The 144,179-nt window shown below is 35.6% G+C and overlaps 3 protein-coding genes and 1 long non-coding RNA gene across 10 annotated transcripts in view; 3 read left to right on the top strand and 1 right to left on the bottom strand.

Moving 5' to 3' along the window:
- LOC131164661 (uncharacterized) overlaps positions 1–4,612 on the top strand; it is a 14,871-nt gene extending 10,259 nt beyond the window's left edge. For 2 of the 5 annotated variants that reach the window (XM_058122015.1, XM_058122018.1), the window contains 4 exons: positions 282–440; positions 2,627–2,754; positions 2,855–3,001; positions 3,374–4,612. In XM_058122015.1, coding sequence (XP_057977998.1) covers positions 2,985–3,001; positions 3,374–4,517 — 1,161 coding nt within the window. In that variant the 5' untranslated portion in view covers positions 282–440; positions 2,627–2,754; positions 2,855–2,984 and the 3' untranslated portion in view covers positions 4,518–4,612. Of the gene's footprint in view, positions 441–2,626; positions 2,755–2,854; positions 3,002–3,373 lie in introns of all 5 variants that reach the window. The other 3 variants (XM_058122017.1, XM_058122016.1, XM_058122014.1) reach the window with 2 other exon arrangements.
- An 18,948-nt stretch (positions 4,613–23,560) lies between these two features.
- On the top strand, positions 23,561–24,055 carry LOC131163432 (uncharacterized). Its single transcript, XM_058120019.1, has one exon. The coding sequence runs from the start codon at positions 23,561–23,563 to the stop codon at positions 24,053–24,055; it is 495 nt and encodes a 164-aa protein (XP_057976002.1).
- Positions 24,056–80,995: 56,940 nt separating this feature from the next.
- Positions 80,996–133,225, top strand: LOC131164198 (magnesium transporter MRS2-4). Of its 3 annotated transcripts, none has more exons than XM_058121210.1 (4): positions 80,996–81,561; positions 86,176–86,624; positions 106,221–106,498; positions 132,335–133,225. In XM_058121210.1, the coding sequence occupies exons 1-4, from the start codon at positions 81,222–81,224 to the stop codon at positions 132,417–132,419; spliced, it is 1,152 nt and encodes a 383-aa protein (XP_057977193.1). In that variant the 5' UTR covers positions 80,996–81,221; the 3' UTR covers positions 132,420–133,225. The 3 variants fall into 3 exon arrangements, with proteins under 3 accessions (XP_057977193.1, XP_057977192.1, XP_057977194.1); XM_058121209.1 differs by having other exon boundaries at positions 81,002–81,561; positions 106,221–106,502; XM_058121211.1 differs by having other exon boundaries at positions 81,002–81,561; positions 106,221–106,506.
- Positions 104,409–134,439, bottom strand: LOC131164199 (uncharacterized). Its single transcript, XR_009139227.1, has 2 exons — positions 134,130–134,439; positions 104,409–104,844 (listed from the first exon to the last, which is right to left on the bottom strand). It is a non-coding gene; the product is annotated as an uncharacterized LOC131164199 (long non-coding RNA).
- Between the last annotated feature and the right edge of the window lie 9,740 nt (positions 134,440–144,179).

Raw genomic sequence — 144,179 nt, 5'->3', positions numbered from 1 at the left:
GATTGCTAGGAAGGTTCTGAAAACAAAAAAATGAACTAATGAATTGAAAATCTTCTCTATATTTTTCACATTATTTTGGTTTAAAAAAAAAAAAAAAACTATGAAATGAGGAATCAAGACATGCTAGTTACTATAGGATGCTAAATAATGGGTATATGAATTGACAGAATCTCCTTGCGGCTGTTTTTGATTGCATGGGATTGGGTCTGCTTTGCATTGCAATTTTGCTTTGCTTTGTTGAATTTCAAAATCTGGATTTTTGTTAGATCGGAGATTTGCAGGTAGATGAAATTACACAGATGCACGCGCAAGAAAAGATAAGGAGGCGAGGGGGGATTGAATTATCATTTGTAAGAAACTGTGGGTTCAATGTGCCTTTGAAGGGATTGGAGTAGAAGCAGTTATTGTGAAATTACTGAAATCTAAGGTGGAAGATTCAGGTGAGTTCTTTGTTTTACTGCAGATTAGTTGTGCAATTAGCTGCATTAGTTCTTGGGCGATAGTAGTTGCAGAAATTGAAGTACTTTATACTTTTTGGTTCTAAGTGAAACCAACTATTTAAACTCATTGTGACCATGACAATGCACAACTTAATTCAACTAATGTCTTGCTTTTTATGCATTTTTTTTTTCTTGTTTTCGGACAACCGCATTGTAGAATGAAATTTTCCTTTATTACCTATCAACTTTGAATGTAAATGAAATTTCTTTCAGCTCTGACTGGTTTGATGGACACTAGTTGATCATAAAATTTCCATTCGTCTCAGCATAAATTTTTTGTTATATAAACTGGGAAATTTTATTATGTATTTCATGCAAATATTTCTTTTGATGGCAAAATTTTTTTCTCTGGAAATATTTTATATAGTAATGAAGGGATACATACTGAATGTGATCGACTTTGTGGAAAATGGATATTGATTATAATAAAATGGCATCAAATCAGTAAAAATACTTAACAATGTTATCTAGTTCTGTTACAGGCATACAATCATGCATAGTTACCAGAAAATGCTAACACTCGAGCATTCCACTATTGGTAGGAATGTTTCAAATGTTGTACATTTTTGTTCTGGATTGCGATCTAATGATCCAATGTTTTTCTCAAACATGAACATATTTTCTATTTGTTAAAATGGAGGAGAACTATTACACTATTCTATTTCTACTCATTGTTAATCTATTTCACTAAGAAAATCTCTTCTAGTTCTAGAAATGCCTCAACTTCCTCTCCAGAATATGCAAGTGTCAACTTCTTGCATATTTTTCATCAATATATCGACGTAGTATGCCCCTAGCATTCCACATTTTAGAGAATGTGTCATACCATGATCTCATCCTGTTCCATGACTTAGAATGCTCGGCATTCTAGGTAACATTGCAATCATGTATCTTCTTTCTCTCTCTCTCTCTCTTCTCCCCGTTTCTCTCAGTTATTGGTCTATGGCTTGTAAAATTTCATTGTATTTACTAGTTCATTGATTGTGGTAACTGTAGACAAAAATTTCTCGGTAATACTTCTAATTGTGCTTGCCATCAGCTGTATTTTGATTCTTATATTTTTTTTGAGATTAAGTTTTGTCAACGGAATATTCTTGGAGGAAAATATTTGTTGAAAAAGAAAAATATCAGTTGCAAATTCATACTCTTTTCTCAAAGCTAATTGGAACTTTGGAAAATATATGATAAATTTCCTACAAGCATCATTGAAAAATATTTACCTAGATATGGAGCATTGAAGAAAATAAATATGTCTAAGAAATATAGTTCATTGTGGAGAGGGGGCTGACTCAGGAAGTCCTATGCATCATTTTGAAAATTTAAGAAATTTAATTTTAATTATTTAAGTTGGACATACTTTACATTATTAATTTTCAAACTTCTCTTTGGGTTAGATATGCTTTACCCACATGTCGTTTGGGTCATTTTTATATTGCCTTACTCTGGTTCAAAACGTTACACTTAATCCACCTGAGGTTAGGTCCATTAAATCTGTTATCAACTTGTAATTTCATGTCGCCCAGCTTTGGTATAAAAATTTGCATTTAACCCACTTGAGGTTTATTAAATACATCATCAATCCATGGTTTTGGAAATTTGCATGTAACCCAACAAATTATTTTTGTGCACTTCAAAAGTATTCGTTTGCTAAATCCGCTCATCTTGGAATGAATTATGTGTCATAGCACTGAATTCATTCTATATTATGTTTATCTTTTGTCCTATTGATGGCCGTGCAACTTTTGAAAATCACTGGTGGATGACGTGTTTAGTGGACCTAATCTCAGAAGGGTCATGTGCAAATTTATAAAATTATATTTTAGTCACATGTTTAACAAACCTTCAGGCAAGTTACGCACAAATTTTTTAATCACAGGTGTGCAATATGAAATCAAGTGGTTAACAGATCTAATATACCTAGTCTCAGGCTGGCTAAGTGCAAATTATTGAATCATCAGTGGGCAATATAAAACTTTCCAAACCACATGTGGATAAAGTGTATTTAACCCTAATTATTTTTATTTTCAGTAAAATTTAGTTTTATCAAGTATGATTGGTTAAATTTTTTAGAGTAGATTTGAGGGCTTTATTATTTATATTGGATTGTAACTGATTTTGGAATGCAGCTTTTGGAATTGGCATTGCAAATTGAGGATTTGACAGTCTCAAACAACTTTGTGTATCTGACCTGTGTCAACTGTCAACTTGGTATCAGAGCAGGATCGCTGTCAGTGCTACTGCAGAGCTGCTATAAGTTAGTGAATACACAACTTAGCAATCTTAATTTTGTTTCATTTTAGAATTTACTGAACAGATCTTGAATGTTTCTGTCATATTTTCTTCTGTGCCTACAGAGGTGTGTCATGGAAGATGAGGACCTTTAAAAAAAAGGCATGCTTTGGTATGGAGCTGTTGATTTTCAAGTGAAGCAGGCTTGGCAAGTATTTTCCAATCTTGAGGAAGCATATGCTGATAACATAAACGATGACGGCATACTCCAGGTTCATTTATATTATTGCCTTAGAAACTTCCATTCAGGTCATAAATTGCTAATCTTTGTACTTGAGTTGGTGAAATTGTCATAAACTTGGTAAGTACTTTGAGCTGGATTTCTATTAAGTGGCCAATCGGGTAGAATGAAATACTCCAAAGCTTCTTTTAGACTGATCAAGTCTTTAGTGTCTTCAACAAATATCTGCATACAATAGTATACTGTTGAATCTGTTTTTTATTCATGAAGTAATTCTATTCAGGCTGAATGGCTAACAAATTGTTAAACCAATTCATACCAAGTTGATTTTGTAAAATGTATAAAATAGTCAAAAGACCTATCATTGTCTGCTTCGTTACTCTATTTGCCTTTTAATAAGCAGGATAACGTATCATAGTGTTGCACCACAAGAGCAGGACCTATGGCCTATCAGGAAGGCCCTCACAGTGTCTGATGTAGATGTCGATCATCCATGCCTTACTTTGCCTCGTCAACCAGTGGAAGATCACATCCTCATGCATCAAATGCACCAAGCACATGATCATTTGAGAAATGCTGATTTAATCAATGTTAATGCACAAGATGATGATACTGGTGAGTTTTATGATATGAAGTTGAGGAGGTGTGGAACATACTATAAACTCAGTGGCAAATGGGGCAAAATCATTCGAAAAAAGGGGTTAGATGTTGGAACAGAAATTAGAATGCGCTGGGATAATGGATGGTTGCACTTCTCAGTTCCTAATGTGCGGATTGTGGTACCACAAGAGCAAAATATTGCACCACTCGACCAGGACCTATGGCCAATAAAGAAGGCTCTCACATTGTCTGATGTCGATGTTAATCATCCTTTTCTCACCCTGTCTGGACAGCTAGTTGAAGAACACATCCTTGTGCATTGGACAATTGAAGCACGGGGGCGTTTGAGACATGAACAGTGCATAAATCTTAATGTTCAAGATGATGATACTGGTGAATTTTATGATATGAAGCTAAAAAGGTGTGGGACCTATTATAGGCTCATTGGAAAATGGGGCCAAGTCATTCGAAAAAAGGGATTGGATGTAGGAACAGAGATTAGAGTTCGCTGGGATAGTGGATGGTTGCACTTCTCAGTTCCTGATGAGCCCAGCATGGCACCCCAAGAGCCAAGTTTTGCTCCACGAGAGCAGCGTGTTGCACCACAAGAGTGGGACCAGTGGCCTATTAAGAAGGCCCTCACATTATCTGATGTGGATGTCAATCATCCATTTCTCACTTTGTCTGGTCAGCTAGTTCGGGAACACATCCTTGTTCACTGGACATCAGAAGCACGAGAGCATTTGAGGCATCAACAACAAGCAAATTTTAACGCCTACGATGATGATACTGATGATGCTTATGTTATGAAGTTGAGGTGGTGCGGGACTTACTTCAAGCTGATAGGAAAATGGGGCAAAATCATTCGTGGGAAGAGGCTTGTTGTCGGAAGAGAGATTAAATTGCGCTGGCATAATGAATGCTTGCACTTCTCAGTTCCTCAATGATAGGGGTATTAATAATGCAAAAATTGATGGTTCTGTTATCTGTACATGATTTACTTTGTTCTTTAATTTATATACTATATTAGTGTTTACCATTATATTCATTTCCTTTTAGTTGCGATTCCAAGGTTCTATTTGTATGCATATCGATAGATGATTAAAAAGGTAGATTGGGATGGCTTGGCAGATCTCAACATCTTTCCCGTCTACAAACTGCTAGAAAATGAAGAAATATGACAAGGGGAGGCAACACAGTAGCTTTTCCACCCACCCAAACATCCCTCCTCCCCCTATTTCTTCTTTGCAATTAGTGGGTTTATTTTAATTTAAATTGGTTAAGGTTGATCGATCAATGGCCAGAGAATTAGAAACGATCTGAACCACAAATTTGGCAATGTTATTTTTCTAGTCCTAATTTATATATGCTGACACCTTTGAATTGCTTTCTCAATTTACAAATTTGACACTGAAGAATGCTAATGAAGTAGAGGGAGCATTATATTAATATTCTGTGCAATGCTAATTCCTATTGCAATTGGTGCTCTCTCTCTCTCTTTCTCTCTTCATGGTAGTAGACAGTGTAGACAATAGTTTTGTGAGACCATTAGACCAAGGCTTACAAAAACTATTATCCTCGTGTTTGAAGAGACCTTAAATTTGGAATCGTATTGAATTTGGATAAGATGTAATATGAAATTGTATTAAAATTTGTTCAAACTCATTCAAATTTAAATCTAAGATTCGAAATCCATCCTTCCAAACACAGTATATATATATATATATACTGTCTTTCTCTCTACGCACGCATCAAGTATTAAGATATGCTGTCCATTGGGAAAGGGTCATGGGACAATGTAGAATCTCTTCATTTTTTCAGTTGATTACATTGAAAGTAGGAATCATTATCACTCCATATGTTTCACCTCATTGTAAGTCTTCTCTGTCATGTGAAAATTATCTTTAGAAGTTACATTTTGTTTTTGGGTGAAGTTTTCCATTTACAAATATTTGATTTCCATATATGGCTCGCAAAATGCACTCTATTCATCTGTTCTGAAAAAAACAATCTTAAATTTTAAGTAGTCAACATATCAAGCCCCATTCATTTTACACTATGATCAATGTTTGCACGGGTGTGGGAATGTGGGAAAAGTGGGGAGGTCTGGAAGAGAAAATGTTTGAAGAGTTTTAGGATGTGTGTATGTAAATTAGATAGAATGCTGACAGAAATATGTATAAAACTATATTTTCAGAGTTCAAACAAATATTCTTACCACATATGGGTTTGTTTGATGAAAATTAAAAATGAAAAAGAAAAACCAGATCAAATTTAAATTTAACTCGACTAATATTTTCAAGACTAAAATAAATATAAACCTAATTGAATAAATAAATATTCATCCTTGTTCTTGAATCAAATAATAATTAACTTTTTGGCTGAAATAATAAGAATACAAAATATTACTAATTTATGATATAGTTAAAAATAAATTTTATTTGATTATTTTAATTAATTTTTATAATTTAAAACTCACCTTCAGTGCACGGTGCTGCAAGAACAGTTCATTTTCATGAAAATTGAAAAACAGTAAAAATATTATTTGAATGACTTTTTCCTAGATTTTAAAAATTTTATGGATATTTTTATTTTAAATATATTTTAAATTAACATGATCAATTAGTTTAATTTTAATTAAAAATTAATGCATAAATTAATTTTAGATATTAAAGTACTAGAACACCACCTCATTTACTGTAAATCTTGGTGGTCAGTGAAGCATTGAGAAGCATAAGAGTGCTGGAAAGGTGATAAGAGTGTAGCTAAAAAGAAACTTTAAAAAATTTGGCCCTTGAAATTTAATTTTAGAATTGAATTTTTGTGAATTTGAATAAAATATGATATAAAATTATATTGATTTTTCTTCAAATTGACATAAATACGAACTCAAATCTTAAAGTTACTTCAAATTCAATATAATTTTCTTTATCCATTTATTTTTGCTTAGTTTGGTTTGGAATTTTTATTTTAATTAGCATTGTAGTTTGGGATCCCACTTTAGCACCACATTTTCTCCGGCATTCTATGCAGTAAAATTGAGCCTCTTTCATTCCCTTTTCCTCTTAAATCATCATAATCACATTTTGCCTTAAAAATTGGATCCCTAACCAAGTTTCTGAAAATTTTCAATTTGGGTGGTACCCCCCCCCCCTCCCCTCTCTTTCCTAAGTTGAGTGAAAATAAATTCTCCTTTTAATTAATAATTAAGGTGCCCTTTAAGGTCTTTCTTATGTCGTAATCTCTTAAACTATGTGCATCTTAATTCACTTATTCTCCCGCTTCATTGAGCAAAATTAAAATATTCACTAACTTGTTTTTTTTTTTTTGCATTGTTTATACATCATGCATTTGCATTACTAGAAAAAAATAAACAAAAAATTGAAAAAAATGAATCAAATTCAAAAAATAGGAAGCCTTGTTGGCTATCATCTTCAAGTCAACCAAGTTGAGCCACTATCAACTGCTTTCACTTGCACGCATAAACACACATTAGTTTAAGGTTAGAAGTGATCATATGTAGCTCAAATTGGGCTTGTTTTATAATTTTTGGCCCACTATGGGCTTACTCTTTAATTAGAAGCCCAAATTGGGCTAAGCTTTTTATTTGATGCCATTATGGGCCTTTGCTCTAAATTGAAGTTCATGTGGGCTACTTTTTTCCCCCCCTAATAAACCAAGTCCTTAGCCACATAATTACAACAGCACCATCCCATACACTTCACATGTACAACACCCATCCATAACATTCTTACCCTCAATTCCCCATTTTCTCCAAATGGACATCTTATTCCCCACCTCCACAACATTATATTGCGACAAGTCGGTCACTTTACTGGGGACATTCAAAAGTCGATCTAGTAATTAACCTCAGATTGTTTCTAATTGAGCCATTTGACATAAGATTACTCTCTTACATTGATCACATGGCGTGCTCATAGATTGTGCATACTATGGTAGCATATTATGTTGCATGTCTTGTATATGATGGATTACCTCAGCTTGTGCATATGATTGGTAGATAAAGTTAGAATGTATATGTTTTTTTCATTGCTTTTTTTAGCATATACTTGCACATGCCTTACATGTGCTATACCTTTTAGGATTTGATAGAGAATGTAGTAGTATCATATCTTGTGAGGCATACGCCTTCATGTGGACCCGTGAAATATTGTGCTTAATACATACCCTGTTCACTTATAACGAATAAGGATCAGAGATCTGCTAGGTCTTATGGCTCTATAGAAGCATATTGGGAGCCTTTATCAATTAAGGATTAGACCTGACACCTTTGATGTAGTTTTTCATAAATTTCTATCCTCGGGGTAGAATCTTTGCAAATTTATCCATGGTTAGATTAGCTTGGGTATGCTTCAATGGTTTTTCATTGTTCTCTGCGTCATCTCCCTTGTACAACTCATCTCATCATCACTTCATCACCATCACCATCCCTTCGTAGTATCATAGTGTGTGTCATCACTTGTGTCTAGATTCTCATAGTAGTTAATGTCATGCAACCTTGTGTCCCTCTTAGAGTATGTATTGCATTTACATGAATATTTCCATGAGTTGGTTCAACACTTTGCATTCCCTCATTCATTTGCATCATAATAAGTGTAGATTTAGGTTGATATCTCTCTCAAGTTAGCATTCATTCCATTGAGTTAGGGTCATGTCATTTATTTCATAGTTAGAGTTTTGTATTGCATGTAGTTCATCTCATATAATTAGGGTTAAATTTTGCCTATGTAGGTAGGAAAAAGTACTAAGGTTTATCCTTTTTTAGGTGTGCTGTAGATGTAGATTGTTCACCTTAATATAGTTAAATCGGAGGCTTTTTGAGTTTTTTGAGGTCTCTCCACAGTTTTTCCCTTCTTCTTCTTCTTCTTCTTCTTCTTCTTCTTTTTTTTTTAAGGTTGGGAAGCTCACAATATGCCGATTCTTTCTTCCCTTTCTATAGGGTACACCCTCACCCACTTTAGGATGGAGGCTTTCCTTTAAATCATTTTAATGCATATATGTAGTGTAACTGTATACATTAGTTTTTAGGGCACTAGGTCCATCATATCATTAGATTTAGGGCTTTATTTGCATAACCTATGTCATTTCATTTGCATAATTTCTTGAATAAAGATATTAGGCATTTGTCACATTCATTCACATTTTCTTAAAATCAACAATGTTAAGAAAAAAGTGTTATCTAGGAGATTGCATTGTGATTAATCACCATCTAGTGCTTTCCTTTGATAATAAACATTTCTAATTCTATTTTCTTCAAATAAAATCCGTTGTTTCAAAATCTCTCCTACAAAAAGCCTTCTCACCAATATTAGGCTTGGGTAAAAGAATACTACAAAGGTCTTCAATTGTAGTCCAATCCAAATTACACAGAAGCCATTTTGACAACACCAATTTTTTGGAGAAGAGGGTCGATGTCATGGAGGGAAACATTAATCTGATCTTAGAAATTCTTAAAAACATCAATATAGCAAAAGCCCCAAAAGTAGTGGAGCTAGTTACCATCCCTATCCTAGATCATAAGCCAAACTTTGCTTTATCTTCCAAAACATACCAACTAGATGAGTGTCAACGTCTCCATAAAACTTTTGTTATCCTGCCACCTATAATTGTGCCTCAGTTAGAGTTCTTGTGGATCACCTGGTCTTAATGAAGGAATCCTTTAAGCAAAAGGTGAAGCCAGCTCCTACGATTGAAAAGTTAAATATGGTAGTAAACAAAGTTAAATTTTGGAGGGGAAGCTCAAGAATGCGTGGGGGAGGACTAGCTTTACTAATCTAGATATAGAGACCCATGCCAAACTCTAGATTTTTTTCATTCCACCAAAGTTCAAAATCCCATACTTTGAAAAATATTATAGGTGCAAGTGCACTAGGGTGCATCTCATTACGTATAATTAGGTCATGGCACCTTTTAAGTCTCATGATTCACTATTTTCGTAGCAATTTGGTTTGTTAGCTCTCTAATGGAACGGTCAGGTGGATAAGAATCAAGTTTGAAACTGGCATGAGATAATGGAAGTGTTCCTCTAACATTACAGGTTTTATAAGGATGTTGCCCTTGAAAGAAATGAACTTCGTTTGATGCAAAAATAAAAAAAGAAAAGAAAAAAAATGATAAGAAAGACTTTTAAGAACTACACGAAACAATGGCATGAGGTGGCATCTCAAGTGCAACCCAAATGACCAAAAAATGGTCTAGACATTTGTATATACTCTAAAAGGAACATGTTGATCAAACAATCAAAACTTAACTACATAACACTACACCAAGAACCAAAGCAATTGAAACCCAAGTTCTTGTTCTCTCCTTGTCAATTCAATTAATTTGGGATGTGGCTAATCTTTTTTCTTTTTAGCCAATTTTACCATTTAGTGTGATTGAAAATGGTCCAAAATAGTTAGGAGTAATTCAAGAAAGTTTTGAACTTTTGCACAAAAATTAAGAGAAAAAAAAAAATCTATCTTATAAATTTTCTCCTTCTTCTACATTATTCTACCCTTTCTATATTTTTATAAAAGTTTTGGGTATTTTTATCAAACCCTATTTTTATAAAATATTAAAATTATACATGCACACACACACACACATTTAATGATGGACTCCAAGGGCGATCAACTAGTCCATGTCCACACGTGTGCAATCGCGCCAACATGTTTATGAGCAGTTAGTTGTCTTCAATCGCTGGCCTGGTCAATTGTCCACCTGAGCTTGGTTAACTGGATAATGGAGAACCACAAAAAACACATGTTTTTGTGATTTTTCTTATTCTTCCATGTGTCCTAACTTCTTTTGATCACTATCTACCCAACACCCAAAACTACTTTAACTCTCTCTAGTTGCGCATTTTTATTAATTTTTTAAAAAAATTCAAACTTTCCCCCATTCTTTTGTCTATAAATAGACATAGAAGGGACTATAAAGGAGGCATGTATAGTGGAAAAGATAAATTGGGGACATGCATATTTGCCTCACATTCATGTTTTAAAGTCCATATTCATTTCTCTCACCATTACTCTCTCCCTCCATTACACGCCCTCATTTCATTCTCTCCCTTTTTACCACTAATCTACAGTGAAACTATCATTTTCAAGTCAATCTCTATCACTTTCATATTTTATGCATGAAATTTGATGGGAACGTGGATTTTTATTGTAGATTTGCATGTGTTTGTGCATTTGTATATAGATAATTATATGCATATATATGAATTTTTATGCACGAAAATACATGTAGGTAATAAACATGCATGCATGCATGGTAGCGTAGGATGTGTTTTTGCATGTTTATGGATACATGTAATATAGGATATGTATATTTTCATGTATGGTAGTGTAGGATGTTGTTATATGTTCATGCATGCATGGGATATTATTTTCATACATGGCAATGTAGGATGTGTTTTTATATGCATGCTTAGATTTGTATATGTGTATGAATATGATAAATGAATAAATGTGAGTGTATGCATGTGCCTGTATATGTGACATTATGTGAATATACATATATGTGTGTGTGTGTATTCTAGGAAAATTGCATGTTTTGATGTGTTGGTGTCTAAATCCATGCATGTTTAGATATAAGCTTAGTTGGAACATGTGTTGGAAAATACTGAAAAATGCGCAGGTGGTCGACCAGCTAAGTTAAAAAGGTTTATCGGTCTACTACCCTTAGATAGCCAATTGATCAGCCTTGGCAAAGAGGTGGTTAGGTCATCCGGACCCTAGAAAGTAGTCGACTATCCCCCTTTCCTTCCCTTTCTAGAATTTTAAAATGAATTGTGTATAATTATTTCATAGGTTGAATTCATATCTATTTTGTGTATGTAGATGAAAATGAGTGTGAATCTATGTATGTTTTAATTTGTACAAAAATTTAGAAAAAATAAATTGTTTTATTTTCTTTAACTTTTTTTATGTTAAAAAAATCCTTTGTTTCTCAAATTTTTACTGCCACAATGTTTATTTTTTAAATGTATTTTTTTCTAAAAAAATAAAAAAAAATTCCTTTTTTTTCCAACCTTTGAGATTTATTTTTCTAAAACTAAAAAAAAATAGGTTTAAAAAAAGGCAAAAATGTTTTTGAACTACATAGACTTGGTCCTGATTATCAGGTACGTAGGCAACTTACTCCAAAGGAGTAAGTCCATTCTAAACAACAACAACAATAATAATAATTATAATTATAATTTTCTTTATGTATAAAAAATTATCATCTTTCTCTAAAAAAAGATTTTTTAAATAAAAAGTATTTTCCATAGGGCTTGGTACTCATAAAGGTTTTATGAAAAAATTTCTTTATAAAAATAAAATGAGAAATACACACACGTACACATAGATGCGCTAACAATTTTTTGAATTGGTGTCATTAGAGTGCTAGTTGGTTAACCATCAAAAAGATGGTTAACTAATTAACTTCCCCACACAACGCACTCTTAAATCCAAAATTCTAATCTTTATTCTATTAGGATTATATATTTATTTATTTATTTATCTTTTTAAAATTAATTAAAGTGACAACTTCATTTTCTTAAATTAGAAAATTTTAAGTAGAATGTTCAAGCAATCGACCACCCCTAGGGGGTCAATTGACTAGCCTAGGCAAAAGGTCGGTCTAGTTGACTAGACCTCGCATGCCCCCATCCTCATTTATTTCTTTTTGGAATTGCCACCTCTCATTAGCACCCGAACCCAAAATCTGAAGTTGATATAACACTTCTTAACAAGTTGATTTGTGTGACAACTAAAAGCTTTGCAAAGTCGGTGCTATTGGGTAATTAGGTAGAGGATGTTATTAGAAGTGAGATCGCCAAAGGTTTAGATAAGTACATTGATGCTAACAAAAAATTTTTTCTAAAAGAAAGACAAGAAGGTTGAAGAGGTCCAAGTAGTGACCAGGAGTTCCTCTTGCTTTTAACAGTAGCCTTAGTATTGTTTCATTATAGCTCAAAATCCTATGGCAATCCCTGCTGAAACCCCAATAAACAAGCCTCCCATAGTGAATGCAATCCCAACAGTGACTGCCCAAGTGCAAGTGACTAATCAGCATGCCCAAAGAGAGGTAAAATGGTAATTAAGCTTATCCGAATGACTTGTCCTAACATTTATCACAACTCCTAGGGCAAAAGCTCATTGGACTTAGAAAGGCCACCCCAGTCAACAGGCCCTTGCCTAAATTGTCTAACCCAAATGCAAAATGCTCATTTTACATTGGGGTTGTTACATATTCTTTGGATGGTTACTGGTAGCTAAACAATCGTGTCCAAGACCTTAAGAATGTAGGGTTACTTGACTTTGAGAAACCTACATTGAAGGGGCAGCCCAATGTGGTGGAGAACCCATTTCCTAAGCGCCTAACCAAAGAAGAATTTCTTAAAAATTTAAGTCTCTATATTTGCATTTCTTTTGTTTGTTTTCAATTAAATCATCATATGGTTAGATATGTTATTTGTTTATATTTCTTTTTGTTTCATTACTAAAAGTCTCCTTTCAAATAAATGTGGTTGTTGTATACCAATTTCAGGTTTCAAAAACAATAAAAACATGCAAGGTCACATTTTAATAACCATTATAGTCATTTTCTTATCATTCAAAAATCATGTCCATCTATCTTGATGCGATCATAGTACAGAAAAGGCAGAAACCTGCACAATAATAAGCAGTTGAACATTATGCTGAATAAAAACCTTCGTTCTGCTACCCACATACAACTGAAAGAAAATTCCTTTGTGATCCCAATTTCGAGCTTAAATGTATTTATGAACCTAGGACAACGATCACCCCCACATTGCGAGCATTGGTTAAAAGGATTCACTATAAAAGCGACATCAGAAAATTAATCAAGTGATTGATTGTTTTCGATGCCAAATTCGAGGTGTCGATGAAGAAGGAATGACGTTCCCCAAACGAGTAAGAAAGGGTTTTGATTAAAAGGGGTAAAACAATTAAAAATGGATTCCCCAAATTTTTATTTTCTTTAAACACAAGTAAAATAAAGAAAAACTCTAAAAAAAGGTTTGTGAAAACCAGATTTTAGAGTTTGGCAATATATTTGTGCATAGGTAAGGTGATTGGCCAATCATCTAAGTGATGATACTCTCAGCACCCCTAATGGCAACCGTTCGCAAAACGGTTACTGTAATTACGTAGGTGTTGCCTTCAAAAAGAAAAGAAATAGAAAATGAAAAATTAAATACCCTTTATGGTCCTTAAGTGATTGAACCACTATCTAAGCACTCCAACATGACTTCGAGGAGCCCAGAGTATTGCTCTAAAAAGTGTTGGCCACAAAACCCTAAGTTTTGATAAAAGCATGATGATGATGATGATGATGATGATGGTGATCATAGGATGAAAAACTATTGATTGGAAAATGTCGGCCTTGTATTACCAATTTGGAAAACCAAAGTTTTAGCAAAGGGGATCGAGCTTGTATTACCAATATTTGAAAAAAGGTGAATGAAAAGAGTAAGTTTGAAAAGTGAAGTTTTAAGTTGAAAAATGTGTTAAAATGCATGAGTTTTGGAAAAAGCTAGAGCTTCATCATCGGCCTTTAAAAATCGAGAAAAACACTACAAAAAGCACGTATTTTTGGAAAAAAAAAAAAAAAAAGGAAAACTCTAATGAACGAACGACACACGGTTCGTTTGGTCTAATTTGGTTGATTGAACCCCTAATCCTTCTCAAATCATACAATTCTCGAAGGTTAAAACTCCAATCATGTTTAGGGATAAGGGAAAGAAAGCACTATATAGTAGAATTCTCGCCTTTATCCTAACATTAGCCAAAAGTAGATCATGGGAACCACTGGACTAAACTCTTTTTTTTTTTTTTTTTTGGATTTTCCAAATTTTTCTAATTATTTTGTGTGTGTGTGTGTGTATGTGTGTGTGTGTGTGTTTTTTTTTTATTTAAAAAAATACAAGAAACACACACTAACACACGCATAAACACATATATGAACATACACAGACACATACACACACATACATGCATGCACTTACCTACATCTGTACATACAAAGATACTAATATATACAAGCAAATATATATACAAAATATATATTCACACATATCCATACACACACACATATATTATATACCTATACACATATATGTGTTGGAATTTCTGTGATCCCAAGAGGGGGGGGTGAATTGGGTTTTAAAAATATTTTTCGCTAATTTAAACAATTATGGCAATTCACCACAGTTCATATCCCATTCAATATTGAAAATGTGTACGTAAAACGATTAAGTTATCAGTGTGTGCATACATACACGTGTGCTGCATATCTCATTTAAATTAGTTCTGTGTGCATGCAAGATGGTTATAACAAAACATGAATAAGCATACACATGCTGAAATTTAAGTGCAGAAATTTAAATAAGATAGAGAGAGAATGATACACAGATTTGTTAATGAGGTTCGGTCAATACTGCCTACGTCCCTACCTTAGGCATACCCCCAAGGATTCCATTATACCTGCTCACTTAACTAGGCGGAGTAGAAGTCTTTTACTTCTTCTCCTTATGGGGCGAGGAAAACCCTAGCTCAATTACTAGGCTGAGCCAAACTTGTCTCACTTACGGAGCTGAGACTCCCTAGATCAATTTCGGGTTGAACCGAACTGTCTCATTTACGGGGCTGAGACTCCCCGATTCAATTAATGAGCTGAACCCAACTAGTACAAAAAGAAACATTTTTGTACATATGAAAAAGCTTCTAAATACAAGCATGGATGTACACATTAAGCTCATAAAAATGTATGCACTCTCTTATGATATGATTTAAGCTCAATAGAGTAAAGGGTGCTTATCTAAAAAATCAATGCACAAATAAAATATGTATGAAAAATGAGTATTATGTTTTCCTATAAATATTTTTGCAAATAAAGAACATTTGGAGAATCTAGGAATTTAAACTCAATAAAATATTTGTGCAATAAATAAATTCTCCCAAGAATATTTATCATGAAAATAATAAGGAGAAACCAAAGCTATATGCTCAAAAAGATTTTCAAAAATAAAGTATAAGTGAGAGTAAGCATGTAAAAATAAATGCCCAAAAGTAAATATACTCTCTCCAAGAGTAATTTTGAAATGAAAGAGTGGAAGAGAGTTGGAGAGTTTTTTGTAAAAATTTGACTCCAAAAGAATGATTTAAACAATAAAAGACATTTTGGGGGAACTTTGATTAACAATGGATTAGAGAAAAATTTGGGTTAATCAAAGTTACTAATATGGAGTTATGAGGGGGTATTTATAGAATTTTTGGAAAATTTGACCGTTGGGGACACGCTCGATATTTTGGAAAAGATTAATTAAATTTTAATGACGTTTTAATGCAGTTAAAAAATTCCAACTCGAGAGCACCGATCAACCAAAGGAAGTTTGGTTAACCGAGTTGCGCTGAGTTCGGTCGACTAGGAATAAATTGAACTACAAGTTCGGTCGACTAGACATGGAGGTCCAAGGGCGATTTTCTCATTTAGAGCGATTCGGTCTATCAGAAACCTTTTGAACTAACAAGTTCGGTCGACCAGACCGTTGAGTTCTCACACATGGGAACTCGGTCGACTAGGGCGTTGTTATGCATTTTGGGCACAGTCAACCAAATGGTCAATATGTTGACTCCTAGGGAGTTCGGTCGACCGGGAGATAATGAACTGGGTAAGTTTGGTCGACCCAGCTATGATCAAATTGTTAACCTGGCACCGGTTCGGTCGACCGGGAGGAATTGTACTAGAGAGTACAGTCGACCGAACATGCAGCTTAAATGCATTTCAATTTTATTTGATCATGCAATCACCCAATTCATTTAGTCATACATATATGTGCATGTGTGAGTGTCCTAGGGTCATTCTAAACCTTTTTCATTTAGAGAAATAACCCTAAAAATCTGGCATTGATCGACCTTCGGTTGACCGAAGAGTGCCCTAAGGTCATTCAGTCCCTATGGCCATTCTATGGTCATTTGAGCATTTAAAAAATATCATGCAGGTACATGCACTATTACAGACCAAAGATACAAATTAAAAACAAATTTCTTCTTTATCTTCTTTATTCTTAAATCTTTATGGAAAACGCCGAGAGAGTGTGAGCTTTATGTTCTTGCTGGCATTCATTTTTCGGTATCTTATGTTCGTGCTGAAATGAAAACCTGTTCACACACCAAAAGCACACATAAGATACTGGTAGTTTGTCAGCATCAAAATAGGGATCAGACTCAAAAAGTCAACAATATGCATACTTTTACACACACACACACATATATATATATACACACATATACATATACTTTATACCTATATATTAAATACCAATTAGATACAAATATATAATTATAAATACATGTATATTATATACCCATATATAAACCTAGACATAGCCATATGAATAGGTACATACATACACACACATATGCACACACACACAAATACAACTATACATATTCATATACATATGTATATATTAAAATAAATACATATATGTTACATACTAATATACATATATAAATATACAAATACTATATAAACACAATAAATATCACACATATATACATACATACATGCATACACACACACACACACACACACACACACACACACACTGTAGCGACCCGAAAAATAACGATATTTAAATATGAAAGAGATAGGGAAATAGAAACAAAAACAGAAGGAGGCAATAGGCCTCGTCGAAGAATGCTCCGCGTTCGACGACGATATCGCATTTTGGAGATAATAATAATAATAATAATAATTTTAAGGAATTGCCAGGATTCGTTGACAAATACAGGGTTTCGTCAACGAGAAAATACCGAGCGAAGGTTTAGGCTGCTCTGAATTTCATCGACGAATACAGGGGTTTGTTGACGAATTTACTGAAGGACTCGTCGATGAGGTGACGTGTCTCGTCGATGAATATGACCCTATAAGTAGGAAAAAATCATATTTTTATCACATTTCAGCGCCCCTCTCTCTCTCCTCTCTCTCTCTCTCTACGTCCCTCTCTCACTTCTCTCTTCGTTTTCGGGCCTGTTTCTTGCCGGATCAAAGATCTGAGGCTACCATGACGTTCCTGGCAAGATTCTCTGCAAGTCTACCGGAGCTGATCATTGGAAAAGTTGGGTTGGATTTCGTCCCAATCTCAAGGTAAGGCATTTTATTCAGTATTTGTCTTTCCCTCAGTTATAAGAAATGTTGTATGTAAGAAAATACAGATATTTTGTTTTGGGGAATTGTGTTTTCAGGATGTTGAGTTAAGAGCCCTGCGGGTATAGAGCCAGAATTTTATAGGGACTTTTCAAAGTTAAGGTAAGGGAAATATGCTATGCTAGAAGTTTTCATAATGCTATCAGAAATTTCATAGACACATATTTATACTAGTTTATTATACAGTATTTACAGAATATGAGTTTAAATGCTTGTGTGGCCTGTTTAGATTTATTATATAGTATTTATAGTATTTACTGAATACATCGATACAAAACAGTATATACAGTTTATATATTTTTCCCAGTATATGGAGTTATACAGAATACACAGATATAGTTATATATTCACAAAGATTATACAGAGAAATATACATGTATATATAGCTTTTATACGAATAGTTTCATGAAACAGATATATATATACACATATACATGTATACAATTTTATTCAGATCAGGATATATATCACAGCTTTATACAGAACAGTATATACAGAGTTATAGCATGTCATGTTTCCTATTACCATAACATACAGAGTATACAGACAGAGTATATAGACAGAGATATAAACAGATATACAGAGGTAGCATCAAGATGCTACAGATATAGTATACAGAGATTATAGTATTTACAGTACAGAAAGATAGTGTTATGGTAATTTTGGAAACATGGTAAAAATAGTAAAAGAGTATATATGTATATATGTATATAGTATCAGATCCCTGTGGAAAGATTACAGACAGATACAGTACAGATATAGATTATAGAGCACCGTACCGTTGCTATATACAGATAGAGTGCAACCACATATCTTAGATAGTGTGTGGGTATCGTCAGCCATGCTCGGAGAGGATGCAGCTCCCCAGTTCACTAGGTGGAGGGGGCCGGTTTGACGAGGTAGCAGCCAGTCCCGAGCCTAGGAGTGGATGCAGTTTGGTTGGGTTGAGGTAGAGTAGAGTATATTGACTTATCTGGAGGGCCGACCAGATGAAGTCCTGCCTACGGGCCGCACAACCCTATTATAAGAGGTCAAATCATGACGTACAGAGTCCTAGGGATAAAGTACAGTTATGTATATGTATACAGTTTTACAGTATATGATGAGTATGGTATGATATTATCAGTATGAAAAGTAGAAAATACAGACGATATAGTATATTTTAAATTGAGAAAGAAAGATATGCTTTACAGATTATTTGTTGTATTACAGTTCAGTTATTGTTTTAAAAGTATCTTTAACTTAGTTGCCACACACTAGTAATAGCATATTTCCACTTACTAAGCGTCGTCTCACCCTATTATTTTAACATTTTTCAGGTGAGCCAATTAGGCGAGCAGATCAGGCTCGCGGATAGAGAGTAATTTGATTACCCTAGTTATAGGGTAAGTTTTGTCAGAGTTGTGTATATTTTTGAGTAAATGTTGCTGGAGGGGTATTTTTGTATGACTATAATCTGTATATACTGGATTCTGGTATTGTATAGTATATATGTGAATGGTTGTATGATATGTGTTCCCGCTGCTTAGGTATGGATATGGATATATAATAAAAAATAACAAAAAATGGTAAGAATTTTGAGGACATTACACACACACACACACACACACACACACAACCAAAAATACACACCTATATATACATACATTCATGCATGTTAACATGCATACAAACACAAGCACATGTTCTCTCACATGCATCTACATGCATACATACATACATTTCCACATGCATACTTACATGCATCATTCACCATGCAAATTCATCATCATGCATACGTGCATATTCATACATCCACACACATGCACATGCTTTCATGCATACATCATCCATGTTTCATTCATCATTCATCATGTACATGCATCATCATGCATACATGCATATTCATACATCAACATGCATCCATGCATATGTATATGCTTGCATGCATTCATGCCATCATTCTTAATCATGCATGCATCCATCCATGCACATGCATATGCATCCATCCATTCATGTATGCATTATCATGCATCATGCATATGCACATCCATGCATGCATCCACACACACACACACACCCATATGGACACACACATATATACGTGTTGGCCTTACAAGGTTTAAAATCTTGTTATCTTGTTTTGATACTAACAAACAAGTGGAATTTAACATATTTGTGTGAGTAATGTTGCCTCAGGGCTCATATATGAGAAAGCAAGGTCAAAGTGCTCACAAGGATCAAATGAAGCTTAAAAGAGTCAAAGCATGAATTTAAAGATCAAAGCATGGATTTAAAGATGATATATTAAAACTTGAAGAATATGAGAACATGAATGATTTGTTGAAAGCCAAGGAATGTTAAAGTCAAAAGAGCCAAAGAAAAGCAAAGTGAAAAAGCCTAAAGAATATTAAAACTTAAAGACCAAGAAAGAGTCAAAGCAAGCATGAAGACTTGAGTGTTTAGAATGTCAAGTCTTAGAAGTCTTTATGTAAGTACTTTAATGTTTAAATATCGTTTGAAATATTATGAAACTCTTAAGTTAACTTCTTAGACCTAGATACCTTTTAAAATACCTGGAAAATATTTTCATAAGGTCAAAATATATTTCAAAAAGGTTAAAATTATTTTTGGAATAAAAAGCACCAAAAGGAGGTTTTTCCAAATGTTCTTAGTTTTTATACATCCACATTGAGGTGCATTTTTTTATATCTAAAACTTCTTATTTTAAAAAGTGTTCAACATGAAAGTTGTAGGATTTTCTCTTAGATTTCTTTTGAAAATAACAAAACCTAATTTGGAGTTATATAGAAAAAGTTATGAGTAAAATACTGAAGCGGGGTCACAGCTATCAGCCAACTGAATACTGTTCACGGGAGGAACTTCAACTGACTGAATAGAAGACAGAGCCACTTCAGACGATTGAAGTGTAACTTCAGATGTTTGAAGAATAACTTCAGACAACTGAAGATTAAGTTCAGTCATCTGAAGATTTTTTGCTGAATTTTTTTTAGAGGCAGAACCACCTTAGATGACTGAACCCGAGACTTCAGTCATCTGAACACTATTAACGGGCATAAATTTCAAAAATTTTATTTTTTAAATATTATTTGCTTGGGCGGCAAACTTTCTAAAAGCTTGAGAAACACTCGAAGGAAACTTTAGCAACATGGAAACAAGTCTAATTGCCTATAAATACATGGTTTTCCAAATCAAAACTCAACAATGAATTGAAAAATCTATTTTAGAAGCTGAAAGCACTCTTGTTCTTCCAAAGCTCTCTTGTTCACTCATTGCAAATCTCTTTTCCTAAGATATTCTGAAGTGCTAATCCTTCCTTCTCTAAATTCCTACTGCTAATCCTCTTCTAAGAAGGATATTGGTGAATTCTACACTTAAGCTTCATTGTATTTCATATTGATATTTTACATTGAAGTATATAGTGTTGAACTTGTACTAACTTGCTATTGTGAGAGTATATTTGAACGCATATTATATCTTGTTTCTTGTAGTTCTTTGATGTTCCAAAGATTGTTTGGATCGTTGGCTAAGCAAGGGGATATTGCTTAGAGAGGCAGGCTCTAGCCTAAAGGAGTGACCGAACGAGGGGACATCGTTTGTAGATGCAGGCTCTAGCCTAGTGAAAGAGTGTTTGAGCGTGGGGTATCACTTGTAAAGATTTTGTTCCACCCGTCAACGGAACAAGTTTAGTGAATCCTTTGGTGGTTTGCCAAAGGCGAGGACGTAGGCTGGGTATAAGCCAAACCTCGTAAAAATCTCCGTCTTACTCTCTCTTTCCCTATTCTTTATTTTCATTACATATTTAAATTGCGTGGATGGTTTAAATTTGAAAATTATATAAACTACGTATATTTGGAAATCAAGTAAACCTTAAAGTTTGATTTTGATTTGGGTTGCGGAAACCAAAAGGGAGTACGTTGGTTGAATCATTCTTTGCGGAAACCATACGGGAGTACGTTACTTGGCTAAACATCCCAAAGATAAATTAACTTAAGAGTTTATTTGAATTCTGAAGTTTGGAAAGAGTAATTGGATTTTATATTGAACATCATATTGAAGAAGAAATTTCAAATATACAGGGCTTTGTTCAAACTCATATTTACCACAAGGCTGAACATAACATAAAAGCTAAAAGTTAGATATACTAATCTTGAATGCTTCCATCAATCTAATAATGCTGAAGTGAATTTATATTTGCCAATCAAATTTGTTGTTAGTTTGAGCATTGTGGTTGATTGGCTTGATTAGTTTAATTATTTGTGTGGTTGAAGATTGAATGTTTTATTAGTTGTCTTGTTGATTGTTTAAAAGAAACCGAGTTCTTGTTTGATTGCAAAATAGATAAACAAGTTAAAGAATTGGTTAAATATTAAAAGAAATTAAGGACTTTAAAAAGAAATTTTTAAAAGCCAATTCACCCCCCCTCTTGGGAAGCTATTCCTAATTTCAATATGCACACCCGAGCACACACCACTAACACACACACTATCATGTGGTAGAGAAAAAAAGAAAATAGAGAGAGAGAGAGAGAGAGAGAGAGAGAGAGAGAGAGAGAGAGAGAGAGAGGAGATATAAGAGAAGTATAAATATGGGAGAGAGAGGTAGCCCAATAAACCCTTAAGACCCCTTGAGCCATGCCCATTGGGCGATTTAAATAGAGAGGGAAAAAAAGAGAAGAAAGGAGTAAAAAAAAATTAATAAAAAGGGGATAGTGCAGCTTCGACAGCTCATAGAGAAGTGGGAGGGCGGAGGTGATAGAAATGGGACAAGAGTGGCATAGGATATAGGAAAGGGATAGGGAGAGAGAGAAAGAGAAAGAGGAAAAATAGAGAAAATATTGGGGGGGGGGGGCTCGTTGCCAAAAATGGCGGCTTCTGTAAAGGGGGTCCGTCAGAGCAAGGAAGAAGAAGAAAGAGAATATCCCCTAGATGTTTGTTGAAAATTGATCTCAAAAAGGCTTATGATTCAGTTGCTTGACTTTTCCTCAAGAAGATGCTTATTCACTTAAGATTCCCAGCTGAGATGATTTCATGGATTATGGAATGTGTCACTACTACCTCCTATTCCATTTCCCTTAATGGTAGATTTTTTGGCTTCTTTAAAGGCAGTAAAGGTCTGAGACAGGGTGACCCCCTCTCCCCCTTGCTCTTTGTGATATGTGTTGAATATCTTTCAAGCCTGCTGAAATCTGTGGAGAGTAAGTCTGATTTTAAATTCCATCCCAAGTGTGAAGGTCTTAGGCTTTCTCATTTGGTGTTTGCAGATGACTTAAATGATGTTCTCAAGGGGTGACTTACCTTTTGTGAGGTACCTAATGAACTGCTTAAACTAATTTTTGAACTGCTCTGGCCTAGCAGTAAATCTGCTGAAATCAGAGTTGTATCATGCTGGTATTAGGCAAGAAGAGCTGGGAAATATATCTAATTTATCTGGTATGAAGCTGGGTGCCTTTCCCTTCAGGTATTTGGGTATCCCCCTTCTTTCTTCTAGACTGAATGCTGCTCATTACTCTCCACTTATTAACAGAATTTCTGGAATGTTCAAGGGGTGGTCGTCCCATACCCTCTCCTATGCTGGGAAGTCGGAAATCATTAACTCCATAATCCAAGGGGTGGAATGCTTCTGGCTGGCCATCTTCCCCTTTCCCCTTAATGTTTTGAACTAGATTGTTAAATTGTGCAAAGTCTTTTTGTGGGGAGGCAGGAGGAAACCTTTGGTGGCTTGGAGAGAGATATGTCTCCCTAAAACTGAGGGGGGCCTGGGTATGTTTGATCTCAATATATGGAATATTGCTTTGCTGTCTAAAACACTTTGGAATATCCACTCCAAGAAGGACTCAATCTGGACAAAGTGGATCCATCATATGTATTTAACTGATTCAAGCATCTGGAGCATCTCTGCAACGAAGAATGACTTCCCTTTATTCAAGAAACTGTTAACTATTAGAGATCAGCTGGTGGTGAACTGTGGTGGTATTGATGCTGCTATTGATATGTTGAGTAAGTGGGAGAACAGAGGCAAACTTAGCTATGAATTCTGGAGAGCTAAAGGGCATAAAGTGCCCTGGACTAGGGAGGTTTGGTATGAGGGCATTCTCCCTAAACACTCAATCTGCCTTTGGCTAGGTTTGAAAGCAAAGCTCCTTGCCTGTGACAAGCTGACAAATGAAGGAATTGATCGGTTATGCACCTTCTGCAACACTGATCCTGAATCCTTGGATCACTTATTTTTCAAATGCAAATTCACTGCTGAAGTCTAGAATGGTATTAGAAGCTAGCTGGGTATTACTAGAGCCATGACAAGCATTAGAGCTGCTGCAAAATGGCTTCATAAGGAGGCCAAAGGGAATGGTCTTATTGTTGCAGGGCAGAAGATTGGATTTGCTGCATGTGTGTATTTTATTTGGCATTTCCGCAATAGAGGCAAGTTTGAGAACCACTCCATTTCCACTATGGAGCTGATCCATGTGATACAAAGACATGTATATAGTGCTACGTATGAAAATTTTTATCTATATACTGTCAAGATGTAATATTTTGCTTGTCCCTTTTGGAAGATTGGAATTTATGAATTTTTGTTGATTTGGCCATAATGGCCCCTGGGTATGCCCAGGTTCGATGTAATTTGCGATTTGATCCCCCGTCTGTGTTTGGTTGGATCTCTACGGCCTAGGGATGCCCAATGTACGTGTAAATACTTACTTTGATCAATATACTTTTACCCTTTGATCAAAAAAAAAGAAGAAGAAAGGGTGACGATGTCAAAACGACATTGTTTTGGGTCTCCTTGTTATTTTTTTTTTTTTTGTGAATTTAAAATAAAATGAAATGACATCATTTTGTAAAGTAAGCAGGTGCATGTGTGCAAGTGCCCACCTTTTTTTTTTTGTGAAACATCATTTTAAATTTTAGTTTCCTATATTTTAACATTAAAATATTATTATATTTAATTTCAATTTTTAATAAAAATATTAAATTAAATAAAAATGTGCATGGGATCCACAAGAAATGGCCAAAAATTTCATGAGCACCCAAAAATGTCAGAAAATTATTGAAAAGGCAGAATTTTGCCTCAAATTTTGTACTGAGGCCAAAATTACATTTGATCCCTCCATATCATTTTAGACCATTCTAGATCAACCAATGCAGTTAGATTTTGCAAAAAGAGAGTCGAAAAGTGAAAAATGTTGAGGCTTCTACCTTAATTTTTATGCTAGAGAGAAAAATTATGGGGGACAATGCCTTACCATTTTGGACTACTTTCATATCACTCAGTGTAGTGAAAATTAGTGAAAAAATATTAGAAAAGCTAGAAATGACATGGGTTTTGACTTGATTTGTAGCACAAAATCAAAATCATAGTCATACCTCTTCTTACCATTTCAAATTATTTTGAATCACTAACATAGTCAAATCTAGTAGAAAGAGTGCAGAAAAGTCTGGAACTATAAGTATTTTGCCTTGATTTGCATGTTTAAAGTCAAAATCATTGTCAAACCTTTTCTTACTATTTAAAATTGCTTTGAATCAACCAATGCAGTAAAATTTGGAAACGAGAGTGTAGAAAAGCCTAGAATAATAGGGATTTTCCTTAATTTGTGTGTCCAAGGAGACTTGCCAACCTCCGTTTTGGGCATTTGGTCAAAATGGCCATCAACAGCTGCCCCTCTTTGGTTGATAAATTTGAAAATGGGTCAGATAAATATGGAGATATCCATTTTAACTAAATGTTACATGGAGGTTAGGCTAAGAAGACAAAACAAGAAGGATGAGTGATGTTATTGACCTCAAGAGTTGGTGATCCCGAACTATTAAGTCAATAAAACCCATTTAGAAAGACTGAGTGAAGTGATTGACCTCAAGATTTGTTCATCTTGAACTGTCAAAAAATCACTACAACCCACATAAAGGGGAAGAGAACTGTCCATAGGGACACTACCCAGCTTGAACTAGTTAAAGTAAAAAGCACTTGACAAAAGGGATTGTGTAGCGCCCTGAACCCGGTAGGGCCCGGAGTGCTATTCTCCATACATATATCTTTGATACCATAATTATAGTGACCCAAACCCAAAAGGGGATCCTAGGTACGCCATTCCACAATACATTTAAAAACATGTAGCGAAAATACTTCAAACCTTAAAAGAACTTTACCAGAGTTTTAATACCACCATAATTACACATGTAGTCCAACTACTCATATTACATCCCAAAATAAACAAAAACATAATAACCCAGTGTCTCGCAAACACTTACAATGAACTATAAAATCTAATCCCAGCCCCGTAGCTTTCTAGACTCGGCTTCCTATAGGTCCTAAAAAATGAAGATATTTATTAGGGTGAGACACCTCTTAGTAAGACAGATTAGATTATCATCAGTGTGTGGCCAACATGAGTTTTAATGTGAGCATAAGACATTTATTAATTCAACTTTAAGTGAAAAGGCATTTGAAAACTGTACTCGCACCTATATCATTGAAAATACATACATTTTCCTTGATAACATACTTTCGGCTCAATATAGCCCAATTTTCATAAATTACGTATATGAATAGAGAACCTTCCTTATTGGGCCATCATATAACATCATGAATAACCCCTATGATCGGATTATGCGATCTGAAGACTAGACCTAGCAATCTGGCTGGCCAACCACTACTAGGTCAACATAACATGCTCTAAAGTACGATTTGACCAATTCTACCTAGTCTGAACTCTAGAAGGGTACGAACCTACTCAAGCCAAATCGATTGTCTATGGCATACACTTCCACTACAGTGTGGCTGCACTAATACTTTCACTAACTATCGTACTGAGCTTCCACAAGATCTAGTCCCTCAAGGTTCATAAACCATATATATAATTTACATAGCAAAAATAGTAACATGATCTCATTTTCACAATTTGGTATAAACTGTCACATTCATAAATCTGTATAAAACCTGTCATATCATGACTCGATATAAAATCTTCATATCATATCTTGGTATAAAATTGTCATTTCATAACTCGGTATAAAAACCGTCATATCTTAAATCCACATTATTCTTAACAATTTCTGAGATCAATATAAAATCATATCTTTCACCGTATAATACCACAAAAACCATCAGGTTTAATTATACAAAAAATAAAAAACATTCTCATACCACACAATATAAGTGATATATCATAATATAACAAACTACCCTGAGAAAATATACCTTACTAAAAATAAAGGTATGATCATCTCTAGAGCTTAGTTTAACTTAGTACATATGTTTTTCAGGAAAAGGAGATGATCACCCCACTCACTTTAGTTTTCCCCAGATACGTATAATAACTAGAACCCTTATTTCTTATGCCTGATTCATTCATAAAATCATATATAATATTTCTATATCCATATACTTTGGTTCAATTGATTCACATTTCAAAAATAACTGACATAATCTAATCCCCTTACCTGTTCTTGAAAATCTGCCTATAATTTTTGGAGGAAACCCTAACTTCCTAAACATGGCCGAGAAATGAGGTCTGACAAGCCGGGAGGAGAGAGAGGACTAGAAAGCACGTGTGGAGTGCCTTTGGGCTAGAAAGAGAGTGAGAGACTTGGTTTAGGGAAGGGTGAAAGAGAGAGAGTTAAAGCCCCGAGAGAGAGAGAGAGAGAGAGAGAGAATTAAAATGAAAAGAAATAATAGGTTTCCTTTATAGGCCCCCGGCCTGTAGGAAACCGTCGACAGTTTGATGAAATCGTCGATGGTTTGGTCTCTTACCAAACCATTTTTCCTATGTTCTTATATAAAAACTCTCATTTGTTTGAAACCGTCAATGATTTCCATGAGATTTCTAAAATTGTCGAAGGTTTGGTCTTATACCAAACTAGGTCCTTACATCCTCCCCTCCTTATAAAAATTTCTTCCTTGAAATTTGCTAATCAACATTTATCACAACCTATTCTAAACCATTTGTATTCACAAACCCAACACTTACCTGAATAGTCACACTTACCTGACTAGCGTTGGGCCTCTTTGAATAAATGTGGGTACCTCTGACATTTTTCCTCTTTCAATTCCCATGAACCTTCCTCAATTGTGTGATTACGCCAGAGTACTTTTTTCTAACGGAATCTTCTTGGTCTATGGTTCCTGTTCCTTCTTGTCTAGAATCTAAACTGACACTTCCTCATATGATAAGGTATCTCTAACTTCCAATGCCTCATAGCTTATCACATTCGAAGGATTTGAAATGTACTTTTTCAATATAGACACATGAAACACGTCATGGATCCTAGACTGTCGGGTGTAATGCTATCCTGTAAGCAACCAGACCAACCCTCTCCAGTATCTTGAATGGCCCAATATACCTAGGGCTTAGCTTATCCTTATTTCCAAATCTCATAAATCCCTTAATCGGAGCAATCCTCAAAAATATCTTATCTCCTACCTCAAACTCTAACTCTCGTCGACGAATATCAGCATAACTCTTCTGTCAACTTTGAGCTATTTTAATTCTTTCCCGAATGAGTTTGATTTTCTCAAAAGTCTGTTGTATAATTTTTGGTCCCAAAATTTGTCGTTCGCCAACCTCATCCCAATACAATGGAGATCAGCACCTCTGACCATATATTGTTTCATATGGTGCCATCTCAATATTGACCTGATAGCTATTGTTGTAAGCGAACTCAACTAGTGGCAGATACTAAATCCAACTGCCTCTGAAGTCTTGCACACATGTTTCATGCACATACAATTCTGCTAGTCTATTCATGGATTAACTAATCTTTAATCGAAACAAAATGGGTAGTTTTTGTTAGACGATCGACAAATACCTAAATGGCGTTTTGCCCATGAAGTGCTAGTGGCAACCCTATGACGAAATCCATGGAAATGTGCTCCCACTTCCACTTGAGCATGTGAAGTGGTTGCAATGGCCTTGCTGGTCTCTAATGTTCATCCTGCACTTGCTAACATGTAAGACACTACTCCACAAATCGGGCAATTTCTCTCTTCATATTATTTGAAAGATTCTTGTAGATCCCTATACATCTTAGTGCTTCTTGGATGCACTGTATAAAGAGAGCGATGTGTCTATTCATAATTGTCCTTTTTAATCTCAACATCATCGAGTACACATAGTCTGGTGTGAAACCTAAAAATCCCATCATTTGAGATGTTAAAGTCCGCCCTCAGTACACTCTGTACTTTACCCATAATTTTCGCCAACTCTGTATCTTTCATCTGTACGACTCTAATCTTTTCCAATAAGGTCGGTTGGATTACCATATTGGCAATGAAATCCTGATGGTTCTCTTATACTATTTCCACACCAAATCCTTCTAGATCCATCTTGATTTGATGTTGAGTTACCACTATTGAGACCGATGCATTCTCTGACTTCTAACTTAACGCATCAACTACTACTTTGGCTTTCCCTGGGTGGTAGTTGATAGTACAATCATAGTCCTTTATTAGTTCTAGCTATCTCTTTTGTTTCATATTTAGTTCCTTTTGCGTGAAGAAGTACTTAAGGCTTTTGTAATCTGTAAAATTCTCGCACCCAAGCCCTTTCTGGGATGCATCACTATAAATCACAAAACCACCTACTCCTAAAGGGATCGTCAATACCGAAGTAGTGACGAGTCATTGTTTCAATTCTTGGAAGCTCTACTCACAATCATCAGTCCACTCATACTTCACATTCTTTCTCATCAACTATGTCATAGGACCTGATAATTTAGAAAACCCTTCGACGAATAGGCGATAATACCCTGCCAAACCTAAGAAACTCCTGACCTCTTGAACATTCTTTGATCTCACCCAATCCACTACTGTCTCAATCTTACTTGGGTCTATTGAATATCCTCTGACTTGACTTTCACTTAATGGTACCCTGATCGGGGATCGATCTTAGAGAAGACTTGTGTTCCCTTAAGTTGGTCTAACAAGTTATCTATACGGGGTAGTGGGTACTTGTTCTTAACTATCATATTATTTATTTCCTAATAATCAATACACATCCTCATCGACCCGTCTTTCTTTTTAACAAATAACATTGGTGCTCTCCATGGTGACACACTAGGTCTAATGAATCCCTTGTCCAGTAATTCCTATAATTGCTCCTTCAATTCCTTCAACTCCGTAGGAGCCATTCTATATAGAGCCTTAGAGATTGATGCCTCTCCTGGAAGTAGATCAATAGAAAACTCGATCTCATGATTGGGTGGCAACCCAAGTAAGTCCTCCAAAAATACATTTGAGAATTCCTTCACTACTGGGATAACCTCCAGCTTTGGTTCTTCCTTTGGTGCTTCCTTCACACATTCCAGGTACCCTTGGCATCCATCCAAGAGTAACCTTTCTGCTTGAATAGCCGATAATATTTTTGGTAAGGAACACACACACGACCCAACAAATTTGCACTCCTACTCTCTAGGAGGTTTGAATACTACCTCTTTCTTGTAATAGTCTATACTAGCATAGTCGGAGGCTAGCCAGTCCATTCCTAGAATTACATCAAATCCATGCCTATCAAATACAACTAAATTCACAGGTAGCATCCTACCCTGAATACTAACTGAATAATTTTTGAGTACCTTTCTATATACCACTAAGGTTCCCGTTGGTGTGACCACAAATAAGTCATCATCTAATGGTTAAGTTCCTACCCCACACATTTTAATATACTCCAGAGATATAAAAGAATGAGTTGTTCTAGAATTAAATAAGACTATTGCTTTCTTCAAAAATATAAAAATGTTACATGTCACCATGTCACCAGCACTTTTTGCCTCTCCTGGGGTAAGAGAATAAACACGTGTCTGGGCGGTGTTCCTTTGATAGCCATCTCGAGGTGCCTGATTGTTTCCCTGGTATCGATTAAGAGTGGATACATTAATTGGTGGCCCACGACATTCTCGTGTAATATGGTCGGGTCTACCACACCGATAACAGATCACTGCTCTAACCCGACATTCCCCCGAATGCCTCTTATAACATCTAGAACAAGGAGGGCATGATGACTCACCCTGATAGGATTGATTCCCCACAACTCACCTCTGGCCCACGTTATCTCTATTTCCCTTCCATGAACCCTGACTTGTACCAGCCTGAAAACCTAGAGGCATGGGCCTCTTCCTCTAGTTTAGTACCTCTGTACTTTTCTGTAGGCCTTTCTCCAATACTGTTGCTCTATCCACCAACTCCGAGAAGTTCTGGACTTGAAATGCCACCACCTGCTCGTAGATCCTCAGACTCAAACCTTTCTTAAATCTCCGAGCCTTCTTAGATTCATATAGAACCATATTTAGGGCAAAACAAGACAACTCCATAAACTTGGCCGCATATTGTCAAACGGTCAAGTTCCCCTAGGTTAAATTGATAAACTCCTCTGCCTTGGCATCTCTGGTAGAAGAGGGAAAGTATCGGTCATAGAAGATTTCCTTAAAACGGTTCCATGTCAGGGTTTCTAGTTCTGGCCTTTGTTCTTCAAGTAAAATCCACCAATGTTTGGCTTCCCTAGTCATTTTAAAAACAACATACAAAACCTTCTGCTCGTCTGCGCAGCGAAAACTTGCCAATAACTCCTCCATCTCCTAGATCCAGTCCTCCACAATGATGGGATCAACTCTTCCTATAAAAATTGGGGGGTTTAGGCAGGTGAATTGCTCAACAGTGCAACCCTTGTCAAGGGGTGGGCAGTTCTGTCCCCTAGAATTCCACATAATTTCTATCATAGCCCGTTGATTTAGCCTACGTAGTAATGAAGTAGAACCACTGCCTTCTTCATTGAAAGCCCCCAAGTTAATACTTCCTCTAGCATCCACGTTCTTATCTCTAGGATCCATTCTGAAGATATGACAACAACAAATTTAAAATCCTAATGCTGCGATCGGCACAAATATCTATCTAGGAATTTACAAAGTACTCAACACACCATACAAGATTACATAGACTTTCCTTTAGGGACTTCTTCCCACAAAACAATCAACTTAATGTCCAAGTTCAAACTATACATTTTAGTCTCGCTACCCCAAAAAAAAATCGTCGGTGGTTTTCCATGGCTTTTTTGAAACCGTCGACTGTTTCAGAAAAATCACAGAAAGTCGTCGATGGATTTCTTCTTCCATACTGGGCGACAAAAGTCCAAAATTCAAATTTTCTTGTTGTATTTGCTATGCATCCTATACCCGATCAACCTTACAATACCTAGTCTACCCATTCCTACCCTCATCAAAATTCATACCTATACTCTGTTAATAATCATCCCTAAAGTCTATAGGACCTATTAACGTAGGCTCTGAAATAACAAATGTAGCGCCCCGAACCCGGTGGGGGCCCGGAGTACTATTATTCATACATATATCTCTAATACCATAATTATAGCGACCTAAACCCAACAGGGGATCCTGAGTATGGCATTCGACAAGACATTTAAAAACATGCAACGGAAATACATCAAACCTTAAAACAACTTTACCAGAGTTATAATACCACCATAATTACACATGTACCTCCAAGTATTCATATTACATCCCAAAATAAACAAAAACATAATAACCCAGTATCTCACAAACATTACAATGAACTATAAAATCTAATCTCAGCCCCATAGCTCGCTAGACTCGGTTTCATGTAGGTCCTGAAAAATGAAGATATTTATTAGGGTGAGACACCTCTTAGTAAGACGGATTAGATTATCATCAGTGTGTGGCCAACATGAGTTTTAATGTGAGCATAAGACATTCATTAATTTAACTTTAAGTGAAAAGGCATTTGAAAACTGTACTTACACCTACATCATTGAAAATACATACATTTTCCTTTATAACATACTTTCGGCTCAATATAGCCCATTTTTCATAAATTACATATATGAATAGAGAATATTCCTTATTGGGCCATCATATAACATTATAAATAACCCCCATGATTGGATTGTGTGGTCTGAAGACTGGACCTAGCAATCTGGCCGATCGACCACTGCCAAGTCAACATAACATGCTCTGAAGTATGATTTGCCCACCTTTACCTGGTCCAGACTCTAGGAGGGTACGATCCTACTCAGGCCAAATCGACTGTCTATGGCCTACACTTCCACTACAGTGTAGCTACACTAATACTTTCACTAACTATAGTACCGAGCTTCCATAATATCTAGTCCCTCAGGATTCATAAACCATATATATAATTTACATAGTAAAAACAGTAACATAATCTCATTTTCTCAATTCGGTATAAACTGTCATATTCATAAATTTATATAAAACCGTCATATCATATCTCGGTATAAAACCATCATATCATAATTCGGTATAAAACCGTTATATTCATAATTTTGTATAGAACCTATCATATCATAACTCGGTATAAAAATTGTCATATCTTAAATCCAAATTATTCTTAACAATTTCTGAGATCAATATAAAACCAAATCTTTCACTGTATAATACCATAAAAACCATCAAGTTTAATTACACAAAAATAATAAACATTCTCATGCCACACGATTTGAGTGATATATCATAATATAACAAACTTCCCTAAGAAAATATACCTTGTTGAAAATAAAAGTATGATCATCTCTAGGGTTTAGTTTAACTCAATGCATATGTTTTTCAGGAAAAGAAGATGACCACCCCACTCACTTTAGTTTTCCCCAAATATGTATAATAACCAGAACCCTCATTTCATATGCCTGATTCATTTAGAAAATCATATATAATATTCTAGTATCTATATACTTTTGTTTAATAGGTTTATATTTCAAAAATAATTAGCATAATCTAATCCCCTTACTTGTTCTTAAAAATCTACCTACAACCTTTGGAGGAAACCCTAGCTTCTTAAACCTGGCCGAGAAACGAGGGCCAACAAGCCGGGAGGAGAGAGAGATGATTGAAGAGCATGTGTGGAGTGCCTTTGGGCTAGACAGAGAGTGAGAGACTCAATTTAGGGAAAGGGTGAGTGAGAGAGTGAAAGCCCAGAGAGAGAGAGAGAGAGAGAGAGAGTTAAAATGAAAAGAAATAATAGATTTCCTTTTATAGACTTAAAATGAAAAGAAATAATAGATTTCCTTTTATAGACCCCCAGCTCGCAAGAAACCTTTGACGGTTTTGATGAAACCGTTGACGGTTTGGTCTCTTACCAAACTAGTTTTATCGTGTTCTTATATAAAAAACTCTCGGTTGTTTGAAACCATCGACAGTTTTCGTGAGATTTATGAAACCGTTGGTGGTTTGGTCTTATATCAAACCGTTGCTCCACTAAACCGTCGATGGTTTTTTTGAGATTCCTTAAACTGTTGACAATTTGGTCTTATACCAAACTTGGTCCTTACATCCTCCCCTCATAAAAATTTAATCCTCGAAATTTGCTAATCGAAATTTATCACAACGTATTCTAAACCATTTATATTCACAAACCAAGTACTTACCTAAACAATCACACTTACCTGACTAGCGTTGGACCTCTTTGAATAAATGTGGGTATCTCTAATGTATTTCCTCTTCCAATTCCCATAAACTTCCTCAATTGCGTGATTCAACTATAGCGCCCCAAACCCAATGAGGCCCGAAGTGCTATTCTTCATACATGTATCACTGATACCATAATTATAGCGACCCAAACCCAACAGGGGATCTTGGGTACGCCATTCCACAAGACATTTAAAAACATGCAGTGGAAATACATCAAACCTTAAAACAACTTTACCAGAGTTCTAATACCACCATAATTAAACATGTACCTCCAAGTATTCATATTACATCCCAAAATAAACAAAAACATAATAACCCAGTGTCTCACAGACATTATAACGAACTATAAAATCTAATCCTAGCCCCGTAGCTTGCTAGACTCGATTTCCTATAGGTCTTGAAAAATGAAGATATTTATTGGGGTGAGACACCTCTCAGTAAGACAGATTAGATTATCATCACTATGTGGCCAACATGAGTTTTAATGTGAGTATAATATATTCATTAATATAACTTTAAGTGAAAAGGCATTTGAAAACTATACTCACACCTATATCATTGAAAATACATACATTTTCCTTGATAACATACTTTCGGCTCATTATAGCTCATTTTTCATAAATTATGTATATGAATAGAGAACCTTCCTTATTGGGCCATCATATAACATCATGAATAATCCCCATGATCGAGTTGTGCGGTCCGAAGACTTGACCTAGCAATTTGGCCAGCCGACCACTGCTAAGTCAACATAACATGCTCTGAAGTACGATTTGCGCTACTTGGTCCGAACTCTAGGCGGTACGACCCTGCCTACTCAGGCCAAATCGATTGTCTATGGCCTACACTTCCACTACAGTGTGGCTGCACTAATACTTTCACTAGCTATGGTACCGAACTTCCATTAGATCTATTCCCTTAGGTATTATAAACCATATATATAATTTACTTAGCAAAAATAGTAACATGATCTCATTTTCAAAATTTGGTATAAATCATCATATTCATAAATCTGTATAAAACCCGTCATATCATAACTCGGTATAAAACCATCATATTATATCTCGGTATAAAATCATCATATCATAACTCGGTATAAAACCGTCATATTCATAATTCTGTAGAGAACCTGTCATATCATAACTCCATATAAAAACCGTCATATCTTAAATTCACATTATTCTTAACGATTTCGGAGATCAGTATAAAACCATATATTTCACTGTATAATACCATAAAAACCATCAGGTTTAATTATGCAAAAATAACAAACATGTTCGTGCCATACGATTTGAGAGATATATCATAATGTTGGCCTAACAAGGCTTACGACTTTTATTTTGATGATAACAAATCAGGAGAATTTAAGATGTTTTTAAAGTTGTGATGTTTTAGGAATCAAGTATTAGAAAGTTCAAGATCAAGTAATCACAAGAGTACATTGTACACCTACAAACAAATTATTCAAAGAAAGCTCATATCAAAGTTTGACAAATATTATGAAAGCTTAAAGAATATTGAAGCTCAAGACAAGATGAACTCAAAGTAAGAACATACATGAAAACTTCAAGAATTGAACATTTTAGAGTCTTATGGAAGTCTATAATGTAAGTACTTCAATTTAAAGTTCAATATGAATGCATTGAAACTCTTTAAGAATAATAAAGACCTAGAGACCTATTTTTAAAACCTTGAAAAATGTTTTTCAAAGTTATAAATTAAAAGGCCCAAAGAGCAAAAAGAGTTTTTGAAATAAAAGTCTTAAAAAACAAGTTTTTTAAATGCTCAGGCGCCTGACCTAAAACAGATAGACAATTGACATTTTTGCTTTTTTTTTTTAAAAAAAAAGATTAGCAAATAGAGGGGTGTCCGGCACCTCAACTTAACCTAGCAGACGCCTTGTAATGACTTGCTTATTTTACCATAAATTTTTTTTCCATAATAATGTCCAATATAATAATCCCGACAAATCATAATCATCCTGATAAATCATAACCCACCTGGACCAATGGATACCAGGGGTGTAGGCACCTTATTTTTGCCCAGGGTCAAATACAATTTATTTATTTATTATTATTATTATTATTATTATTATTATTATTTACTATTATTATTGTTAATATTATTATTATTATTGTTATTATTATTATTACTCTTATTACAAAAAAGAAAAAGAATAAAAATTAAAAAAGAAAGAAAGAAAAAAGAAAAGCAGGGGTAGGGTTTTTTTAAAAAAATTCTTTATAAATAGGCCCTATTCTCGCATACTACAGGGGGTAGGAGAAAAAAAAGAAAAAAAAAATAAGAAATCAAGAAAGCTCATGCCCGCATCATCCCTACCAGCCTTACGCCTTGCCCTGCAACTCTGCCAGCCACAGTTCTCTAGCGGCTTCTCTAGACCAGCCCCGGCAGCTCCAGCCCACCGAGCAAGTTCCCACACCACCAGCCTCATTCCGAGGCACAGCCCAGGCACCCTGCAGCAGAGCACATCCCCGGCAGCTCCTCTGCTCCACTCCAGCTCCTCTGCTCCACTCCATCTCCTCTCCTCTGCGAACCACCACCACCATCAACAACCAGATACAGCTCCTTGTTCCTCTCGGCCATCACCAGCATTCACGGCCCATCTTGTTGCAACCTTAGCCCGTTCGCCGTCGCCCCCGCTAGTCCACAGAACCAGCCGCCACCGAGACCCCCTGCGTCTGAAGTCACCTTCGTCTCCGGCAACCCCCGCAGGCTCACGGCGCACCATCTCCCTTCCGGCAGCCCAGGCAGTCTCCCATGCTTCCGGCCACATCTGCACAGCCTCCTCCACTGCAGCAGTACCAACCCGAGCCAACTTCCAGCCGCACACAACACCACCTCCGGCAGCACCCCACGGTAGCCACCTGCACACACGCACAAACTGTACACAGACAGAGCACACACGCACTCACACTGTCAAACACGTGCCTGTATATATATACATATATTTTTTTGGATTTGTTTGGGGTTTTGACATATAAAGGTTTTTTTTTTTTTTGTACATTTAATTGGTGTTTTATATATGTGTATATCTTAACATTAATCTATTTTTCACAGGATTTTTCCACCTTTTGCAATAATATTAATTCAGGTTGCATGTATATATTTGACGTTTTTGTCATAGTATTCATTTAGGTTTAAATTTTTATTGTTTATTTTAATGCATGTTAAATAATGAATATTGTTGTCTTTTAATGTGATAATATGATATTCGTGTTTTTTTTTTTTTTTTTTGCAGGACTTAAGTTCATTCTTCTTAGGGTTGTATACTAATTTTGGTGATTATGCACATTTTAGAATGTAATATATTCATTATTTCCTTACCCTTTCATTAGTTTTCATGTTTTAATTCTAAGCTCGGTTTATTTCCTTCTTTAATTATTTCCCTATTGGTGTAGTGGTATTTATAGGATATTAGAGTTGTGTATCATTTGGAGAATTGTTATCATTACTTTTTTTTACTTATTGTGGTATTTTCATTATTGTGTGATGTTTTGGTATTTTGTTTCATAATGTCTGTTATCATGTTTATATCGTTCTTATGTTCATCTTATATATATTGTGGTATTTATAGGTATTAGTATGTTCATATATTATTATGTTTATCTTTAGGTGTAGTTTATTAGTTTTATCTTTATCATTATGTTTACATTACTCTTACAGTGGTATTTATATTTTAGTTTATAATTATTAGCTTATTATTATGGCATTTTAGTATTATTTTTAGTTCATATGGTATTTTTAGTATTTAAGTTCATATTATATGTTTATTGTCAGTAGTATGAATTATATGGTATTATCACTATGTTTATATTTAGTATCACCTATTAGGGTATTTTTAGTATTTTAACATATGAGGTACTACTTAATACGATATCTTTAGGATATTTAGTATTACCTATTAGGGTGTTTTTAGTATTTTCAATATATAAGGTATTACTTTTTTATATTATCTTTAGTATTGTAATATATATGGTATTTTATTGCCTATTTTGACATTTGTAATATTTTAGTAGATATGTATTATTATAATATTATATTCATTGTGATATTTTAATATCTTAACTTATTATCCCATTAATATATGTTAAAACCTCCCATACTGGTATTTTCCTATAAAAAATTTTTTCTATACAATTTCAAAATTTGGGAGTGTATTTTCTTAAACATTTTCTTACTTTTCAATCCCTATGAAGGTTCAAGCTTTTTAAAACTTCATGTACCTCAGTTCTGAGGGAGTGTATATATATAGTACATATATTTTTGTATTATTTATTTATTTATTTATTTATTTTGCATGTGTATTTGTAAATTCACTAAAGGAGTAATTTTAAAGACTTTTTAAATTAACTTAGGGATAATTCTAAATTAATTAGATACCATTCGTCAGAACGGGCGCGTAGGGGGGGCTCGTACCTTCCCCTCGTGTAACCGAACTCTCGACCCCAGTTTTGGTAACGTAAACCAATTCTACCCTTAACGGGGTAGTAATTAAGTGTTATAACCACACTAAAAGGTTAGTGGCAACTTCATCCCAATTTTTCTCTGAAAATTAAACCACATATTTTTATTTCGCCACCCTAGGGCACACGTGCTCCGGGATGTTGCGACAAGGGGTATATCTAAAATACAATACTGATACCTAAGTAGCAGGAAACGTGAAATCATATACATATCAAATTACCAAACAACACAATACCGGAGTTTACAACAACCGTCATATGAATACACACAACCCAAAATATCCAAAAAGTGTCCTAGGGTCACACCCAAAAATTCTGTCAGACCCTAGCAAAATGACTTATCCTTCAAACAGGGTAGAACAATCGAACTCTAGCACTGCGGAGCTGTATCCGCTCTCCTATCTGGGGCTCTTGAAATGTTTATATAATGGGGTGAGACACCTCTTAGTAAGGGAAATAAACTAATATCAGTGTGTGGCAACATGAGTATTTTTGCGTTATACATATAGCAGTACATAAACATACTTGATAAAATTGTTTGTATCATATCTAAGAGAAACATGTGTTATCATATCATGGTATAACATACTGAATTTCTATATACATAAATCATCTTATATAACTGTACATAAAAAAAACATCTTGGATGGTTAGCTGGCTAGTGTCATGTCTTACCCCCACATGAATGGGTTGTGCGGCCCGAAGGTGGGACCTTGCAATGGCTGGTTGACTACGTTAGATCAAACAAAATTCTATAAATACGACGGGTCTGCCCCTCCTAGTCCGGACACCAGAGGGACGTCTGCACTACAATAAACCACATCGACTGCCGATCTCCCACTGCCCTGTACGGCAAGCGGTAGCACTAACATAAACATGATCGTGATCATATAGCTGTGGTACCGTTCTTCGTGAAAGCCTAAACCAAGCCAACCAGGTTCTGATAATATATAACATATTTTCAAATAATGATACATGACTATTACATAATCATATCTGTCATGTTAATATTTTCATACATCTTTGCATAACATATCATATAAAATTTATGGTCTTTATGCCGGTATTTTGTATTTTATAAATCACGGCACGTACGCTTGTATTGCATATCATAAAACCTTCAGCCTGTACGCCGATATTTCATGTAAAACCCTCGGCCCGTATGCCGACATATCATATAAAAATGTTAGCCCATACATCGATATATCATATAAAATCCTCGGCTTATACACCGATATATCATATAAAATCCTCAGTTTGAAAAATCCATGTATCATTTTAACACTTTCCTGGAAGCAGTAAAAACATACTTATTTGTAAACATAATATTTCATCATCATAATTTCCATGGTAAAAATTACTCATGCCACACAGAAGAGGTATTAAACATATTTCTGATCAACAACATTATTTCCAACATAATTCTACAATTTACATATTTATCTGAAACTAAATGATGTAAAATAGTAAATACATTTCCATAAAATCCTGACTTAATTTATCCCCTTACCTGATTTCTGAAAAGCCTCTATAAAGTCTAGTCTTACACCTGCAAGGTTCCCTGTTCAACACCTTGAAAACAACATCTCCCTAAACAAAACTTCAGTATTTCTTCAACTACTACATTTTCTACAACTGGAGGAAAGCCAAATACTAAATAAAAAAACTTACACTGAACTTGGGATGGAGTGCAAGTTAGCCCCACCAATGATCCACTCCAGCAGACTTGAAGAGATCTTACCTAAGAATGTTGTGGTGGCTTCGGATCGTCAATCCAGCGAAGAATGGACCCATAATCTTAAAGAGAAGGGAGAGGGGACGAACAGGAGAGAGAGAGAGAGAGAGAGAGAGAGGAAATTTCATGTGAAAATTCTGCACTGAAAATCGAGTTTGAGCTATTTATACACCTACACTCATCGACGAGCCACATCACTTTATCAATGAGGCCACGAAGGAAGTTCATCAACGAATGCTTATTCCTCATCGATGAAATTCAGAGCTGAAAATAGTCTCTTGTTAACTTCTCATCGACGAGACATGTGTCCCCATCGATGATCCCAATAAGCCACTTTGTGGACAAACGCGACGAGGGCATGTTGTGACCCCCTTTACAATTTCCCTTTTTTCCCTTTTTTATTATTTAAATACCATAATTCTTCGAGTCTCTACATGCCTAACCTTGACAAGTAAGGCAACTGACCTTGTTTTTCCAGGCGATTGACTGTACACTGACTTTTAAATAAAACTATATTTGAACAAGACAAGCGCCTGGCCCTTTTAAGACAGGCGACTGCCATTTGAAACTTTTTAAAAGTTCAGTGCGGGAAAGTTTCTAAATTTGGTTTCTTGGGCTCCAAACTTCATGCAGACTTAGGAAACACTCCAAGTAAACTTAGGGAATAAGGAATAAACTTTTTTAAACTCTATATATAGCCCTAAAGGCAAAGATTTTAAATCACCAAGAAATTATTCAACAAAAATACTCTCATGTGCTCTCAATTCTCAAAGGCTATCTTGCTCGCATCTTGCTGATATTCTCTACTGAGTTTTTTTCTGAAATTATCACACCGAAATCGAGCATAAATTCTGAATATTTCAATCATAGAAAGATCATTAAAGTGATAAGTTTACTTTGAGCTTCAATTTCATTGCATATTGATATTTACTTTGAAGTATACTCTGTGCTTAAAATTGTACTAACTTTCTCTTTCTAAGAGTGCTTCTTGTACACAAGAATTCTTTCTTGTCTTTTGTTTCTTTGACGGTTCAGGTATTTGGATCATTGTAGCCAAGCGTGGGGTATCGCTTGGAGAGGGTGCTCTATCCTAAAGGAGGATTGTAATCAGTTTGTTTTGCCCAAAAAGGAATAAGTTAGTGGAATCCTTAGGTGGTCTTGCCTAAGGCGAGGACTTGGGCTAGGGATAAGCCGAACCGCATAAAAAATCTCGGTCTCACTCTCTCTACCCTTTTCTATTTAAATTTCACCATATATACAAATTGTGTTTCAAATTGCAGGGTTGCTGAAAATTGAGATTAAGAAGACCTTTTAATCTAAGAATTACATTGATTAATATTTTGCGGAAATCTTTAAGGGAGTACGTTGATTAACCGCTTGTGGAAATATTGATTAAAAGAAGTGCTTAAAAATCATACATACAGGGCTATAAGCTAAACACTGAGAATAAAGAAAGTGTTGTAAGCTTTCTCAAATTTTTATTAAGTATTGTGGTTGATTGATTGGTTACTATTTGTGGTTGCTATTGGTATTTGGTTTATGTTTGGATTGTGGTTGATTTAAAAATAAGTAATTCTTGTGTGTTTGCTTAAATATACAAAAAGATGAAAATTTGTAATAACACTTAAAAGAATTTTTATAAACCTAATTCACCCCCCTCTTGGGATAACACCTTGACTTTCAATTGGTATCAGAGCCAGGTTATAGCGAATCCTAAATAGAAGCTATATAAAGGTCTAAATGGCACACTTAGGTGTTTCCCCTTTTGCTGAAGGCCAATCATCTATGAGACCGCCTATCTTTTGTGGTTTAAATTATACATTTTGGAAACAAAGAATGAGGATATGTACTGTGAATTGGAAAGCATGGAAGGTTGTCACACATGGTGACCACATTCCTGCTAAACTCGTTAATGGCAAAGAAGTCCCTAAAGAAGAAAGAGACTTGACTGACAATGATTATAAAATGTTACAAGTAAACTCTAGTGTCATGAATGCTTTATATTGTGCTTTAGACGTTAATAAATTTAATAGGATCATGACATGTAAGTCTATCAAAGAAATTTGGAACAAGCTAGAAGTAACCTATGAAGGAACTATAGATGTTAGAGATAGTAGAATCAACATGCTCACAAGCGAGTATGAGGCTTTCAAGATGAACCCGGATGAAACCATCACTAGTATGTACACTAGGTTCACTCACATAATAAACTCTCTCAATGCCTTAGGGAAAAATTATACAACATATGAAATGATTAGAAAAATTCTTAAAGGACTACCACCAATTTGGGAACCTAAGACCACTACTATTACAGAAGGGAGAAATCTGAAAAGCACCTTCTTAGATGAATTAATAAGATCTCTACTCACATATGAGATGACAATGAATGAAAGAAATTCAGAAAACAATAATAAAAACAAGAAATCAATAGCCTTTAAGGCTAGTAAAGAAAGTTCTAGTGATAAGGATGAAGACAATGAATTGTGTTGACTCTATGAGTCCAATCTCTGTTTTGATGCTGACGAAACACCAGGAGCTTATGTGTATATTTAGCATGTGCACAAGTCTATGATTAAGATCACACATAAGGGTCAATGAGCACAGAGGCCAAGATGGATTATATACATTCACTTGGCATATCTCGTTCAGTGAAGAGCATGAAGACCGAAGACTTTTCTATTTTTCATTGTAATTGCATTTTAGATTTCGGGTCTGTAATAATGGATTGTGTCATTTACATAATATGCATGATAGGGTTTAAGCTCAAAGGACTTAGACTGACCTTAGGACCCTTTTGTTTGCATAAAAATGTGTCATATTACCTTAAAATTAATCATCATATGTATAGGGACAACATTATAAGTGGAATAGAACCGAAATGCTCTAAAAGAGCATGCTCGGTCGACCGAACTATAATGAATAGGGACCTTTGGTTGACCAAACCTCTATCGGGTCAACATTTTGATCCTTTAGTCGACCGACCAGAAATGAGCTGCAATGCTCTAGTCGACCAAACCACCTCAGGGGATGTCCCAACGTTCTGGTCAACCAAACCCTCAAGTTCAAAAGACCTTGGTTGACCAAACCTTGGGGATCGGAAATCACCTCAAGTCTAGTCAACCGAACTCGTAGTTCAAGTTATCCCTAGTCGACGGAACTAGGCACCATGGTCGACCGAACCATCAAGATGGTCGACCGACCCTCTTGGGTTGCCCAATTTTTACCGAGTTTAAATTGGGTTAATTTTAATTAAACTCACTTAATCTTTTTCTAAAATGCCCAGCGTTTTCCCAACAACTATAATTTTTCCCAATTCTATATATAGCCCTTCATTTGAAAAATTAAAGAGGATTTAGGGTTTGAGATTAGCAAAAAATCTCTGAAAATCTATTTGGCCAAAATCACTCATATTTTCATATGTCTTCAATCCTATTGCCAAAGTATACCTCCCATACTCATCTAGTGACTTATTTTGAAAGAAGGCAGTATTTTCATATTCTTTGTATAAGCTAAACTCTCCCTTGGTCTTATTTGATTGTGTGTTGATTTTTGGGAGTTAGCTAAGGTTTTTCTTTTAATATTTCATTCATAAATATTTGATTGGGAAAAACCCTTGTGTGGCTTAAGATCTTGCATCCTTATTGCAAGTTTTATGATCTTGATTTGTGTTTTTATAAAAATATTTTTAGCAAGCTTAAAAACCCTGTTATCTACTACGCTTTATATTTGAGAAATATTTATGTGATATTCGTTTAGGGTTGTAGAGACTATTTGATTGTTTCCACAAGAAGCATATTTATTTAAGATCAAAGGTCTTCCTCTCACATATACATTGATATACATTTAATTGAGAGTTAACATATGAGTTAACAAAATCTCACTTGAGCTTAATATCCTATCATATGTGAGTGCATTGCTTAGTTGAGCTTATTGGTACATATCTGCTTAGTGTAAGAAGCATTTTACGTGTACGCAAATTATTGGTTAAATTTGTTGAATTACAAGCACGGGCCTGAAGAGGGAGACTAGCCTTGTTAAATAGTCTTGGATTGGCTTAGACCTAGTTAGAAAAGTTAGGTGCACCATCCTGGTAAGGTGCAGTTGTACGTTGAGGTCAGCCCCGTGAATTGACCTGGTTGTATATGGTGTCGCTCCACCCTGAAGTGAGCCCTAAGTGGAATCCTCTTGCTTGTAAGCTTGAAGCGGGAACGTAGGTTGTATTGGCCGAACCCCGATAACATTTCTTGTGTATGCTTTTAATTTCCGCATTTTAAATTTCAAGCACTTGAATGTTTATGTTTTATTATTGAGATTGATTGGGTTTATGAATATATAGAAAGACCCTAGGTTTGTGTAATATTGGTTGTGATTTTTGGACCAAACCTAGGAGTGATTTTTAAATACCCAATTCACCCCCCTTTTGGGAATACACCAATTCCAACAAATTGGATGATGAAGAATTAGCCTTTATCACTAAAAAACTTGGAAAAAATTTTCGGAAGAATAGAAAATTCCCTAAAAAATTTAAAGGATAAAAAACAAACAAATAAGAAAAAAAAAGCAAAACAAACTAAGAACGATACACCAACATGTTATAATTGTAAGAAGGTTGGACACATTAAACCCAATTGTCCACAGCTGAAGATGGACAAGAAGAAGAAAAAGAAGGCAATGAAAGCTACGTGGGACGACACAAGATCAAACAAATCGGAGGATGACTTAAGTGAACAAGAAGTTGCCAACATGTGTTTTATGACACACAATGCTGAGGTAAATTCTTATTATAGTTCTTCGGAAGAATCTAGTGGAGAATCTAGTAATAATTCATGCGAAAGTATAACTTCTTACAAAGAAATTCAAGCTGAAATATTCAATTTACACAATAGGTTTATCAAAGTATCTAAGAGAAACATAGCCTTAAAAGAACAAAATGAAAATCTTAAGAATCAACTCGAAAGTTCTAAATTGGCTGAAAAAGAAAATGATTCTCATATTGATGATCTAATGAAGAAAATTAACAATATGTCTCAAGAACTAGTAAAACTAAAAGTGAATGATGAAAGCAAGAAAGATCTAGAGATAAGTGATCACAAAAGCAAAATTGAAGATAAAGATAAAATCATTTACAATATTACTAGAGGAAAAGAAAATTTTGAAAAGATGGTTGGTCAACACAGGATGATAAGTAATAAAGAAGGAATATGCCACAATGGAATAGAAAATAAAAAGAAGAAAAATTTATTTGTGGGATATTTTGTAAAAGAAGCTAAATACTATGCTAGAACATATGTGGCGACCTGCTTATTTTCCATATTTTTTTTATATAATAATAAAATCAATATTACAAATCCCAGCTCAGCAGATCATAATCCACCTGGACCCGTGGGTACCAGGGATACATCAGAACACATACTGGAAGCCTAAGCAGCAGGAAACAAACATTCATATACATCTCATTATACCATACATCACAATACCAGAGTAACTACAATCACTGTACACATATATACACAACACTTAACCCAAAAAAAATGTCTTAGGGCCATTTCCACAAAATCCATCAGACCCTATCAAAATACTTACTCTTCTAGAAGGGTAGATCTACCGTACTAGATCAGCGGGGCTTTACTCGCTCTCCTATCAAGGGCTCCTGAAAAGTTTATAAATTTTGGGGTGAGACACCTCTCAGTAAAGGAAATAAACTAATACCAGTGCGTGGCAACATGAGTATTCTGTGTTATACATATACCAGACATAACATATTCAGTAACTGTTTTGTCAAATATGGGAAAACATGTATATCAAAACATGGCAGAACATACTACATTTTCATAATCATATTTCATCTCATAAAGTATAATACAAAAACATTCTTGGTAGGTTAGCTGGCTGTTGTTATGTATTACCCCCATATGACTGGGTTTTGTGGCCCAAAGGCGGGACTTGACAATGGTTGACCGACCACTGCTACGTCAAAAGTACAGTTTGTAAGTCTGATGGGTTTGCCAGGCCTAGTCCGTACACCAGAGTCACTCACACACTTCTTAAAAACCACATCAACCATCCAATCTCACACCACTCCGTACAACGGTGTTAACACAAATATCATGATCACGAAGACCATGGACACATAGCAACGGTACCGTGCAAGTGCTAGCCTAGACCAAGCCAACTAGGTTCTGATATCATATAACATATACTGAAACTGTGATACATGGATATCTCATATCATTAATTATCAGATCAATCATATCATTTTGCATATATGAGTATATCATGAAAATCATCGGCCCGTACGCCGGTATTACACATTTTATCATAGCTCGGCCTATACCCCGGTAAATCATAACACATCTCGTACACTGGCAAATCACATCCATAGCTCGGCCCGTACGCTGGCAAATCATATCATAGCACAGCCCATATGCTGGCAAATCACATCCATAGCACGGACCGTACACCGGCAAATCATATCATAGCACAGCCCGTACCCTGGAAAATCACATCCATAGCACGGCTCGTACGCCGGCAAAACATATAAAAATCTCGGCCCGTACGCCAATTTTCCATTATAAAAATTCGTGTAATAATCACATTTCCAGAAAACAGTATTTCATAACATTTTCTACTCATGCCACACTAACAAGTTTTTCACATATTCAACATACCATCATTTTAACAGTATTTTCCCAAATATAAATCATATATAAATATATTTATTTTTCTTGAAACCAAATGCTATAACGATATACATATTTTTCATAAAATACTAGTTTAGTTTATCCCCTTACCTGATTCCTGAATAGCCCCTAAGAAAATCTATCCTGCACCCGTAGGGTTCCCAACTCAACACCCTGGAAACAACATTCCCCAGAACTAAAGTTTAGTATTTCTACATGTATAAATGAAGCTAGTTGGCTTTGGCATAGAAGGTTAGGATATGCAAGCATGGACCTATTATCAAACCTATCTAGAAAGAACTTAGTTAAAGGTTTACCAAATACAAAGTTCATAAAAGATAAAATTTGTGATGCTTGCCAACTTGGAAAACAAATAAAAACAAGTTTAAAAAAGAAGAAACACATATCCACTAATAGACCCTTAGAGCTTATTCATTTAGATTTGTTTGGTACTACTAGAACTCAAAGAATAAAAGGGAAGCAATATGCCTTTGTTATAGTTGATGACTATTCTAGGTTTACTTGGATATTGTTTTTAGCCTCCAAGAATGAAGCTTGTAATATGCTGATAAATCTATGGAAGAAGCTTCAAAACGAAAAAAGGATATAATGTTTCAAACATAAGAAGTGATCAAGGTAGAGAATTCAACAACAAAGATGTTGATAAATTTTGTAATGACCATGGAATTAATCATAACTTTTCAGCACCTAGAACTCCACAACAAAATTGAGTTGTTGAAAGAAAGAATGGAACACTTCAAGAAATGGCAAGAACAATGTTAAATGAACATAATCTACCAAAATACTTTTGGGCTAAAGCTGTAAACACTACATGCTATGTAATAAATAGAGTTTTTATAAGAACAAATTTGAATAAAACTCCCTATGAACTTTGGAAAGGTAGAAGGTCTAACATCTCTTATTTTCATGTTTTTGGATGTAAATGCTATGTATTAAATGATAAAGATGACTTAGGCAAATTTGATGCAAAAGCAGATGAAGGGATATTTGTAGGATATTCATTAAAAAGCAAAGCCTATAGAATATACAATAAAAGAACTCTTACAATCTTGGAATCATTTCATGTAACCTTTGATGAAGAGAGCCCATTCAATAAACCAATAAAAATTAAAGAAATACAAGCTACTCAAAAACAAGATGAGTTTGTTGAAGCAAAAGAAGAAGAAAATGAAGAAAAACCAAATGATGTTGTTGACAATACTGAACTACAAAAAGAATGGAAATATATAAGAAATCATCCAAAAGATCAAATAATAGAAGAACCATCAAGAGGAATAACTACAAGATCCTCTTTGAAAAATTAATGCAATCACTATGCTTTCTTATCTCAAGATGAACCAAAGAATGTAGAAGAAGCTTTAGGTGATTGATAGCTTTGGTGTATTCCCAAGAGGGGGGGTGAATTGGGTATTAAAACTTTTTTTCTTCTAGGTTAGCTGGTTTTATCAACGATACATTCACAACCTAGGTCTATCTACCTAAATGCGCAGATAAGTATAATATACAGAATTTAAATCATGTGCGTCATTCACACAATAACATACACGTGCAGTAAGTATAAAGTGCAGAAATATAAATAGACACACGATATGTTATCGGGGTTCGGCCAATTGTGCCTACGTCCCCGCCTCTAACTTGCAAGCCCGAGGATTCCACTAATGGCTCACTTAACGGGTGGAGCGACACCTAATACAACCAGGTCAATTAGCACAGAGCTGACCTCAAACTTTACAAACTCTCCTTGTGGGGCGGAGAAGGCCCTAGGTCAAATTCACAGGGCTAACCCCAACCTGATCCTTCTGGGCTAGATCAAACCCCCTTAGGCCATGCCTGGAAATACAACAATATTTTTCACAGAGTAACCGGTACAGTGATTATGCTTTCATGTAAAGAAAATATGTACCCAAATACGCACAGTATAATCAATCAACCACACATCAACTGTTAGGAACCTATGAGCATCCAGATCAAAGTGACACCGAAATTTTAACGTGGTTCGGTCAATAACGACCTACGTCCACAGAGCATACACCAAATATTCACTATCGCCGGAAAAATTACAACTCTCACACACTCACACACACTCTCTCTCTCTTCCTCCCTTCTTCCTCTCTGCTCTCTCTGAGCTATTCTCTGAGCTCTCTCTACACTATATTTTACATCTTCCATAGCCCTCTATTTATAGGGCTTGGAATTTAAATCACAATTAAGATAAAATTAATCATGAATGGAAGTTACAATGGAGAGGTTTAATGGTGGATAAAAACACCGCATTTCTGACTCAGCTCCTAGCTTGCAACGCATCTCCAGTTGTGTCTCCTGGCTGTCTTCTGGCTCCAGCTCTAACAATCTCCCACTTGGAGACAAAGACACCTCCTCAACCAATATCATGAATAAATGATGGGCTCAAAATATGTCTTCAGGCATGAAGACCAACTGAAGTTGAACACAACTTCGATTTCTCTGTAGTCGCCACCTTCCTGTCTGCTCGATTCCTACAGACTAATCTAATGGCTGTCAGCTTCACAACTGGTGTAAAGATGCTGGTGTAGTCAATCCCTTCCTTCTGCTCAAAGTCTTTGACTACCAACCGAGACTCGTACCTTCTGGAGCCGTCATGCTCCTCTTCGATTCTGTACACCCACTTGTTGTAAAGGCCTTTGGGCAACTTCAACATTCTGTTGGAGGAGAGAGACTTCATCTCATCCTTCATCGCAAGCTCCCACTTGCTTGTATATGCCACCTGACATGCTTCATCATAGCATTTGGGCTCTCCTCCATCTCTAGGAAGTAAGTAATCAATATACCTTATGTTTGGTATATGAGACTGAGTATATCTCCTAAGCTCTGGAGCTGGAGTAGGAGATGGTGGTGCGACGATCTGTTCCACTAGTTCCTCCACCTGAGGATTCTCAGTATTCTGCCCAACACATTCTGAGTAGACCAGTCCTAGTCCCTTCTTCTTTGGGGCATGGGTTTTTATCTGGAAACTAACCCTCTTCTGTTTCCTGATTATACAATCCTCACATATTTCAACCTGCACTGACTGTAGACCACTCAATTTTTCCTTTCAATACATCACCCTGAGTCCCTTCTCGCTCATGTGACCAAGTCGTTGGTGCCAGATGTTGCTATCATCATTTCTTGCAACAACTGAAATAGACATGGAGGCATTAGAAGTTAGAAAAAGTGTTTCACTTTTCTTACCTCGCGCAATCGTTAGTACACCCTTTGAAACTTTCCATTCATCGCCAATGAATTTCGTCGTGTATCCCTCATCTGCCAGCTGACCAACTAAGATCAAATTCTTTCTCAGGTATGGAATATACCTAACATCCTTCAGCTTCCATACTGACCCATTTATATTGATCTTCACAACTCCCTTGCCGGTTACATCGCAAGGTTGATCGTAGCCAAGGTACACCTTACCAAAATTACCTGGTGTGTACTCCTCTAGGCAATCTCTACAACATGTGGCATGAAATGAGGCTCCAGAGTCTAAAACCCAAGACTCCTGCTTGATCTCCAAAAAGCAGATCAACATCTCATCATTCTCGGAAGCAATATTTGTTTGTCTTTGCCCTTGTCTCGAATTCTTTCTTCTGACTCCTACACTAGTTCTTGTAATGACCAGTCTTTCCAGAGTTTCAGCACTCAATAACTTTTGTGCTATGGGAACCTGTGTCCTAAGTACCTCTGGGATTTCCAGATTTTGACCGTCTGGGCCTAGATCTTCCGCGGTTGTTTAATCGTCCATGCCCATTTCCTCCGCCTTGACTCTCTATAAGGCTGAACTCGAAGTGGAGCCATGGTTCGACTGCATTCTTATTTTCTTTGTCAAAATCATGCTGATGACCACAACGTATACAAGCTTCGATTTTCCTGCGGAACTACTGATGGCAGTAATGACACCATTCCAACTTTCAGGCAACTAACTGAAAATCAGTAGGGCCCGAATCTCATTATCAAACGTTATCTCGACCAAGGCGAGTTGATCAGACAACTCATTGAAGTTATTCAAATGTCTGCTAAAACTTTCACCTGCAGACATATTCATCGTAAATAGTCTTTTCATGAGATGTACTTGTTTGCGGCTGAAGGCTGCTCGTACATATTAGAGAGTGCATCCATTAGAGACTTGGTGGCTGTTATATGCTTAATATTGAACGTCACAGATTTCGACAACGTCATTATGATGGCTCTGAGGGCTTTTCGATCAAACAACTCCTACTCGTCCTCATTCATGGATGTTGGCTTACCCTTCAATGGTAAGTGCAATTCCTTCCCAAACAAATAATCTTCTATTTGCATCTTCCAAAAATCGAAATTGTTTCCGTTGAACATTTCGATTTTTGAGCTCTTTTCATTCAACATCTCGATTTTCTAATATAGAGATGGAATTAGCTCAAATTGATAAAACGGTTGGATCCGGAATGATCAAAAACCCTACAAATGGATCAAGTTGCTCAAAAAATGGACCCAAACGACTTTGAAAAGCTCAATCAAAGTTTTAGTCAAACCTGGTCAAACTTGCCAACGTGGCAGGCTGACATGGCGTGCTGACGTCGCAGGCTGACGTGGCGTGGCAGTGCTAACATGACCGGTGATGTGGCAGTTCTGACATGATCGTGGGTGGGGCTCACCTGATGCCGTGGCATAGTGGGACCCACTTGCTGACGCGACAGTGGGGTCCACCTGCTAACGTGGCACCTCTGATGACATGGCACCTCCAGCTGATGTTGCACTCACCCGCCGGCATGGTGCGCTAACGTGTTGCTGAGGCGGAGGGTCAGACCCGGGTCAAGAACCGGATCTTGGGTTGATCTGGTATGAGTCAGATTTCGGGTCAGGTCAAGTTCCTTCCTGGTCGGGTCGAGGTGGATCGGGTGAGGAAGACGTGTGCAACGCTCGAGGGATTGGTCACTGGCGCGTGGCGAAGTGTCTTGCTCTGGCAGAGCACGTGATGGCGCGTGAGGCTTCTACAGAACTCCTTTCGAGCTCCGATTTGCACGATTCACTTCGTCTCGGCGAAGTGAATGCAATGGTGGCCTCAAAACGCAGTTTTGATCTACTGGATAGAGCTCTGAATTTCAGGATCACTTCCAATCAGGCTTTTCTGCTCCAACCGGGCTCTGATACCACTTGTTAGGAACTGGAGGAGCCCATGGGTGGGCTTGATACACATAGACGAATACCAATTTGACCCAAAAGCTCAAGCTAATTGGGTCTTGGGTCCATCCATGTATATAAGCACCCATTATCCACTTTAATTTTCGAATGTGGGACAAGCTCACAAGTGGAATTCTCAACAATCTCCCCCTCACTTGTGAGTTCCTGCTCCCCCTTGAACAGAAATTGTCTCCCTTCTGGGACAATTCTCCAACAGTTGCTCAAATGGGCCTTACCACTGGCGTCTTACGTGCCTTAGATTGCATTCCACGTGCTTCCAAATCAATCCTACCTCCCACATCTTGACCCTATTCGGATTCATCCACAGCCTAGATGATCCTTATTGGCCTCAGCCACACACTTGGTCCTCCACCTGTTAGCACGTCGGGAGAATTAGCTTACTGTCTCGACTTTTACGATGTCGCTCACCCAGAGTTACGAACCGTCGGCTCTGATACCACTTGATAGGAACCTGTGAGCATCCAGATCAAAGTGACACCAAAATTTTAGCATGGTTCGGTCAATAATGACCTACGTCCACGGAGCACACACTAAATATTCACTATCACTGGAAAAATTACAACTCTCACACACTCACACACTCTCTCTCTATTCCTCCCTTCTTCCTCTCTGCTCTCTCTGAGCTATTCTCTGTGCTCTCTCTACACTATATTTTACATCTTCCACAGCCCTCTATTTATAGGGCTTGGAATTTAAATCACAATTAAGATAAAAGTAATCATGAATGGAAGTTACAATGGAGAGGTTTAATGGTGGATAAATACAGCGCGTTTCTGACTCAGCTCCTAGCTTGCAACACGTCTCTAGCTGTGTCTCTTGGCTGTCTTCTAGCTCCAGCTCTAACATCAACAATATAGGTAGATGTAAGCTCAGTGATGTGTATTTTTGTGCAAGTTATACTCAACAAGATATGATCGTTAATATGCTTAAGAGTTTTCTAAACAAGCAATACCTTGGAATTTAAGCAAGGCACAAATCAATAGCAAATCAGTATTCCAAAGATATGAATCAGATAATCAAACTAGTTTAAAAGAGTTTTCCTCAATGAAATATGCACAATACTAGTTTGAAAATGTTTTTCTTGTTTGAGAAATATTTGCACAACAAATATCCAAGTTATTGGACACTTGCAATAATGATGCAAATATCCTAAGCTTACTTAGTTTATCCCAGCACAAGATTTATAATATCAAAATCTGTGGAACAAACCTAAGCTAAAACTCCCCAAGAAAAGTATAACAATCAATCAATCTAATGGGAGTATTAGCACTATCTAATAAACACAAGACCACTCAATAAACTCTCACAATATCAAGATGTATCAAAGGAATAAATATTTGAGAGTATTTTGAGCAAAATGGGATTTTGAGATAGAGAGGTTTTTTGCTAATTATTTTTGGCTAATCTCCCTTTTAATCCTCACAAATGAAACCATATATATAGGCCAAGACCAAAATATAACCGTTTAGGACCTATAGGGTATTTTTAGAAAAGTTCTAAAATGCTTAGGGAGTATTAACCCAAATTAACTCAATTTACCGCAATTAAATTATTTTTAACCCCCGAGGTTCGGGTGGCTGAACCTAGGTTCGGTCGCCCGAATAGACACAATTATAAAAGCCAGTTAAATCAATTCGGTAGCCCGAGTCTTAGTTCGGTTGCCCAAATAAAAGTCAAAAACATTTCTTCATCACTTCGGGTGCCCGGTTATAGGTTCGGTAGCCCAAACTCATGTGTTCGGTCGTCCGGGGTCTGATTTGAACGCGAAGGTTCAGTAGCCCGAGTTGGTGAAAAGTAACCTTTTAAGGGTTCGGGCGCCCGAGGGCAACATGGTCATTTTGGGTTCAATTGTCTGAAGCTTGGTCAAACTGTTGACTTCTTAACAATTCGGGTGCCCAAGGAGTTTTGAACTCCTGGGGTTCGGCCGCCCGACCTTTCACATATTTTCAATTAAGTCCAATTTTTTCTTTAATTAATTCCCCTGATAATGCAAGTGATTATGGGGACTTTGTGCACAATGTGTAAGAACCTAGGGTCTTTTCAAGTACGCCCAAAAACCTGACATCGGTCGACCGAAGGGTGCCCTAAGGTCATTTGGTCTCTATGGTCAGTCTATGGCATTTCTGAGCTTACCAGAAACCTACATGCATGACATGCAGAGATTATTACAAACCATATCCTAATTACTATTGCAGACTCAATAACATTACAACAATTAATAAACATTTCGGGTCTTCATTTTCTTCAAGTTGTCATGTTCCATCAATATGATTTTCCTACTATGGTCCTGCACACAAACTTGGCAAATGTTAAATATCGGAGTATTTGTCATAATCAAAACAGGGTATGACCCATGGGGTCAACAATGATGATTCATGGATAATTGTCATGCAGGAAGAGTTAAATCAATTTGAAAGAAGCAAAGTATGGACATTGGTTTTCAAAACGGAAAATCATTCAATTATAGGAACTAAATGGGTATTTAGAAAGAAAAAAAAAGTGTTGACTCTATGAGTCCAATCCGATTTTGATAATGACAAATCACTTGGTATTTGATCTGTGCATTAAGTTTGTGAACAGGAACTATATTAAGCATGCATGGAAGGATAACGAGTCATGGAAGTCACAAAGTAAAGCTAACATATCTTGGCAATATCCATGGAACTCAAAGAGTACGACAATCAAGATGCAAGCGATAAAGTTCAAGAACATCTTGGGAATGGGCATTTAGAACTCATGTACTTACATTTTCATATGATTTAATTTAAGGCTCAACGTAACTTAGAATGATTTTAGGATTCATGCATTTCTCGTACATCATTAGGATACTTTCATGGACTTAGAAATACTTTTAAAATCATGCAAAATATGTTTTATAAAAAACCCAAGAAAAAGAGCAAAGAAGATTTTTAAATTAGAAAAGGAAAATCGAGAAAAAGAGGACTTCAGTAACCTGAACTCACCCTCAGTAGCCTGAAGAATTTCTTCAGGAGCCCGAAGATTAAGTTCGGTAGCCTAAAGAATTAATGGGAAAACACAGCAAGTTGGCCGAGGCACTTCGGTCGCCTGACCCTGGAACCTCAGGTGCCTGAACCACTTCAAGAGCTTGACCCTATCCTCAGGTGCCTAAACCTGCTGCATCCTAAGTTAAATTTTCAAAGGGTTAAGGAACTTCAGTCGCCTGGGTGTTCACCCTCAAGCGCCTGAACCTGTAGGAAACTTAAAATTGTGATTTTTATTAAACGAACTCGCGAGCCATTTCTTTGATCCAACGGCTGAAATTAATCCTAAGGGCAAGACACTATATATACTGAATATCTAAACCCTAGAACGAAGCGAAGACACTCAATAAAGGGAAGAACACATCTTGTTGAAAGAACATTGAAAACTTGCTCCTATTGTTATACGATTGCCTACACTTCAATCTCTAATCATCAAGCTTGGGCAAATCAACTCAGAATCTCAAAGGGAACTTGTTTACTCATCTGAATTCTCATTCTAGTATTGAAGTTTGATCATTCAAGTTATTATCCTCAAGAACTTCTCATCTCATTACTTGTTCTTGATTATCTTTAGAAAAGTTTGATCTTGTGTGTGTTCATACATATAAAAAAAATTGTTTTTGAAAAGATCAATACTTGAGAAAGTTGTTTAGCTATTAATTAATTGTTTTTTATTCAAGAGTATATATATAGTTTTCATAGAGCATATTATTGAAAAATCTATTTTTGATTAGGTATTAAAAGGTTGATCTTGAAATTGCTTATACATATACATATTTATTTTAAACAAGATCGTTACTTGATTAAGGTTGTGTTATTGATTTAATGGTTTGATTCAAGTGTGCATTCAGTTATAAGATTCATATTTTATATATATTAAAACACTTGAGAATATATCGTTGGTATTCAAAAATATCTATTTTATTAAGGGATATCTTGTTTGGAAAATCTTATACTCGGGATTTTGTTCTTTGAATTACATATCATATACATTTACATATTACAAAGATCGATTTGTGATTAAATATTTGAGAGAAAGCTTTTTGATATAGATTGATAAAATATTCAAGATAAGGCTTTTATCAAGTTCACATTAGATATATCTGTGCATCTTTACAAAGTGAACTAGAACCCTAGTATACTCCAAAGCATTTTAAATATATCATTACGTGGGAGTTTTGATTAAAGAGGGTTTGTGTATTGAAGTATATAATACATAAAACAATTGTATCATTTTCATACATTCATGAGCTTCACATTTAATCATATGTTAATGTGTTAGGAATTTGATTTGTACTCGCACGCTTTTGTTAGAAGCATTTTTGAGTGTTATTTTTCATATTCTATTGTATACACGGTTCGGTGTGTGAACCGGTGTGTGAGGAGAGAGTTGTATCTCTTGTAAGCAGCGGAGTAGGAGGGAGTTGTGCCTCTTGTAAGCAGCGGATTGTAAAGGAAGCTCCGTCCCAATTTAAGGAGCAAGGATTTAGTGAAATCCTTGAGTGGTTGCTCAAGGTAAGGACGTAGGCCAAGTCGGCTGAATCTCGTAAAAACCGTGTTTGTCCTCTCTCTTCCCTTTACTCTTTATCTTCAGCACTGCATTTAAATTTTGTATATTGCATGTATAGGTTGGATAGCCTTACATATAAGTAATTGAGTAACAAGAATTCATTGGTAAATATATAAGAAGGGTTTAAGTGGTAAATAAGTGTCAAAGAATTTTTTAAATTCCCAATTCAGCCCCCCCCTTTTGGGATTACACCTGATTCAACATTTGGTATCAGAGCGAGTTTACATAGACTTGATAGTTAATTTATAAAACAATCACATGGCTCACATTGGTGTAACTCCATTCGGTGAGGGACACTCATCCACTAGACCACCCATTTTCTGTGGTGTAAATTGCACCTATTGGAAACGTAGGATGAGCATATATCTACTAAACGTAGATTGGAAGGTTTGGAAAATAGTGACTAAGGGAAATCACATTCCCATGAAAGTAATTGATAAGATTAATGTACCTAAAACTGAATATGAATATACGAGGATTGGAAGTCAGTTCAAATTAACGCCACTGCCATGAACTTACTTTTCTGTGCATTAGATGTCAATGAATTTAATAGGGTAATATCATGTAACTCAGCTAAAGAAATTTGGGAAAAATTAGAAGTTACATATGAAGACACTAAGGAAGTCAGGGATAGTAGGATATACATGTTCACTAGTAAATATGAACCATTTAAAATGATGACTGATGAATCCATACAATCCATGTACACTAGATTCACACACATCACTAACTTTTTAAATGCTCTTGGAAAAACTTACCCTACTTATGAGTTGATCAGGAAAATACTCAGGGGATTACCTCCAGTGTGGGAAGCGAAAGCTACGGCAATAGCGAAAGGGAGAAATCTCAAAGAAATGTCGGTGGACGAACTCATTGGATCACTCATCACCTATGAGTTGGCAATAAACGAGAGGAAAAATGAGCCAAGCAAAGCTAAGAAGGTCACTACACTTAAGGCATCATCAAGTTATTCAAGTGAAGGAAGCGATTCCGAAACGGATGATGACATGGCCTTGCTAAGAAAGAAGTTCAAGAAGTTCTTGAAGAAGAACAAGAAGTTCAATAGAAAATTTTGGAACTCTAAATCGGAAAGAGGGGAGCAAAGCATGAAGAAAAAGAAGGAAGATCCACTCACATGCTACAACTGCCGAGAAGTTGGACACATCAAGCCTAAGTGCCCCAAGCTCGTGAAAGCCTTAAAGAAAAAGAAGAAGGCGCTGAAATTCGGTTGGGATACACACAGCACTAGCGATTCAGAATCTGAATCAAGCGACGACGAGGTTGCCAATTTGTGTCTAATGGCACATGATGACCTTGAGGTACAATCATCTTTTTCATCATCTTCATATTATTCTAGTGAATCTGAAAATGAAAATGATATAATTTCATATGATGAACTAAAACAAGAATACCTGTACCTATTAAAATGCTTGAGAAGAAAACAAAGAAAATTTATGAGTTGAGAAGCAAAGTCAAAGAACTTTCAAATCTAATTGAATATTAAAATGAATCACATGCATCTTTCATAAAAGATAAAGATTTGAAAATTGAGAAGTTAGAAAAAGATTTGAAAGATAAATCTAAAATTATTTGTAAATTTATTGAAGGACAAAACAATTTTGAAAAGCTCCTAGGATCTCAAAGAAAATCCCTAGAAAAGGAAGGGTTCGGTTTTAATGGTAAGGAAAATATAAAGAAAAGACATCTTTACATGGGTTATTTTACAAAAGAGTCAAAGTCATATGCTCCAACTAAGAATTATTATAGAAATACTACATGCTTTAAATGTAGAAGGTTGGGTCACATACAATTTGACTGTCCTTTCAAAAATAAAGATGCAAAAATAAAGAAAGTATGGAAGGTCAAAGATCAATCTAGCACTAACCCTCTTGGACCCAAGACAATCTGGGTACCAAAGCTATTTGTTTAATTGTGTCTTGCAGATATGCTTAAGATCAGCATCCTCAAAAGATAGATGGTATATGGATAGCGGATGCTCACGCCACATGACCGGGGATAAAGCAAAGTTCACATCCATCATACCCAACAATGAAGGGCTTGTTACTTTTGGAGATAATGCTAAGGGAAGGATCACAGGTGTAGGTAAAGTCGATAATGATTCCTCACTCATTATAGATGATGTTTTATTAGTTGAAGGTTTAAAGTACAGTTTATTGAGCATAAGTCAACTATGTGATAAAGGCTATAAAGTATCATTTGAACATGACAAGTGCATAGTTGAACACAAAACTGATAATAAGATACTGTTCATTGCTAAGCGTCATGAAAACGTATATACCACAAGCTTTGATAACTTATTTCACGAAGTGTGACATGCTTATCTGCTATGAATGAAATAAGCTGGATTTGGCATAGGAGACGAGGACACACAAACATGGATTTAATCTCAAAACTAGTTAAGAAAGAATTAGTTAAGGGACTGCCTAAGACTAAATTTGTGGTAGATAAAATCTGTGATGCATGCCAACTAGGAAAATAAGTAAGAACAAGATTTAAGAAGAAGAAAGAGATCTCCACTACTAGGCCACTCCAAATGCTATACTTAGACTTATTTGGACCAAACCAAATTCAGAGTTTAGGAGGAAAATCATACGCTTTTGTCATAGTTGATGATTTTTCAAGATACACATGAGTACTATTCTTAGGTCACAAAGATGAAGCTTGTAAACAATTTATAAACCTGTGCAAGAAAGTCCAAAATGAAAAGGGATATACAATTACTAAAATTCGAAGTGATAGGGGTAGAGAATTTAAAAATCAAGGCATGGAAGACTATTGTAATTCATTAGGAATTGCCCATAATTTTTCAGCTCCTAGAACACCGCAATAGAATGGTGTAGTTGAAAGGAAGAATAGGTCTATACAAGAAATGGCCAGAACTATGCTTAACGAAAATAAATTACCTAAATACTTCTGGGCCGAGGTAGTGAATACCGTCTGCTATGTGCTAAATAGAGTTCTGATTAGACCATCACTTAATAAGACTCCTTACGAATTATGGAATGGCCATAGACCAAACATATCATATTTTCATGTCTTTGGCTGTAAGTGTTTTGTGCTTAGAGACAATAAGCATCTAGAAAAGTTTGATGTGAAATCAGATGAAGGTATCTTCCTAAAGTATGCCTTAGATAGTAAAGCCTATGGAGTATATAACAAACGAACATTGATGGTCATAGAATCTATTCATGTAGTGTTCGATGAGTCAAATCCCTTCTCCAAAAGAACTGATGAAGATAAAATTGAATTAAACAAGGAACTATAAGAACTATCAATTGAGAATGATTCAGAAAAGAAAAATGAACTTAAAGAACCATCCATTGAAATTGATCAAACTACAAATGAGGTTAATGAACCACCTAGAGAATGGAAATACATAAAGAATCATCCCATAGATCAAATAATAGGTGAACCATTACGTGGAGTAGCCACTCGCTCCTCTCTTAGGAACATGGTTAGTCATTTTGCATTTCTATCTCAAGAAGAACCTAAGAATGTGAGTGAAGCTATAGAGGATGAATCTTGGGTGCTGTCCATGCAAGAAGAATTAAATCAATTTGAGAGAAACAAAGTATGGTCATTAGTTCCCAGACCTGAGGATAAGTTAATCATAGGGACCAAATGGATATATAAGAATAAGAAAGATGAACATGGAGTAGTTGTGAGAAATAAGGCTAAATTAGTAGCTTAGGGATATAATCAAGAAGAAGGTATAGATTTTGAAGAAACATTTGCCTCTGTAGCTAGGATGGAAGCCATACGAATGCTTTTAGCATATGCAACTTTTAAGGATTTCAAGCTATATCAAATGGACGTCAAAAGCGCATTTTTAAATGGCTACGTAAATGAAGAAGTGTATGTAGAACAACCCCTAGGCTTTGAAAACCATAAGAATCCAGATCACATGTATAGACTGACGAAAGCCTTGTATGATTTAAAGCAAGCACCTAGAGCTTGGTATGAAAGGCTAAGCGGTTTTCAATTAGAAAATGGATTTATAAGAGGAAAGATAGATACTACCCTATTCATAAAGTCTAAGAAATATGATATTCTCCTAGTACAAGTATATGTAGATGACATCATATTTGGCGCTACAGATAAAGAATTGTGTAATGAATTTGCCAATACCATGCAAAATGAATTTGAAATGAGCATGATGGGTGAACTAAATTTCTTCCTAGGAATTTAGATCAAACAAGCAAATCATTGAATATTCATAAATCAATCAAAGTATATTAGAGACTTACTCAAAAAGTTTAATATGGATGACAGAAAAATACTAAGTACACCTATGAGCGCTTCATTGAAATTAGACGAAGATGAACAAGGTATACCAATAGACGTCAAGCTATATCGTGGAATGATAGGTAGCTTGTTATACCTGACTGCCAATAGACCAGATATAATGTTTAGCGTATGTTTGTGCGCAAGATTTCAGTCTGCACCAAAAGAGTCTCATTTGCTAGCTGTTAAACGGATACTTAGATATCTTATAGGAACCGTGGACATTGGGTTATGGTATCCTAAGTACACATCCTTTGAGATTCTTAGTTATTCAGATGCTGATTTTACGGGTAGCAAAGTGGATAGGAAAAGCACTAGTGGTACTTGTCATTTCTTAGGACACTCCTTGGTATCTTGGTTTTCCAAGAAACAAAATTCAGTTACTCTTTCCACAGCAGGTAGTTGTTGTGCTCAAACGCTTTACATGAAGCAACAACTGAAGGATTTTGGATTAAGTTATGAAACAATCCCTATAAGATGCGATAATATGAGTGCAATAAATATCTCAAAGAATCCCATATTACATTCACGAACTAAGATCATAGAAATACAACATCACTTTCTTCGTGATCATGTACAAAAAGGGGATGTAACACTAGAGTTTGTATGCACGGATGAACAATGGGCAAATATATTCACGAAACCACTTGCGGAGGATAGGTTTATCCAAATTAGGTGTGAATTATATCTCATGCATAGTCAAGAGGTTGCTTAGAATCATGTTAGATGATATAATTTAGGGGGGCCAACATCACTTACGATATAATCACTTAGTATTGCATTAATCAACAATTGGACACGTTTAAAACCTTAAGATGTCTAAGGGGATAAGAACATAAGGGTACGTCTACTCATGCTTTAATAGTTTACACCTTTTTTGTTGATGTCAAAAGGGGGAGAAAATTGGAAGCAAAAATAATAAAATGGAATTATGCAAAGAGGGAGATATGCAAAGGGGGAGAAATAGTTGTTGATGTCACTAATTGAAAGTTCAAGAGCTTATTCATTATGAGCATATTCAAGAACTTTGTGTATGAACATGAGCATATTGTTATTCATTGAATATTTGATGCATTAATTGAGGGGGAGCCTTGTTAGGCATAACCCATTATATATTTTTGCTTCCAATTGTTGGTATCAGAGCTTTTAAAACAAATAGCAAGAGCTTTGAGAAAAAGAGATCTTGAAAGAATTTTCAATGCTTGGTATATTTTGATTTTCATAAACCATGTACATATAAGCTTCAAAAACACTTTCATTTGTGCTCCCCAAGTTTATTTGGAGTGCCCCCAAAGTTTCCAAGAATATTAGGGCGCAAGTCAATTAGATTTGAAAAAGAGAAGTTTAAAAAATCTGCCCATTATCGTACTTCGATTGCCTGAAGTGCAACCTCAGTAGCCCGAGGTATGTTCAGGAGCCTGAAGACACAGGGTCAGGCACCTGAAGGTACACTGCCTATTTGATTTTTTTCAACAAAAATCTTCGATTGCCTGAGGATTTAACCTCAGTCGCCTGGGCAGTACACAACCACTTTCCTTCTTTCTTTTTCAAAGACATTTGGTTTCTTTGCTTTCTTACTTTTGAAAAACATTTTCTAAGGTATTAAAATAAAGTCTCTAAGTCCATATTTATGTTGAACCTCAAATTATATCATATGAAAATATAAGTACATGAGTTCTAAATACTCATTCCCAAGATGTTCATGAACTTTGCCGCTTGCATCTTGATTCTCGTACTTTTTGAGTTCCATGGATCTTGATAAGATTTGTTAGCTTTACTTTGTGACTTCCATGACTCATTATCCTTTTGTACATGCTTAATATAGGTCATGTTCATAAACTCAATGCACAGATCAAATACCAAGTGATTTGTCATTATTAAAGCCGGATTGGACTCATAGAGTCAACAATCTCCCCCTTTTTATGATGACAAATGTACAAGCAAAAATATATAATGGGATACGCCTAACAAGACTCCCCCTTAATTAATGCATCAAATATTCACCAATCAATCCCTATTTCTATGTTTAACTAATTAATGGCTGAAATTTGATGTTGAATTGAATTACTAAATCAATGAATTCCCTTTTACCCAATTAAATGCGTGTAAAGTTATTCAACATACACAATCAGGCAGGAAATTGAAATACGATGCAGAAAATGAAAAGGATAAGGGAAAAGAGAATGCAACCACAATTTTACGAGGTTCAACCAACCCGGAATACGTCCTCGCCTTGAGCAACCCATTCAAGGACTCCACTATAATCCCTGCTCCTTAAATTGGGACGGAGCTTCCCTTACAATCCGCTGCTTACAAGAGGTACAACTCCCTCCTAATCCGCTGCTTACAAGAGGTACAACTCCCTCCTAATTCGCTGCTTACAAGAGATACAGCTCTCTCCTCAACCCTGGTTCACAAACCAAACCTTGAATACAATTTAATCTGCAAAACACTCAATATTGCTTCTAACAAAGCTAGTGAGTACAATTCAAAGTCCTAGTACATAATCATATGATGAAACTTGAAGCTCAGAATGTTTGGAAAGGATACAATCATTTTATGAATGATTATGCTTCAACACACAATACTCTTTTTTATGAAATCTCCTAAATAAAGATATATTTAAGCACTTTGGAGAATTTTAGGGTTTTAGCTCACTTGGTAAAAATGCACAAATGCGTCTTTTTGTGAACTTATCAAATAGCTTTGAAGATTATATCAATTACAATCAAAAAGGTTCCTTTCAAATATTCAATCTCAACACAATCTTTGTCATATGCAAGTATGTATATATACATATATATAGATGATGATGTTCAAAACTCACAAACTGAATATATTATTGTTTAGAAAAATATCCCTCAATAAAATGTATATTTATAAAAACCAAGGATATTTAATCAAGTGTTAATATATCTAAAATATATATCTTTTAACAACCACACACTAGAATCAAATCTTTTTAACCAATAAAAAAAAACTTAATCAAGTAGTGAGATTATCCAAATAATCTATGTGAAAATATACTCACTATCAATCACCCGGCTTATTTCAACAATAGATTTGGAATGAGAAGTTCTTTGAAAAATAGATTTACTCTTGAATCAAACACTATTCAACCAATAGCTAAAACCTTTCTCAAGTAATGATCTTGTAAAAAAAATATTTATATGAATATACACATTCAAGATCAATTTCTCTAATGATATTTAATAACAAGTAATGAGATGAGAAGTTCTTGAAAATAATAACTTGAATGATCAAACCTCAATATTAGAATGAAAAACTAGATGAGTAAACAAGTTCCCTTCGAGATTTTGAGTTGATTTGCCCAAGCTCGATGATTAGAAGTTGAAGTGTAGACAATCATATAGCAATGAGAGCAAGTTTCTCAATATTCTTTCAATAATATGTATTCTTCTCTTCTTGTGTGTCTTAGCTTGGTTCTAGGATATAGATATTTAGTATTTATTGTGTCTTACCCTTAGGATTGATCTCAACCATTGGATCAAAGAAAAAGCTCGTGAGTTCGTTTAATAAAAATCTGATTTTTAAACTTTCCCACGACTTCAGGCTACTAATGTTGAAGTTCAGGCTCCTAAAGTGACTTTAGGCGACTGAAGTTCTAGGGTCAGGCAACCGAAGTACCTCGGCCTTCTTGCTGTGTTTTTCCATTAATTCTTCAGGCTACCGAACTTAATCTTCAGGCTCTTTGAGAAATTCTTCAGGCTACTAAGGGTGAGTTCAGGCTACTAAAGTCCCATTTTTCTCAATTTTTTTTTTAATTTAAAAATCTATTTTACTTTCTTTCTTGACTCTTTTATAAAGGTACTTTCCAAGGTTTTAAGAATATTTCTAAGTCCATGAAAGTCCCCTAATGATATACATGAAATGCATGAATCCTTTAATCATTCTAAGTTATGTTGAGCCTCAAATTAAATCATATGAAAATATAAGTACATGAGTTCTAAATACCCATTCCCAAGATGTTCTTGAACTTTGCCGCTTGCAACTAGATTCTCGTACTCTTTGAGTTCCATGGATCTTGCCAAGATTTTTTAGCTTTACTTTGTGACTTCAATGACTCATTATCCTTCTGTACATGCTTAATATAGGTCCTGTTCATAAACTCAATGCACTGATCAAATACAAAATGATTTGTCATTATCAAAGTCGGATTGGACTCGTAGAGTCAACAATCTCTCCCTTTTTTATGATGACAAATGCATGAGCAAAAATATATAATGAGTTACGCTTAACAAGGCTCCCCCTCAATTAATGCATCAAATATTCAATGAATGACAATATGCTCATGTTCAAAGACAAAGTGTTTAGCCTGAATCCAAATGAAATATGAAATATGCTCATAATGAATATGCTCATGATGTTTCAACTATAACATCAATAATAGTTTCTCCCCCTTTGTATATCTCACCCTTTGCATAACATCAATAACAATTTTTGCTCATTCTTCTTTGCTTCAAATTTTTGTGTGTTATTATTTTTGCTCCCAATTTTTCTCCCCCTTTTGACATCAACAAAAAGGTGTATAATAATAAGACACGAATGGACATACATTTATGTTCTTCTCCCCTTTGAAATGTTAAAGTTTTAATCTTGTTCAACCATTAGATTTTTAACAGACTTTACTTCTCCCATTTTTACATCGTCCATCCCCCTTGCTAATGCATAAGATTCAATGATTATGTGAGGATGCCAAATATTGATTGATGTGATATCAAATGTGGACTAATGTTATATCAAATGAGAAAATATGTTGATTGATTTGATACCAAATGTGAATTAATTCGATACTAATAGTTGATTGATTTGATACCAAATGATTACATCTTAAGTGACGTTGCTCCCCCTGAATTATGTTATCTAATATATTTCTAGGCAACCATGTTTATTTTAACTCAAAAAAGTATCTCTCATGTTCTTTCATTTAGGCTCATACACATATTAGCTTATGCAATTGAAAGATCTCTCCCGCTTTATTGCTCATCCAAAAAATTTACTCTATTACATATCTCTCACATTTTGGATTTTCAAACCAAGTTATGTTATAGATATTTGCTTTAAGTACATTCCAAAAAGAATTATAACCAGAAGAACTAATCATATAGATTCTAATTATATCAATACATTTTAAAACAAGGTCATGTGGTTAACTCAAGCAATTTCGACAATGCAATATATTTTTCATTTTGCATATTCAATAGAATCATCATAGTTGAGTGCATGCTACAGAAAGTTCACTGCACATCTAAGCATAATGAGATAGGAAATCATTTCAAGATGCTCCCCCTATGAATTTTAATACTTGCATGGATGAGATGAAATGCTTATACTTATCAAGGATTAATTTCACTACTAGTTCAAAGTCATATAAGTGATCATTGTAAACTATTTTAGACCAATCATAGCGATACTATGGTGCACATGAGTTCTCTATGCTCTTTCTCTAGGAATGGAGCTCAGCTCTCCTAAATATTTTCAAGCATGCAACAAGTTTAGTTCAGTATAGTTTTAACACAACACTCATCTGGTTAACATGTTGTATCAAATATACACACAAGAAACATACCAATCATGATTTGATACCAGATGCAAACACAAAATATGATACTAAACGTGCTTATGCTTATATTTCAGAGCCATAGAATTTTCAAGTTAATTTTCTCCCCTTCAGTTATACACTTATCATACTTTTATGTCTTTTCCATGTAATCATTCTTCACTAGTTTAGCCGAGTGTTCTAAGATTTTGAATGGTTTATACATGACTTTACCAACTTTAGCTTAGAAAACCAAAAAGTCATAAACCATTTTACTTCAGAGTCATAAGCCTATATTGCTTCTTTTCTTATGGTCCTCAATGCACAGCTTTCCTAGTCATTTGCATTATCATATAGATTGAAACCTATCGCATATAGCTTAGCCATTTGACACATTCAAACTCTTCTAATAGATTTGACTTGAAGTTTGAGAGCTTGTGAAGTGAAATAAATACTCTTAACAGTTTAATTATCATTAAGTTCAGAAGAATATTCATTGTGTGTGGACAATACTCAGAATATTTTCGTGGAAGAGAATATATCCAACTACATAGGCCAAAGAGCAATTTTGAATAATATTAATTTTGGAATACTGCACTTTAGGTATTTTTTATTATCCAATTATTGGACGGTATCTTATAAGTATGTCTTCAATTTTAAGCAAGGGTACTACCCTACAATGGATGAATCTTTACCGGATATGATCATGGTATGGTAAAGATTTCTTGTGGAGGATGTTGCTTAATCACATATCAAACTTAGGGATTTTTACGTTTTAAGCACAATGGGAATATTCATTAAGAATGTCTTTGTAAACAATTTTATTCCCTTAGAGAATTCCACTAATTTGGTTATAACAGGATATCTTTTAATAAGCACTTGAAAGATATAGAGTTTATGATTATTAGTGCTTGTGGCTAGAGTGATGACTGATTTTAATCCTTTGAGGCTCCAAAAGTGAGTTTAGGAATAGATGATTTTTAATATATGATTTATTCCTAAAGGCCCAGTCTTATGCATTGGACATTATCTACTTAACTTGGGATTTTAATATTTAAGCATAGGTCGACCAATAAGAATTGTTCGTTAACCAGCAATACTTTCATTCATTTGGAAGTGGATTAATTCTTCAATGATATGATGTATGATACTCACTGCAAAGATACAAGGTTCCTAATATTCTAACAAATAATCTCTCAACCTTCACTTTGAATACATCAAGATTTGCATGCTATTCAATGTTTTAACATTTTACCCAATCATTATGACATATAAGCATTAGGTAGTTAGATTGGATATATTGCTCACAAGAATCATATTAACTTAACTTTCTTTGCGGATTCTTAGTATAATAATAGGGTATTAAATGCACATACTACCCTCTTTTGTTTATATGACTGATTTCACCAAATTCTCAATCCTAAAATCTAAAAGAGGAATTTTAGGGGTTTGTTTGGTCCTCATTTTTCTTTGACTTGCCAAACCTGTTTGAGTTTTACACTTTTCCTTTTAAATGGACAATCAAATTTAATGTGTCCTTTATTTTTACATAGTACGCAGGTGGTGTGTGCATACGGACCGGAGGAGGTACTAGCATAGAATTTTGACTCTTTAACAAAATACCTCATGTATAGGTTCTTTCTTCTCCTATTTTCAATTCCATTGTAACCTATACCTTCTTTGTCTAAGGTAATCTTTTGGGAACCTAAGAGCTTGTCAAAATTTTCTTTTCCCTTAGTAAGTGTGTGGATGATCTTAGCTTGATCCTCTATATTTCTTTCTAGGTCTTGGATTTTTAAATTCTTTAAGCCTTTGCAAACAACTTGTAACTTTACCAATTTATCGGTCACTTTGTTTGCTTTGCATTCAAGTTCAGAGATTTTAAGATCTTTTGCATTATCACTCGAAATCTTTGATCTTAACTTTTTCAGCTCTTTTGCCCTCATATCATTCTTGTTTTTTAATTTCAAGATTTTCAAATCCTTTTCTTTTTCAACACTAATTTTTTATTCTAAATCTTCCAATGTTGCCTCATTCTTGGTTGCTAATATCTTAATTTCTAAATCCTTTTCAGTCTTTTCTTTTTCCCAAAAAGTATGAGACTCTCAAAAATCTTCTCATTGTTTTGCTAAGTATTTATTTTCACTTTCCAACATTATTTTCTTTTTGGACATATTTGTTAACATTTTAAGAGCCTTAGCAAGTCCCTTTTGTAATTCCTCATAAGATAGCATGTCATCATTATCAGATTCATCATAATATTCACTATCAGAAGGATCACAAGATGTATCACAGTCATTGTATGAATCATTTTGAGAATTTTGAATAAGAAGTAGAATGAGTAAAGTGTACCTCTTCATCAACTAATGCAATAAGGCCACAGTTTTCTACTACCTTATCATTTGAGTATGGACCTTCCCAAGTAGAGGACTTATTTCCTTTGGTCTCTCCAAATCTCCTATCGAGTTCTTCCCATATCTCCTTAGCACTTTTACATGACTTGATTTCATGAAAAACATTAGTATCTAAACTAAGCAATAGAATGTTCATAGCACCAAAATTTATTTGCATTAATTTCATGTCATTCTCATTCATCTCATATTCAGATTTTGCAATTTCAACATTATCAATAATTTTCATATGAACTAGGTTTCCTTGATCAATTATTCTCCAAGTTCTCCAATCCATGGATTTGATAAAAATAGTCATTCTCATTTTCCATTCGGTGAAATTTTCACCATAAAACATTGGAGGTCTTGCAAAGATTTGTTCCACACCAATTGGGGATACACCAAAATAATCCATGTGATCTTTTTACAAATTAACAATTACGTCTATGTACAACTGCTCTGATACCAAATGTTGATTTAGGTGTAATCCCAAAAAGGAAGGTGAATTCGGCATTTTAAATCAACAAATTTCATTTCCATTTCATTCTCATTTTCATTTCATTTCGTAATATACCCAGCATCTTTTAGCTATTTTTGTGTTAGTCCTAACATCTTTCAGTTGTTTTTGTTTCCATTATTGCATTAACACTCACACGCAACATATTTTATATATCGTTTTCATACTCAATTCATTTCCTGTATATCCTGCATCTCATACATATAACATAATTCCACACAGAATTCTATTTTACTCATGCCACACTAATTAGTAGTAAAATTCATATATATATTTCCTGTAAAATAAGTCCACCTACATTTAACATTTATATACTGAAAATATACCTTTCCTTTTTACATAGTTATCTTGAAAATATCAGTCATTTACATCAGTTTATTTTCACATATACGTATTTAAATAAACAACCCTAGGCTCATAAAACGTAATTTAAAAGGTTGGCATTTTAAACCCATACAAAAACATATACACGTATATTCATAACATATTTTATTTTCCAATTAATTCATAAAAATCTTATTTAATATATGTTCCCCCTTACCCGATTTCTTGAACTACGCCAACAGGAATCCCCAAGATGATGTATGTGACGCTCACCCAGATCCTAGTTCAAAAACCCTAGTTTAATTAGATAAACCCCAAATAACCTACTATTTCTACATTTTATCATCCTGTAAACCTCAAATAAGCATTTAAAACCCCAAAACCAAGAATCTTAACCCTTATCTCAACTTTGGAGCATTTTTCAAAAAGCCTAGTTTAGAAATTTGCTTCGCTAGATGTGTAGAGAATCTTCCCTAGAACACTGTAGCGGTTTCCAATCGTCGATTCGGGCTGAATCCGAGCCGAACACTTAGAGAGAAGGCAAAAAAGCATTTTAGATAGAGAAAGAATGGAGGAAAAATGATTTCCTTTGCCAAGAAGCTTCCTCAAACCCTTTTATACCCGCTGTTGCCACGTGGCCTCGTCGATGAGAAGACATGATTTGTCAACGAGTCACAGAAGGAACTTCATCAATGAGACAATGCATTTGTCGACTAAACTTAAATCTGAAATTCTCCCATTCGGGATCTCTTTGTCGACGAGAGACTGAACTTCATCAACGATCTATAGAAGAACACTCGTCGACAAGGATAAAACATTCGTCGATGAGGTCTACTGTTCTTCCTTTCAAAATTTTCCCTTTTCCCCTTTATTCCTTATTTATCTATTCCATCTATCATTTTCCTAATTATTTAATCATTAAAATTTTTTTCTGGGTCGTTACAGTTAAACTAAGGGAATCCTTATTAAAAGAAGAAAACAATTATGTGGAAGGAAAATTTTCAAAATGCAAACCAAAGGGAGAATGAGGAGCTTGTCTCAAAAGCTCAAAAAGACCATGAAGTTTTTCAAGTTGAAGTAAAAAATTTGAAAAATCAAATTAATAATGTTTTGAAAGAAAACACTCTCTTGAAAAAGAAATATGAAGATCATGGTAAAGCCACAAAAGGAAAAGAAAACTCCAAAAAGTTTTTAGGAGTTAAAAGAAATAGTCCTTACAAAAAGAATTTTAAATCCTCTTATAAATCACAAAGTTATGCCTCCTCAAGCAAAAAATAGTGCAAATAAGTCAAAACCCTTACACACAAACAAAATTTGTTTATATTGTGAGAGAAAGAGTCATATTCGGTATTCTTGCCTTTATAAAGGAGATAGAGGTAAAGAAAGGAAGTTGGAATGGGTAGTTAAGAAAACCAACCCATTGGGACCCAAGGAAGAGTGAGTACCTAAACAAGTTACCTAGTCATGTTAAACTTGCCTTCTTAGAACCTAGGATTAGGAAATAGGATTTAGGTAAACTTAACTATGCTTAGGTAAAAAGAAAAAGGGAAAGTAATGACTAAGTATTTATTTAGTTCAACATTTGAGATTCTTACCATAACTGTGCTCAAAGTAAAAAATCCCAAATTTTGCATTGTAAATTGTTTGATTACTTTGCTGGGAACTTTAGAGAATCAAGCCAATTTTGATGAGTTCAAATATTAGAACCAATATGATTTTTTAAATTGTATATATCTTGTTAATTAGTTTACCTCTTTTTAAAATATTAGCTATTGTTTATGGGATGAAATAGCATGCATTCAAAGCTTGTTCTTTAGGAATAAATTTATGAGTAGCAAATGGAAAAATCTTATATGAATTACTTAGGTCATGAATAAAGGTTCAAAAGCATGCTATGATAGGTAAGTCCATCTCTTATAGAAAAGAGATGTGTTCCTCGGTTACATAATTTGTTTTGATGATATATGCTTAGTTTGGTTACATAGAATATCTAAAACATAGCATTCATGAAGTTGAATTTTAGTGGAGATAATCATAACAACAAGTGGTACTAAAAAATGAAGCATCTATTTGTGATATCATATGTTTAAAGAATATCTTCCCATTAGTGGCAAATTAGGAGAACATGTCTCCTATTAACCCAGAGTATTGCTAAATAAAAGTATACTCCTAAATGCTCTTTGCCGAGTAGTAAGGACACACTTACCATACTTAAATCACAAGCATGAATTCTTTACGAAAAATGTCCATATTTGATTAACATGAAATGTTTAATCCACTGACAAGTGGTATCTATCCTTACTCCTTTCATAAGCTCTCATCGTTAGAAAAATCAAATAGAGCTTTGCATTATTAGAAATCATCATTCATGAGTAAGTAAGAAAGCCAATCTAGGCATTTCAGATGTTATGGTTTAGCACCAACAATTGGTATATGAGTTTAGCACATACTCACATCACCAACATGGTAACTAGTCTTAAAAACTCTTAAGTCATTTTAAGCTAAATGTTTAGTACCTCTCTTTTTTATGATGATCAAAGGGGGAGAAGTCATGTGGTGTTATGTATGTGAGGGAGAAATGTATGTGAGGAAGAAATGCATGCCGTATTATGAACTTTCTATTTTATGAATTGCATGTTAAAACTCCAATAGATATGAAATATCTAGGTGAATGTTTTTATAACTTATATGCATATAGTAAGGGGGAGCAAATTTTAGAAATGCATATAGTAAGGGGGAGCAAATGTTAGTCCCATTTAAGAATATGCATAGATTGAGGGGGAGCTTTGAATTATACCCTATCAAGAACACCAATAGTTTGTCATTATTAAAAAGGGGGAGATTGTTAGTCGTGGTGGCTACATGAGCTTAATTGTCATGTTTTGATGATAACAACCCATTAGTGGTTTTAGGTAAACTTATCTTTGCATATCAAGCTGTGATAAGTACAATCTCAAATGCAAAGATTAAGTAACATCTTAATAGGTTAGACATCATTAAAAAAGAGGAGATTGATAGCCTTAGTGGCTACATAATCATGTTTAATGTGTTTTGATGATATTAACATATTTGTTGCTCCTAGTGTATTCTATCTTTGCATATCATGTTTAGTATAGGAATAAGTGGCAAACACATGAAGTACTGGATAAAAGGCAAAGATCAGACCGAGTAGACGTCAAGTAGGAAAGATCAAAAGGATATTCACTCTGAAGAACTCAAGCACATCCAAGGAAACTTAATGTACAATTATTTGTAATGGGGAGTGTTTGAGTTAGTATATTTTGTAACTCTTGCGGTTTTGTTTTATGCATGATTTCTGAGCAAGAGTTGATCGAGCACATGCATACTAGGACACATGAGTATGTAGGATTTCATTAAGTCACAAACTGTGAATTTATGTGTAATCCCAAAAGGGGGGTGAATTGGGTATTTTAAAATCTAGGTCTCTCAAGTCCTAATTTTGAAAACTTACAATCACACAACCACAAGTTACTTGATAATCAGTTCAGTATTTCTCAACTTATCAATTTAATATGTGCCTTTATCAAGCAAACAATATTACCCAATTACTTAACATGCATAACAAACAAATAATTAAGTGCAAGCGGAAATTAAAAGAGTTAAGGGAAGAGAGATGCAAATACGATTTTTACGAGGTTCAGCCAATCGGGCCTATGTCCTCGCTTTGGGTAAACTACCCAAGGATTCCACTATACTGCTCCTTAACTTGGGACAGAGCTTCCCGTTACAATCCGCTACTTACAAGAGACGTAGCTATCTCCTAATCCGCTGCTTACAAGGTGCGTAGCTTCTTCCTCACGATTCACAAACCAAACCATTAATACAAATAATGAATAATAAATATTCCTGAACACTCAAACACTTCTCAATAAACTAATGAGTACAATTAGCCCTAAGCACTCTCATAAGGTATAATATGAAGCTCAAGAGAGAATTTATTTTTCTCAATGATGGATGTAAAGATGTGACCTTTATATGAAAAATATATGTATATGAGATGCTTCAAAGATCAACACTTTATTCAATATCTCCCAAAAATAATTTCTATAAAATATATGCTTTGGAGATTTGAGAGTTTGATTTCAAATAACTTTTTGCAAGAATATAATATGAAAATCCATTAATAATATTCTTGAATATCACACAGATCTAAGTTCTTACTTTCAAATATTTTATGCAAGAATAATAAACTACAAAATATTTGAATAAAAATATATACTTGAATATTACAAAGATTTTAAGTTCTAGAATACTTTTCCTAAAAGATTTTTCAAGCAAATATATATATATATATATATATATATAAAAGTAAATTTCTTTCTCCCAAAAATAATTTTAGATAAATCGAATAAGGGAGCAAATAACAGTTTAACATTAGGATTGAATGCTCAATAAAAGACTTTACCAAACCTCAAGAACAAACTAGTTTTGCATAAGATGATATGAATGTAAGCACTTGGATCTTGAAGATGATGGTGATGAATGCCCAAACTTGAAGTGAATGCTTTGGAGTGTAGGCAAAGTTAGCAAAAAATTCAAAGCTCTCAAGAAGTATGCAAAAGGTGATGACCTAGGGTTTAGAGTTTGTATTTATAAGTGTTCTTGCCATCTGGAAGATTTCTAGCTGTTGGATCAGTTAAAATAAGGAATTTCTGCCCGTGTCCGTTCTAGAGCGTCATTCTGCGTGACGTACTTGTCGAAGAGTGGATACATTTGTCATTGAGTGTCCTTCATGAGTTTGTCGTCGAGAACAGGGGATTCGTCGATGACTAAGCTGTCAGAGAACTTTATGGTCTCGGTATTTTCTCTTCAACGAGAGCAAAGCGTTCGGCGTCGGGTGGCCTTCAATCATTCATCGATGAGACCAGGGGAATCATTGACGAGCTACCTATTATTCAATCCGATCCAACCTAGGTGCATATGAATATGTCTTGAAAAACATGCATCCTAAGGTCAGTCTATATGTCATTTTGAGCTTCGCATCATATCTTATGAGTTATGCAAATACAATCAAACCTAATACCTAATACGAATTACAACTAAAAGATTTGGATTGCCTTTATCCTTATGCTCTTCGGCTTCTATGGATTGACCCAAGGAGTATATACTTTGTGTTCCTCGTGGCTTCCATAGCATGTTTACCATCTGTGCATGCTAGGTCATGATCCTGTTCAAAATCTCAACACACAGGTAAAATATCAAGTGATTTGTTATTATCAAAACAGGATTGGACTCATAAAGTCAACACAAACTCAACATTCATGGTTTTTAAAGTTAACTCAATGAGTTTGACAAAAGATTTCTATACTCAAAATATGTTTTCATAATGGGACAAGTGTCAAGCGGTATTTGTGTTATAACATTTTGTATACTTAGTCTCGATTTTGTCAAAACATGTTTTATGTCCTAAAGCCTTAAGAAAGGCAAGTATATTTTTATAAAAGGACATACTAGCTTATAAGATATCAAAATGAGCTTTCAAATGTGTTTTCATAATCAATATATCTTATATTCAAAGGGAAACTCATTTGGACAAGTATTGATCTTCACTAGACCTAATATCTTTCATATACTTTTGCCCAATAATGTTTTAAATCATTAAAAGACTTTTTAGTTTGAAAAATCAGGGCATTAATCGACTAATGGGGTGCATTCGTCGACTAATTAATTCAGTAAGCCTAATTGAGTTTTTGCCTAGTCAAATCATTGACGAATAGGTATGAATCATCGACAAATTGGTAGGACTCTTTGAATAATAGGTTTGACTTGTTGACAAATTTTTTCTAGTAGTAAATTATGTTTTTCAACCTAGGTTACTCGTCAACAAAATGGGTAATTCGTCGACAATTAAAGGTCACTCAAAGACAATTGGGTGCAATTCGTTGATGATTAACATTGAGACCTGAACACCAACAGCTAGAAAACGGTTAGTTCTTGAGCTAATCAAATGGGATTCACTCCCAACGGTTAGATAACAGCTAGTTTGGCCCTTTGGCTATAAATACAAGTCCATAGACTTGATTAAACAAGGTTTTGGTGATTTTACAAGTTTTTAGTGAAAAACATATCTTAAACATCAGCCCAAAGCACTTTGCGTTTTAGTTCATATTCATAAGTGCTGAATTTCTCTCTTGCTCTCTAATCTTGTTTGATTCACTTCCTTGAGAGAATAGTGTGAGGATTGTTTTGTAATTAATATCAGCTCATTTGAGGAGCTTCATTTTGTAATTCATCTTCTTTTTGTAAAAGGTTCTTTGTGAACCAATTAGTGAAGGTTCTTGGTAAACCGACTTGCAAGGCTTCTTGGTGAACCTTGCGGCTCTTGGTGAGCAGTGGGATTTGTTCCTATGTGAAGGCTCTTGGTGAGCGTTGAGGGATTGGTTCTCTTGTTGTAAGACTTCTCCGCCAGTGAAGGAGTTTGTTAGTGGATTGTGAAATCCTTGAGTTGGTCTCAAGGCATGGACGTAGGCTTGGTGCTGAACCACATTAAAATACTGATGTTGAGCTTTCTCTCCCCATACTCCATAGTTTATATTTTGTGCATGATTTTATTTTATATATTTTGATATAATTACTTGCATCTTGCCAAAATTTTTTTTTTTTTTATAGAGAATAACGAAAATATGCGAAAGAGTCCATTCACCCCCCTCTTGACTCTACACCCAGGCCGACAGAGTTTATTTGCAATTGTTTCATGTCAGTATCACTCAATTTGTTTTCTTGTTTGGGAACTTCCTTGTTCTCTACAGTCTTAGAATACACATAGTCACCTTGGGTTACTACTCTTTAGACTCTCCAGTCCATGGTTTGCAAAAATATTCTCATATGTTGTTTCCAGAAGGTGTAATTTACATTGTAGAAAAATAGGGGGTCTAGATGAGGATTGTCCTTCACCGAATGGGGATACACCTACGTTAGCCATTAAGATCTTTGTGTAACTACCTATTAGGATTTGCTACAACCTACGCTCTGATGCCAATTGAAAGTAACGGTGCAATCCCAAGAGGGGGGTGAATTAGGTATTTTAAAAATTATTATGCAAAATCTCGGTTTTTTTAAATCTTTTAAAATATTCCAATCACAATCTCACACAAATATCAAACACAATCTACTAATCAGCGACAGTACTATACCAATAGATAATTCTAGGAATATTATGAAATTGAAAAACATATTCTAAATTTTAGCTTTCAGCAAGTTCAACAATTACCCTTGAATTCAATCAATAATCAAGTATGTATTTAAGGCAAAAAAAAAATGCAAACTGAACACCTTAACTTCTTATGCTTGAATACACAACCAGCCACAATAGCTTTACCTTAGCCAACAGAAACTAAACCCAAGGTTCAACACTTGTTTGAAATTTAACTGAAAACTTTAAACCATACAAACTATTAACAACCCATAGATTTATTCAAGGTATTCAAAAACCAAACTCAGCGTTCAACAAAATTTCCCAATTAATTCAAAAACATACACAACAGTTTATGATTGCAGAATTTAAAAAAATTAGGGAAAAAGATTGAACACTAGATTTTTTACTAGGTTTGGCTTACCGCCTATGTCCTTGCCTCAAGCAACTTGATGTGAGGATTTTCTTTACCGACCCGTTCAATAGGTGGAGTACACCTCTCTCCGTTGGTATGTGGAGACCCCTTGCTAATGAGAACACCATCTCGTTAGGCAATGATTCTAACCCCCAAACAGTCAAATTGCAAAACTAGCAATATAAATTTGTTCATACAAGTAAAACACTCTCACAAAAGAGCATAATTTGTACAATTTAAAGTACTATATACTCAAAACATCAATATGCAATAGAAGCTCACAGAGATTGCAAAGGGATTTCGATTGTAGTAGAATAAATTCAAAAAATCAAAATTAGAATTCATTTAGGGCTTTTAGAAAAAACGCACAACAGCTTTTCAGAGTTTGAATCAAGAGAAGTTCTTACCATTTTTCCTAAGTTTGGAAACCAAATCTTTCGTTTTGGAAAGAAATCAGCAATGTTAGAAAGTTTAAAACATGGACTTCAGTTGCCTGAACCATGAGGTCAGTCGCCTGAACTATTTAAAAGTAGCGCTCCAAAATAGGTAGTAGTAGTTCAGTCACCTGATCCTATTCTGATTTCTTATTTACATTGGTAGTAGCATATCAGTCGCCTGAGTGATAATCCTCAATCAACTAAACACTATGCAACTTAGTGTTTTTCTTATTTTGATTCCAAAACTTGTTTAGATTAACTTTGAACAATATTTTGGACCTTATAAAAATATTTTCCAAATTATAAATCAGGTCTTTAAGTTTAGAATTAAATTATAAGAGCTTCAGTCACAGTATTGAAGTTTAGAAGTACTTACATGAGATTCTAAGAAGATAAATACACTTAAATTCCTAAGTCTTTATGTTGTATAACTTTGACATTGTCCGAGCTTGATCCACACTTCAATTTGCTCATATTTTTCATGACTTGTAACTTTAAGTTAGACTTCATTCAATCTTTTCCAAGTATAACCATTTTTTTTGTAAAACACATGATTCCTGGAACTTAACTTGAAAATACAATTAGTAACCTTAATTTGTTATCATCAAAATAAGATTAAGCCTTCTTAGGCCAACACTCTATACACATGCTTCACTCAATATGATCCACATACTACAACAAAAATAGCATTTTCAAGTTATAAAGTTCCTTACTTTGTGACAAAAAGAGAAAAATCATTATAGTGTATGTAGTCTTGTCTCTATTTTTTATATACAAAAATTATTTATTTATATTTGAATCTTTGACCAATAAGTCAAAAAATCGTAATCTTACACATATTTTAAATATCATGTCATAAAAAATTATCTAAACTATGAGGATTCCTTTATGTGGTGTCATTTTTTAAATCCAAAATTGTAAAATATTTGTTCATTTGCTAAAAAAAAATGAATACTTAAAGGTATAAGTGATGTAGGACGGAAATGGTTGACCTATGTCCTACGATTCAACCCTCACACAAGCACATACACTTAAATACTTTAATTTAAGAATTTAAACACAATAAATCATGCTTTATTTCACATGTTCAAGGATTTTGATGTCCAGCAATTAAGTCCTAATTGGTTCCTTCACAAAAGAATCAAGTTATATGCTGAAAAGTTGTTATTTCAAAGATTCAAGAATAAAAGTTCTATGTTAGCAAACTAATATTCATACAATTGATTTTAACTAGCAAGTACCAATATTGCAATCTATAGATCAAATGGGTTATTCAAAGATGTGATCTTAATCTACTAGCAAGGGTTTATAAGATATAGCAAAGGATTCAAACACAAGTACTGAAGTTACCAAGGGATTGATTCAGATGACTTGATGTTGTTCCACACGTAGTTAGGCCACACCGTATGTCTTTCATATAAGCTTTGAATCTCAAGATGAACGCAACAATGAAGTGTAGATGATGATCGTCGTATGGGTGTATGAAGGTGCTGGCCGTGTGGTGTTGATGGGGGCTGTGAGAGTATTAGATGGAGGAGAGGTTGATGGAGTCGTTGGATAGTTTAATAGTCTCTCACCACTTGATCTCCGGAGAGAACGTCGTATCATCACACTACTCATTCATAAGGAGAGGAACAAACTTTACAAGCTCAAGCAAAGAGATGCTTCTTTAATATTCAACTTCAACTTCATGTATCTTGTTCTTACAATAAGAAGATTATTTATAGGCATAGCCTGGGAGACAAAGCACTAACTCAACAACTCTCAACAACTTTCAACAACTATTAACCTAACATAATTAATACTTACTAAAAAAACAAGGAACTCTAACTTATAAGCACACAACTCAAGCTTAGTTGTCTTGTATTATTACAACTCAAATTTAAAATTTAAACATATTCCAAAAGAAAGACCAAAATCGTGTGGGACCCATTGGAGCCATGTGGGGCCCACATGAGTTTTGAGTTGGATTTTACTTCAATACTTTAGTTGGGTCTTCAAGCACCTAATAATCTTGAAATAACATATCCACGAAAAATATAAATTAACACAATAAAGTCTTCACATAAAAAATGTCTTCCATCAAAGAAGTAGAAGATCTTTAATTGATCTCATGTGTTTTTGGAAAATAGATATAAATAATAATGGACATATGGAGGTTATCCACGTGTCATCATGTCAGCAAAGGAGTGGACATCGTGAGGTCGTCCATGTGTCATCATATCAGTAAAAGGGATACATAAGGCATATTGATCCCCATCAATAAGTATAAACAATACATTCCAATCTACATTTTACCAATCCTAAAAAATTGGGAAATAGTTTTCCTTTCCATTGAACATTTTTGTTCAATTTCCAAAATGTTCTTATAATTCATGTTTAACCATTCCTAAAAAATTGAAAAGTAGTTTTCATACCCTTTTAACCTCTCCATTCAATTTTCAAAATACCCTTATACTATTTAACTTTTTATTATTTTTATAATAATTTTTTATAAATTTTTAAAAATAGAGAATCGTGCACATAGTGCGAACTTATGACTAATTTTTGATAAGACATATTAACGTTAATGATTGAAATATTTAAACAGTATTTTGAAATATGAAATTTAAGTTTTGGATTTAAATTTGTGTGAATTTATGTAAAATTAAATATAATTTTGTACAAAGTGTTATTTAAATTTATATAAATTTAAATTAAAGACTTAAAATATAATTATTTAAATATAAGTTATAGTATTTAGTTTGAATTTTTAGAGAGTTGACCTTGATAAAAAGAGAAAAAAAAATATATTTAAGGGGTCTTAGTAATATTTCATTGCAAAGCAATGCAAAACTTTAAATTGGAACTAAAAGGGACGGTAAAAATACTTTTCAAATATTTGAAGGAGTAAAAAGTAAAAAACTTTGAAGGCGATTTTCGTAAATTTTGTTTGTTTTTTTTATTAAAAAAACCGATGATCGTCTGCGGCTTCCGGGAATACGGAAGGCGAAATACAGAAAGCCGCGGTTGATGGGAGGTGAAGAAGACAACGAAGATGACGAAGTGAGCGGTGAACCCCCAACGTTTCCTTCCCCCGCGCATGGCGTAATCAAAGAAATCCAGAGATTGCGTGTGAAAGAGAGAGAGACACGTAGAGAGAGGGAGTTGAAGACGCAGGGTTTGAACAGAGGCCTTGTAGGGAGAAAATGGGGAAAGGGCCTTTCTCGTTTTGCCGGAAGAGCAGCCGTCGGCGACTCAAGAAGGCGGCGGAGATGACGTCGCAGCCGCCACCCGCGATGATCGAAATTGCAGCTTCGTCGCCTAATCATGCCGTTTGCAATTCGGTTTCTGCTGGTCCTACCGCAGGAACGTCGAGCAAGGTGAAAAAGAAGACGGCTGGATCGCGGCTATGGATGCGCTTCGACAGGTTTGGGCAGTCCGAGCTGCTTGAATGCGATAAGAGTGTGATCATCAAACGCGCAGCAATTCCCGGGAGGGATTTGAGGATTCTCGGCCCTCTGTTTTCTCACTCCTCGACCATTCTTGGTAAGCTTAATTTCACTTTTTTTTTTTTTGTGGTTCTTAAATTTAATCTAAATAAGCTCGTGTTTGTTGTGAATTTCGAATTAAAATTTAACTGTTAGATCCTATTGTGTTCATTAACTAGCATTTGTTTAAGCACGTATCAGGATTAGCGAGAAGTAAAGAGACCTAAGGAGGTCGAATAAGAAATATAGTAGAGCCTTTCTGAAATTTAACAAATTTTTAGTCTCAGGGAGTTTATTTTAAAAATTGATTTGATATATGCTTACTTCTCTTCCTTGTTATTTCACGCTCGCAAGCTGTCAACCTAAGTTTTACCCCTTAAGTTCCTATTAAAAAACAACAGACAAGTCTTAGCAATCTGTTTTTTAGCTGTCCTAGACCGCGAAGCCTTGCACAAAATAAGATCAGCAAATAATCTACAGCTTGTGTGCCTTGGCTGCAAAAGTTCTTCTGGGACCCACTTTCATGTTGTTTTGCTAATTTTGTTTCTGTTCACTTTGCTTAAACGTGTTTGAGATGCATCTTTTATTTGTCCTTTTACTCATTATTATTATTATTATTATTTATAATAAAAGTGCATAATTAGTTTTCCCCCACCCCACCTGGCAGAGAGAGAGAGAGAGAGAGGTTATAGCTTATAGCTTGTCTTGACATGCTGTTGGTTTGTGAGAATTTAGGTATACTACCAAGAGGGGGAGGGGGTGAATTGGGTTTTTAAAATATCTTTGTAACTTAAGTTTGCAAATACATTAGTTAAGTATTACCCTTTTAAGTTTAATTTCTAACAATCACTCAATCTCAATAATATTGATCAATAATCTCACTCAGTCGACAATCCTTTGTACAATCCAAGTTCAATAAAATGAATGAATGATTTTAAAGATTAGTTGTTGAATTCCAATAACAATTATCAAGATAAGATTGATAAAAAATCTCTGAACTTCAATATTAAAGAATGATTTTATAAAGCCCGCAACTTTCCTTCAATGGAATTAATTTAGCAAAATTAACTTCAGCTATGATATTCAAAAATCAGTGCTCAATTCTATTCTGAATTTGTTAAACCAACCAATGACAAACAAAATAATTTCTTGATTTCAAGTATGAACCAAAATTAGTATTTCAGCAACTTCCAATATGCAACAAGTTCTCAATAGACATACACGCAGATTATAAAGTTGTAATAAAGTAAAGAGATTAAGGAAGAAGAGTTGAAGACAAGATTTTTTACAAGGTTTAACCAGAAGCCTACGTTCTTGCCCCAAGCAACACGCTCTGAAGATTTTCTTTTTCCCAACTTCGTTACCAGGTGAAGTTACAACCTCTTTCCCTCAAAGGTGGAGTTCGCCTCTCTAACGAGAATTTTCTCTCGCTAGGCAACGATCCAACAGTCCCGAATCATCAAGAAAACAAGAAACAAAGAACAACTTTTGTTCGTACAAGTAAAACTCTCAGTTATAGTAGATTTGTACAATTGAAATTCACTATAGTTTAGCAATAATCAATATAGAAGATGAAGCTCAGTAGAATATCACCAGGGTTCTGATTAGATTTGAAATTCTCAGTAGAAAAGATTAAAAAACCGTGGGTTGTATCAACAAAAAGCACATCAATACTTTAGAGAAGATTTCAGCAAGAGAACTTTGAATTTGTAATTTGTATGTGCTTGATTGTTGTATATAATTTGTGAAAATAATGAGTATTTATAGAGTAATAAAGCATATTGCCATTTTCCCCAAGTTACTTGCTGTATTTTCCAAGTTTGGGAGTCAAGAAATCAGTTTTGGAAACTTTCCCACACTGTTTAAAAGTTAAAACAATAACTTTAGTCGACTGTGACCTGAGGGTCAGTCACCTGAGCCTTTTAAGTTCAGCGAATTTTGAAAACTCAGTGTTGAGTCAGTCGATTGTGCTTTAAATGGTCAGTCGCCTGTCTCAGCTCTGTTTGTTTAAAATTAACAGTATAAAAATGTTAGTCACCTGATGAAAATCCATCAGTCGCCTGTCTTGTTTGTAGCTTATATGTTTTTCAAAATCTTGATTCCAAAACTTTGACTTTTTTTAATCTTGGAAAACGTAAATGAGACTTTTTGAAAATATTTTCCATGGTTTTCAAAACTAGGTCTCTAAGTCAACTATAGTTCCTAAGAGCTTCAAACATATAAGTTGAAATTGTGAAGTACTTACATGAGAGTTCTTATGAACTATAACTTTCTAAGCACTAAGTCTTCATGCATTTGTTTCCATTCTTTGTGTCTATCTTGAGCTCTTTCTTCAATTAACTTTAGCTTCATCATACTCATGTCTCTAAGCATAATCGTTATTCAATCTCTTGAAACACTTGATCTTGATCTTTATGAAAGCATTTGAGCCCTGAAACTTAACTTAATCAAACATGTTAACTACCCTTCATTTGTTATCATCAAAACAAGATTCTAAGTCTTGTTAGGCCAACAATTTGATAGGTTCTTCTTTTGTTCACATTAAATGTCATTTGGCATGCTGGGATATAGTATTTGAATTCAAGGAGGTTGTCGAGAATCTCATCACCATCTATATGTAGAACTTGACAAAAAATAGGCAGCAATGGACTCGCTGTGAATGCAACACTGTGTATGAATGTTTTGCATGCTGTTCTGTTGGCTTCAAACAAGCTGTTGCTTTGGTCTTTCTAATGTTAAAAATGAAAATGGCTGAGGTACTAGATGCCTTTTGTCATTGTGAACATTGCTTTTTGGGGGAAAAAAAAATTGATCTTCAAGTACTTTTTATAGGTAGAAAAAGAAGTACTAAGAAAGGAAGAAAAATACAAATGCTAGAGAGCAAGATACCCTCCAACAACTAGAAACAAACTACACAAGAACTGTGCCCAATCCCTTTACTCATCTGTTGAAGAAATGCCCCAAAACACCTAGATTCAAATCCTAAGGAGAAGCCAGAAAAATCACTCTATCTTATAGTAATTTCCCTTTTTTGCTTTTGCCAAACCCCCTGGATCACTATCAAAAAGCACCTACAAGCTAAACATAAGGAGAAGCAAGAAAGGCCACTCTATCCTATAGCAAGTATGAAAGCGCATCAGAGATTCTAACGTTCCTTTCCATCCATAAAATCCAAAAGCCAAGCTCACTCAAAGGTACTTCCCCCTTTTTACTTTTCTGCCCCCCCGAACTTCACCATAAAAGAGCATCTATAGCCTGAGGAGATGTTTTTATCTCACTGACGAAGGGAAAAAAATATTCAATAGTTTTTCATTAGAAAAATATCTAGATTGAGCCGCTACCACACTTGCAACAAGTCATTAGTATAATTCTTTTAAGAACCAAGGTCTAGGTGAAAGCATTAATTTCAGAGTGAACCTCAGCCTTCCTAATAACTTTCTCTAGAAGGGGAAAAAAAATTTGTGGATTTCATTAAATGAGTGAGAAATGTTTTGGATGACTAAAAACCAGAACTATACCTTGGCCAAGTATGAGCATCACACCTAGGACGGGGAACAAAATAATTTAAAAAAAATTGCCTTCTAATTGATTAGTTCACCCACTTCTCTCTTTGAGTTTCTGGAAAAAATGGGATTCCATTAGAGAATTCCGCTCCAGAGAATAAAAAGAAGAAATAAGAGAATTATGCATAAAGGAAGTCTAGAAATACAGGGAAACGAAACTGACTCAAGACACATCTCCAATCCAAAGGTCCTCTTAGAAATGAATGACATTGCCAATCCTGTCATGAGTCAAAGGAAAGAATGATGAGAAGTTTGAGAGAAATTTTCAAGGACTTGAGTGAGTCCCATAACTCTGATGAAGACCATACTTTTAACAATCTTTTGCCAAAGGAGATCTATTTTTAAACGAAACTTTTGCAACCGTTTTCCTACTAAAGAATTGTCTTTTAGACACCTAATTCTGAAGACTCAAAGCCCCCCGAGTTAGGCCTCCTAACCACCCTTCAACTTTCTAAATGAGTCCATTTTGCCCTCGGCGTATGAGACCATGTGAAATCTTAGATTATCATTTTCAACTCTGCCCAACACTAAAAATAAAAATAGAAAGGATAAAGAAATGCTTGATACACAAGCAGTAATATGCATATGTTTCTCCTTTTAGGAGATGAATGCCTCTCTTAATATGTAATCTTTTACCCACATGCACCACAGGATCCGAAAAGAGGTAAGCCTAGGATTTTTCCCTAAGGGTAGATTTTGTATGTGAAAGTTTGAGATGAAACCAAACAACCCGCTAAAGAACTTAACTCCTCGATTACACATTGATCCATATCGATCCCTACTAAACCACTCCTCTATATTAATCTTCAAGCCTAGAATTTTCTAAAAAATTTCAATAAAGCAAGCACTTTCTGAAATTTCATAACATCATCTTCCATTCTTCTCATGCCCATTTTTCTCCAAAATTGTTCTGCATGTAATTTGAAACAGATAACCTTGCTCTATTATTTATAGTTATTTTGCAGCAGTCTCTGCATTACTTATTTCTTCTTATTCATGTACACATGCATTTCATGCGTTCAAGCGTTGAGCCTCTCACCCTTATGCTCTGAATATGGTGTTCGATTATGATAAACGGAATAAAGTCAAAATTCTGTTTTCCTTTTCAGCTAGGGAAAAAGCAATGGTTGTCAATCTAGAGTTTATAAAGGCTATAGTCACAGCTGAAGAAGTGTTATTGCTGGATCCTCTCCGCCACGAGGTTCTTCCATTTGTGGATCAACTGAGGCGACAACTTCCTCAGAAAAGCCCATTTAAGATTTGCAGAGCAGGATCAATGGATGTGCAGGATAGTGAAATGCAATTTCCAAACGGTGGACAATGGTTACCTGTTCCTGATGCTGTTGAAGGCTTTCAGAGTGAGCTCCCGTTTGAATTTCATGTTCTGGAGATTGCATTAGAAGTTGTCTGTACATATTTGGAGTCCAGTGTGGCAGACCTTGAGAGAGATGCTTATCCTGTGTTGGATGAACTGGCCAAAAATGTTAGCACCAAGAATCTTGAACATGTACGAAGTTTGAAAAGCAATCTTACGCGTCTGCTTGCACGTGTGCAGAAGGTATTGCTGATTAAAGTTATTTCTATGCTTCACCAGAATCTTGTTCTTTGTACGTTTACTCCTTTCCTAGGTGTTTATTGTACCCATTTCTTGTATTGTCACCACAAGGTGAATGTTAGGGAATGCAGATGGAATAGAAATTGGTTATTTGGATATCAGATTAATATAAGTTCAGTGGTATTTTATTATTGATGTATTTAGGGTGAAAAGAAAGGAAAAAAACAGTAATAGCATGACAATAAGGATAGGATATGATTATTGTTATGCATTTGAGATGCAGCAAGACCTCCATCCTAAGTATTTAGATTTGTTTTTTGGATAACAAAAATTTATTACATGAGAAGAGACAAAAGTAAAATATTTTGTGGACAAGGCATCCTCCTAAAAACAAGTAAAACAATTACAATAATTCTATCATCCAATCCTTTTGAAGGTCAAACAGCAACATCCTCCCCAAGAAAATAAAAAAAATGAGCCCAGAATCATGCAATGAAACTACTCTGTTCCACTACAAGTAGGAGAAGTTGTTCATGCCTTAAAAATTCATGCATCCTCTCAATCTGAAGGGTTAACAGTATAGCTAAAACTGCACATGTCCGTAAGGATGTTCCTTTTCTACTATTTCCAGTGCCCCAATATCTCACTAGCAATAAATCATCCACATTCTGTAGCACTACCCACGCTTCACCCAAGCAAGAAAAAAGAGCACACTGTTGTTGGTTTGCACCTCACAACAAAGAAAAGTGTGGGTTTGTCTCATTAGACTCACAGCACAGTATTTTTGAGAATCATGGTCCAGATAAAAATCTGAATCTTAAAAGGAACCTTAGCCTTCCAAATGATATGGTTCAATGGAAAATAATTGGGGGAAGGAGTTTTCAAAAGATGAAAGAAAAAGAGATTTGGAAGAAAAAGAACCTAAGAACCCCCCACCCAGACTCTCACATTAATCCTATTGTGAGGAGCTTAATATTTCAAAACACTGAGCATAATTCTGGATTTGTCTAGAATTTTGATGAAAGATGTCTTATTCTCATCTTTGTAAATTCTTCCCTTTTTAATGAAATATCTTATTTAGTTATAAAAAAATTGAGGAGCTCATTTACCTCTCTTTCATTGATATTCATAAAGATATTGAAATCCCGACTAAGTGAGCTCCCTTCGGAAGAAAATAAAGAATGAGTGGTGCATTTTCTCCATTTAACTCAATTTAGAGCTCCCTCTTTTGTTAAATTAAAGCAGTTTACAGCAAGTTTATGTGGAGCTGGGGTGCATTGAGATGCTTGGGCCACTCCTTTGGAATGAAGGCTTAAAAAAGTTCCATTTGTTCTCTAACTATAGCGTAGAAAACCTCTTATCTGCCTCATGTTTACTTCCAGACATCAGCCACTCTGTTTCTTTTTTATTTTTAATTTTTTGACGAATCATTGTACAACTGCAGCCATTTGGGACAGAATTCTTGGTTGTCTGCCTGGCTGCCTCTCTGTGTTCCTTGTGTTGTTTATTTGTTTTTGGACCAAAGTTTTTACTGCTGATTATTCTCTAATGTGAATGCTGGCATGTAGCTAATGAATGTATAATTGTAGTTTGTACGTGGAATTTATGTGTTGAATGTGCATGAATGATGTCTATATTTCATATTTCATTTAAAAGGAAAAAAATATGCCAAAATATATGATATATAAATAAATATAATTACATTAATTAATGTATCCTTGCCATGTTGTGTCCTAATTTTTTCCAAATTGCCATACTGCATTGCTGAAATTGTGTCATATCCTTGTCCCATGTTGGCATCAGTGCTTCTTAGGCGCTTGCTTGCTCAATGGGACTAAAACCAAGTCCCTCACTTATCAACCTATCATGAATCTCCTCCAAGTACAAGTTTCTAAGAAGTGTGTGATTGTCTCCTATTTGCTTATGATCTTAAGATCTCTCACGTAAAATCAAAGTCTAATTCAAGCTGTTTATTAAAACTCGTCCTCCTCTCATTAGCCACTCGATAAGATAAACCTTAGTTACAATTCCCCCTCACTAACACATCTCAACCTCTGTTTTTTTCTCCAAGTTATATCCTCTTTCATAGGAATCTCCTCCAAAGCATTACTTAGGTAGCCTTGTGGCCCTATCATTTGCCAACCATCGATGTCCTCCAATCAGTTCAATACTTCAAAAAAATTCCATTCTTCCTCTCTCCAATGTATCCAAAATCTCTTTATTCCATGTTTTTTCAATGCATTTTTTTACGAACTTTAATTTTTTTTGGTAAATTTGAAACCTATCCAACCTTGAAGCTGGCGATCTTTCTATTGTCAATGTCATTCTTTAAAACGGTCGAGCAACCAAATTTTCTCAATTCTGAAGGAAATGGGACCCCAGGTAACTGGGTTAGAATCTAATAGCATAGAACGATGTTTGAAATAGGCCTACACAAAACATCCTGAACAAAAATCAGTCAATGTGAGTGGAAACTTGCCTTTCTCTAGACGTCATCCAAGTGGACTAATGATTAGACAAAGGTATAATTGTTGTAATCTTATGATTCTCAATTCAAATTGTATGATTTGATTTGATTCATCAGCCAATAGATTTGAATCTAGTAGGCACTAGGCAAATTCAAAGAAGGGAGGGTTACCATTAATCTTATAATTCACATTTTAACTCTCACTTCATTCCTGGTTGAATAAGCATTCACATCCAGACTCAATAAAACCCAATTGTTTAAAAATAAAAAAATTTTGCTGTTTTCAAATGTGAAAAGCCTTAAAACCTTTTCCAAAGGCCTTTGGGATGAAAATAAACAGTAGGGTTGATTTCAGCTTGCTCCCTAGAGTTTAGGGTCATTTTAAACATTCTCTTTAAAGTTTCAAATTAAACAATGTCCGCCCTAATTTGAAATTAATTTTCATTTTCTCCCCCCCCCCCCCCCCGCCCCAAAAAAAAAAATCCAAATTGGTGTTAACTTTAATCGTCGAAGGATTTAATTTCAATTTGCTTTCCAAATTTTGGGACTTGGGATCATTTTCATTGTTCCTCTAAGTTGTACTTGAGAAACTAATATTAAAAATTAAAAATTAAAAAATAATAATAAAACCTCTTGGGTTTGACCAAATTATATAAATTTCCCGTATGTTGTTAACGTACATCCAACTTGGTTTTTGGCTGCCTGGATCATCATGCTTTCAAGTCAACTAGTCGAGCTAGGCAGGGTTTAATAATACTTGCATTTAGAACATTTTTTCAAGTATGACATAGGGAAAATGTTAAATGATCCCAAACTTTGGGCCTTGGGGAGAAAATAGAAATTCTTTAAACAGTAAAGTTAACATGAATTTGGATGTATGGGCCAACCTGACAAAGTGACAATTAGATTAAAATTGGGATGGACATTGCTTAATTTGTAACTTTAGGTGGACATTGAAAATAAGCCAATACTTAAAAAAAAAAAAAAAAAAAAAAGGGCGTGGGGTGGGGGAGTGGAAATTAACCCTAAATAAAATCCTTGTTTTTTGTCACTCTTATCTTATTCATTTATTATTTTTGAAAATGTTGGTTAACTATGTTTTTCCTAAAGCATTTGAAAATCCTATATAGTCTTTTTTTTGAATAGTTTATTTTGAAGCTAAAGTGTTTAGATATGGAGACAGTCAAAGAGACTTTGAAAATTTGAAGAGCTTGGTAGATTTTGATGGAAAGGGTTTGAAAAGATGGTTTTCTTAGTTAATTTTATCCACTTTTATGGCGTGATCTTCGATTTTTTTTTTCTTCTTTCTTTCTTTCTTTTTTTGTTTTTTGGGCGAACTTCTTGTCCTTGCAGGTTGTACCTTCTTTTTTCCATATTTAATATATTTTCTTTTATTATAAAAAGAAACAGAGAAAAAGATATGGAGACAGTATCTAATAGAAACAACACTAATGTCCTACAAAATTGTTGTTCCCCTTGATGCCCTTAAAGACAGAAGGAGAGCCCTATCTTTGTAGGGATTCCCAAACACTTCTAACCATGAACCATCTGTACCTGCCCATTTAAATTATTAACAAAACATCAGGATTAACCTTACCAACTAATGTAAACTCCTCTTATTTCAACCCCTAACCCCAACATATTCCAAGAAAGAATCCTTATTTAACCATACTAACAAGACTTGAACTACTACTACTGATTCTTTTACAATTAATAGTGAAAGCTAGGTTAACTGATTCGTCTAGAGGGTGGGTTGGGTCTTAGAAAGCTGGTGTCTAGAAACACCACTCTCTTAGCTAAATGGGTTTGGGGTTTTCCTGTAGGGGATTCTTCTCGGCATAGTCTTTAGAAGCAAGTTTTGGTTGAGTGAGAATGAGTGGGATACCAATGTAAGTTTTAGATGTTCTCAGGACAGTTTGTGGAGATCTCTCTCTCTCTCTCACAGTTTTATCCCTTATTCATTCTTCACACTAAATTTGTGGTTGAAGGGGTTCTCGGATTTGTTTTTGGAAAGACCCTTAGTTGCGGAATGGTGTCTTATCCACCTCTTTTCCTCATCTCATTTGTTTGAGCTTAGGGTAGAATAGTGTTATTTCTTTCCTTGCTATTGATTCGGATAGTCCTTTGGCTTCTTGTGCCTTTCATTTAGGAGATCTCTAAATGATAAGGACAGCTGTCCCCCTTAGGTTTTATTTAATAATTTTCATCTTTCTTCAGGTATGGATGTTTGCTCTTGGTCCTGGATCATTCAAGGTTATATTATTGTGTGTTATTTTTTGAGTTCTTGACCCATTCTAATTCTTGTTTTACTCTTTATTCTATTATTTGGAAGGCCAAAGTACCTCCCAAAATTAAGGCTTTAATTTGGTTGTTTATGTTTAATAGGGATCAATACCGACAACTTCTTGTAGATTAGGGGACCATTGAAGACACTTTATCCAGATGTTTGTGTGCTTTGTTATAATACAAAGACAGCATATCATCTCATTTTGCGTTGTGATTTTGCTTTGACGGTATGGAGCAAGTTTCTTGTTGTTTTGGGAGAAAGTCAAGTTGTGCAGAATCGTTGGAGGAATTTTTGGCTATTTCATTTGTGGGTTTTGGAAGGAGGATGGCGAGGGCTGCTTTATGGTAATGTGGCTTCTTTACAGCATTGTTGGGGTTATGGTTGGGATGTCATGCACATATCTTCTTGGGGAAGAAGTTGAATTGGTTGCTGGTTTGGGAAAAGATTCACTACATGGCATCGTTGTGGTGTTATGGGTTTGGATATCTCAATGGAGTGAGCTTAAGGTTTGATTTTGGGAGTTATGGTTGTTTGTTTTCTTTTTCTTTCTTTTATTGTTTTTTATATTTTGCTTCAGTTTGTTCCAAATTTTTATAGGAAGATGTTTTATTCTCTTTTGCGTAATTTCGTAATCTATTAATGAAATATCTTCTTTTTCTATCTAAAAAAAAAAAAAGAAAAAAAGAAAAGAAAAATTCAAATCCCTACTCAACTTCTGGCCATCTTTCTACCTACAATAGGCTCCATGCCTTGACAAATAACCTCCCCACTAGGATTAACCACATGAAGACTTAACTTTTGAGCGACTTGGTCATCTTTCTCATCTTTTAGAATATCATAGTTATGAAATTCCTCTTAGCTTCAGACCTCCCATGACATAAAGGTGACTCAAAGTTAGTAGTAGTTGTCATCAAAATAGGAAGAATATGACTATGGAAGTAAGTAGGTTTTTTTGTTAAGCCCTGAGTTGATCATCTCCTTGGTTTTGGGTCAAAGTAAAAGGTAGAGAGTTGGTTACTAGAGGGAGATCGGATGAAGAACTATTTTTCCACTTGCATAATTTTGGGCAAGTCCTTTAGTGGTTTGAGCACTTTGTTGCTCTCTCTAGGATTAGCACTAGAGTTTATAGGAGAAGTAGGTTGGAAAGCTTTCTTAGTGTTGTTGGCATATTGATTCATGAGAAGCACAACATATGTTTTACTCCCAATCTCCAATAATTGTCTTTTGAGAATTACCCTCAAGCCCAATCTTTTTCAGGCTTGCCTCATCAGTCATCATCCTAATCTTGGACCTAATCAATCAACAAATCATCATCCTTGAAATCGTAAAAAAATGGAACCTCATCGTCCTCATTCTATAGTAAGCGCATTGAATTTGTTTGAAATTGGAACTACCTTTTTCACTTGGTTGTAAACTTACATTAATCGATGAGCAACAACCTACTATGGTGGTTGATCTCCCTCCTCACCAAGAACCTCTACTGTTGCAGATGATTCCATGGGATTAGAAGAATAACTTGTTTTGTTCCCAAATTGTGAATTTTCTCTTTGATCAATATGTTGCTGGGAGAATCCACCATGTAGAACTGCATTTGAAGGTTTAGATTGCATTTGACTTCAAGCCCTACCATTTTTCTCCCAATTTGCTTTTAATCAAATTATGACAAAGGAGCCTAAATTTCATGGGGATTATCTACAATTACTTCCCCACAAGAGCAATGCTTTTAGGCACCAAGTTACGGAGACCCAAACCATTGACCCCTGTCACTCTTTTCACCACTCTAGACCAAGGAAAGGCCCTCGTTACTAACTTGCCACCTCAATTAAAGGATAAGTGTAGATCAATGTGCTGTTACCCAAAAAAAAGATTTTTGCAACTGTCCAAGCGTATAGAAACCTTAGCAATAACAAGGTCTTAAAAGGCAACAACATGAGAATTACCACCCAAAGGAACTCCTAAATAAGTCATCGACAACTACAGAGCATCATGACCAACCAAAGAAGCAACATTTGAAATCAGGGCCCAAATTAATGGTTGCTATACCGTTTTGATAAGACCCTTGGATTTTATTGTAGAGAAATTAGGGAAATTGAAAGGATGGAAACTAGAATGAGAAAATAGGGTTAATCACTTCAAGGGATCTGCCTCCAAATTAGCCAAAAGGCTATGAATTATGTTAGTGGTTGAATGAAAAAGCCCTATAGTGTTACATATCTATTACAAGGTAGGGAACCCTACTCCTATTAGAAATGTAAATATTCCAATCTAAGTCCTTAATGGACTCAATACAAATTGATTTGGGAATCCTAACATTAAATAGAAATCCCAATTGATTTGGGAATCATAACGCATTAATTAGAAATCCAAATTGATTTGGTAATCCTAACATTCCTGCCGCCTTCAAATTAGCCTTGTCCTCAAGGTTAAGCGGCAATAAACTTTAGGAATCTCTCCTCCAAGGATTGATAAGTTCCCCAAGTTGCATCTTTGGCTATCAAGTGAGACCAGTGAGCTAAAACTTTTGTGACGTCTTGATTTCTACGTTTGACCACTCGGTGATCCAAAATTGCTTGTGGCTGCACTTGAATCTCGCCAATAGGTGTAATAGTAGGCAAGTGGTGCTGCATGCACAGTAACCTGCTCCCTTAACTTCTTTTTGAGGCAAGAGACGTGAAAAAATGGATGTGCCTTAGAAATTGTTGGTAAGTCAAGATTATAAGCAGCGGGGCCTATACATTTTAGGATCTTATAAGGCCCATAGAACTGAGGAGACAACTTCATTAAAGAGTGAACAGTGACAGATATCTTTCCATAGGGCTGTAGCTTGAGAAATACCCAATTTCCTAATGAGAATTCCTTTTCACATGGTGCTTATCAGCTTGCTGTTTCAAAGGAGCTAAGATTTTCCTTAAGGAGTTGAAGCACTTTGTCATGATCATGTAACTCCCTGTCAACTTGATCAATATTGGATGATCTAGCTGAGTACCTAGCAAGAATAGGAGGTTTGGTCGACTGTAAACAACCTCAAATGGAGTCAACTTGATGGAGTCATGATAAGTGGTATTGTACCACCATTCAACCCATGGAAGCCATCGCACCCAATCCTTTAGTTTGTTGCTAGCAATACAACAAAGATTGGTCTCCAAGCACCTGTTAACAACTTCAGTTTGCCCATCTGATTGTGGATGATATGTAGTGCTCAGATTCAATTGTGTTCCTTGCGAACGGAATAGCTTCTTTCAAAAGTTGCAGGTAAAGGCTTTGTCATGATCACTGACAATGGACTAAGGAATTCCAGTATAAGGGTGAGTTCCAGCACAAAAATGAGCGTATTTTGTGAGATGGTCCACAACAACAAAAATAGTAAACCATGAGAAGACGGTAGTCCCTCAATGAAATCCATGGAGATATTAGCCCAAGCTTCTTCTGGAATAGGAAGGGGCTGTAGAAGGTCTGAACTCGCTATTGTTTCCCCTTTTTGTCGTTGACAAACATAACATTTTGCCACAAACTTTTCGATTTCACCCTTTCCTTTCCAGTAAAATTCCTAAGAAATGCGCTTGTAGGTTCTAAGAAATCCGGAGTAACTTGCATCTGTTGATGTGTGTAATTCTTGCAGTATGGTTTGTTTGTGGGTGGAATTAGGCACTAGTCAAATTCTCCCCTTGTAGAGTAAGTCTAAAGAGCCCCAAAAGTAAAGAGGGACTGAGTTGGCTCTTTTTGTAGCTTTTGGATAATACCTTTAGTCTTCGGATTTTGCCACCTTTCCTTCTTTTGATTTGTTCTAGAGTATATGCAGGTACAGAAATAACTACAGGTTCAACTTGTTCAGGGAGTCATGAGAGTGCATTTGTCACCACATTCTCAAAGGCTTGTAAACAATCTCAAAGTCATAGCCCAACAACTTAGTGACCCACTTCTATTGTTCCATGGAAGAGATCCTTGCTCCAAAAAATGCTTCAAGCTTTTGTGATTAGTTTGATTTGGAAATGCTGGCCAATTAAATATGGTATCCACTTTGTAATTGCATGCACAATGGCTAGCATTTCTTTTCATAAACAAACATGCTGATGTGGGATGGAGAAAGAGCCTTACTAGTAAAAGCAATGGGGCCCCCGTCTTGCATTAAAACTGTACCAATGCCAAATCCTTACGCATCAAATTCATTGATGAACACCTTGTTGAAATCTGGCAAGGCAAGAATTAGTGTGGCGGACATTGCGTGTTTAAGCTTGACAAAGGCTTGTTTAGCTTCCTCACTCCATTTGAATGCATCCTTTTTTATTACAGCGGTCAGTGGAATGCTAATCTTTCCAGAATCCTTAACAAACTTGTGGTAGTAATCAGCCAACCCCAAAATCCTTGCAGCATTTTGATAGTTTTTGGAATAGGTTAGTCTGTCATTGCTTATATTTTAGAAGAATGAACTGAAACACCTTCTTGGGAAACAATATGCCCAAGGTATTCCACATGCGGTCGAGCAAAACTACATTTATATTTCTTGACAAATTGATGATGCTTATGAAGAGTGGTGAGTATAGTTCGCAAATGACATAGGTGATCCTCGGGAGATGAGCTGTTTATCAGGATATCATCAAAAAATATGAGAACAAAGTTGTGTAGGTAAGGTTGGAAAATGTCATTCATGAGACTTTGGAAGGTGGAAGGTGCATTGGTTAACCCAAAAGGCTTAACCAAGAACTTGTAGTGGCCATCATGAGTTCTAAATGCAGTCCTTTAAATGTCATTCTCATGTACTTGAATCTGGTGATTGCCTGATCTCAACTCAAGTTTGGTGAACTGTCAACTCATCTAAACAACTCATCCACAACATAGATATTGATCCTTCATAGCGTCCTTGTTCAATGCTTGATAACTCAACACACATCTGCCAAGAACCATCCTTCTTCTTCTCCAATAAGAGAGGGGACGAATATGGACTGACAGGTGGTTGAATTATGTAGTATCTAACATTTCTTTCACTATATTTTCTATTTTTGCTTTCTGAAAATAAGGATTGTGATAAAGAGGGACATTAGTAAGGACTTTACTTGGCAATAGAGGAATGCGGTGATCATGTGTTCGCTGAGGTGGCAATCCTTGGGTCTCCACAAATAGATCAAAAAATCATATAGTAAGTGATTCTAGAGGCATGTTGGCTAGATTGATGTTGCGACTTTGGTGCCTAAAGTTGTACCAGGCAGCCATGTCGCTCCTTTTTAAGGAGCTTCTCCATGCGATGGCTAGGAACTATAGTTAATTACCATAATGTTTGCCTTTAAGAGCCGCTCTTTGGCCATTCATAGTGAACTTCATAACCAATTTGGAAAAATTCCAAGCTATATCACCTAGAGTTCATAACCATTCACCCAAAACCACTTCATAGTCTTCTTGTGGCGGCAAAATGAAATCAGCATACAACCCATGGTTCTGGCACTTGGTTGAATTATTCCAGCATCTAACATTTCTTTCGCTATCTTTTCTATTTTTGCTTTCTGAAAATATGTATAGGGATAAGGATGGATGTTAGTAGGATGCTACTTGGCAATAGAGAAATGCTGTGATCATGTGTTCATTGAGGTGGCAATCCTTGAGACTCCACAAATAGGTCAGAAAATTATGAAATAAGAAATTCTAGCCCTTTATCCTGGTTAGATTGATGTTGTAACTCCTTTGGTGCTCGAAGTTGTGCTAGGTAGCCATGTCATTTCTTTTTAAAGAGCTTCTCCTTATGTTGGCTTGAAATTATAGTGACATTACCATGATATTTGCCTTTAAGAGTCACTCTCTGGCTGTTCACGACAAATCTCATAAACAATTTAGAAAAATTCCAAGCTATATCACCTAATTCTTATAACTGTTCAATACCCAAAACCACTTCATGTCTTCTAATGGCAGCAAAAAAGAACTCATCGTACAACTCATGATTCTGCCTAGTAAGTTTAACCTTTGGACACTTGCTTTAACATGTCAAGGTCCTTCCATCTGCAGCCTTCACGTCAAACTTTTCATATTGCTCCACAAGATAGGCTAGCCATTTAGCAATTTTACTGTCTATGAAATTATTAGTGCTATCCATATCAAGTAAGATAGTAACAAGTTGGTGTTTTTGGAAGCCATTAATTTTCAATATCTGAGGATTAGCATACCCAGCTAAAGCATGATCTGAAGAAGTGATAGATTCATCATTATCATTGGATTCTATACCTTTGTGATCTGAATCAGCACAATCATCCTCAACTTCTTTTGGCTCCCCCATTGGTTCAATCATCAAGAGTTGTCCCTTTTTACAATGGTGTGCTTTATACCACTTCTCATCACAATGCCAGCACAAAGCCTTTGTTGTTTGCTCTTTAAGTTCTTCTTGAGTCACTCGTTTGGCAAGAGGATTGCGAGGAGCAGGTGGTGTGACAGTGTTGTTGACATTCTGCTGGCTAATTTTCTTGCTAGAGCAACATTGTTCTTCCCCTAACTCCTCTTCTTCTAACTATGCAAAAGAAATTGCAGCGGTCATAGTTTGTGGCCAATGTATTGTGACCTCGTGCAAATGTTAGGTAGGAGACCTTCAATAGAAGTACCAGCCAATTGGCTTTCGTTCCAATATTTAGTTCTATTTGATGGCCGGTCAAATCGTGTCTAGTACCACAAGACGATTCTAGTTTGGCGTATTTTGCAAGCTATCCCTTAGTATTCTTTTATCTGATGGGCCAAAATAGGACAAGTAATCCAGAAACAAATTTTGCCCAAGAAGGCTTTCCATAACAAATTTCAAATCAATTATACCATTGAATAACATCGCTATCCAGATTAATTGCCACAATCTCAACTTTAGTTGTTTCTGGAGTCTAGTGAATGTGAAAGTATTTTTCAGTCCTAGAAACCCATCTAGTAGGATCATTACCATCTAGCCGAGGAAATTCCACCTTCAAACAAGAAGGACCATTATCATGCTCTCGTTGGTAACCTCCTTTGCGCATGTATGATTGCTCCCTACGATTATTTGACGTAGAGGCATCATCTTCTTTCTCTTTTTGGGAAGATGTAATGAGTAGCTTAAAGAGCGGTGTCTGGATCTCTTCAAATTGAGGCTTAAACATATTGCTAGGTTTAGCCTTTAACCTAGCTTACTTCTGGGACTTTAGTGAATTTTTTGAGGCCATAGCATACGAATGAAGATAAAAATTCCTAGATCTTGCTTTTATTGCGAGGTTAACTACATCCACAAGAATGCTAACTCTGATACCGAAAGATAAGAAACTAGAGTTTTATCGTAAAGGAATTGGGGAAATTGAAAGGATGGAAAATTGAATGAGGAAATAAGGTTGATCACATCGAGCGGATCTACCTCCAAATTTTCAATGGCTATGAATTATGTTATTGCTTGAATGAAAAAGTCCTATAGGATTATATATATATATATATGGTAGGGAACACTTCTATTAGGAATGTAAAAAAATCCCAATCTGAGTACTTGATGGACCCCGATCCTAATTGATTTGAGAATCATACACGTTAATTAGAAATCCTAGTGATATGGGAATCATAACATTAAATAGAAATCCCAATTGATTTGGAAATCCAAACACACATTAATCAGAATTCCCAATTGATTTGGGAATCCTAACACACTTTTATCTAAACTGAAGTTAAATGTTATTGTTGTCACCAAAATGTGCCGATTTGTGACCTTGATCTATTGTAAGGAGACAGAAAACTCCAAGGATCTCTCTGATGTTTAAGTCAAGGATGGAAGAAGTAGCAAGGGAATAGAAAAATGTTAAAAATGAGTTTTAGGTGATCTACCTCGTTCACAAATTCCTTGTTATAGGTGAGATAGACATATGCATTCAATGCCAAGTACCTCCGAATAGGAGAGTTGCATGGTTTTAATTCCAATATGCACCTTCACTATCTCTTCATAACTTTAGGAGTTACACCCCCTTTATTCCTATCATTAATTGAGTCTTTAGGTTATAACTTTATGTGAAGGTGATCCTTCATTTCTCTTGGAAAAGCCTTTTGTATGGGTATCATTTTGTTATTTGTATTCTATAGAACTAATTTTGGACGTATCAATGCCAGGGTATTTTGGTTTAGATTGACCTCTGCACTGTTGGAAGGATCCCTAATAGGATTGAAGGGCGTATATATGAAAGGTCTTTTAGTAAGCACGGGAGGCCTTGAATTGTTCAATTGCAATTTATTTGGCTATTGGGAGTTCCGCCTCTCATCGTTGGTAGAGGTTGGCATTCTCATCCTCAACTTTATAGATCCACCATCTGGCCTTGACAATCAATAGGCTTCGATGAATCATTCCTACTTTTTCTTCCATAGAAATACTGATTGTAGCCATTTGTGAAAGAAGAGAAAAAGTTAGCAGGATCTAGATAATGGATAAAGAAAAAGTACACTAACTCTAAAAGCCTCGTGGCAAAGGGAGGAGCCCATGGTCTCGGGCATCATCATACATAGCTCCTCTTTGTTCTCTTGGGGTAAGCAACATTGGAGCACACTGGAGGGAATAGTGGAGACATAGAGGCAAAATTGGTTAGGAGTGGGGAAGCTTGGCCTATTGGACCTTCAAAGGAGACTTTAATGAACTTAGAGGTTAGAATTTGGGAAAGGGGGGAGGGGGGGAGTTTCTTCTCTTCTTGAAAGACTCACCTTTCCTTTTCTTCCTGTAGTTGAGGCGGTCAAGTTCGTTCTAGTCCTAAGAGGATGACATACTTGCATGACAAAGAGTAGGGTTTTTATAGGTTGTCAATAATGAAAGTGTGAGCAAGGCTAAAGTGTAAATTTTAGTGGCCTTTAGGAATGGGGTTGGGATCGTAGGAAGAGGCTGGATTCTTGGTTAGTTCTTGATGAGGGATGACTCCTTGGTGGGTAGCCAAGTGTTGTAGTTCAGAGACTTGTAGATTCAACTAGACTAAGAGAAGGGAGCAAGTTTGGGCTTCTAGAAAAGGAAGAGTTAGGAGTACTAATATTTGAATTGAAGAAAAGTAAGAAAGGTAGGAAGTCACCTTGAAAGGGAGCGGATAAGGATAGAGGTCCTCGGAGGTCTCTCGAGGAAGATAAGAATTGGCTTTTGCAAGTGTGTATAAAGGAGGGGCTAGCTGGGAAAAACTTTCACCTTGGACGGTAGGTTAAGTACCATACTTTTGCCCTTACAAGGATGTTTCATCGTTTGAAAGCAAGCTTTGAAGATCTAGTGGGTTGGCCAGTGTTTGCGTCATAAGAGAAGGGAGGTGAAGCATACAATGGTGAACCAAGAATTGGGGGTGGGTTGGCTAGGAGACAGGTGGTAAAAATTTGGAGGGTGTCAGCAAAGAAGGGGTGAAGTGGTAAATGGAGGCCTGCCTTAGAAGAGACCTTTGTAGAAGCAGGTTTCTTCCGCTTGGGGTTGGGGGACGTGCTCCTCGGCAAGGGGCCACATAGGCTGATCAAGGAGCGGATGTAGTATAAGGTATGAAGGTGGACCAAGTCTTCCTTGATGAGGCAACATGCTTGACCAGCCACACTTGCGAGGGAGAATGTCTAGGATCTATGGGGTCCATGGAGTCTGGGGAGGAAATGAATGGGAAAGACTAAGGAAATCTCTTAAACCTAGGGAAAGTAAGATTTAAGAGGCTATGTGTGAAAAAGAATTTGAAAATTCAAGTAGCATTCGAAGAATATTCGAAGGACATTGAACATGCGAAGAACATACGAAGGGTGTTTGAATATTCAAAGAGGTGAAGACCTTGGCTTGACTATGGAGGTTGGTCAGTTGGGGAATCTTGGCTCGGCCAGGGGAGCTTGGTTTGGCGAGGTGGACTTTTGGATTGGACATGGAAGGTCAGCTTGGGTTCATTAATTGGTTGAATTTGTGTGGCTTGGTTTTCTTGAATGTGCCTAGTTTGGTTTGGTTGGCTCGGACTATGAAAGGTAATGTGATTTCGAAACACTCCTAAACTTGAGAGTGATCTTCAAAGCTTAGGAGTGCTGGAGCAATTGATGGAGAACAAGATGATACCCATACAAAAGGCTTTGCCAAGGGAAATGAACTTTCACCTTGACATAAAGGTGTAATATGAAGACCCAATTAAGGAGGGGAATAATACTTGTGGGGATTGCTATGAAGATTGATAAAATCATAAGGGATTTCTTGTGGTATGGGGTAGGGGTTTTAGGGATCATTTAGTAAGATGGGACATGGTTTGTAGGTCTAAATTGGAGGGAGGGCAGGGTTTTCAAAATTTGGTGTCTAAAAACGTCGCCCTCTTAGCTGTGGTTATGGAATTTTCCACTAAAAGATCACTCCCTTAGGCATAAAGTGATCAGAAGCAAGAATGGGGTGGGTGAGAATAGGTGGGGTACCAATGTTAATTTGAGATATTCATCAGAGAGCCTTTGGAGATCTATTTCTCAAATTTATCCCTTGTTTATGCCTCACTTTAATTTTGTGGTGGGGATGGGTTCTCGGATTTGATTTTAGAAAGACAAGTGGTTGGAAAATGATATTCTAGCCACATCTTTTCCTCCTCTTTTCTGTTTGAGCTCAGGGCAAGTTAGTATCATTTCCTTCTTTGTGGTTGATTTAGGTAGCCCTTCAGTTTCTTGATATTTTCATTTCAAGTAACCTCTTAATGATAGAAAAATGTTGGAACTCTCATCCTTGTTATTTTTGTTGAACAACTGTCATCTTTCTTCAGATGGGGATATACTTTGGTCTTGGGATTTGGATCATTTGTGGTTTTAATCTTGTAGATATTTTTTGGAGTTTTTGACCCACTTAAATTCCCTGTTTTGCCTTATTATTCTTCCATTTGAAAGGCAAAGGCTCCCCCAAAACTTAAGGTTTTCATATGGCTGATTGTGCTTAATAAATCAATATTAATAACCTGTTGCAGGCTAGGAGACCTTTGGATGCCTTGCCTCCAGATGTCTTTGTGTTATGCTATTTGAATTCTGCAACGGCACCTCATTTACTTTTACTGTGTGACTAATTTGGTGTGATGGGAGAATCTTGGGTATGTCTGGCATCGGTGGAGGAATTGTTGTCAATTTCATTTGAGGGGTTTGGTAGAAGGAAGGAGAGGAAGACACTATGAAAGTGTGATATTTTTTGCAGTGCTGTGGGGTTAGTGGGGATTATATTTGGAGTGTAATGCATGTATTTTTTCAGGAAGAAAATTGAACAGGCTGCTGGTTTGGGAGAGGATTCATTACCTGGCTTCTTTATTGTGTGTTGGGTTTGGTTGCTTTAAGGGAGTTAAGTGTTTTGGATGTTCAGCAAGACTATTGGAATCTTCTGCTCTGAATTTTATGATTTTTTTTTTCCAGTTATTGTTTTATTAGTTTTTTTTTCCTGTTTTTTTTCCAGTACTTTGATGGGAGAAGTCTTTTTTATATTTTGTAAATTCTCCTCTTATCAATGAGATCTCATCTTTTGCTATAAAAAAAAGGGGGTGCAACTCCTAAAGTTATGAAGGTATAATGAAGGTTATGCCCCTTGGAATTGAGATCATGCTACTCTCTCTCACTTAAAGTACTTGACATTGCATGCATGGGGATATCTCACCTATAAAAGGGGATTCTTGATGGAGATAGATCATCTAAAACTCATCTCTTTAGCACCCTTGCTATTCCATTGCAACTTCTTCCATCCCTAACATAAGCATCAGAGAAACCCCCGGATTACACACTGGTCCTCCGTGCTTTTTCTGTTTTCTTACAGGAGATCAAGGTTGCAATTTGGTTCTGCATATTTTGGCAGCTGCAAGTATCATTAGTGCAGTGCAAAATGCAAATGGGACACAATAACATCCTCCCTGCAACAATTATACTATGTAGAAACCTGTGAACTGTCGTATCAACTAACCTATTCAAAACAGCTGCACCAAAAAAAAAGGCATAAGAAGAGGGCAACAAATCTCCTTGTCTCATCCCCTTAATGCTAGAAAGGCTGAACAACAGAAAAAGTAGCTGTAGACAAACATTCCTTAATCAAATGCCTCCATCTAGAATTGAGATCTCACCTATCTAAAACCTTATCGTAATAATCCAACTCACTGCACCATAAATTTTCTCAGTCCAAGTTGAGCAAAAACACACTTACGAATCTGTGACTCTGTAACATCCAAAGTTTGCCTACCACCAACAAAACCCACTGCAATACAGAGATTAGTATGTCCCAAAATCACACTAAACCTGTCAGCTTGAACTTCCCCAATAATCTTACACCAGTAACCAAGCTATGTGCCAAAAAATACTTCACCTTAACATACTTGTCTTTCCTTTTCCATAAAGAGCATATTGATCCTTGGGAAATAAGCTGATACATGTCAAATTAATGCTCTTGCCAGTCACCCCTTAAACATGGAACACTTGAAAAATCTTCAGTGATTCAACTTTCACCATATTAGAGCAACCTTGGAAAAAGGGGTCCCTCCAACCACCACACCTGACATTCAGAAATAAGATAGCAATCCAAACCCTCAAATCATTGTTTAAATGTATCCTCCTCTGAACAAATATTTTTAAAACAGCCAATAATCCACTTTTTAATCAAATTAAAATCTGTAACCATATCTCTATTATTTGTCTCCAATTAGAACGGAAGATCCTAGAATTACAATCACCTTCTCTAATTTAGTTGAACCTGATTTTTTTGCCTCCCACTCCTGTCCAGTTTCCTAATTTAGATTAGAACTAGTTTCCTACACAAAAGATACAATTATAGAACTAAAACTTGTTCTTGGCAATGAGAACTTGATGTGTGCGCGTGTGTAAAAGGGTGTCCCTAGGCCACAAGGCTCCTCGCTTTGCGAGGGTAGGGGGAGGATTGATGTGCGTGTGCATGTGTGGTTAAAAAAAAGAAAAAACTTTATGAATAAAAGGAAGAATATTCGAGGAGTACAAGAAATCCTCCTAAACAATAGAACGAACAAAAGAAAAAACAAAACATGAACAGAGAAAGAAAAAAAAAATGAAACTAACACAGCCAGCCAATCGTTCATGCTGAATGTCAGAGAAACCGAAACAACTAAAGATATTTAGTAGAAAAACCCATAGCCATGCAAAAATGGGATCCTGCCCCATATCAAATTAGTAGGCAAAGAGTGATCATGGAAAATGTGAGCATTTCTCCTAAGATGAGCCACCCATAAAATAGAAAAAACTGCACACCATCATAATCTCCTTGTTTCCTTGCCCAACAATCTTAAGAGTGATGACGAAAAAAGATTCAAAGAACTGGGTTGCACCCAACACTCACCAATGAAACCAAAGAGGTCATTTCATGAACCCCAATCTGTGGAGTGCAGTGAAGGAACAGATAAGCATGGAACTCACCACTATGATGGCACACCGCGCATGCATCATGTGACAGAGCCTCATGTGGCCATCTAATCTGCAATAGAGTTATGGCGTTAAGAATGCCCAATCACACAACTGCTTTAACTTTAAAGGAAACCATAGCTTTCCTGTTTCTGCAAACAATTAGCAAGAGGAAAGGAATTAGCCGAATGAATCAAATAAGAATAAAAAGAGTTTTAGGAGAAAACACCAGAGGCAACCCAAGTTCAAATCCTGACATCACTTCATAGAAATGCTAAAAAGAAGACAACGAACTAAGAAGCAAAGAAAGCAACTTAGCCTCCCTATCTTTACGATTCCTACATAAAATGAAAATCCCGGGAAAAACAATCACTGTCAATCTGAAAAGAAGACATAGGAGCATTTTGATATATAGTAAGAGAGAAAGGAGAATGGAAAACAAAAGGAAAACAGTTCTCTTTTTCCCAAAGATCCTCCCAAAAGAGAATTGGGAGGAAAGAAAATGGGTGAAGTCTGCGAGAATGGATTAGGACATATTTCAGTACATTTGATAAGTGATTTCCTATTGTCTATATTTTAATAATGAGTACCCTTACTATTAAAAAAATAATGACTACCCCTCTTACCCATAGAGTATTCACCAGTAATGAATGTTAAATCTTATCATATTATCAGTTGCTTGGGCCAACTTTTATCCTGCATTCTTGAAAGTCTATGGTGGATCATGGTTTCAAAATGTTGGTTCATATAGATGAATGATTGCTGCAGTGGCTGTATTTCTACAATTGCTGTTATCTCAGTTGATCAAATGCAGTAAAGGGGACTATAGTGGTATGTAAGAAGAAACAGTGCTGTTAAAAACATACAAACAAACAGGCCAGACAGAATTGGCTGCTCATGGAAGGATTTCTAGCAAAGTCATAATTTTATTGCTTAAAAGAACTATTTTGTATTGGAAAGGAATGAAGTCCTCTGATGGGATTTTCGTGTTCTAATATGTAACTCAGATTCTACACTCATTATCTACATTGACTACAACTATTGTCATTGTTATTGTGCTACTGCCATTGGTTGGCATTATTGAGTAGTGTTGATAATATTAATTATACAGAATAGAGTTATGATATTAAAAACAAATAAATAAACTTAAAGCACAGAAATTATCTAGTTATCTGCACAATTTTTTAAAAAATACCCTTGATGCCCTTGAACTTCAGGAACAATTGAAAATGAAAGAAATATCCTAAATATTGAATATAATTTCAAATCAATGATTTACATGAACAGGATCCGAAACAGATTGATTCAGGTGCACTGCATTTTATTTTGTTTTGTTTTGTTCTTTTTTTTTTTTTTGCAATTGTCTTCTTTTTCTGAATCATTCTCTTCTTGATTATCTCCTAAGTTCATACATCATGCATTTTAATCTTGTTCATGGCATCATGCAAGCTATTAAATCCTTTTCTACTAAAATAATGAGCATATTTTGAAATAAATATGTTACGCCATTATATCTGTCTGATTACAGGTGAGGGATGAAATTGAGCATCTTTTAGATGACAATGAAGATATGGCACATTTGTATTTAACTAGGAAGTGGATGCTGAATCAGCAGTCCGAGGCTTTGTTGGCAGCCGCCCCTTCAAATAGCCACATCACTGCTGCACCCAATCTTCGCCGACTTAGTTCTAACAGGAGTGCAAGTCTGGTAACTAGCAACTGTTTGGGTGATCAGGATGTGGAGGATTTGGAAATGTTGCTTGAGGCATATTTCATGCAACTAGATGGGACTCGTAACAAGATACTGTCAGTGAGTATAAGATTATATGACAAGATATTTATGTTAAAACAAATTAATGTTACCGAATCAAATAATATGATATATTGTTCATCCTTTGGAAAAAATTTGTTTCATGCTACTCTCTCAAGGTGGCTATGTTCTATACGCTTTAGTTTCAAGTTTGCAATCTGGAATTTAATATTCTTGTATGTTTGTTGCTAAATTCTTGATTTTTAAGTGCTAATTATGTAAGGTGTCCTTATGGGCATTTAGGAAGCATTTGATTTTTTTTGGTTCAGAAATAAGCATGCACACACAATACAATGAAATATCAACTAAAATTTTTGTGGAGGATTTATCTATATCATAAAGGGTTTATTTAATTTTTTATTAACAAATAACACCTATTACAATGTTGCTGTTATTTTTATATATATTTTTAAAAAATATTTGTGTGAAAATTTGGGTTTGGAGTTCCCCTAATCTTTGAAACCAACCTTTTCATTGGATGGGATAACTTGCATTCCTTTCTTTTATGGTATTTATTGGTCCCATTGGAGTGTGTTGAGTCTCTGGGGCTGGTTGCCTGAGTGGATAATACTAGCTGTAGATGAGCTGTTGATGAGGGTTGAATCTTTTTCCAATATAGTGGGGGACCAATCTCTTGGCACTTGAAAGAAGAGAGCCTTGAGTTTTTTGAGGTATAGAGCAAGAACTGTGGAACCACAGTGATGTAATATTTTATCTCTTGTCACATGCTTTTGTTCTAGAAGGTGTTGATCATGTCTTTTATGAAACCATGGTGTAGATTAGATCTGCCTTTGAGATGATTAGTCCAGATTGAAGGGAAATCCTTCAATCTGGGGCCTAGATGTGGTGAAAGTGGGAGGTTTTGTGGTTCTGATTGAGAAGGTGGTAAAGGCTCACCTTTGTCAGTGGTACATTGGATCCTGCAAAATTTGACCTTGTGGTGGACTCAGTTGAGTCGGTTTGTTTGGAGGAAAAAAAAAAAAAAAACATTTGGTTGCTTGGACTTTGTTGTGGCAATTTGATCCACTGGGATTGGTAGATTTCTTGAGGTGGGAGTTAGATAACTTAGATCTAATAAAAATGAGTATAAGTCTTTGTTCCTGAAAGTTTGTAAAGGGAGGAACTTCTTTGGAGTGTTTGCGGATGGTGGTGTGTGAGTTGTGGGAATGATGGAGCTTTCTGGCATGGAGGAAGTTTGGCAGGTATGGGAGATGATTGATCAGGGTTTTCAGAAGGCAACACAATTTAAAGTCAGGGGAGGTTTCATGGCCTGGGCCTGGAGCCTGGAGTTATTCAAGTTGTGTTGGATTTGGGTGAGCTGTTGTGAAAGGTGGGGTCTGGTCCAGCCCAACAGGTGTTTTTAATTGGGTATGATCGAGGTGTAAAATCTGTATGCAGTAATCATAATATTGGTGATCTACTGGTGCTGCAGGGGATTATATTGCAGGCACCAGTATTGGAAAGTTCTCTATTCTATGATGATGTGCAGGAAGGGTGGAAGCTAGCAGAATTGATAATAAAGCGCAAGAATATTTATTACGGAGCAATGGTGGTTGCTGGTGACACTCTTAATGGTGACCATTTCAAAAGTTGAAAAATAATACTGGAAGCAAATCAACGAGTCCTGCAAAGAAAGTCTCTCAGCCTGGGTCTAGTAAGGTTTATGCTCGTCGAAAGGCTATGTGGGTGGATTTTTTTTTTTTTTTTGTAAACATGTAGGTAGGTTTTCAGATGGGGAAATGTTCTTAAAAAAGTAATAATGATGGAAGTTTTAATATTTTGGATAGTTTGTCTTACTTGAGGATTGGATCAAAAGAGAAGGTTAATGAGGGTTGTTTGTCTATAGCAAATAAGAAAAATGGGTCAATGAGTCTAATAAATCTTACTATGACTTACAATTTGCATGTGATGGATGTTTATTGTTGGATGAATTTCATGAGCAGCATGGGTATGATTTAGATTCTTCAAATTTAATGGGTGATATCTCCCATTTGTTTGCGACTCCATCGGAAGGTGTTATATTTGAGGAAAATGGAGTGGGTGAAGAGATTGAGGTGATATCAAAGGTGATGGTGTATTCCCCCATCTTTTTTGAGGAGGAACTAGTGAGAAGGATATTAAAGCCCTGCAATTGATAGGGAGATGGGTTTATGGTTCTTTGGCCCTACTGCCTAGAGGACATGAAGTCTGAATAGATGGTGTTCAGAGTAAGATGAAAAAAGGTCAATGTGGATTAGCTAGTTTGAAGTTTTCTATAAATTATAGTGGGACGAGGCAAAATACTCTCATTCTTTGTTTTTGCTCCTGCTTTCTCTTTTGACGATCTCTTTTCTTAATGGGAGTGAATTCCAGCATGGAGGAGCTTCTCTAGTCTTTGCAGATCAAAAGGAAATCTTTTGATTTGTGTTTGATAAAGGTTGGGGATGGGGATTTTTTCTGTCTGAAAGATCAAACTTGGTTTAAGAAATCAGTGGATCAAAATTATGATTTTGGAAGAGAGATGGGTATGCGATTGTTTGTATTAGTTATTCTGAAGATTGGATCGACTTTTTCATTAGAGGAGGTTTGACATGAAACAACTTTTTGTTTGCTAGAAAGGCAAATAGTAAAGGTAGGTTATTGGAATTAGGAGTGTCCTCATTTGGGAAGGTTTATCCTATTTTCATCATTGGCAGTTCAGATTAGGAGAGATGACAATGGTTCATTGTGTTGCATTCTATAACATGCGCCAAGAAGAGGAGCAAATCTCAAGATAGGATCACATGTTGCATTCGACGGTGTGTTGTCTTCAAGTCTTCAGATTGAATTGCTCACCAAAATTGAAGGGATGTGTATTATCGAGTAGTTCAGAGCAAGCAATCCACAAGGTTGAGTTGTGGTGCAGCAATTGTGGAGGCTCAGTCTGCTACATGGAGTGATGGTGTTTGAGGGTTTAAGTCTCAAGGTTTCTAGGATTTGTGAGATGAAGGGGATGGATGCGCATGAGCCCCAGAATAGTGTGGGTTGGGAGTGGCTTGGTTTGGGAGTACTTTACCTTATACTGCATTTGGGCAAATAATTAATGATACAGAGTAGGCTTCAATTTAAGTCTCTGGATCAGCCCATGGTTCCTATTAGTAGCTAGGCTCAATCTCCCAATCATGCATTAGAGGGCATCGAAGATAGTGACAGTTTGCTGTGAGAAGTACTTAAACTATTCTAAGGCAAAAGTGGTATCGTGTTTCCCTTATAGGATTGTTTTGCGGCTGGGGAAGGGGAGATCGATAGTATCTCCTTTGCAGTAGTCAGGTAGTGTTCTGAATGAAGCTCTTGATTCTCAGATGGGGTCTTGATTAGTCTACAAATAGAATCAAAACAGGTAATTCTGTCATCTTAGCTAATATTTTTGGGTAGAGGATTAATTCTTAGTCTTTGCTTAGTGATAATTGAAATTTAAATAAGGTCCAAGGTAGTCAACCTGAAAACCAGGAGGTTTGTGAAAGTTAGCCTGGGGAATATTGTTGAATGGCCATGCATGTCAGTGTTGAAATGAGAAAATATTTTAGAGAGAAACAAGTCAGCTCTAATATGATGACATCCAAGTCTTTGGGAAGAAATTCTGAGGATATTTGCTTATTGTAGAAACTCCAGTTGCTCAAAGGATTGAATCAGGTGGAAAGGAATATGATGGGGCTTGCTATGAGGAAAAGAAGAAATGGGCTGATGAGTCTGAGAACGAGATTGATATTGGTAGTGAGTTTGTTTTGAATCTGGTTTATTATTGAACGAGGTCTGGGAACAATATATGTATGTTTCAGATTCATCTAATTTAGTTGTTGATATTTCTCATGTGCCACCAATGCCCTTTTCAGGCCTGGAAGGTATTCCAATTTTTGTGCAAGGTGTCGTGGGTAAAGAGCATGCTGACCAGGAAGATGTTGATCAGACCAGGAATTGTATTTTACCTACACCTGTTTTATTGGTGGTAGAGATCAATGAAAAGGATATTGGAGCTCAAAAAATTGATGGATTAGATGGGATTGTGGTTGTTTGATCCGGTGGTTAAGTTGTTTGTTTGGATGAGGCATGAGTAAGGTGAATAAAGGTTAGTGGGAGTGGATTCCTATGCATGTGTGTTTGTATTTTGGCCCAAAGTTTTGAACTTAATCACCTTGGCCTGGGTTGGAGAATAATAAAAAATGATTAAGCACAACATAGCTCATGCTCAGCGATGCAATGAACTCTCTCCATGCCTCCACGTCTGCCAATTCACGAGCATGGGGACTTCCCCCCTCTCCTTCTTCTAAATCCTTCACTCCAAAAATCTACTCCTTGTACTGTTCTGTTCACAGAAACCGATTTGAATAAACTCTTAAATCACCATCCTATCATTATTGCCTATCTCACTCCATCTCATCCATCACGCACTATCGAAATTCATTGTTTGACCAACACACCATTGGAAATTCATTGTTGACAATTAGGATCTCACGTCCTCTTGAATCTGTCCATAGGAGCATCATAAATTCCATTATTGACTTTCGTGCACCTTTTTTTTCATTGTGCAGCTTCAGATCCTTTGTTGACCATCAGAATCTGTTCATCTTTCAAGAACTGAACTCCGAAGCCTCACTTGTCCCTGCGTTCATCCTTCTGAAGGTTGTTGTGCAACACCATTCTATCGTACCATATACACCAGTGACCACCGTACACTATTGGTTGTTACCTTCGAGCCTCACACAACACCTGTACCCCACTTTGACTCTTTCTTCCCAGTTTTCCTGCCTAGTTAGAACTTTGATCATCTTACTCATGCATGTAGTAAGGATGGGAGGCTATGTGCCATTCAAAGTAGAAAGGAGGGTAGTCTTTGTAAACCAATTGGACTCCTTATCGTATTGTATCAAGGAATTTGCAAGGAAACATGTTTCTTTTGTAGAGATGGGGAAAGAGGAGCTTGTGTGGGCTTTATGGTTAATGGGGGTAATTTTGTGAAGCCAGCAATGCGGCCGGTGGAGGCTGAAGATGGCTTACTTTCAGCAAAACAGGTAACGGAGTAAGTCTCAAGATTCTAGTTAAAATTAGAGATATTTTTTTTTGTTTGAGGAAGGAGAACTAAGGCAATAAAAATACAAGCAGTGCAAATTCCTGAAGGAGTGCATAAAAACAGGCGGAGGGCCTTTCTCGCTGCTTTGTTGGAACTTTCATTGCCCATGAATGAACCTTTCAAAACCAGCCTTGATAGTTAGAGATGCTCTGATTGTGGCTTATTGAATGTAACGTCTGAGGAGAATAGACAGAGAATTGTTTCTCAGAGACTTGCACTGAATATATCCTTCGCCGACATTACTAGAGGAGTTCTAGTGACAAGGAGAATCAGGAAAGGCAATTATATGTAATTACAACAATTCGGGAGGATTTCTTCCTTATAGGAAATCTGATATGTGAAGGTGTGGGGAAACCAGGAAATATTTTAAATTGGATGAGGTTGAGCCCGTCACTGGAAGGCCTAATACAGATGGGCTTAAAAAACCAAAGGCAATATGGGTTGTCAAAAAATAAATTACTGGGCTGCTGTAAAGAATTCAACTCGGGAAACACAGCATCATAGGCCTGTGGATGAGGTGGGAAGAGACATCAAAATTTGCAAGTTTGGATATTCTGGTTGGGGTAGAGTTTAGGAGATACTATGGCTGGCAAAGGCCCAGAGGGTGTACGCAGCAGTGTAGAGATCCCCACGAACAGCAGGGATCAAATTGAAACTAGCAATCATTTCTCTCCTTGTCTCTCAGTGTCGAGAGAGGAGATGATGACAAGACAAGAGAGTGATGAAGAAGATGATATGTTTTATGACTCAAAAGAAGATATGGGCAGCATAACTGAATTTGAAAATGAATTTTTAGTTGACAAATGAGAGCTGATCTTGAGTCCATAGATGAGGGGGTTTAATGCTATTCTTTGAAGATGATAGTGGAGAGCTTGAGGGGTAGGGCACTTTGAAAGTGTTAGTCTAGAAACGATCTCACAAAAATTAGTGAGAGATTTAGTTGGATTTTGAGAATGCTCAAGTAGTAATAAATTTTATTAAACATAATTGTTCATTTGATAGCTTTAAATAATGAGGGGCATTTGCCTTTTGATCTTGGCCTTGGGCTCAATATATCCCTTATGCAAAATCCTGTTATTCCTGCTTGTGGTGCTTTTTTTTTGGGACCCCCGGGGGGGGGGGGGGGGGGTGAGGGTGGTGAGAGGGACAGCTTGGGTCCGAAAAAACTTCTTAGGGACCTAGGCTTGGAGTTATTAGACCGTGCTAGGAAACTAGTGAGGGTGGGTTTGAGTCCTAGAACATATGAGAGGAGGGAAAGGAAACAAGTTTAGAAAGAGCTTGAAAACTTGGTCTTGTCAATTAATTATGAGGGCGGTAATGGGGTAGGGAAGGGAGGGGGAAATGTGTCAAATTTATAAAGATAGTTGGAATGTTAGTTTTAGGGAGAGGGGGGGGGGGGGGGGGGGGGGGGGAGGGGGGGGGTGGGGGGAGAGAAAAGAGCGGGGCAAGTCAGTCAAATTCTGTTGCAGGGAGTGGGAGGATGAGTTTCTGAACCGTAACCAAAGAACTCTCCCTAGGACCACTTTTGACCATTTTCCTATTCTATTGGAATCTAGTAATGTGGCGGGGAGTCCTACTCCTTGTAGGATTGAGAATTTGTGGTTGGACCATGTGGCTTTCAAACGTTTGGTAGGAAGTCTAGGGGAGAGGAAATGGAAAGGGGCTTGGAAAGTTTTAAATTCATAAGAAAACTGAATCATTTGAAGGAGAAGCTGAAAGAGTGGAATAAGGAGGAGTTTGTGGATGTTAGAATTAGAAAATTGAGCCTTATGGAATAAGTTGGTTGCGCTGGATAGGAAGGAGGCTTGTCTCTCGGATAGCTAGGAGAGAAAGACAATCTCTTTGAAGAATGAGCTAGAAGAGGTAATCTTCGAGGACTTGAGGGGTTGGAGGCAAAAGACCAAATTTAAATGGGTAAAAGACGGTGAATTGTAACACCTCTTTCTTTTACAGGCTAGCCAATGGCAAGAGGAGTAAGAATTTGATTAGGGTGTTAGACAATTTTGGGGGGGGGGGGGGGGGGGGGGGGTGACTGGGTAAGAGAGGCATTGATGACCAATTTCAGATCGCCTTTCAGAATTTGTATTCGGAGAATGACCATTGTAGACCAATGTTAGAGGGGCTAGATTGGAATCCTATAATTATTGATTAGAAGAGTTGGCTAAAGAGACCATTTGTTGAGGAGGAAGTCGGGAGTGGTTTTTGGGATGGAAAGGGACAAGGCTCCAGGCTTGGATAGTTTCAACATTGCTTTTTACCAATTTTGTTGGAGATTGTTAAGTGCAATTTGTTGAAATTTTTTGGTGAATTCTTTGGGAATAGGGATTTTACCAAAAGCATCAATTCCTCTTTTATAGCCTTGCTGCCTAAAAGATCTAGATCTATTAAGGTTGAGGATTCTGGACCTATTAGTCTTGTCTCTAGTGTGTACAAGATTATCACTAAAGCCTTGGCTAATAGGTCAAGTGTGGTGCTTGTTAACAACTATTTCTAGCGCTGAAAGTGCGTTTTCGGGTGAGAGGATGCGAATAGTGGATACCATTTTAGTGGTCAATGAGGTGGTAGAGGATTGTTGTCGGAATACGAAGGGGGGATTAATTTTTAAATTAAATCTTGATTATGGCCTATGATAGAGTAAGTTGGAGTTTTCTGGGTACAGTCGTTGTGAGAAAGGGTGTTCGTGAGCATTGATGTCATTGAATAAGGGGATGTTTATATAATGTGGTTCTGGGTGATCGTGAATAACCAAATCCTGGTTCAGTGCTTTTAGGGGCATTAAACAAGAAGATCCTTTATCCCCATTTTTATTCATCCTTGTAGCTGATATGTTGAGCAAGATGGTGGATGGGGCTGTGGATAGGGTCTTGATTAGAGGATTAGAAGTACAGAGAGAGGGAGTGGTGGTATCCTCCTCTAGTTTGCTGATGATACCATTTTATTCCTTGATGATCATAGTCCTTTTAGGAGAATTTTGGGTATTCTCCAAATCTTTATGAGGGTGTTTGGCTTTAAAATTTTAATATGGGGAAGAGCGGTCTAGCAGCTTTGAGTGTGCTTGATGAACAAGTCTAGGACTGGGCCATTGAAGTGGGGTGCGGAATTCTGGATTGGCCTTTGAGGAGTAACCTTGGAGCTACGGAGTTTTAGAATCCAGTTGTGGAAAGGGTGACAGAGGTTAGATGCGTGAAAGGGGTCTCTTTTCCCTTATAGGGGAAGAATTATCTTGATCCAGGCCTGTCTTTCTATTATTCTGCTTTATTCAAGATTCCGATGGGGATTGCTAGTAAGCTTGAGAGAATTATGTGAGACTTTTTGTGGTCCAGTGTGGGGGGTCACAGGGACCACTTGGTTAGATGAGAAGAGGTCTGTAGGTCTAAGAAGGAAAGAGGGCTGGGTCTTGGTAAGTTGGTGTCTAAAACACTGCTTTTTTAGCTAAATGGTTACAACACAATTCCCTTCAGAAGAGTCTTCCCTTTGGCATAGAGTAATAAGAAGTAAGTTGGGGTTGGATGAGAGTGGGTGGGATACCAATATTAATTTAGGATATTTTTGAGGAGTTTGTGGAGGTCCATTTCTTAGATTTAATCTTCCTTCACTCCTCACACTAAACTTGAGGTGAGTAGAGACAAGGTCTTAAATTTCAATTTCGACTCAAATTTCGAAGCTCCAAAAGTACGGAAATTTCGACGGAAATTTCGATTTCGATGTCAATTTCGATTTCGATTTGAAAAAATAACGGAAACTAGTAATAAAACATGAAATTATTTGTGAAACTTTAGAAATGGTTAACAAACATAATAATATTAGTTTTACAACTAATATATTACAAATTAAATACATCTATGTTTTGTATGATGTGGAAAAGTCGTAAAATAGTATGTGTATCAAACATGCTTGTAAGATAATGTACATTAAACATATTCAGTTAATGCAAATGAAATTCATAAATCATTTAAAAATTATTTATTATACAAATATTGATAATTTAGACATGAATGGTTAAATAAAATATTACTATAAGTTTATTTTTTCATATAATTTCAAAAGCACTTGTGATAACCTTTTGTTTCAATAAAATAAATGAAATAAATTAAAAGAGAAATTTCACTTCACTCTTGAATCTCTCGATTGAATTTCGAAAAAATTTCATTGCATAGTTAAAATTTCGATAAATTTCGCTAAAATTTCGAGGTTTCGATAAATTTCGGATGATTCGTTGGGATTTCGACGGAAATTATGCAAGACGGAAATTGACTGCCATTTCGATTTCGAGGGTGACGGAAATCGGAAATTTCGACGGAAATTTCGACAATTTCGTGGAAATTTAAGACCATGAGTAGAGATTCACGTATTCGTCTCTGGAAATGCTGTTGGCTGGGGAAAAATGTAGCTTTTTCCACTTCTATCCCTCATCTCTTTCATTTCAGTGCTGAGCAAGATGGAGCCATATCTTTCTTTGTTGGGGATTTGAGTAGTCCTTTTGTTTCTTGGTTTCTTGGAATCTCCATTTTAGGAGACTTCTTAACAATAGGGAGATGGTGGAGTTGTCTTCTTTGTTATCTTTATTGAATGGTTGTAACCTTACCTTAGTTTGGTCCTTGGATCAGCTGGGAGTGTATTCATGCAAATCTTTTTTTGATTTCTTGGTCTTTTTTTACTCTTCTTTTCTGCTCTATCCTGTTATATGGAAGGCAAAGGCTCCCCCAAATTAAGGCTTTCACTTGGTTGATTATGCTTAATAAAATAAATACTAATAACTTGCTGCAAATCAGAAGACCTTGGAAGGCTCTCTCTCCCAATGTACGTGTGCTCTGCTCCGAGAATTCTGTGACAGCTCTCATCTCCTCGTGCACTGTGATTTTTATTGGAGGATTTGGAATAAGCTTTTTGGTATTGTGGGAGAGAGTTGTGCATGCCGTGCATTGGTGGAAGATTTGTCGGCTATTTCTTTCACAGGTTTTGGTAGAAAGAAGGATTGGGCAGCCTTATGGAGATGTTGCTTATTTGCAGTTTTAAGGGGGATATGAATGGAGCATAACACATGATTTTCTTTGGGAAAAATTAAATTGGGAACTGATCTGGGATAAAATTCAGTTTGGTATCACTGCAGTGCGTTGGTTTTGTTTTGTATTTTTTTTTTTTTTTTCAGAGGAATGGTTTACTGGAGATCCAAGGAGATTAAAGGAATGTGCTGGCTTGTTGATTCTTTTATCTTTTTGTACTTCTTAGGTTTTTTTTTTTTTAATCCAGATTTTCTTTGGGAGACATTTCATCTCCCTCTTGTAAATTCTTCTCTTATTAATGAAAATTTCTTTTTCTATAAAAATAAATGAATAAATAAATAAAGATTATTGGGAGCAAGGCATAGTACCAAGGGAAGCTCTTTGGTAGATCTTTTAGAAAAGAAGGGGATTTGCAGTAGATATATTGAGGTCATTAAGGATATGTATGATAGAGTAGTGACTAGCGTTAGGATTGTAGGAGGGGAATCTAGAGATTTCCCGATCACAGTAGGTGGACAGCAAGGTTATACTTTGAGTCCTTATCTTTTTTGCTTTAGTAATTGATGAACTTACTAGGAATCTCCAAAATGAGATATCTTGGTGCATGTTGTTTACAGATGATATTGTGTTGATTGATGTAGTAGGAATGAAGTGGAATTTAAGCTATTACTTTGGAGAGTCACATTAGAGTCTAAAGGGTTTAGGATAAGTAGAAATAAGACAGAATATATGAAATGTAATTTTAGTAATGTAAGGAGTAGCAACGGAGAGAAGATTATACTTGATAATCTAGAGATTAATAGCACTTATAGACTTAGATATCTTTGATCTATTATGCAAGCTAAATGGGAAATTGAAGAAAATGTAGTACATATAATTAAAACAGGTTGGGTAAAGTGGAGTGCGTCAGGTGTGTTGTGTGATCGTAGAATACCCTTAAAATTAAAAGAAAAGCTTTTTTTAAGATACAACTATAAGACCAGTTATGCTTTATTGTTCAAAATGTTGGGCAATTAAGACTACACATACAAAAGGTAAAAGTTGTTGAAACGCGAATGTTAAGGTGGATGAGTGGTTTACCATTAAAAAATAAAGAAATGAGCATATACGCAATAATTTAGGTATAGCACCAGTTGAAAACAAGATAAGGGAGGAGTGACTTAGATGGTTTGGGCATTTGAAATGCAAGCCTAGTAGAGCACTTGTGAGGAGGAGTGAGGTAGTTATTGTTTCTGGCACGAAGAGGTGTAGGGGTAGGCCTAAAATAACTTTGAATGAGATAGTGAGGAAGGATTTAATAGCCCTTAATCTAATAAAGGAAAATGCTCTTGATTGGGTGAATTGGCAGAAAAGGATTTATGTAGCCGACCCCACCTAGTGGGACTTAAGGCTGCTTCTTCTTGTTTTTGTTGTTGTTGGGAGCAAAGCAGCAAGCAAAATTGAAGTGTTTCCATAATTGTGATGGAAAAGGTTTAAAGAGGGTTTTTTTTTGTTTTTTGGTGTTAGGTAAAGTTAGCCTTTCTATATGCCTTTTATTATTATTTTTTTTGTTTTTTTTGTTTTTTGTTTTATTTTATGTTTCCTTTTTGTGAGGATTATTGATTCTCTGTTTTGTCTTCTTATATTTTAATATAATTCTTTAGTTTTATTTAAAAAAATAATGTGAAGGGATTTAGAAGAGGGTTTTTGATTTAATTGTGACTTGTCACAATTTTTTCCCTTTTATTTTCATTTTTTTTTTTTTTAGGGCGACTCGTTGAATTTCTTTTTCTATAATTAGTGTGTGTGTATTGCTATAATTCCAACAGTTTAATCATTGGAATGAGTTAGGATTGCAGTTGGCTCGTGGTTTTTATGATCAAAGAACAATGGACATATTGGATCTGTAAGTTTGCTCCAATTATTATTGTTATTATTATTTTGATAAAAAAAGAAAGTCATTGATAGATTAAGAATGTACAAACAGGTGAAGGAGACATCTCCTTTCCACACTCGGGTTACCCCAGAAAAAGCAAAAGGGAAAAAATAAAAAAGCACTTAAATCAACCAGAATAAATAGCACACTAACAAGTCAACAAGGAATGCCAATTGCACTGAATATGTGAGAAACACACGCCCTTGAAGTTCCCACTACCCACACACCAGAGAAGCTAAATAGTGAATCTTCCTTCCAAACCAACAGAAATGACAATTTCTTCACTGAGAAAATATGCGCATTATATGTTCCATCCTCAGGCCCCAAAACACTGCAAAGAAAAGCAAATTTCCATAATTCTGACTATGATAATACTTGCTGACTAAAAGATCTAGTGCCTGTTTGGAAGCACTTTAAAAAAATAGGAAGTCATAAAACCTACAACTTTTGGTAAGTGCTTTTACGAAGAAATTTTTGTTTGAGAGAGTTATCAAGTTTTGTAAAATCAGACTGGTCGGACTGCTCAAACACGAATTTATCATTGATTTTATATTCATTTTTATGCCTAGTCATGTTAAATATTTATTAAGATAGTTTAAATACACTTTTATATTTTCATAACAATAGATACACATAAAACATATATTCTATTCATATTTTTAATAAAAATAATAATTTTATCACAAAAATATCTTTTAAACAAAAATAAAATGCATACTGATCAAATCACTTTGATTTTTTTGCCTGTTTTTAGGTAGCACTGACACTATGAACCTCCCATTGTTGGAATCTGATTATGTGTTGGACAATGGCACTTGTCTGTTACGCCCTAACAGTTGTTCAAAACAAATTAATTCAAAATTTTAGCATAGCTCCAGCACTTACTTACATGTTTTTGGACAGTTTTTCTTGTATTTTGCTTTCTAGATTACTAATAGCTTTGAAAACAGGATCGGACTGGCTATTCGACCTGGTCGAGCCAGAACTGGTCAATTCACCAGTCAGGTTAAGGGTTTAAACCGGAAATTCAGTGAACCAGGGTTAACCTGGTCAGACTTGGGTGACTAGGCCCAACCCAGCTTAGCTGTGGAGAAAGCACCTTACCATGACACCACACTGTTTAAACAACAATATTCTTATATATATATATATATATATATATATCATGTGCATCTAAAATGTCCAATATAGAATTCATCAAATCTTAACTTTGCTTGAAAATAACTGCAAATATGAAGGAATTTAAAATTTTCATAATTCGTTATGGAAGTGAAAAAGGAAATGAAATATGTAACAAATCAGTTAATAAAATATTTATTTTGCATATAATTAACATTTAATTTTTCTTAATTTTGAATCATGTTATTACAAATTTTTATTTTTAATGGGATTTTGTATAGATGAAAATATAATAGTAGATGAATTTCCTACTTATTTTTCTTTTATTTATTGTTTCAAATAAAATTCTTAATCTAACAGGACGTAAATAAATTTTAACTAAATAAGACTATAGTACTATTATTATTTATTAATCAATAAAAAAATTGTACTCTTTTAAATAAATTCAAAATATTAATCCTCTCTCACTTTTATTTGATATTTATTTAATTTTTGATGATAATAATAATTATCAACATCAACATCATCATTAAACCCTCTTTGTAATACACACACACACACACACACACAATATTATTGGTTTGACCAATGGTTCAATATGCTGGTCTGGTGGCTTCACTGGGTTGGTCACTGGTCTGGGTTTTAAAACCATGAGATTCCTTGTCCTTGGACCAATATTTTTCATCCGCCATATTACCATGTGCTTGTTTTTTGTTATCAAGTGATTTTTCATTATTAATGGCACATTTATGATTATATTATAAATTTCGTGATGCTTTTATGGATTCATAGTGTCAAAAATGTAATATGAACGGAGGCAATGAATGTAAATGAAATTTATTTTTAAAATTTACATTAATAATGTCTATAATTTAATCATAAATTTGCTTTTATGGACTATTTTATGTCTAAAAGGGGAAAAAAAGAAAAAACTATATATGCCTAAATATGCATTTTTGAATATTAGTTAGCATGTCCTCGCTGTAATGCACCCCTTTTCTTTCGATAATTGTTTTATTGGAACCATGTATGTCTGTCACATGTTGGTATCAGTGCTTCTTAGGTTTTTACTTGTTTAACTGGGTTTTGACCATTTTTACTCAGTTTTCACCAAAAACAAATTTAGAGGTTAAACTAGAATGGATTGCTAACCTACCAATCTGATTTTCAAAATGCTGTTTGAAACCGAAGCTTCAAATTACACAAGGGAATTTTGAAAGTCTAGAATTAATAATGCAATACAACAACAACAAAACAACAAAACCAAGCCTTAAGTCCCACTAGGTGGGGTCGGCTATATGAATCCTTTTCTATTAATTTATGCGATCATGTACCGTTTCTTTTGACAGATTCAGGGATATATAATCCTTAGTCACTATCTCCTCCCAAGTTATTTTAGGTCTACCCGTACCTCTTCTACTACCCCCCACAGTAACTAACTCACTCTTCCTCACTGGTGCACTATGTGGCTTACGTTGCAAGTGTCCTTACCATCTGAGTCGTCCCTCCCTTATCTTATCTTCTATAGGAGCTACATTTAATATACTGTGAATATGTTCATTCTTTAATTTATCTTTCAATGTTATACCACTCATCCATCTAAGCACTCTCATCTCGACAACTTTTACTTTTTGGAATATGCTTTTTCGTCGCCCAACATTCTGATCCATATAACATAGCTGGTCTTATAGCTGTCCTATAATACTTCCCTTTCAATTTTAAGGGTATTCTACGATCACAGAGCACACTTGAAGCACTTCTCCATTTTACCCAACTTACTTTAACTCTATGTATTCATCTTCAATTTCTCCTTCATCTTGCATACTTCCCTTTCAATTTTAAGGGTATTCTTCGATCACAGAGCACACTTGAAGCACTTCTCCATTTTACCCAACTTGCTTTAACTCTATGTATTACATCATCTTCAATTTCTCCTTCATCTTGCATAATATATCCAAGGTATCAAAATCTACAAGTGCTATTTATTTCTTCATTATCAAGTTTAACTTTGTCTCTAATATTCCTCCTATCATTACTAAAATTACATTTCATATATTTTGTCTTATTTCTACTTATCCTATCCTTTAGATTCCAAAGCTTCTCTCCATAATTCTAACTCAGCCTCTACTCCGTCTCTAGTTTCATCAATTAATACAATATCATTTGCAAACAACATACACCATGGAACCTGCTTTTGAATACTCTTAGTCAATTGGTTCATCACTAAAGCAAAAAGATAAGGACTCAAAGAAGATCCTTGATGTAAACCTATGGTGATTGGGAATTCTCTAGTTTTTCCATCTATAGTCCTTACACTAGTCATTACTTCATCGTACATATCCTTAATGACATCAGTATACCTACTAAATGCACCCCTTTTTTTCTAAAACCCACCATAGAACTTCCCTAGGTATCTTATCATATGCTTTCTCAAGGTCAATAAATATCATATGCAAATTTCTCTTCTTTTTCCCTAAACTTTTCCGTTAATCTTCTCAAAAGATATATGGCTTTTGTGCTAGCTCTCCCAAGCATAAAACCAAATTGATTTTTTAAGACCTTTGTTTCTAATATTAATCTTTGTTCAATTACCATTTCCCATAGTTTCATCGTATGACTTATAAGCTTAATTCCACAATAGTTATTACAATTTTGAATGTCTCCTTTATTTTGTATATAGGTACTGAAGTGTTTTTCCTCCATTCATTTGACATCTTCTTAGTTTTTATAATTGTATTAAATAAATTAGTTAACCATATAATTCTGTTATTACCTAAGCATTTCCAAACTTCCATTGTGATGTTATCTGGTCCCATAGCTTTCCCATTTTTCATTTTTTTTAGTGCAAACTTAACTTCGTTATTTCTAATGTTGCGAATAAATCTCATATTTTTAATCTTTTCCTTATTTGACAATTATAAGTTTAAGCCTTCTATTTGGTTTTCATTAAACAACTTACTAAAGTAACTTCACCATCTTTCTTTAATGTCTTTGTCCTTAACCAAGACTATATCATCCTCATTTTTTATACATTTTATATTTCCTAAGTCTTTACTCTTCCTTTCTCTAGGTTTAGCAAGTGTAAATATATCTCTTTCCCCTTCTTTTGGGGTTTTAGTTGAGAGAGAGAGAGAGAGAGAGATCTTTATTTTTTGTGGCACATGCTGTTCTTTTAACCAGCTGGAAAGGCAACATAGGGGGGGGGGGGGGGGGGGAGAGAGAGAGAGAGAGATCTTTATTTTTTGTGACACATGCTGTTCTTTTAACCAGTTGGAAAGGCGACACAGGGGTATTTATGCTTTTCAGATGTGGCTGTGGCTTTGTAATGCTTGGGCAAAGAGTGATGGCGGCTAAATTGATTAAATAATTTTTTTCATGGTTAAGCTACATATATATATATATATATATATATATATATATATAAAGTAAATAACTAATCACATAATTTAATGCATTATATATATATATAAAATGTTTTTTGACAGAAAAATAAATTTATTAAAGAAAATGAGAAATAAGTTAAATAATTAAAATATCTGGAGAAAAAGACATCCTCTGAAAAGGAAAAAGCGAAAAAAGTGCATCTCTTCAATTCCTTTGGCGATCAGACACAGAAATTCCAAAATCCCTGAAGCTGCAAAGCATGTGCCCAAAAAACTGGCGAGAAATACAACTCTATCTCATAATGAATGGAAAGATGTTGATTTGTCATTAAAAATCTTTGCATTTCACTTGAACTATAAAGTCCAAACAATGGCAAACACCGCACAATTCCACAAAATCCTTCTTTTGCTTCTCTCAAAATTCCAAATCAAAGTACAATCATCAAGAATTTGTGGTGCTACCATCCTTTTATGAATATGGAATAGAGACTAGCCTAGAGCTGTCTAGTCACTGGGCAACGAAGAAAAAAGGTTTGATATCTGGACCAATGGCCATATGGGGTCTCCTAATAAGTCATTCATAGTAAGTCTGTTTAGAGTAGTCCAGGTGAACACCCTAAACTTAAAACGGAGCTTAGCCTTCCAAATTGCTTTATTCAAAGAAACTAGGGATTGAGAGTTTCAAAAAAGAAGAATAATTTAAAAGAAAAAAGAACCAGTGAGTATCCCCTTTTTTATATCCTTGAATTGCACCTTGGCTGAGGAACAAAAGAATCCAACGCACTCAACAAAACAAGAAGCTCATCAACCTGTCTTTCATTTAGATCTGGGAATGGAAGTCCTGAGAAAGAGAGCCCCTTTCCAAACAATAAAAAGATACATTATAATTGAGCCCATGTCAATTAATTACAGAAGTTATTGGGGGCTTGTGGTTATTCTGATCAAAGAAGAATGGCCATATTGGACCGCTAAGAGTGGTCCAATTATATTATTTGCTGACTACAGGATTTAGTAGTTGAGAAGTCATCTGAAACTGAAGCTTAAAATTAAAAGGGGGAACATTGAAGTCTAAAACATTACTGTGATGAAATTCTAGAATTTACATTTTCTTCCATCGATTGCGTTTGGGGGTTAGCTCGGACCATGATTAAGCTTAAATGCATTAACTATATGATTAAATTTTTACACATTATTATGTTTCATGGGGAAAAAGATTTCTTGCTCTACGCTCTGGGATAGGATACAGTGTGTGGCATTGTCATGGGCTTTTGCAGCTGGTTGTTTTAAAGAACTGTCTTTTCTGATCTTCAACATAAGTGTGGGCACTCTAGAGAGTGTCAATGGTGATTATTATTTTTGGCAACATGTAGTTGTTTGATGAGCTGGAAGGGCAGTGCAGGAGTCAAATTATTTATGCTTGTTGGATAGGCATGTGGATGTTGCCTTCTAATGCAAGAGTAAGGAACCACAGACAGCTAAATCAGGTATAAAAAAATTATATCTCATAATCAGTCTTAAAGGCAATAAATTATGTGATTAATTATTTGCACTTTATTATTGAGCCCATCTCAGTTATCCATCGTTTAAGCATAGGAATGAGTCGAGGAGTGGAGCAGGCATATGGTTAATATGATCAAAGAAGATTGGGGATATTGGACCTGTTAGTCAGGAATTTTAGTTTGATAATTGTTGACTAAAAGATGTAGAGTTTTAGCTTGAGGGAGCTATCTGAAATTGAAGCTTCAAACTAAATGAGGGAACGAGCTGGAAAGGTTATGATGGGTCAAATATTTATGATGAGGGGGATGAGCACATGGCTGTGGTCTCACAATTGATGTGTGAGGAGCCATGGACAGCTAAATGAGGTACACAATAATTTACATCTCATAATTAAGATTAAATGCATTAAATTATGTGATTAACTATTTACACTTTAATTACCTGTGGTTAATATGATCAAAAGGAGAGAGAGAGAGAGAGAGAGAGAGAGAGAGAGAAAGAGAGAGTGTGGGTGAAATATTTTTGCTTATTGGATGGCTGTGGCCTTGTAATGCATGGCCAATTTGCTGTGGACAGCTAAACCAGGTATAAAATAATTTCTTCCATAATTAAGATCACATGATTTAAATGATACGATTAACTTTTTACACTTTATTACTGAGGTCATGTTGATTAAGTCGAGCAATTTAAGCATAAGAATGAGTCAAGAAGTAGACTGAGCCTATTGTTATTATGATCAAAGAAGAACGGACATATTGGACCTCTAGGCCTGTTGTTATTATGCTCACTGTAAGGCATGGGCAAGGAGCCATGGACAGCTAAATTAGGTGTAAAATAATTTCTTATAATTAAGCTTAACTGCTTTAAATGATGTGATGAACTAATTTACGCATTAATATTGAGGCTGTTAATGGTTATTTAGTCATTTAGCATTATTATTATGTGTTAGAGTTGTGTTAGTAAGTGTGATTTAGTAAGGTTATTATGGTCATTGGTATTGTACTTGACATATATTATAAATAGAGGGAGAGACCTATCATTGAAGTTAGGTTTTTCATTTCACCCTATTATTCAACTTGGTATTGGAGCATGATTCTGAAACCTAAACCCTAATTGTTACAACCACTATCAAAATCGAAGCCTAAGACCCGAAATCCACTGTATTTCTACCATCATAGAAGAATTTCCAGGAACACTAGCCCTAGAAAACAGTCAGCAGCTGCTGGAAGTCAGACCAGTTGCTGGAAATTTCCTGGATGCCAGTTCAGGAACACAAAATACTGTAGATTTTGGAAAAAAAAAAAAAAAGGAACATCATAATCACCCACAGACACTGCTGATCTGCCACCCACGGATGACCCATCTCCAGGCAGTGCCCCACATGTCCTCATGCACCAGTCAAAGAATGCCAGAGCCAACCCCATATACCGGCTCGTGAATCTACTTTCAGGCATGTTTTTTGCCTAAATTCATCCAGCAGTGCTCAAATCCCTCTATAAACATATTATTGGAGTTTTTTGTGATGCTTTTGGAATCCCTCATGTGCGGTGCCTGAGGAATGGTTGTTTGGTGCTTTGTGAAGCTGTTTGTCAATAGCTATTGAGTTTATTGGGTCTGAAATAGTGACATTTGCTTTGTTTTTGATTTAATGTTCTAATCCCTTCCATAGACCAAAATATCAAGATGTTGGGCATGTGTTTTGCTCAAAGATCCAATATTTGTTTTGACCATGGACTCGTGGTAGTAAAGGCCATTGGTGACTCTATGGGAGCAATGGTATTGTTCATAAGGCATTTTTGTGAGGCTGTGGCAGTGTTATATAAGTTTGTTGGTGATTCGTCCATGGTAGTTTCGGTGGTTTGCCTCTCCAATTGTTCCAGTGCTGTGTGATGGTTTCTTGGGACTCTGTTCGACTTTCGTGGTGCTGTGGCAGCCTTGTACTGATTTTCTTGTGACTCGTTCATGGTAGGTCACCTTGTTTGTTGTTGTTCCAATTGTTCCAGCAATTAATCTTATTATCATTGGTCTAAGTTTGTGAGTGTTGTGATGGAGTTTGCAAATCCCAAACGTATGGTTCCCTCGTTAGTCACTTGTTTGAGTGAACCGCGTACTATGACTATATCGAAGGAGGAGTATTCAAGGTTTTTACAGTATCAATCGTCTCAACAAGCATCTTATCACATTGCATCTTTTGCCTAGAAAGGTAATCCTATAGTCTGTATGTCATCTAGTATCTTTCCCACTAGTCCTTGGGTTATCGATTCTACTGCCACTGACCATATAACAAGTGCAGCCAACTTCCTTTTTGCCCTCCGGTTCCTAAAAATCTACCTCAAGTTACCCTTATTGATGGGTTCACTATTGTTGTTAAGGGGATATGAACAATAAATCCCATTCCTTCCATCTCTCTTTCTTTTGTTTTATACATTCCTAATCCCCTTTCAATTTATGTCAGTAAGTCACTAAATTGTTCTGTCACTTTATTTTTTGATTCTGTGGTTATTTAGGATCTAAAGACGAGGAAGACAATTGACACAGGATGTGAGGCTTGTGGGCTTTACTACTTTGAGTTGCTTTCTCCTCCCATTACTTGCATAGCTGCAGCTACACCACTTCAAATCCATTGTTGCCTTGGTCATCCATCCTTGTACAAGTTGAAACTTGAAACAGTTAGTTCCTACATTGAGTTTTGTGTCTAATCTTGAGTGCGAGTCTTGTCAATTGGGAAAACATCATCGTGTTCCATTTGCTTCCCAAGTTGACAAACGAGTGGTTAGTCCTTTCATGCTAGTCCATTCCGATATTTGGGGTCCTAGTTGTGTCACGTTAAAGTTGGGGTTTTGGTACTTTGTTTCATTTGTTGATGACTACTCTAGGATGACTTGGTTATATTTAATGAAAGATTGTTTTGAGTTGTTTAATATCTTTTGTGTATTTTGATCTCAAATAAAGACTCAATTTGGTATGTCAATTAGGATACTTCATAGTGCTAAAGCTAAGGAGTACTTCAGTACTCAATTCACTACCTATATGACTAATCATAGTATGGTCCATCAGTCCTCTTGTGCCCACACTCCACAACAAAATAAAGTTGAAGAGGGGGGGAAAAAAAAAACATATTCTTGAAGTCACTTCATACCCTATTGCATCAAATGAATGTTTCCAAAGTTTTTTGGAGTGATGTTGTGCTCACAGCTTGGTCCCTCGTCAATAAAATGCCATCCTCTGTCCTTGGTGATAAAATCCCATATTTAGTTCATTTCCTTAAGGCTCCTTTGTTCTCCCTTCCTCTTTTTATATTTGTTGACCTTTGTCCATTACTTAACTCCAGTAATGGATATGTTGGATCCTCGTGCTATCAAATTTATTTTTCTGGGCTATCCTATACTCAAAAGGGGTATCAATGTTATAGCCCTACTTTACATAGATTCTTTGTCTTTGCTAATGTCACTTTTTTTGAGTCCATACCATACTACTATGATTCCTTCAGTTTTGTTGACCTTGATGAGTCCCTTCCTTAGCCTTGCCTTCTAGATCCCAACATATTATTCATGCCTAATCCTTCTACATCTTTATCTAGTTTGAGTCCTTTTCCTTGCTTGGATCATCCCAATTTGCAGGTATACATACAGCGACTTAAGGGAGGAGGGTGTCCTTTAGCTTCTACTACTACACCTTTAGTTCCTTCGTCAAATGATCTTATTTCCTATGATGTTCATCCTCTTATAGCTGTTCGTAAAGGTAAGCACACTTGCACCCGACATCCAATCTCTAATTTTGTTTGTTTTGATTTCTTGTCATCCTCATATTATTGCTATGTTAGTACCATGTCCAATTTTTTTTTTTGAAGCCCTATCCCAATTTGGGTGGAGGACTGCAATGGTTGAAGAGATGCGTGCATTACGTGATAATGATACTTGGAATTTGGTACCTCTTCCTCCTAATAAGTCCGTGGTTGGTTGTCGTTGGGTGTACAATGTGAAATTCAATCCTGGTGGTTCTGTGGCTCATTTGAAGGCCCACTTTGTTGCTAAGGGATATACTCAGGTGTATGGTTTGATTATTCTAAACATTCTCTCCGGTCGCTAAATTTGCCTCAATACATTTGTCCATCTCTTTAGCCATTACTTGTCATTGGCCTCTACATTGGGTAGATGTGAAGAATGCTTTCCTATATAGTGATTTTCATGAGGAGGAATGTATGGAGCAAACACCTAGATTTGTTACTCAAGGGGAGTTAGGCTCAATATTATATGGATTAAAACAATTTCCCATAGCATAGTTTGGCCGATTTAATGCTGTAGTACTTGAGTTTGGCCTCCAACGTGTGTAGTAGATCACTCTATATTTTATCTTCGTACTCCATCTGGTAGGATTTTTCTTATTGTGTACATGGATGACGTTATGGTCATTGGTGACAATGATTGAGGCATCCAGGACCTAAAACTTTTCCTATAGAGTAAGTTTCAGACCAAGGACTTGGGAGCATTTACTTCTTGGGTATAGAAGTATCAAGATCTCATATGGGAACTTTCTTGTCATAGATGAGGTATGTTCTTGATCTTTTACATGATATGAAGCTGTTGGGATCCAAATCTGTTGGTACACCCATGGATCCCAATAGTAAGTTAGTGCCAGATATGGGTGATTTGTTGCCTAACTCAGGGCGGTACCAAAGACTTGTTGGAAAGTTGATTATCTCATAGTCATTCGACCAGATATATACTTTGCGACAAGTGTTGTGAGTTAGTTTCTTGCCTTTGAGAACAAGTTAGTAGGACATATTAATTCTTATTTTGAGATATCTCAAAGCCGCACTAGGGAGAGGTCTCTTATATCAGGATCGAGGTCACACTTATATTAGGGAAATATAGATGCAGATTGGGCCAAATTGCCTTCCGATTGAAGATCCACAACCGGGTACTATATCTTTGCTGATGGTTATTTGGTGGCTTGTAAAAGTAGGAAACAGACTATAGTGGCTAGGTCAAGTGTTGAGTTAAGAGTATAGGGCTATGATGCACAGTACATGTGAACTTGTTTGGTTGAAGAACGTGTTGAAAGAACTAGATTTTCCATATTCTCAGCTTGTGGAGTTGATGTCTAATAATCGAGCTGCTATTCATATATTCTCTAACCTGGTCTTCCATGAGCGGGCAAAACACATTGCAGTTGATTGCCACTTTATTCAGGGGAAACTTACACGTAAGCTCATTACAATCTCTTATGTGAATATGAGTTTCAGCTTGCTGATTTGTTCACTATAGCCTTGGGAGGTGCTCATGTGAAATTCATTTGTAACAAGTTAGGAGATATATATGCTCCAGCTTGAGGGAGGGTGTTAATGGTTCATTGGTGTTGTACTTGAGATGTATTATAAATAGAGGGAGAGACCTATCATTGAAGTTAGGTCTACCATTTTTCCCAGTTATTCAACTAAGGCCATATCAATTCATTCCAGAAATTTTGTTGGAATAAGTTGAGGGGTCGAGCAAGCTGTGGTTATTATGGTGAAAGAAGAATGGGTATATTGGACCTGTATGTCAGGTCCAATTATAATACTTGCAGACTAAAGCATATGGAATTTTAGTTTGAGAGAGCCATCTGAAACTGTAAGTGTTGGACTTTTATTGTATGATGAATATATGAAATTCACATTCTCTCTCTTTGTTGCATTTGGGGGTAAGCTGAGAGTGGGAGAGATGAGTCAAAAATTTTCATTTTTGGTGACATGTGTGCATTTTTAACTACTTGCAAGGGCAACGTATGGGTCAAATATTCTCATTGGATGGGTAGGTGGCTCTGGTCATCTAATGCATGTAGAAGGAGCCATCAACAGCTAGATTAGCGACGATACAATTCATGTCTCATAATTAACCTTAAATGCATTAAATGATGCGTTTAGCAATTAACGCATAACCTATTTAGTCCATGTCAATTAATTCCATCAAAAGCTTAGGGATGAGTTAAGGAGTGGAGCGAGCCTGTGATTATTATGGTCAAAGAAGATTGCATTGGACCTGTAAAGATACTTGTGGACTAAAAAATTTAGAGTTTTAGTTTGAGAGAGCCAGCTGAAACTGAAGCTTCAATTTAACAATGCAACTTTCAATTTCTGGAACTCTTATTACAATGAAGTTCTGGAATTTACAGTCTTTTTGATTGTATTTGGGGGTTAGCTGAGTGAGGGAGAGCCAAGAGAGAGAGAGACTGGATGCTCTAGAGAGTCGGTGCTGATTTTTTATTTTTGGCTACGCATGGTACTTATAGAAAAGCAACATAGGGGTCAAATATTAATGCTCATTGGATGGGCATATGGCTGTGGCCATGTATAGCATGGGCAATGAGCTGTGGACACTTAAATCAGATATAAAATTTATATCTCATAGTTGAGTGTAATTGCATTAAATTATTTGATATATATACACATGATAATTGATCCCATTGCAATTAATTCCTGCAATTTAAGCATAGGAATTAGTTAAGGAGTGAAGCAAACCTGTGGTTATTAGGCCCAGAGAAGAATGGGATTGGACCTGCAAGTCTGCCAACTATACTTGTGCACTAAAAGATTTAGAATTCTAGTTTGGCAGAAATCTGAAACTGAAACTTCAAATTAAGTGAGGGAACTTTATGAAAGTCTAGGATATGATGAAATTTTGGAATTAATTGAATTTAAATACTCCTGGAGCTTTGAAGCTGCTGTTACTTCACTTTAGAGGATGTTGGTTGTTGTGCTCAAGATGAAAGAGATATGTCCCCAGTTCTTAAAGATTAAGGTAAAGACTAGTTGGTGCACTAGTGAGAAGTGATTGATTCTAGTTGAAGGCTGCACTTATAAGGATGAGAGCAAACCTAGACAGAACGATCCTAGCCTATAAAAATGGATTAATCATTCTTTTGTTGAGTGTTTGCAGAGTAAAAGCAATGATTTGGCCAAATATTTTTAAAAATATTAGTTGAGATAAAGTATGAGATTGATATATGGTGCTGGGTATTTTTCTTATTTTTGCTTTTGTGTTCTGCTAATGGTTCCTTCAAAGGACTCTCTTGTTGATATGCAAGTGGATTGTGGTGCCTTACCTTATTAGTTCTTTTTTGTTGTTTTTGTAAACATTCTTTGTGAGAATGATTTATTCTTATTTTGTACTCTCTTTTCCTTCCACTCAAATTCATTATCTTAATAAATAAATAAATAAATAAATAAAACTTCAAATTGCTGCCAAAATAAATAAATCAAGATTAAGAATAACTTGCAGACAGCAAAAGGAATGATCTGTTCGCTAGCAGAACTGATCAACCAACCAACTTTTGTGAAGGTTCAATTGGGTATTCTTGCCTTTGAAAATTGATGCCCATGGGCAATGTGAACGACTTTGGAGGGTGGTGCATAGTATTGTGGTTTGGACTCTTTCTAATGTGGAGAATAATTGTAGTAAAGTTTTTCTTAAAAAGTGCAGTTTTTGTCATTTATTAGGTGAATGTGCAGGCCAATAGGTGATTAATTCAATGGAGAAGGATTAGTTTTTGGGTGGTCCTCTCTCTCTCTTGGGGAAAAAAGAAGATGAGACACAGTAAGAACATATTATTTTTGTTGAAGAAAGAAGACTGCTTTTAGGTGCACTTAAACCAGTTTTCCATTTCCAGAAAACAGCCTTGCATATCAACAAGTATACCCCAGTCTAATTGGCTTTAGAATAAATTGGGCTATCAGTAACTCCCACTTAAGTGTTTGTCATTTCTCTGCTTTAATGTAACAAATATGTGTGCTTCATTAGCTCGAAATTGACATTCAGGTTCCTATTTTCTCTATTAACTTGTGGCAGGTTCGGGAATACATTGATGACACTGAAGACTATGTTAACATCCAACTCGACAACCAGCGAAATGAGCTCATTCAGCTTCAGTTGACCTTGACCATTGCATCTTTTGCTATTGCTGTTGAGACCCTGATAGCTGGGCTGTTTGGTATGAACATCCGTTGTACATTGTACAATAAGCAAGGGATCTTCAACATTGTTGTTGGAGGTACTTCAGCTGGTTGCGTATTGCTATTCCTGCTTGTTCTAGGATATGCGAGATGGAAGAAGCTGCTTGGTTCATGATCATTCACTCGTTCTGTGTCTTACTTCTGCACCTGGGGCTGGTAATTTGCTACATGTGAAAGTTGAGGGCCGGTGTCTTGTTGCTTGACATCATCTTGTTCGAGTACATTGACACCGTACAGTGCATGCCAGGTGGTGGAATGTGTGTGTTGCTGTTGTTTGACCTTTCGATTGTTTTTTAACTACTGATGTGCGTGCTGGCTATCATGAGGAATGCAAGGTTTAAGGATACTGGATGAAACATGGCCTTTGTTTTGTGGGCCAATTATGTTGATAAATTGTGGTTTATGGACGGAGAGTATACAAATGATTGCGGTTGTGATTGTGAGCTGGGCTTTGTGGCTTTAACAGAACTGGATTGGTCATGGTTAGACAAGGGGGAAAAAGGCAGATCTGGATCTGGATTGCCATCGACATATATAATACAATTCTAGAACGCATGTACTGCCGTGCGGACGAAATTTCCAATAGATTCTTTAACTCAGCAAAATGTAACGTATTACAGTAAAAAGACAAAATATGAAACAAACACGTACTAAAATAATATTCATGTAATGTATATGGTCAGTTACGAGTCTTCATCAATAAAGCAAATCTACAAACATTAAAGTATTCACTATTAGTTATGGTTCATTAGTAAATACTTTGTTTCTTAAATTATATGCGCGTTAGTGTGCTAAATATATTGCTATGGTTGTTAAAATTGAAGGGAGCCAAGAATGGAATTAGAATTGGAGTGAAATCAATGCATATTAAGAAACAAGAGGAATTGTCGGGTGCCTATTATCATGGTACCTACGGATTCACCACTACCATATTATGTCTAATGCTGGGGTAAGTTTCTTGTGTAGCTACCAAGAACTTTCTCAAGATCCAACTGCATTCCTATTGAGTTTTTAACACTGGCACACTTTTAACCTCAGCTCACCCAAAGAAAATCTTCTGGAGAGCAAATAAATCCGAAGAATTCTAAAAGTGGAAGCTTTATTACAATGAGAAAACTAGTCTCAAACCATCTTTATGAGGTTTGCAGACATTAGACCACTTTACAGCTTGGTGTTTCAATTATTCCCTTTCCATAAGGAGGCCTTCGACATTTACTCAAAACATTTAACCAGACTTCAAAAAGAAAAAAAGAAAGAAAGAAAGAAAGAAAAAGGTAAAAGGGCAAAAAAAGAAAGAAGAGAGCACTAGTCCCCCACTACTAAGATGCGTGCAAGCTTCTTTAGAAATTCTTCCATGCGATAAGAGAAAGGCCAAGGTAATTTCTTTGGGGGAGTGCCTCAAAAAGCCAAAGGAAGAAAGATCTAGTGCTTCAAAGTAGGGGAATACCCGAACTAAAGAGCTCAAATTCTGTAGGATTAGCTCACAAATTGAAAAGCATAGGGAAGAAATTTAGGACAATGGTTGATCCGACTTGTTGAAGCAATAACAAATGTAAAAATTGATAGATCATTAGCAAGCACATATTAATGATAGAAAATATACTATATATACTACGAAAAGAAATGCTTACCTGATGCTTTTTCCTTGAGAAAAGCTAGCCTTCTACAAAACCATTGGTGGAGAGAAAAAATCAAGGATTTGTAATGCACTCATCCGACCAATAAATCATGGAAGAGTGCCAACAAGATTAAAAGAGTGTTTGACAGAATCGGGGACCTTTCTAACATCAACCCTCAAAGGCAAAATTTGGAGGATGATTGGCAAACTGTGAATCAAAAGCCTAGCTTGAACATGAACTACTATTCTGAGAAAGATACTCTGGATTTGCCACGTTTTGCTCAAAACATGAAGGATTTTTGGCTCTTCAAATGCTTGTAGTCTAAGAAAATTTTCTTAGTTGGGTTTATGTATTATTTCTCAATAAAGCAATTTTGTTAATCTCATCCTTCCAAGAAATTTGAATAGGCATTGATTATAAGGATTGTCACTCTTAAATAAATTGAACCATTCTAAGAGTAGTCAAATAAGAGATGTTTCTTGGTCTTAGCAAATTACCGACAGAATATGCAAAAAGAAAAGTAGTCATTCCATGCTGAAACTTTGTTCAAGTTACTTGCACTATTCCAAGCATCAAGCCAAACTATAAAGAAAATTTTGGGTAGATAATTACCATGACAAGATATGATGAGAGAGGGTCCCCTTATGTGATACCTCTTTTCCTTAGAAGTAACTCTCCAAAGAACCATTTATAGGAAGAGGAAGGGAGGGAGAAGGTACTACATTTTCGAGTTATGCAATTAATGTTGAAGGAATATCAATGGACTCGAAGATGTTAATAAAAAAAAATGTCAATTTATTGAATCATATGCTTTTCTCAAGTCCACTTTAATAGCCAACCTTGGAGGCCCTTGTTTGAGGTGATAGTTATGCAAAAGCTCATTTGTAGATATGCCTTTGACAAAGGACAATTTTAATTCACTAATGAAATATGCGAAACATGATTGAAGTTCGATAACAAGAACTTTAGACGAACTTTTTAGGACAAAAAGGAGAAAAAAAAATACTCAAAAATTGGTTTGTTTTCTTTCATTAATAGTAAAAGTAAGTTTATGGATATCATTTTGAACCTCAAACCAAATAAGAATGTCACATAATAATGCATGTTACTTCATATAAGATTAAAAAAAAAAAAAAATTGAAGTGATTGCAATAGGATAAATTCTAAGTTAGGTTGCCTATGGTGTCATTTTAGACAACTAATCAAATCATTGGATTTTTTGATAATTTTCAAGTGGTAGAAAAAGTATTTAAGTTTAAAATAATAATAATCTATTTAAGTTCTAATACTCTCGATAAATAACACTCACTATTCCAATTTATCACTACATTTACCAAACGTTTAAGTTGCTAGGCCTAGGAATTTCTTAGTGGTTTAAGCTACTAAAACATTGCATTCAAAAAATTAAATGATATATATATATAAAACAAAATGATGGAAACAAGAGTAACCTCTAAATTTCAATTCTGAATTCTTAGATTTTTAGAATTTTAAAATTGATTATTAACTAGTTGCAATTTTAACTTTTTGATTCTATTGGTCAATTATAATTAAGTTGTGTTTTTAAAAAATTGATGATAATTTTAAAAAATATTATTTCCTTTTTTATATTTATATATTTCCACCCAAATTCTCATAGATTTTCTTTCCTAACTTCTTAGTTTTTTTTGAATCTCAAAAATTTTAAACCAATATTATTGGTTGCAATTTGACCTTCTTTAATTCTATTAATCAATTATAATTATGTTTTTAAAAAAATTAATAACAATTTAAAATTGTGTTTTCCTTATCTATCTATACACCATCTATACTAAACTTTTATTGGTTGTAATTTTGCAAATCTCAAATTCTATTAGTTACTTATTAGTTAAAAAATAAATAAATATTTTGAATTCCACACACACACACACACACACACAAATCTTTTAATTTTCAAAATTCTCTTTCAAAATCTTTTCCCAAATCCTCCACCTTCAAAAAGTCAACCTGCACAACCCTAAAAATAAAAATACACTCATACTTCCGCATGTTCTCTCCATCAAGAAAAGCAAATGTCGTTCGTTTGATGAGATTTTCAATTTTGGCTTTTTGTTGCTCTACTATTTTTTTGCTTGCTTTTTGTGATTGCATGTTGTTTGATTGGTTATATTTCTTTAATTAATCTTTGTTTTCATTGTATTGCTGTTTTCTTTTTCTAGTATCTTGAAATGTTAAGTTAGTTCTTCAAACTTAAATATTGCTATAATTTTATTTTCATTTTAGGACTTTTATAGTTAGATTTTATTGAAAACTCACTACAAAAAAGAAGATTATTAGTGACGGATTTAAACCGTCACTAATACTCACAAAATCGTCACTAATAGTATTAGTGACGGTTTTACGATTATTAGTAACGGATTTATAGTAGTCGTTATACCAGCCGTTACTAATAATTATTAGTGACGAATATTCCAAACCGTCACTAATAGTAAAGTATTAGTGACGGATTAAAACCGTCACTAAAAACCTAAGCCCGTCACTATAGTTTTTATACCGGGTCGAGCAAGAATTGTCACTAAAACCATAATATTGGTGACGGTTTCAAAATCGTCACTATTGCTCCATTATTAGTGACGGTCATGAAACCGTCACTAATGCTCCATTATTAGTGACGGTTTTAAAATTAGTGACGGTTTTAAAACCGTCACTATTGCTTTATTATTAGTGATGATTTTAAAACCGTCACTATTACTCCATTAGTGACGATTGTTAAGCCGTCGGTAATGCTCTAGTATTAGTGACGGTTTTAGAATCATCACTATTGCTCTGCAGAGCTATTATTAGTGACGGTTTGAATTCCTTCACTAAAACTTTTAAAAAGGGGTATTAGTGACGATTTTGAAACCGTCACTAATACTTAAATTGGATAATTATTAGTAAAATTAATTTTGTTTCCAATTATTAATTTTGTAAAAATCTGTAATTAAATTACATTTTCTTATACATTCATAATTGCAATAAAATTCATAAATTATTAAAAATTCAAATTCAAATTAAATTACAAATATGTTATACAAATTCAAATTCAAATTTAAATACAAATACATTGTATAAATTTAAATTCAAATACATTTAATCTGTTCAGATAACAAAAAAAGTTCTCAGCTGTGTCCATAGTGCATGACATCGTCCTGACGTTGTCACGGTTGCAAGCCCTACAAATTAATTAAGAAAGTTAAAAAATTAGTATACACTTTTTGAAAAATTTTGGCAGCATTTCTCCTGTAAATATGACATTTTCCATAAATATACTCCAAACCTAGGTGTTTACGATCAACAGTTCACAATAATCCAACTAGTAATTAATTTTGCGAGTGCACAAGAGTTTCATATAATAAGCATTAAATAATGTAACGTGTTCATGCATCCCATAAAACACACACACACACACACACACACACACACACACACACATATATATATATATATATATATATCAAAATATAGTGGATTATCCCCATAAACAATATTTCATAAAGAGTAGACACAGTTGGTATGAGATTCACTATAAAATGAAAATCCCAAGAAAGAGAGTTCCTCTCCAAAGAAAAGAAAGAGATGATACATGTATTGTGAAGAGTGGAAATCTTCAGAAGATCAAGTATTATCTACTCGAATGACTGTAATAACCTGGCCAAGCATCCTCCCAAAATCAAACCCTATTGCCATTAGCTACTCTAAAATGAGTGGGAGGAAGGAACCAACAAGCAAAATGGGAAACAAATTTCTATAAACTTGCATGGGAAACAATGCCACTTCTTCTAGTATTCCATCCATTCTGATGGACCCTATATTACTTTTAATCTCCTTTTTTGGCAATTAACAATTAATTTTTGGTTGTACATAAATCAAACTTAAACCTTGAAACATAAATAACAGACTCCAACCAAAATTGGCAATACCACCAAGCAAGCAAGAAATCAATGAAAAATTATATCATATAATCCAAAATTAGTTTCATGAATTTTTCTTTCCTTTCCCTAAAATTTTCAACAAATTTTCGACAGCATGTCATCTATAAATAGAACATTTCCCAAACCTGCAAGTCACAAAAGCATGCAATTCACAATATTTTTGCATCATATAGATGTCATTTAGATTAAGACGTACATGCAACAACCTAAAAGTATCTACCAGCAGGCAATACACATCATTGCATCAGCCAGGGCATATGTGGCGTTCCAATCAAGCATGCAGTCCTAATGTCCACTACCAGCATGCAGTTCACAAGATGTGTCAATCCAAGCATACAGTCCAGAAGTTAAATCATGTATTAAACTGAAGTTAGATATATACTCATCTCTAACTGCAATGAGGTTATGGATGATAGAGAACGACGAGGCCGTCGATGGTGGTGGTTGCATCAATAATTCTTTATCTAGTTTACCTAAAGTTTCTTTTCAAAATTGATTTGAAATGCGATAAGCCTGCCCATGTAGACAAAATGAATTTTAGCCTTTCATCTGATAGGTTGTTGCTTATAGTTAAGGTATGATTTAAATATTAATTTTATTTCTCTTGAATCTTGCCTTGTGAATGCAATGACTGCAAAAAGGGCATCAAGATTCAAGCGAAATAAAATTAATATTTAAATCATATCTTAACTATAAGCGACAACCTATCACATGAAAGGCTAAAATTCATTTTGTCTACATGGGCAGGCTTATCGTATTTCAAATCAATTTTGACAAGAAATTTCGGGTAAACTAGATAAAGCCCCTCCATTCATTGTATAAACACTGCAAATGATATGCCCACTATCAAAAATAGAAGTTATCAAAAGTAAACCTAAAAGTTAATTAATGAACCCTTCTCAAATACGACAAAATCTAAGGAAAAACCTACATAATTATAAATCCAATGTAAAAAATAAATATACTTTATAAAATTGCAAAGTTCATATTACTTTCAAGTTTTATGATACAACTCCCAATTATTCCTATATTGTTTCCAAATCTCATCCAAATCCCAATTATTCCTATATTGTTCATATTACCTTGAAGTTTGGAGTATTGGACTCTGAACGTGAAGTCTAACCTCCTCCTTAGTAATACTATTTCTTTTTGCACAAAGTGTTTTTTATAGGAGAGAGGCAGATTGTTATGTTATTTTTAGTAGACATTTAAGTGGTAGGATGTTAGTCATACAGAGAAAAAGGGCATTGTGTTCAAATTAGATTTTCTGATTTTAAGAAGGCGTGTGATTAAGCTAGTTGTGAGTTCTTGGATAGAGTGCCTTTGAGGAAGGGGTCAGGTGTTACGTGGAGGAATTGGACAGGGGGTTGTTTATCTAATGCTTTTGTGAACCACCAATATGGATTGGAATCTCTAATGAATGTCCGTTCTAAATTAACTAAGTCTACATTTCTTTATTTATTATGATTCCTAAGATTCACTCATCCTTTCAAAAATATTTTAACATTAAACGACTAAACCTATCTTTTCTTTTTGTTTGGTCAAATTTTAACGCAATTTCGGCAGCATGCCGTCTGTAAATTGGATGTTTTCCCATATAACCTGCACTTGATAAGTTCAAATAGAGCATTTATAAGAAGTTGAAGGCACACGAGAACCAATATCCACTACCAGCATGCAATACACATCAAATGCATCCGCCATGCAGGAGGGATTCTAGACTATCATGCAATCATGTAGCATATTCACGATAATAATACATACCAACCATATCTTAAATTCAAAATATAAATAGCAGAGAATAGTATAGTATTTGGCTCATTGTAGTATTGTTATTCATCTAGGCATTTGGACATGAACGTTATGAGATGATGAGAGCATTTAATTTAAATAATTATGAAACTGATGCTCCCTGTGAGTTATGTATATATTCAATGTACCACTTTTTCAAATTTTCAAATCCTCAGCCAAGTGTATGTAACATTTTCAATGATTTCAGCACGGCAATGTACGCCTTAAGCTTACCGAACCAAAAACATATAAATAAATGTCCGTTCTAAATTAACTAAGTCTACATTGCCTTATTTATTATGATTCCTAAGATTCACTCATCCTTTCAAAAATATTTTAACATTAAACGACTAAGCCTATCTTTTCTTTTTGTTTGGTCAAATTTTAACGCAATTTCGGCAGCATGCCATATGTAAATTGGACATTTTCCTATATAACCTGCACCTGATAGGTTCAAATAGAGCATTTATAAGAAGTTGAAGGCACACGAGAACCTATATCCACTACCAGCATGCAATACACATCAACTGCATCCGCCATGTAGGAGGGATTCTATACTAGCATGCAATCATGTAACATATTCGTGACAGTAATACATGCCAACCATATCTTAAATTTAGAATATAAATAGCAGAGAAGATGCTTAAGTTTCCATTTGTTAGATGAGGATAAGATAAGGTAGTGTAATCAATGGGGAATGAGAGAATGAAGTGGAATTGGACTTGTGGGTTAATGGGTATTTCTGAAAATGTGACATGTTTGAACTTAGCTTATGTAAAAACGTCTGTTTTTGTCAACTCATGATATGCTATGGTCATTTGGCAGCCACTCAGGTGGGACAATTCATGAAGTTTGAAGAAGCATCCGAAACATCTTCGAGACATGGTGGGATGACAACTGCAGGGGTAGTTCCTGTCCCTCAATTGCCAAAATTACAAGAAAATGTGTGCAACTTCATGTTCTTATGTTGAATGGCTTGGACGAACTTCTTCTTTTTTGGGGGCTGGGAGGTTCAAATGATTGAGCACAGCATGCATGGCTTTTGTATAGTTGCTGGATTTTGTTCCGTGTGTTGGACAACTTGAATCTTTAGAAGTAATAGTTGAGGTAGTAGTGGTGATAAGCAGTAAAATATTAGTTACAATCAGTTGTTTTGGAAAACCTGAACATAATTAAGATTTTACTGCTTATCACCACTACTACCTCGACTATTACTTCTAAAGATTCAAATTGTCCAACACACGGAACAAAATCCAGCAACTATACAGAAGCCATGCATCCTATGCTCAGTCATTTTAACCCCCCACCCCCCAAAAAAAGAAGAAGTTTGTCCAAGCCATTCAACAGAAGAACATGAAGTTGCACACATTTTCTTGTAATTTTGGCAACTGAGGAACAGGAACTGCCCCTGCAGTCGTTATCCCACCATGTCTAGAAGACGTTTCTGATGCTTCTTCAAACTTCATGAATTATCCCACCTGAGTGGCTACCAAATGACCATAGCATATCATGAGTTGACAAAAATAGACGTTTTTACATAAGTTAAGTTCAAATATGTCACATTTTCAGAAATACCCATTAACCCACAAGTCCAATTCTACTTCATTCTCTCCTTCCCCATTGATTAGACAGCCTTATCTTCTCCTCGTCCAAAAAATTGAAACTTAAGCATCTTCAAACTTCATATATTCCCACACCTGAGTGCCTACCAAATGAGCATAGCATATAGTGAGTTGATAAGTTCAAATAGAGCATTTATAAGAAATTGAAGGCACACGAAAACCTATATCAACTACCAACATGCAATACACATCAACTGCATCTGCCATGCCAAAGGCATTCTAGACTAGCATGATTTAACATGAAACTCAATTTGTGATCATAATACCTTATAATCAATCAGAGGAGCCACCCGCATCATCTTGTCCAAATCGGAGCATCCTTTCCTCTAACCACGCCTGCCTATCCATCATGGCTTACATTTGGGCTCGAACGGTGGAGAGGTCCGATCTTAGTTCCGCGTTCTCCATAGCGAGCCTCTGCATTTGTCTGATCTCAATGTGTTTGAATGTTATGTTTTGGCATTTCTTGTAAGGACACCTTATTTTACTGGCTCTGTCTGCACGAGGACGCGCAAACTCTATGAAATCATGTACCCCTTTCACGTATTCTGGCAAAAAACTACCCGAGCGTTCATCCAACTCTTATCCATATTCATTAATTACCCTATAATATGTTCAAGTAAATGGCGTTCATTATATTCTCATATTTTTTATCATGCATGCATCGTGAATTCTATAATCAACCATCATACTCTAAAGGGTACGGATCCTATCCCATTCAGGAATGTTGCATTTACATTGCGATCAATTGCTCAAATTCCTTTGTCGTAGTCGTTATAAATTTCGGCAGCATCTCCCCATGGCTCTCCGAGTACACGATATGGGGGAAGTGAAAATTTAGCTAGTCTTCCATCACTAACAAATTGTCACGACACCCCACTATGCACCCAGAGAACACAAGTAGAGATGCGCTCAAAATATATAATGACAATTGACAAAGCGTGAACGATGACAACAATGTAAATACAACTTCCTAAACCACATTGGACAATCCAAGAATGGTTGAAATACTCACATTACTAATCGTAAGTGAAACAAATAATTAACATGTTCAAGTGATTATTAGTCAACATAGTATGACTAATAATCAATTGAAATATAACAATTGATTTGTCTCACATGTATGATTAGAAATGAATGTATAGTAACCGTTCTTAGATGAGTCTAAGCTTCAATGAATACATGAAATGGTAGTAATTAATTTGGCATTTTACTTCATATGACATTTACTTCTTGACCTTTCACTGTACACTTCAGATTGTTGTTCTTACCTTAATGTCTATGCATTTATGAAATTGCAAAAAAGATAAATCAAGTCCTAACAACAAAAGTAATACAGTTCTAGTATCTCCCAAAAGACAGGTAGAAATCAAAAGCTCCATGTATTTTCATTACTTTTAGAGGTAATACAATGTACATAGACACATCAAAGCATGCGTATAGCCATTCAAAAGCATGGTAAAACATAATGCAATAAAAAGCAAATAACGTAGAAAGAAATAAAATAACAGCATAAGGGTGCATGAGCAAATTACATAAGAAAAAGAGAAAGCGTATAAAAATATCCCAAGCATCTAGTCTATCCTAATCAGAGTCTAAATCCAAATCAGAACTGCATGAGCAACAAGATGAGGCTACTACTCTAGCGGCATCTCAATCCCGTGTCATTTCCTCTAGAATACGACTCATTTTAAGGGTACGAGGGGAGGGTGGTGGTTCCCTATATGGGCGTGGCCTGAGGGCCCGAGGCAGCAATAGGTCAGGAATGTCCACCGGAGGTGGATTATCGTAATCATACGACATGGTCGGCCTAATCGTATGAAACAACACCGAATGAGTGGGCATGTTCTCTATAATCCCTGGGGTAACATTCGAAGATTGCTGTTTAATGGGTGCCACAGCAGAACGTGCGGGGGGCAACTGCACATCCTCAAGGGTCACCCTTGATGCTCTCGTCTCATCCAAAATCCTTTTCTTGCTCACTCAGTATAGCTCGACCCTTGGAAGAAGCCTCTCCCCTTGGTGGGTCCTGAACCCTCTGCTGCTTTGAGGCTGCCCGAGGCTCCATTCATGGAGGCATTAGCCAGTAAAGAGAAAATCCTACGATTTAAGTTCAAAAAATTTTATTTTTTTGAGGGGCATGCTTAACAAAAAAAAATTACGAGAAAATATTTACATGACATTCTAGACAGGTGAAGTGGAGTTAGCAAATCTCTGCCTTCGAAACTTATGGATGGCTCATTGGTCTTTTGGCTAGGACTAACTTTAAAGGTTATTTTTGGGTTTGCAAATTAGTTAATTCTTAGAAATGAGATGGAATACAGTGAAAAATTTAGAAATAAAGTTAATAGTTACTTGTTTATTCTTTATCATTCCAATTAGATGAGGTATTCCCGTGGTAAAATTTGGAAATAGTTAAACAATTTTTGTCCTTTTTTTCTCCTTTTTTGATTGTTTTATGCTTTATTTATTATATAAAATAATCCACACTATTTTCCAACAATCTAAATGCATATTTGTGTAATTTGTAATTTATTCACACAAGTGTTTGATTCTAAATTTATATTTGTTTTTCCTTTCTTTAAGTGGTGTTTATTTTAGTATGAGAATGAAGTTATAGTTCAAATTTTCAAAGAATAAATTATTTTCTTTTGCATAATCTTTATTTTGTCCTTAGATTATTGGAAGCAACATAG

This window comes from Malania oleifera, chromosome 9 (assembly GCF_029873635.1).
Source record: "Malania oleifera isolate guangnan ecotype guangnan chromosome 9, ASM2987363v1, whole genome shotgun sequence".
In the NCBI taxonomy this organism is placed as follows: Eukaryota; Viridiplantae; Streptophyta; class Magnoliopsida; order Santalales; family Ximeniaceae; genus Malania; species Malania oleifera.
The sequence above is the reverse complement of the archived record's forward strand: the minus strand, read 5'-3'. Positions and strand labels throughout refer to the sequence as shown.

Excerpts from the sequence above, each read along its gene's own strand:
- LOC131163432 (XM_058120019.1), top strand. The coding sequence starts at position 23,561 with ATGTTTGATCTCAATATATGGAATATTGCTTTGCTGTCTAAAACACTT.
- LOC131164198 (XM_058121209.1), top strand. The coding sequence starts at position 81,222 with ATGGGGAAAGGGCCTTTCTCGTTTTGCCGGAAGAGCAGCCGTCGGCGA. Across the intron at positions 81,562-86,175 it reads TCACTCCTCGACCATTCTTG|CTAGGGAAAAAGCAATGGTT; the intron begins GTAAGCTTAATT and ends TTTCCTTTTCAG. Across the intron at positions 106,503-132,334 it reads CTCGTAACAAGATACTGTCA|GTTCGGGAATACATTGATGA; the intron begins GTGAGTATAAGA and ends AACTTGTGGCAG.